The sequence below is a fragment of the Dreissena polymorpha genome, chromosome 12 (assembly GCF_020536995.1).
Source record: "Dreissena polymorpha isolate Duluth1 chromosome 12, UMN_Dpol_1.0, whole genome shotgun sequence".
In the NCBI taxonomy this organism is placed as follows: Eukaryota; Metazoa; Mollusca; class Bivalvia; order Myida; family Dreissenidae; genus Dreissena; species Dreissena polymorpha.
The window spans coordinates 12,931,812-13,056,370 of NC_068366.1; the positions used below are offsets into that span (position 1 = coordinate 12,931,812).

Below are 124,559 nucleotides of genomic sequence, written 5' to 3' on the forward strand. Positions count from 1 at the left end.
AAATCGTAGAAATAAGACAGGGGGTGGTGTTGCTCTGACATGCAAAAGTAGTGTTAACAGGCGTAAAATTGTATTAAGCACACCCAATGCTTTCAGTACGGAGTTTTAAAGCTGATTTGTAAAAATATTACCATAAATTGTGTTGGTGTTTACATATCTCCATATTTGGCTAAACCTGCACCGTTTGTGATCAATTTCTTTCAATTTCTAGAAGACATTGTCGCAAAATATTCAAACCGTTTGGTCATGGGCAATTTCAATTTGCACATACATGAAGATAGTAATACATTTTCAGAATTCAATAACTGTTTAGTTGCCCTGGGATTTGAACAACATGTAACATTCCCTACACATGTGCATCGCCATAGTCTTGATCTAGTGATAACTGAACTTGCAAACGGTGTAGAATTACTTTATTATGAACCTCGCCCTTTCATCTCTGATCACTGTGCTATTAAAATTGTCACGAAAGTAAACACACAAAAAATATAATCAGCAAAACTGTAGTTTTAAGAAACTTCAAATACATTGATAATGCCGAACTTGGTAGTGATCTTGCTAAATTGTCAATCGAATCTGACTTTTTAGAAACTTATGTCTATCCGTTTGAGGATGAAATCGGGGGACTTCTGGATAAACATGCTCCTATAAAAGAAATAACGCAAATTTATAGATCTCCAAAACCGTGGTTCAGAGAGAATATATTTCACCTAAAGCGACGTTTACGCAGGTCAGAAAAAATGGTGAAAATATCGTAAACCACAAGACTATGAACATAACAAAGTATCGCTTCATAAATATCACTGTGAATTAAAGCATGAAAAGCAATTGACACTCAGCCAGAACGCACTTGAATCTAAAGGTGATTCCAAAAAGCTGTACAAAATTGTGTCTGAGCTTAAGGGAAGCAAGTCGGAGAACGCGTTGTCAACTGTTCAAAATGAAAATACTTTAACTGACACATTTGCTGATCATGTTATACAGAAAATAGAGACAAAAATCCGAGAGAATCTTTAAGACTTTGACAACTACACGCCGATTGCAAAACAGGTCACACAGTTTGGAAATTTTGAAAAACTCACAGAAGATGAAATCAGAAAGCTAATAAATCAATTGCAAACAAAGTCCTGCGAAATTAATATCTTACCGACAAAAGTGTTAAAGTGGTTTTTGAATGAGCTTCTTCCAACCATTTCTAAATGAGCAAACCCTTCCTTGGCATAAGGTGTATTCCCTGCGAAGTGGCAGCAGGCGGTTGTTTGACCGCTGTCAAAAAAAGACGGCCTTGAATTGACCTTTTCAAATTACCAATCAAAAAGGTCGCCGTGGTGTAATGGATATGGTGTCCGCCTAACGACCGGGAGATCACAGGTTCGATCCCCGCCGATGGAGCGTTCTTTAGATCTCCCCCATAGACACCAAGTACTGGTTCTAGGCCCAGAAAACGGACTCGAGAGCTTTTATATAAGCCTTAGGCTTTCGATGCAATCGAGCTTAAATAAATATGTTTAAACTAAACTAAATTACAGACCAGTGAGTAATTTGCCATTTCTGTCAAAATTAATTGCAAAATCAGCACTCTATAGATTAAACAAACATGTTAGCGAAAATGATCTTCGGTGTGTCCTGCGAAAGAATGACGTCAACATCTCTTTAACTAAGTTATCTTTATTGAATCAAACACACCACCTTCAGACAAATCCAAAGTATGACTAATGTACATGTACTACAAATTGTACTGACTTCCATGTTTTAAGAAGTAACACAATTAACAGCAAACAAATAGAAATACAGATTACACCAGTCCTTTTGCATAAATGCTGGCATATTCTGCGGTACATTTACCTGTAGGTAACCAATAATTGTCACATTGTTCCCGCTGACAAAACATGTAATAAACATACATTCATTGTGTATTTAGAAATAACAGTACTCCAATGAAATCTCTGAAAAGTATACTTAACAAGTGAAGCATATTTTAAAAGCATTTAAAATCAAAAGCGTTTGACCAAAAATAGATTTTGTAGATTGAACTAAGGTGCGAATTACAAGACATAATTGGAAGACTCTACATCACACATCATATATGCACATTTAAGAATTACTACCCCTTTTTTCAGACTTCGGTTACACTGTTAATGATTGTCATGTGTATGTGGTCAAGCTTACAGTCCAAACATTTTAAGCACACTTCTGACGTAGTGACCCAGCATCCCGTCGCCCGCTGCGTGCTCGTGTTTCTTCTCAACACCAAGGACATCTTGCGTTAAGTCTGCCCTTAGCGGTATCTCGTCGCTTATCGTGTATCTTGAGCAGTCATCAGGCGGGTTTATCTCCTTGTACAGGTTACAGTATTTCTTTCGGACACAAGGCGAGCAGCACTGACTGTAACCTTTCTCGAGAAATTCTGCAACTGACTTGTTTTCGAACTCTGCCGCCACTGCACCCGGGTACTGAGACTGCAGTTTGCTGAACATTGTAAATGAAAGAGTATTTGAAGCATGGAGAACTTAAACAGTAGCAAAAGCAAATTACACCAGTCTAAGCTAAACATAAGGAATTGCGGCCCTTATCCGTGCATCCCTGAAGAAACAACACAGAAAATAAAGATAACATAATTTTCAAACGGTAACAGGGATGGACATGACCAAATAACTGTTATTTACTTCTCACATATAACAGTATATTTGTTTGATGCCATAGACGCTGAAGAACCAAGACTCGGCTTCCAAACTTGGGACGTAGGGAGTCATTGCGGGTGAAAGTGTAGTCCTGTAATACACATAACAACAGTCGTCGGATTGCTTTTGACCTATGTGTTTTGCGATAAAAATTCAGTAGAACTATTGAACAGAATTTTTACAATTAAAGTTAACGAAATGCAATTTAATTTGGTGAATTATGCATTTGTAATTAATATAACTACGCGAGAAATTAATAGATAACTTGATGGAACTTATATTTACTGTTTGCCTTGACCTCATTATTTAAAGGGGCCTTTTCACATTTGAGCAAATAGACACAATTGAAAAAAATTGATTCAGATTCGCAAATTTTCGTTTTAGTTATGATATTTGTGAGGAAATAGTATAACTGAACATTTACAATGCTATAAAATAGCCATTTTATGCATCTTTTGGCGATTTAATAACCTGAAAATTATAAAGCGTTGCAACGCGAAACAAATTAATAATTTGGAGAGTTGTGTTGTTGTCGTTACATTTTGTGAAACTACGAAGGTTTCTTATATAAAGTATAAAATACATATGTCATTGTATAAGGAAGGATGGCCGAGTGGTCTAAGCGGTATACTTTTCACTCCAGGACTCCAGGGGTCAGTGGTTCGAGCCCTGCTGAGGGTTACATTTTTTTCTTTTTCAAATTGTATTCTTGATTTTTACTGGAGCTCTTAAGATCCAATGTTTACATTTATCAATATTATGCATTCAATGACAAACTTCAAAACATGTCAAACTCTGTGAAAAGGCCCCTTTAAGGAAAATTATCGTTCTGATTAATCATTGACACAAGGTAGGTACAATAAAGATCTATGCAAGTTAGTTAAAGTGTCTCTGTAAAAACTACATAATTATATTTTCATTTGAATTAATAAAACCGAACGTTTGTGTCATCTGCGTAAGCGATAAAACTATTACAAATGTACTGCAATAATACAATAATAACATAAATTTCCTTTAATCAATTCACAAAACATTTCGTTTTTACGTACCTCCAGCATGAGCACCTCCTGACACGGACAGGGCAGTGCATACTCAAACTGGTTCTGAATCCAAGCATTTAGCGCGACATTATTGTCTCGCTAAAACCTTTGGCACAGGATTTCATTTCGCATGGAGTCGGTGACAACAGTTACGTTGTACGAACATTGCCCACGGAGTCCTATACATTCAATTGCACGGTTCAAATGCAGTGATTTATTAATTACGTTGTACGTTTATATCTCTACTCCAGAACAGCAACGTTTCTCAATTTCAATAAAATAATACACTTAAATAATATTCTACGCTCAAGGAATGGGGGAAGAACTATTTCAAGTTATCTTCCGTGGCCTTTCAGTCAACCTAGTATCACAAACCTGTTTTTCAAAGCGAATCTCCATAAGTAAGCTAAAACAACAAAACCAATCGGAGTTATCCGGATATCAGCAACTTTTAAAAATACGTCTTATCCGAAATCGAAAATAATTCTAAATCCATTTTATTCAATAATGATAGCTTCATTGAAATAATAAAAAGCATGTAACGGAATATGTGATTGGAATGATTTTTATGCAAGCTTTGTTGGTATTGCAGAAAAGCATGTGTTGCCCCTACCAATATGGCCCTTCCAGAGATTAAATGTTTTCCCCCGAGTTGTTGAGATACTGAGAACACTTATTGGAATCAAAATGACCCATTGATTAAGTAAGGTCTTTTTGTGTTTAACTCATGTATATTAGCGAAATCTATTTTTAACCACTAGTTACGGATAAAAAATAATGCAAACTAATGCATTTACAAACAATGCGTGTTAAACTTGGAGAATCGTATGAGTTTTTTAGACGAGAAAATAAACGAACAGTTTCTGTAACCACCATGGCAGTATTTATCCATGCAAAGCATGCATACCGGTAAGACCGGCACCTCTTTTACGGAAACTCTGACTCCTAACGTCTTTGCGTCCATGCCGACAATTTCTTTTCATTACATACGCATTGATAGTTGTATCATTATATTTGCAGCTATGCGCGATATCTTCAACGCAAGCAACACTTCATTACAAACAAGTTTTGTTTGACGTATGAAAGTTTTGTTTGAATTCTGAATTTCGACTTTCGCTTAATTACCGGTCCTCAGATGGAACTTATTGCTAGGAAGAACCTTAACATGTGTCTTTTAAGCATGACACGCTTATGTTACAGCAAACGCAATATTATTATAATTGTTTTTAGGAAGCGTGGTGGGGTACCTGGAATGACATTGGTTTCTTGATTAAGTTTTGTGAAGTTGTGCCTATCAGACAGAATGGTGCCCTGGAAATCCACATCAATGTAACCGATAGCAACAGGCACCTCCGGTAATGGTTTGATACTAAATTTTTCTTGGTCATAGTTGAACATGATATAGGTGTACTTCTCGTCTGACACCAGTATGCACTGCATCGAAAAGTCTTGTAAAATAAAGTTTCGTTAACGTTACATCTGCAGTGAAGCTAGCATCAGGGAATAACAAGTAAACACATATTGGTAAACACATCAGACAACAAAGCTTTTTTTATTCTCGCATGGTACCTGATTTTAAACTAGCTCATATCCGGGTTCGTAGGGCGAGTGGACAGTCACGTGTTTCCACGTGGCGACCAAGGCAACACTGACGTTTAACTCGGTCTGGTTGGTGTGGATAAGGTCCTGAATCTTCGGAATCTCTACCTTGTCCTTCTGGTGGTCGGTGAACACATGGATCCACAGCCCACTGTCTGTTATATTTCTGCTGTCGATGTTTGTCCATAATGGAGCCATTACACTGTGGTTCTGAACAGCTGAAGTCCACTCGCTGGCATTTTCACCTCCATATTGATTGTACAATGGTTGAACATCGAGCGATATAAATCCGTCAATACTGGTGCGCTGGAAATCCACATGAGTGTATCCACTAGCAACAGGCACATCCGGTAATGGTCTGATACTAAATTGTTCTTGGTCATAGTTGAACATGATATATGTGTAAATCTCTCGTCTGACACCAGTATGCACTGCATCGACAAGTTCTGTAAAATAAAGTTTCGATAACATAACATCTGCAGTGAAATTAGCATCAGGGAATAACAAGTAAACACATATTGGTGAACACATCAGACAACACAGCTTTTTTAATTCTCCCATGGTACCTGATGTTTAACTAGCTCATATCCGGGTTCGTAGGGCGAGTGGACAGTCACGTGTTTCCACGTGGCGACCAAGGCAACACTGATATTGAACTCGGGCTGATTGGTGTACATGTGGATAAGGTCCTAAATCGTCTGAATCTCTACCGTGTCCTTCTGGTGGTCGGTAAACACATGGATCCACAGTCCACTGTCTGTTATATTTCTGCTGTCGATGTTTGTCCATAATGGAGCGATTACCCTGTGGTTATGAACAGCTGAATTCCACTTGCTGGCATTTTCACCTCCATATTGATTGTACAATGGTTGAAAATCGAGCGATATAAATCCGTCCATACTTGGCTGGAACAAACAGATAGAGATTTTATAATTTACAATTGGCTTGTAAATGTATGTGTAGGACTAAACTAAAAAAGAACATCGTTCATTTATAAATTGCGATATGAATATATATAAATACTATACACAGATTGTGATAATGAACATTCATATCTAAATGTATCACGAAACAATGAGTACATGGCTGCTTTTTCTTGAATTTCAGAACTGAAAAAGACCATCTCGTTTATTATATACCCTGAACCAATGCACATATTTTCCGAATTACGGCAGTCTGCTTGATATTTGATATGCCTCGATTATCTTGTTGGGTATATTCGTGTACTTGTCTCCAGGTCCATTGAACTCCAACAGAACCGGCAATGTAGAGGTAAATCAAGACAACATTCAAGAATGTGCTCATCACGAAAATGGTAGGATTATACAATAAGGACGTATGAATAATGGACTCCAGGAATATTATCAGGAGAGAAATTTTGTAGAGAACCGCTAGTGTTTTATTTCAGGCCAGTGAACTATTAAGTAATTAATTCATAACAAAACGTACAATGCAACATTTACCATAAATACAATAAGATTGAATCTGGGATCACCGCCTTATACCGGTCAATTTAATAAAATGGGAGATTTAAGCCAGCTAAAATTCATACTGAATCTTGCACTTCGTCCAGACTTATTCACAAAACACACGCATATGAAGAACATAAACCTCATAGCATTGTTATTCAAATAAAAACAATAATACAATATAAATTTAAGTGCAATTATTCTGAAATTGTTAAATATTTACTAGAGCAGCATAGTAACAACTATCTGAGCTCTAAATTAGTTGATTGCTTTCAAACGGACAAGTTTATATTGGAATTCAATTACAAAAGGCATATGATCATAACATAACAAAATACGCGTGTACTACGAACAAAAAACAACAACAAAAATAGCGGTGTACAATGTTGTGTACATACAATAAGCAACTGTTTAATAAACCAACAATATCGAAGCAGCCCAGATAGGGGTTTCCCTGTAGAAAGCCATCTCTGCAAAATTACACTTGAATCTGCCGAACGTGTTGCTACAAACTGCATTTACACCGCACGTTGTATTATGCTTGCATTCATCAATATCTGCAAACATTATTAGTTTTACGTTTTGTGCCATTACGAATTTCGTATGTAACAAATATTATCTACGTTTTAGAAACATGGAAAAAACTATTCAGTGGCTGCTTATGTACACACATATATTGCCAATACTAGTATTCAACATAAATATTTAATGAAGCAAACACATAAAAATTAAATAATATATGCGTTCATGTATTTTGTTATACTTGATCAAGTTATAATTCCAGATTGTAAAATATTCATTAAGGAATACCGCTTTCACATTTGGGTCCAGTAAATCCTATGCTGCACATACACACACACACACACGAACCCTCCGTCAGTGTTCACGCATACTCGTGTCTGATTGAAGAATGTTGCGCAATAGAAATCGCCACCAGAAGAACACTCGTCTATATCTGACATGAAAATCAAGAGGAATTTACAATTTGTGCTAATAGCAGATTGTCAGAATAATAACACTTTCTTGTATATTTATGCATGTTTTGTTATACATTATATAAGCTTTAATTAAGCAGATCGAGGCTACAAAACATGTTAACAAGTGTAAGATTAACAATACATTTAGATTTAGGTTAACCCATTCATTGATGCCTAGCGTCAAAAAAAAGGCCTTGGCAAACAGCGCAGACCCAGATGGGTCTGCGCTGTTTGCTGAAAGGAGTTTCTGTAAGAAATATTCTAAATATAGAAATTAATATACGAGACATCCCTAATTTTGGAAATAAATTGATCCAATTTAGAAGGATGGGAGAGTCCACTCGGCATAAATGGGTTAAGGAAAATTGCAGTAAACGGAACTGAGACAAAACAGCACAGCGTTGTCCCCCGATCCCCTCCAGGTCTCTATATCCATTCTGACAGTCACACTTGAAGCTGCCGTCCAAGTTGATACAGTTGGCGTTGTAGTGACACGTCTTCCTGTTGAGGCATTCATCGATACCTATGTAGAAGAAACAAAACAAGTTAATGTACACGTTTTCTCAATTACTCGTTAGGAAAGTATTATAGAGCTCGACATACCATGTATCTAATCTACATGGAATCTTGCCCAAAAGCAAACATGCTATTTTGAACGAGTATTGGAAGTTGCAATTGTATAACGTCACATTAAATAATAAGACGATTTTAAACTGACATCAAACAATATCGTTAATTCATCATGAGTTATTACTATCTCATCACATTAGGCATCACATCGGTAAATATACTATCGAATTGTTTTTACCAATCCTTCGTTATCGCGTTAATACGTAGTGTGAAAGTGAGACTATATTCAACGAAGCTAATTTTGGAATCATGTTTAACCTTAGTACGTACGGTCATTTGTATCCAACGCTATAATTCAACAAGTTTGAAGGAACTTATAGGATAAACTATTGTGCATTTATAGATTATGAAAAGGCATTTGAAACGGTAATTCATGACGCATTGTGGACACAATTTGTTCAGTAGGGTGTTTGACGGAAATATGTTTTAATTATAGCATTTATAACATGCGGGTTTAACTGCTATTAACTATGTTTAAAGGTATATTTTAAAATACTAGTAAGTTCTCTTTTTAACCCTGAAGCGATCGTCTTAATTATTATACATATATACATAATTAAGGCATAAAATCATAATAGACAATGGTGCCCGTGAAACAATTAATTAGTTTTTTAGCCTGTAAAACAATAGTTTTAAGAGACGTTTATATTACTTTAATTAGAATTACTGACTTTGAAAATGCATTGAATTATTTCTGCGATCAGTCTTTTCAAAATCATGTGGCCTTTGCAATTTTACCTGAGCAAACAGGTGCAAGTTCACTCCATAGTCCATCAGCCTCACACTTGATAACAGTCTTGTAAGTAGTGCCGTACCTTTCGAGACACGTATACACAGCGGAGGCGTTGTATGTAGTTGCGAGGTACACACATTAGGAATAATTGCTTGTGTGTGGTTTCCCATTGTCTAGATAAAAAAAACAATACTGGGAAACTATGTTCAATAGGCAGTTTATACTCAACATCAGTGAAACAGTGAACATGTATGTACAAATCCTCAAAAAAGAATAAAATGGAATCATTCTCATCAATTATGAACTAAAATTGAACACAGACATAATTCATTTGAAACTATGCTTCGTGTAATTTATAAGCATGGTATGCTGGCAAGCTTAGCAGTTTTACATTTATTAAGACCTTTTTGAAATCTTAAAGGAATACGATTTTTTGTTCAAAAACAAAACGGGATGTATTCTTTTAGTATGACATTATGATAACTCCAAACGGATGACTCAGTACATGTAGATGATATGTCACCGGTCAAGTTGAATCCATCGTTACAGGAAAAAGATGCGGTCGACAGATACATTGTACCGTTTGTTGTATTGAATTGGACATTAGTATCAAGTTTAGGAGGTCCGCAATCTAAGACAATAATATTTATACATGTAATTTTACCGGAAGATTAACAGATTAATACAATAGTACAGTTGTATATTTCATCACCAGAACTTGTATTTTAAAAAGAAAAAGAAAGATGTTTTTAAAGTGCTTACATGATATGGTATGGTCATGGGAAGAGATGGAGATTATCGGTAAGCAAAATGAATATACTATACATAATATAGAATATTACATCAAGCAACTGATAAATCGAACCAACAAAGTTCCATATGCTAGACAGAGTTGATTTACGCAATAGGTAAACAAATAAAATCAGCAGTTACAATATTACAATGGAAACAATGTTCAATATGGTTTATAACTGAATACTGTTATCGTACTTAGATATTACATCAATAAGAAATAGGTAGTTAACAGAACACTACGGAATAATATGTGAAGACATAAATGCTACCTGTGAGTGTACAGGTGTTATTGACTTCACTCCATGATCCATTGAAAAGACACTCGGTGTAATTGTCCCCATGCAATGTGTATCCCAATTCACATATACACTTAGCGATGGACCCATAGGTGGTGGTATTGGCGATACAAGCTCCATTTTGTATTCTTGGGGTATTTTTACAATCTGAAAACAACATATTTTGCAACCGTTTAGCTCTTTTATCAGGTACATTTTAACGAAAAACAATATTATGTAAGTGAACTTCGTAATGAGTGATAGTAAATAGGGAAATGTTTTGCCACATAGATCATAGCATTAATAAGTTGGAAAATGACTCTGCACGTCTTTGTTCCGTTTCAAGCATGTGAGGACTGAATTATATTACAAAATATCAATTTAATAATGTTTAAGGTGATGTAATGGGTTGTTTTGCTTATAATTATGCACTTTTAAGACGAGTGTTTCTAAATGCAACGTTTATTATCGGATGTCACATTGACGTACATATTTCTGTCACACAAAGTGAACACAATATGTTGCGTGTTGCCTAAAACGCAAACCGGTCGTCGAAGTTTGAACCTCACGGTACCGTGTAGTAGGAATAAAACGTGTTCGTGTCGAGTAAAGTCAGCGTAATTCTAAAATTGCATGTTAATTACGATTTTAAGAAATTTGAAAGCTTAGGACAAAATACTACGAGAAAATGAAAATTGAAACGACGCGTTAAACCGTGCTTGTCGTCAAATTAGTAAATTGCAATAATATATTGTAGCGCATTAATTGAGTGTCCATTTAAAATCTCGTTCATGACCAGGACAAAGTGAATCTAAGTCTTTTTTTTTCGAAATTTAAACAGACTTCACACATAGTATGGCGTTGAAATAAAGTCTTTATACAATTCAGAAGACAATGAGTTTTTTAATCGCGACGATATCATCTTATTCAACATTCATATTACAGAAAAGTAAACATACCAAAATACGATGCCTAATGAAATAAAACATGAACAATAAATGAACTTGCGCATACCGGAGATTTGCTTTGTTGTTGTTGATGGTGTTGTTGGTACCGATGTTGGTTCACGTGTTTTAATAGTTGGCGCCGATGTTGGCTCAGACGTTGTTGTACTTGTTGGCGACGATGTTGGCTCAAGTGTTGTTGTAGTAGTTGGCGCCGATGTTGGCTCAGGTGTTGTTGTAGTTGGCGCCGATGTTGGCTCATGTGTTGTTGTAGTAGTTGGCGCCTAAGTTGGTTCAGGTGCTGTTGTGAAAGTTGACACTGATGTTGGCTAAATTGTTGTTGTAGTAGTTGGCGTTGATTTTTGCCAGGTTGTTGTAGGAGTAGTTGGATCCGATGTTGGCACAGGTGTTTTAGTAGTTTGCGCCGAGGTTGGCTCATGTAATGTTGTAGTAGTTGGCGCCGATGTTGGTTCAGGTGTTGTTTTAGTGGTTGGTGCCGATGTTGGCGCAAGTGTTGTTGTAGTAGTTGGCCCCGATGTCGGCTCAGGTGCTGTTGTGGAAGTTGGTGCTGATGTTGGCTCAGATGTTGTTGTAGTAGTTGGCGTTGATTTTGGCCCAGGTGTTGAAGTAGTAGTTGGCTCCGATGTTGGCTCAGGTGTTGTTGTAGTAGTTGGCGTCGAAGTTGGCTCATGTGTTGTTGTAGAAGTTGGCTCCGATGTTGGCTCAGGTCTTGTTCTAGTAGTTGGCGTCGATGTTGGCTCAAGTTTTGTTGTAGTAGTTGACGCCGATATTAGCTCGATTGTTGTTGTAGTAGTTTGCACTGATGTTGGCTCACGTGTGGTAGTAGTAGCTGAATATAATGCGTGTTCGGGTGTTAGTGTAGTAGTTGGCACTGATGTTGGCTTAGGTGTTGTTACAGTAGTTGGCGCCGATGTGGGCTCATGTGTTGTTGTAGTAGTTTGCGCTGATGTTGGCTCACGTGTGGTTGTAGTAGTTGAATATAATGCTTGTTCAGGTGTTAGTGTAGTAGTTGGCACTGACGTTGGCTCAAGTGTGGTTGTAGTAGTTGTATACAATGATTGTTCAGGTGTTAGTGTAGTAGTTGGCACTGATGTTGGCTCAGGTATTGTTGTAGTAGTTTGCGCTGATGTTGGCTCAAGTGTGGTTCTAGTAGTTGAATATAATGATTGTACAGGCGTTATTGTAGAAGTTGGCACTAATGTTGGCTCAGGTGTTGTTTTAGTAGTTGGCGCTGATGTTGACTCAAGTTTTATTGTAGTAGTTTACGCAGATGTTAAACGTTAAAGAAAAAACAAACGGTTTATGTATATGTAATTTAAAGTATGATTGGAATATTCGGTTTAAATACAAGCGAACCAAGTTTTTCTAACACTATTATCTTAGATCTATCAGTGCTCGAATAGTATGGCGTATAGTGTAAGTATATTGTCATAAAATACGAGAAGATTTATAAAAGCACCAAACCTGTATTTCCTAGGCAAATCAGAACATACTGAATTTCAAGAAACAATAAAAATATTAAAGCGATTATTTTGCACAACGCAGTGAAACAAGTTTTCTTTGCATACATTAGCTCCATTATAACTGAAGTTGTAATTAGAATGATAAGAATTACCATATAAATACTGTCGTCATGATTATATTGGACGGTTAGGCTCAAAATGATAATGCAGTGAAAACCGCTCATGGACCAGTAACGACAAATCATGAGTGAGGAATGTTGAGGTTATATCTATCATTTTCTGAAGTCTCTTGGGAGTGGGGCGTATTGTAACGACAGCGTTTTAATACAACACGTTACATATTGATTATTTGCTTGACAACATGATTCCTACAAGTTGTTGTAACATAAAACCTCACAATTTAGTATTATAAAACACAAAGACTGTCATATACAAGTTGTAAGGTAACATTAACCTTTAAAATGACCATTCCATTTAACTGACACAACGCCGTTTAAGTAAAAGATGGCTACGGATAATATGACTTAAATTCAAATAGAACAACAATATTCCACAGTTGTGTTAATTTAAACGCTCATAAATATCCACCTGTTTAAATCTTATCATATTTTACTTTTCGAAAATGTTTACCAATATTTATATATATTCTCAAGTTGTTGTTTCCTAAAGTTAATAAAGCACATATCTGTATTAGCTGTATTTAAGAAGTATTGTTAATTTGCTGTCTATAGTTTATTATGTTCATGGCATAAACAGTATGCACTTATGCTCAAACAATATTCTTGTATTCCATTGAGTTGAAACAACATTACAATATATATAACAATCCTATTAAAGTGCAGTTCGAAAAACACTTTTATCAGTTTACCCTTTTCACTGAGAGTGATGAATCCTTCAGTCTGACAAAAGAATATTAACCAAATTGGTCTAATACACCCACATGTTAATATCTGCGCAACAATAAATACAAAATATAGTTTAAATAGGTTTGTATAAATGTATTTTTCTCATATTGAAAACTATTTTATCATTTGTTTTCGAAGTAATTTGAACCATTGAACAAGACAAAACTATGTTAGCACAGTTTCTACAAGATGATCATGAATCAGCAATGTCTAATACTTAACCTATTTCATCACAGATAAGGTTTGGGCGCCATACACCACCAGGCGTACACATAATTTGATGGGTCGAACTACAGTTTATCATATATCCCGGCTGACAACGAACTGTGGCTTTATAATAGGCTGTTGTTCGTGTAAAGTTTATGGATTGTATGTAAGCTCCAAGAAGACCTTTTGTCATAAACGTGCCTTTATTTGGATCTCCGCAGTCTGCAAAATAAGCTTTCAACATTGTTTTTTTTTACGTAATTAATCAGTGATATTTTATTCAACGAAATTGTTAACACTTTAGAGACAATATACATTATAGTCTCGCAAGGTCGATATTTGCTATAGAGGATATTTGTTGGATTCGGTGGATCATCGATTTTAATTCACGAGTGATAATAGAAAATAACATTTTCAAGAGTGGCGCAGTCACGAGTGAAATATATATTTTATATGATCACGAGTGAATTAAAATCGATATTCCACCGAATCCAACAAATTTTCCCCACAGTTTATATACATTGTTAAAAAGTTTAACCATTGTGTACACACCGGTCTTACTGACCCTGTGTACTAACGCGAAAGGAATTGTGGGTAGCACTTCTTTTACAACTGAAAAGTGAAAGCGAAAGTAGGTCAGGTAATCGTGCTTATGATAATCGCTTTCAGTCTTAATAGAGATTCTACATAACATTTAAACATTATTAAATAACATTTCTTTAAACAACATTCCGTTTTAAACACACAATAAAAAAAGATTTTTCTTTCATTATGAACATTTTCATTCCTACGCAGAATTACTTTGGCGGAAGCATAATTCCCCACACCTGGGGAATGTGATGCGTCTTAGTATAGAGGTGACAATAACGTAGTGACGTCACCATCTATGTATAGAATGGAGTTTAACTTACGAATTTTGCTGGAAAAATGACGTCATTTCGTCAAAAAATGACGTCATTTAACATAAACAGTGAACATTTTCGATAATTTTCACTGATAATTTTCATTGTTAGAGATATTTCTCTATAAACCACCGGAAAGCATAAAATAATAATGTTTAATATGCGATAGAAAAAAACGGCATACAATTATTGGCAACACGGTATAAGCAACTAAGCATGTACCAAACGTATTATGATAACAAGTTAAATGTCTTCTGAATTCTAGTAGTTTACATTGTAACATTATGTTCGTAACTTTGGCACCAACTGTAGGAATTCAATTTGAGGAAGATGTAAAGCTTTCACTCGGTTTGACTCACCAGTAGTACACCTTACCTATCCATACACACTTTCCCGAGGGGACCCATGTGTTGTTTCTTGTGCATATAATTAAAAACTGCTGTGTTCGTTCAATATTACCGTTGCGCTCAACGACTAAGTCTGCATTACAATTAACAGTCAATGTGGAGTTGACAGTTGTCTTTGTATACGAAATCATTTCTATAGTTGTTGCATTAAATAAAAAGGCCCAATTTTTACCATTATTTGGATTTCCAAAATCTGAAATACAAAGGAGAGATATATAAACTAATGCAAAGATATTTGCAAATCGGTAATCTTTAGATAATATACTGTGATTTATCTCTTTCAAGTAACAAGTGCACCTCATAGCTTTGTAAAAATATTGCAGCCCACTAATGTTCAGCTTTAACTGTCCGTCCGTTATTTTCGGCCAAGATTGCAAAATGTCGCAAATCTCCAAGGGAGATAACACGCATAGATCTGCTGTTTCCATCGCAACTACTCGACAATTTCCGTTGCAACGAATGCAGCCGAGCTATTCCGTATCACTCTGTACCCAATCGGCTTTTTATTGCACTCTTTACGGAGACTCCGAAGACGGACGTAGTGTAACGATTGATTTCGAATTGTTACGTCACGCCCTCTATGCCGGAAAATGGAAGCACTCGGTGGATAATTATAATTCAAGTGGAGCAGAAGGTTTAACGAACGATTTCTACAAAGGTAAATCGACAAATCTTATTATCATAATTCATCGGTATTGTGTTAGTTATCATATATTGCAAAGATTTCCTTGTTGCTAATGCATCTCTACTTTTATCGTTATCGACTTTCACTGATGTTAAGAGTGGAAGTGGGTGGGGAAATATTGATGGGCGATGGTGATTTCGTCCAAATCACGGATCTTATGTATTGTTTTATTAATAATAAATCACACCTAGCATATCTAGGCCCAGTGTTAAATCTAGAATCGCCGGTTGTATGACCCGATGCATTCATAAATGAAAATACTTCCAAAGTTATCAAATTCAAGGGTTGCAACAGGGCTTTTTTCACCAAGCGGGGAAAGGGCCTGGCCTTTATGTTGGGGAAGAAATTTCACGGTATTTTGTCCAAAATGGGAATTTTCTGAGGGGCCTTTCTCTGAGGGGTAACGGCCTTTGACAGGCTACTGCTACTGACAAAGAAGAAATGCGGATGTTTCGCGACCAGGTTTTTTGCATCTTCTTCTTCTTTTATAACAATGGCTATGTTCAATACTGATACATTATGCCCATGCGTGGGGGGTTAAAAAGAAATAGATTGATAGATTGGAAAACCTAAGCCCTTAAAACTTAAATATATACATATACAACTGTGCATGTGGTGAGAATATTAGTCTTGTCGTTTCGCTCCCAAGATGTTTCGCCCCCCCCCCCATTTTTAAAAATTTGATATTTGCAGATTTCATGTCAATGACACTATTGGAAATTTATTGGTAATGTTATAACATAAATCACAAATTAAAAGCAATGTTCTGCAGAGCTCCAGATAAGGACCGTACAGCCGTAAATACGCCTTTTTCATGAAGATTTACGCATTTACGAAAAAAATCTGGCCGTACCGATATGTCTGCGTCAGCGCAGCGTGATTTGTTGGTCTCTTACCTAACGGCGCTTTTCGTTAATTTAAATTACCGAAAAGTTGTAGACTGGGTTCATATATTATTGTCTATTCTGTCGCGTGATCTCCTGTAACTTGTAAATCCGTCAAAAACGATATGTCTGCGCGCAATTGAATGCCGGCTTAACCAAAAGCGGCTCAAAACAACACTTTGTTGTCATATAATGACTACGTACGTTGTCTTCTAACCATCCTGACATTAAATCTGTTAACCGAGAAAAAGACATTGTCGCCCCGATATTAAACGATTTGATTGCATCGGTGGCGTAAAACGTTAGAAAACACGATGGGAATTGGATGAGACAGTGAAATAAGTGTTCATTTACTTCGCTTACTAGTTGGCTTGTGTTTTCTTGTCAAGAAAAATGAAGAAATAGTATGTGTCATGAGTTTTAATGTGTAGTTGTATAATTAGCATCATAATTCTGAATGGAAAACCTAATACAGTAACTGTTTAAGAAGCTACATATATTTATTATAATTGCTGCAAATGTTTCTTGAGTCAGTTATACACCCTTCAATATCCAAGAACACGGATAGTACAGTACTACCTGTATTTTTGGATATGGTAGTACAGGTACTAATTGATTTTAAGCGTTACTCCTTTTCTTTCTGTCAGTGGCAGTACCGTTACTAATTTCACAAATCCTTATCTGGAGCTCTGTTCTGGGTAACTTCAGTACACTCAGGTGGTCTGAACAGTTTTTCACATGTACTCAGAGTGTCCATCCAAACATCTAAAGCATGCAATGTTAACAACTTTCTCGAACATAAGTGGTTTAGTTAGTTTTTTTGGAAAAGATCGAGTCATTGTAACATTACATTTTCACTCTCATATATCAAAATCATGTAAACTTTTATTTTGTTGTCGAATGTGGTCTACAAATGTATTATTACTCATACATGGATCTTTAAAACATAAGACAAAATAATAAATAAATACTTGACAAATTAATATGTAAATACTTGGCAATTTATTGAAATAGATTTATTCTGACTAAACCAGCAACTATTTTTTTTTTTTTTATAGAGATCACCAGCTGTTTGTCACACATATCGGTTTGAGCAGCGACATATACAAAAACTGTGTTTGTGTACATCCCAGGTTTGAGTCAATAAATGGTTAAGTGAAAAGTAAATTGTATTTGTTAGATTACACTAATTGGCATAACATCTGCTTTATCGCAATTAGAGCATATGGAATCGATTGTTCAAGGTTTGTTCTATTAATCCGTTATTGCTTGTTTAACGGTCCACTTTCTTTACGGTAGACCTGATTATGTGACACTTATCCGGATGTAAAAACACTCACAGACGTTGAGGGAAAGGAAAATAATAAGGTTTCTGATATTGTCATCAAGTTTATGAATTCTTTATGAAGTTATAATTATATATTATTATATGGTTTTATTTCAAAATACAGTAGCTTTGAAGCCCATGAGTACACATACATATAACACAGAATGTAGTCAACAGTGGTCAATGACATACAGGCACATACATAATATAATTTTTTAGGAATATAAATTTAGATTTAACAATAAAAGGAATTAGCAAAGTTCTCTTAAGACATGCATATTGAAAATAAACAGCTATTTTTAAACAGGTGTATATATATTTACATGTATACCACTGTTTACCGTTACAAACTAATTTAAGGTAAGTACATGTATAGATATATAGATAATTATATAAATATTAAGTGAAAATTCTTAAGTTGCACCAAATCAAGCTTCAATTAAAAGTATAAAAATAGATCGAGTGCCATAAATTCATGTTGGTTGTGTTCTTAAATAATTATACAGAAATGTACATATACACTGTATACATAAACCTAAAAAGAAAGTGCAGATAATGAAAAAAGTGAGCGAATCGCACTATACTTCATAATCAGACATTGCATATAATAGATATCTATATTATCCGTGTTATTTTGAAACTTACTTTTTAATTTAATCACATACATTAAACATCATTTATTGCATTTTGCTGTTGTTTATCTCGAATGAAACAACATTTATTACACTCTAAAAAGTATTATTGTTTATTTTGTTGTTCATGTATTGTGTACAGTTTTTTCAAAACAAAGCATGAAATAACACATAAAACATTTTTAAAACAAATACAGTAATGTTTATCGACAACGTCTTATTGTAAGTAGAAGATAAAGATTCTCGGCAAAGCATGACAAGCAATGCCACTTCAAATTCAGGGCGAAACGAAGAAGGGCTAAACATCCAGGGTCGAAAAACCTTGGGCGCGAAACATCCGACGACCGTTGTTAGGTCGAATGCAAGATGAAATCAATGCTGAGAGCTTCCCCCTTCCCCCCACACATATTTTACACTGGGTGTTTTCTCGCAACAAAAAGAATGAGCGTGTACTGTTTCAGATACAGCACATCATGATATAAAAAATGAGTCAGGCTGACCGTAAACAATATTTGTTTGGCGTAACGTGACTCAGTGGATCAAAAAGAACTGTTTTCTGAAAAATGCTGTGGTGTAACTGACGATTTAGGATGACAAATAAACTCCTTTCAATGTAATTACAGTTGCAAATAAAAAGAACCAAAATCATTGGCAGTATTTGTGTTCTAAACTGGTGAGTTGCACCCAACTGGTTTGAGTACAAATATTTATAGTCAAGAATTATTGGAATTGAAATATTTGACACCCAAAACTGTGGGGTGCAGCTCGCTATTTTAGACGGCAAATAAGCACATACATTTTGGATCTTAAAATTTTATTTTCAACTGAAATTCTGAACTAGTGAGTTGCACCTCAATGGTTTGAGTTTAAATATTTATATTCAAGACTTTTTAGAATTGAAAGATTTGACCCAAAAAAACTGTGGGGTGAAGCTCGCCATTTGGGACGACAAATAAGCCCATAAATTTTGGATATTAAAATTGTATTTTCAACTGAAATTCTAAACTAGTGAGTTGCACCTCACTGGTTTGAGTTAAATATTGATATTTAAGAAAAATTGGAATTGGAATTTGAATATTTGACCCCAAAAACTGTGGGGTGCAGCTCGCTATTTTAGGCGATAAATAAGCCCATAAATTTTGGATATTAAAATTGTATTTTCAACTGAAATTCTAAACTAGTGAGTTGCACCTCACTGGTTTGAGTACAAATATTTATATTCAATTATTATTGGAATTGAAATATTTGACCCCACAAACTGTGGGTTGCAACTTGCTATTTTAGACAACAAATAAGCCCATAAATTTTGGATCTTAAAATTTTATTTTCAACTGAAATTCTTAACTAGTGAGTTGCACCTCACTGGTTTAAGTTTAAATATTTATATTTAAGAAATATTGGAATTGGAATTGAAATATTTGACCCCAAAAACTGTGGGGTGCAGCTCGCTATTTTAGACGACAAATAAGCCCATAAATTTTGGATCTTATACTTTTATTTTCAACTGAAATTCTAAACTAGTGAGTTGCACCTCACTTGTTTGAGTACAAATATTTATATTTAAGAAATATTGGAATTTGAATTTGAATATTTGACCCCAAAAACTGTGGGGTGCAGCTCGCTATTTTAGACGACAAATAAGCCCATAAATTTTGGATATTAAAATTGTATTTTCAACTGAAATTCTAAACTAGTGAGTTGCACCTCACTGGTTTGAGTTAAAATATTAATATTTAAGAAATATTGGAATTTGAATTTGAATATTTGACCCCAAAAACTGTGGGGTGCAGCTCGCTATTTTAGGCGATAAATAAGCCCATAAATTTTGGATATTAAAATTGTATTTTCAACTGAAATTCTAAACAAGTGAGTTGCACCTCACTGGTTTGAGTTAAATATTAATATTTAGGAAAAATTGGAATTTGAATTTGAATATTTGACCCCAAAAACTGTGGGGTGCAGCTCGCTATTTTAGGCGATAAATAAGCCCATAAATTTTGGATCTTAATATGTTATTTTCAACTGAAATTCTTAACTAGTGAGTTGCACCTCACTGGTTTGAGTACAAATATTTATATTCAATTATTATTGGAATTGAAATATTTGACCCCACAAACTGTGGGGTGCAACTCGCTATTTTAGACAACAAATAAGCCCATAAATTTTGGATCTTAATATTTTATTTTCAACAGAAATTCTAAACTAGTGAGTTGCACCTCACTGGTTTGAGTACAAATATTTATAGTCAAGAAAACTTGGAATTGGAATTTAAATATTTGACCCCAAAAACTGTGGGGTGCAGCTCGCTATTTTAGACGAAAAATAAGCCCATAAATTTTGGATCTTAAAATTTTATTTTCAACTGAAATTCTTAACTAGTGAGTTGCACCCCACTGGTTTGTGTTCAAATATTTATATTCAAGAATTATTGGCATTGAAATATTTGACTCCAAAAACTGTGGAGTGCAGCTCGCTATTTTAGACGACAAATAAGCCCATAAATTTTGGATCTTTGAATTTTATTTTCAACTGAAATTCTAAACTAGTGAGTTGCACCTCACTGGTTTGAGTTAAAATTGTTATATTCAAGAAATATTGGAATTGGAATTGAAATATTTGACCCCAAAAACCGTGGGGTGCAGCTCGCTATTTTAGGCGACAAATAAGCCCATCAATTTTGGATCTTAAAATTTTATTTTTAACAGAAATACTAAACTATTGAGTTGCACCTCACTGGTTTGAGTTAAAATATTTATATTCATGAATTATTGGAATTGAACTATTTAACCCAAAAAACCGTGGGGTGCAACTCTCTATTTTAGACAACAAATAAGCCCATAAATTTTGGATCTTAAAATTTTATATTTCAACTGAAATTCTAAACTAGTGAGTTGCACCTCACTGGTTTGAGTTAAAATATTTATATTCATGAATTATTGGAATTGGCATTGAACTATTTGACCCCAAAAACGGTGGGGTGCAACCCGCTATTTTAGACGACAAATAAGCCCATAAATTTTGGATCTTCAAATTTTAATTTCATCTGAAATTCTAAACTTGTGAGTTGCTATTCACTGGTTTACATGTCAGTTAAAAAAATTATATTCAAGTATTATTGGAATTAGAATTGATATATTTGACCTAAAAAAACATGGGGTGCAGCTCGCTATTTTAGACGACAAATAAGCCCATACATTTTATAAATGCATTGCTTCTTCAGACTACGTGATTATTCCCGAAGATCCAGGGGTGTTGCCAGGAAGCATCTGCAGCATTGTTGGATATTGTAACCGCCAGTCGAGTTTCCACCTTAGTGCAACATGCAATCGTAAACAGATCAAGGAACTACCCGCTTTGTCTCCACAAGAAACCATTAAGGTGTTAGAATCAGACTTAGCACATGACTTAACTAATGACTTAAAGGTTTCCCAAGATGGCATAACCTGCCTGAACATTATGAAGGATAATGTGCTGCAACGTGAAGATAAACACCTGGAGATGACACTTCAATTTAAGGAAAGACCTATATTGCCAAATAACAGAAGTGCAGCTGTTATATGGTTGTCACACCGTAAAGGAAAACTAAGCAGAGATGATGAGTACCATGGAAATAACAAGGTATTTATGAACGAGATTATCAAACGTGGTTATGCAGAGTTTGTACAAGAAACATCGGAGTCAAAATGCAATGCTCATGCTCATCAGAACATTCAATACCAAGGAAGAGGTTTCACACTAAATAAACTACAAAGCATAGGCTATTGGGTTTGTTGGTGGAAGTAAAGTGGTAGCAAACGATATCTGAAATTGTGTTGAATGTAGAAAACTCAGAAGACCAATAGAGTGTCAGAAAATGGCAGAGTTACCAAGTGACCGTGTGGAAGAGTACCCACCATTTACACATTGTGGAATTGACTGTTTTGGACCTTTTATGGTGAAACAAGGTCGTAAAGAAGTCAAACGATATGGACTTTTGTTAACGTGTCTGTGTTTGCGTGCAGTGCACATTGAAATGCTTGATGATATGTCGACTGATGCATTCATAAACAATTTAAGGCGTTTCTTGGCAATTCATTGAACTGTGAGACAAATCCGCCCAGACCAAGGAACTAACTTTATAGGTGCTAAAAATGAACTTTTCGCTAAATTGTATGTGCCTAAAGTTGTTTCTCATCTTGCAGAAAAACATTTTGATTTTCTTCTAAACGCTCCATTACGGTGGAGTATGGTAGCGACAGATTAGGACCATTAGAAATGTAATAAACTCTGTATTGCTGCTGTGTCCATGACGTTTAGATGAATCTTCATTGCAAACATTGTTTTTACGAAGTGATGGCTATCATCAACAATCGTCCGTTGACACTATGTGACATAAATGATCCAAGTGCACTAGAACCACTTACACCAAATCACATACTTACCGGAAAATCAGATTTTCCTGCACCACAACCCGGAGACTTCATTCGCGAGGACCTCTTCCTGAAGAAACGTTGGAGACGTGTACAGTATCTCATTGAACAGTTTCGGTTGGATGGCAACAATAGTACATTGCTGCCATTTCATTTAGACAGAACTGGCATTCGGCTTGCCGTTATATTTGTGTGAACGATATAGTAATGATCACGGACAAAGGGTTACCATGGAACCAGTGGACACTTGCTGTCGTTGTTAAAGTCACGCCCGATAAGGACGGTCTCGTAGGTAGGGTCAGGGTGAAGGTCGGATCGAGGAACAGCTCCAGTGGCAATTCTCGAACGCAGTGTACATAAATTAGTCTTGCTTATTGAGCATCAGTAACTAAATACTTTTGGATGTTAATTTTTATCCTTGTTATCAACTTATCATAAACTTTAGTCTTACCTTATTTAGATGAAAATTTGCATTTGAATTTTTAGTTGATGTGAACATGTGCATTTTTTCACATGTAACTGTTCTTACATGAGACTTATAATAATATGGTTATATTTATGCCCCCCTTCGAAGAAGAGGGGGTATATTGCTTTGCTCATGTCGGTCTGTCGGTCGGTCTGTTGGTCTGTCGGTCGGTCGGTCCGTCCACCAGGTGGTTGTCAGACAATAACTCAAGAACGCTTGGGCCTAGTTCTAGATTTTATTAAGTAGGAACTGTATGTACCTGGTATTATCATTCTGTATGCTAAGAAGTTTGATTTCTTGAAGGTTCATGCAAGTTGTATATCTGATGTATTTAATGCCTGTTAATATTTAGAATTCATTGTTTGCAAAAATATACATGTACATGTATGTTTAATTGTTTGTTTAAAGGCAATTAATTGTTGTGCCCATGTTATTTTGGCTTTGTGTTTTCATAATCTGTTATTTTTGGAAATCATAGATGATTTGGTTGGAGTGTAATTGTCTCTTGTTAACTTTAATTATTTGTAACTTTGTAGTTGACCCCAAGGCCGAGAACTTTCTTCTGCGAAACATTTTGTCGATACTGGTTGTATAGTATAATGTAACCTTAGCCCGGTATCTTTGAAACGCTTTGCACAATTTGTCTAATGGTCATGATTACACGTGTTATATAACACCAGTTAAATGTGTAAAGAAGTTGATATTAATTAACGCAATTTTAAACGTCTTAAGGACCTTGTTTCAAAAACACAGGTATTTATGCTAAACTATTATGTATAACGTATTAAACGAATGCTGTATTATATGCTGCTAACGTATATTGACTGAAATTTCTAGCAATGTAAATTGTGCGCCAATAGCGTCTTTCTTTGTGTTGAAATGCAAAATATATAATATTAAGTGTTTTGTTGTATTATTTCGAAAATGGACATTACTATTTCAATCTTCAAATACGTAACGTCAGTTGTAATGTAAAAAACTAAACGCATTTATTTCCATTTCTTTGTCATAACCTCTGTTAAATTTCAGAATCAAAAGAACGTAATTAATGTTTGATTCTAACTTACAATATTGGATATATACTTTTTGGGAACTTACTAGATTATATTTTTCCCTTAAGCATGAACCTTCATTCTTTAACAACCATACATTTGTTGTATTTGTTAATTTTAGTTTTTACGGTTATCAAAGAATAAAGAACATATGGAATAGTGAATTGGTTAGGTCAAGGTCACCCTTCAAGGTTAAAGGTCAAGTACTTCTACAAGATCAAATAATTAAATATTGGCCAAAACTTTTGAGCCGTTGTAGATAGCAACTTAATATTTTGCATACATATATATCTCATTGAGCTGCACATATTAAGTCGTGAAATGTATAGGTCAAGGTCATCCACAAAGGTCAATGTTCGTATACTTGGGCCCTCAATTTATCAAATCTTTCGGCGGCAGTCCCCCACCTGAAAAGTATACTTTTTTCCCCCTTTTTTTAATAGAAAGATGTGTCTCATGATTATTATATCTCAATTCTATTTCAATTTAATCTTTTCAAACATACTAAATTATGAAAAATGCAACGAATATAGTGCAAACATGTACAAATGAAATAATGAGAGAGCAAGTAAAAAAATCCCCTAAAAAGGGAAACGCCGCGAAAATTCCCCCTCCTAAGGGCTGCGGACCCCTTCCCCCAAAGTAGTGTGAGGGCCCTGTATACTTTAATATAAGCCATAACTTGTGAACTATTGCAGGTAACAACTTGATATTTGGTATGTATGTTACTCATGAAGCTGCACATTTTGAGGGATAAAATGTTAAGGTCAGGGTCATTTTAAAAGGTCAAAGGTCAAATGAAAATGTCAAAATCTGTCACATTAGATATACCAAATCTTTTTTACCAGTTGAGACAGATACATCATATTAAGATGCATGTATATCTCATACAGCTGAATATTTCCACAATAAGCCACAATAAAAATGTGTTTTTAAAATGTTGTAATGTTATACATTATTTTGTTAGATTTTCTTTTGGTTCTAGATTTATGAATAAAATTATGAGTTCACTTATTTTTCTTCTGGTTTACAAGTCCAAAGTTGGTTATGATGCAATTGGTAGGTTTTCCCTCCTCCGGTATTTGCAGAACCTGAGGGTTGCATTACATAACCTAAAACGTTGGTATATTTAAAGTTTAAGGTGCACCTCATTAGCTTTTGGATAAAAAAGTATATCAATATTTAAGGCGTGCACTTTGCATCAAAATGTAATGAGTTGCAAAATGAAAACAAAACAGAAAGTGTATGGGTCTATTGGTCCATTGGTATGTAAAATGATGAGTTCCATCTCATTGGTTCGGTGCTGGTTTCCCCTATTAATATTGTGTTTGCATCTAGCATCATTAGTTCAATACTGATCTGTCAAATATAAATCTAAGTTCTTGCTTTATTTGGCATCAACATGTACATGTTTAAAGTTTAAGTAAAGTTGTTGCATACATGTATATACAGCATACCTCAATGTTTGTTGAAGAAGAAGTCTTTATGATAATATACTCAGAAGAGAAATTTTCATAACAACTTCATGTATTATTACGCCCAGTTGTATGTGGTTAACAACCAGCAGATGCACCAAAAACATATATTAGGGTGAAAGATGGGAGTACAGCCTGAATTAAAATGCCCAGGTACCATCTGAAAAAAGACTACTATTGAACACTTTAGAATCTGATCTACACCATGTTGCACCCCTTAACACATTCAATCCTGGTGCCACATGTTGGTATTTTTTAATGAGTACAAAAAAGATCCGACAGCTGTTGTACTCTTTGCTTATGTATGACCAAAGAATAAACATGTCCCCTTGTGCAAAGACTTTTTATTCAAATATCCTTTTTTATTGCAACATTAAGCCTAATACATATTCATAAGGTATAAGATTTTCTATAAACATTCCGGGCTGAATGAGTTAAGGATCATAAGGACAGTTAACTTTATAAAATTGGACAATAAGAGCTCAATAAACTTGGACAGTAAAACCTCATTAATAACGAACATAAAGAGCTCGTAAAAACCGGACAATAAGGTGCTACACAGAAGTCAAGTCTGTACGAAATTGCACCTCAAAAGTCAGAATATGCACAAGTATACTCTCATTGGTATGTCCGTCCGTCCGTCCATCCATCCATCCATCCATCCATCCATCCATCCATCCATCCATCCATCCATCCATCCATCCATCCATCCATCCATCCATCCATCCATCCATCCATCCATCGATTCATCCATCCACCCATCCATCCATCTATCCATTCATCCATCCACCCATCCATCCATCCCTATCTACCTTCCTGCCTACCTGCCTGCATACCTGCATACCTGCCTACCTGCTTCCCTACTTGCCTGCCTGCCTACATGCCTGCCTGCATGTCTGCCTGCCTCCCGGCTTACTGGCCAACCGGCCTACCGACCGACCGTTCCTGCTCAGAAGTTAAGTGCAAAGTGCTATATGTACCCAGTATAAGACCAGAGCAGCCTTCGAGTAACTATCAGGCTGTGTAGGTTTATGCTGTCTGCTGCTCATTATCATCTTAGGTTGGACAATGACGCCGTTCAAACCCGTTTCTAGCAATAAAGGTATTTAATTTGATTTTCTAAGAGACTACACAATTGTCAAATAATGTATCAGATTGGTAGAGGGTTAAAATGACTTGTCGAAACCATTAGTAGAATAAGTTCTGTTTTAAGTACTGCACTACTGTTGTATTTCACATCGTCTGAACGCTGCTTCTGTGTCATAGTGAAAATAGTATTTTTTATACATATTTTATAAATTGTCTTTTGGATTTTGCTATTCATTTCTACAGATAAGTTTGATTTGTTTCCAAACTAAGTCATATAAAAATCAGTGAATTGAAGGATGTATAATTTGTTACTATTCGTAATTTGCCATACTCTGGGAAAACAGGGTTTAATGCATGTGCTTAAATCAATACTTTACGCCTAAAATTGATTTTTATTAAGAAGAAACCTACTTTTGAAAATAAATTCCATAAAAAGCAGAACGTGATGTCTTGATTAGCCTGTACGGAATGCACAGGCTAATCTGGAACGTTCCTTTACACACATGCATAAAACCCTGTTTTTCCCAGAGTGAGGCTTACATATTGAACATTTTGTATTCCAGGCTGGGAAACCACCCCGTTCCCTCCGAAATACACAAACCTCTGGACACTGGGCTAGTTACCGGAATGGAGGGGCCAGTGCAACCCCATTAGCCCATGCAGCGGGTCAGGAGCACTCAAGCCCGCCCCATACACCTCATATATGAATTTCTCGAGTATGTATACAATCAGGGTATGCAAAAGTATTTAATGAAAACATCGATATCTTTGAACTCTTAATTAAACTATGGAAATATAATGTATGTGTATTCAGTTTTATTCCAATTTAGGAAGACTTCAAAATTCCTAGCCTTTAATTGTGGAAAAAATATTTACAAGTGTAAGCATACAAGCTTAAGTGTAATTGTTGTGTTATTGATGTTGTAAACTGAGTAGAATAAATAGAGAATAATGGGTTAGTATTGATGCGAGGCTTAGAAACCAAAAAGCACGAGCATTGTTGAGTGCTTTTTCGTTTTTGTGCCGAGCATAATAAACCTGATCTATAATCAAAACTAACCTATTATTTTATTTATCCCTTATTTTTTTTAGTAAACCTTTTTATTTAAACAAAATTAGTTGAACTGGATAATTTTGCTGAATTTATGATGTCATTTTGTCGAAAAAATGACGTCATTTTGTGCCGTGGTTTATTGCAGAAATTTAATCAACCGAATTCTCTGTAAAAGTGGGATAAACATTTAATATGCTCACCTTTCCATATCTTCCAGTTCACTTAAATTCTATTGCAGTAAACTGTTTAAATATATTAAAGCAGAGAGGGCATATAAATCATACACAGATCTATTAACTTATAAATCAACTCATGTTTGTTGTTTTCTATTTTTTATGATTATCTTGTCAAATCTGTGTGTGTTTTTTAACTCCAATTTACAGAAACTGTTGTTTCCATGACACACATTAACTAAGCAAATTTATAATAAATGTTAATTGTGTTTTTGCATGCATTTCATTAGTCCCGATTAATGATATGACGTACAAATTAAATTTCATTGTGATCTTTGCCCTGAATTGTAATTTCATTTCTTCAGTATGCCGTCTTCATTACAACATGTGTGCATAGCAATTTAAAATCGTGTCTAACAACGTCTGAAAACCAATACTTAGGTCAGATGTCGTCCGGCGGCAATTTGGGACGCTCTGTGGAATTCTACTTATTTACACATGCACATCATTTTGTTTAATTTAAAGGCAATTTAGGAGAAAATGGATCACATATCCGTGCCAGAGTGGAAAAAATACATCCAAAAGTAGGTAGAAATCTCTACTGTACAAGTTTTGTCGACAAAACACATATTTGTTCAGTGGTTCTAAACTAAAAACGAGATGTTATTTTGATTTAATAATTATAATAAAAGATCAAGAACAAGAACAGGGTCATTTAAATGAAAATTAAAAAAATCTGCATGTCAATAACCAGTTTCTAAATTAACCAATTAATCAATGTGATTGGCAAATAGATGCACAGAAATGTTTGTAGTACATCATCATCAAATCTCATATGTTTCTCCTTTCAGAGGGACGTGGAGGATATTAGGACAGTTTGCCAGAACTCCCTGCAGTGCCCAACATTATCCTGCCTGATCCCCGGGCTCAAGTCCTCTGGGGGCGAGAACGTAGACTTTGATGACCTCGCATGTAGATTTGAGGAGTTGAAGCAAAACAGTGAACACATTGAACGAACAGGAACAATGTACATATTAAAATTATTTTGAATTCTGTGTTGTAATTGTTATTTTATGCCATATGTTGTTATGAAATGCACATTTTTTATTTCGTGTAATATTTAATGACTTAGCATGTATATAATTTCCTAGTGAACCGTTGTTGACATTATTGAACGATATCATGCTAATAGGGCGCTGGGTCCTACCTGTTTTGGTACCCCTTTCTGCCCCTTTAGGCTTATCAACACAAAAATGTGAAAACCTGATGAAATTTAATAACTTATTGTAATAAGTAAATGGCAAATGGAAAGTATATGGTCTTAAACCTTAATTACAAGTGTTTGATGGGTTTCCTCCCTGCCCATTTGACCTGCACTTTTTGTGATCCTTCATCTCTTCCCAAACACGATTTTACACTTCCTCTGATATATCTGTTTGATTGGTCAATTTTTTAAAATAAATATTCTGCTTCACTCTTTGTGTCCATTGAACTGTTCATCTTGACTGTGTGTGTAGAAAATGGAAGTAATAAAGTAATATAGGCAAATATTTTTCTGACATGTTTTTTTACCTTTTTAATTTATGCATTAATGATTTTTTTAATAATGTGCTTGCTTTTATCAATAATAGACATTATGTTAGTAAATAATATTACTAAATTAATACAGACGCATCATAAAGAACATGTGTTTTGTGTTTTACAAAATAACCAAATCATGGGAATTTTATGAAAAAAAGGTGATTAAAAATATATGTATGGCTTATCAACACATATGTATTGATGCAAATAATGGTTTGAGGCACTTTTTTATTAACCCGGAAATATTTGTTAAAACAAGAGATGTGTTTGTCAGAAACAAAATGCCCCCTACTGCGCCGCTTTGATATTTTTCATCGTTTGGCAGGTACAAATAATTATATCCATTTAAAGCTTATTTCTTCCCTTGGATTTTTTTTTTTACCTTTGACCTTGAAGGATGACATTCACCTTTCACCACTCAAATGTGCAGCTAAATGAGATAAACATGTATGATGTATGCCAACTATCAAGTTGATATCTTCAATATTGCAAAAGTAATGGCCAATGTCAAAGTTTTCGGACGGAATCACGGACTGAATGAAAGACGGACTGACAGTTCAACTGCTATTTGCCACCCTATCGTGGGCATAAAAACTAAAATAGCCATTAGCAAGAAATCTTTACATACCTACTGTTATGCATATGTTCTTATGATCAAACAATGCAACATCAAAGATTTTGATATTTTTAGTGGAAATCTTGACTGTATTTAATCTCATCCATGCGTTTTGTCATGAAGCAAGTAGATATCGTACATAACACACCACTTGTTTTCTTTTGTACACGTGCTGATTATTATGCAATTGTTATGGGTGAAGCCAAAATCGGAGAAATTGAAGAATGAAATTAACGTCTTAAAAGAGCTCAATCCGTTATAAACTAACCATTTCTGTTAAACAAAATGTCACAAAACAAACCATATATAGTGATACAATCGGTTATAACGTTTATGAATAACGTAAACATGATTAAAGTAAACTTTATTTGTTTTTGTAAGCATTTAACATTTACTACGATATCGATTAATATGTCGTCATATTGAATTTTGGGTTTTTATCAATGAATCTGACATCGTATCATATTGAGAAATTGACGTAATATTGTTTCGTTACGTTTAGATTACAAACTAAAAAAACGAGATCGTGTTCTAATAAAAATATTACATTTCCATACAATTGGTTTTTTAATAACCCGCGGTCAGGAATGTAGATGCATGTTTAAACCAGTCACGATGCGCGCTCGTGAATTGATTCCTATGAATCTATACACTTGACCGTATAATATTATTTCTTACATTATTCATCTAAGACCGAGTTATTTTTATTATACCCACCATATTCAGTTAAATAAAGTATGATTAAAGAATAATATTGTATGCACACACAATCTGCACTGACTTACAATTTATAAAAGTAATGCACTTAACAGCATCTCGCAGACGAAAGTATTACAGGCTACACCAGTGCTACTACCAGTCAAGCTTACTTAATCTGCGGTTCCCATAGATGAAATATATACACATAATTGTATCATTGCTCTTGCAGATAAAATACGTAATACACATTTATTCAATATGAATCTATAAATAATACTACACTTTGGAAACGCATTAAAGCGTTACAAGTTGCCAAAATAGCCATTGTAAAACTTAAACCTCAGGAAATTTTACTTTTCAAATGAAGCAAATTGTAAAAATACAGAAATGTGTTTCGTATCAAAAGCGTTTGTCAAAGAAATAAATGTAGATTGCAATAATAGTATTGTTATAATCTACATCACATTTAAGCACTACTACTCCTAGTTTTTCAGACGTCGGTCACACAGTTTTGTGGATTTTCACATCACTGTGATCCATAGCTTACAGTCCAACCATTTTTCGCACTCTTCTAACCAAGTGACCCAGTATCCCCTCGTCAGCCACTTCCTTGTGTTCCTTCTCAACACCACGGTCATCTGGCATGATGTCTGCCCTAGGCGGTAGCTCGTCGCTGATCGTGTACCTTGAGCAGTCATCAGGCGGGTTGATCTTCTGGTACAGGTTACAGAACCTCTGGCTTACACCATGGGAGCAGCACTGATTGTAACCCTTCTCGAGTAATTCGGCAACTGTTTGGTTATCAAACTCTGCCGCTATTGCGCCCGGGTACTGGGTCTGCAGTTTGCTGAACCTAGTAAATACGACGAATATTTGAAGTTTACGGTATATCAACAATAATCTTGTAAAATAAAACCTGTCAAATCTAAAAATACTGAGTTACGGGCCGCCGCCGTGTCTCAGTAAAGATACAACACAGAAGAACATGATACTTTTTCAAGTAAAGTTTACGAACGGTAACGGCGAGGAAACCGATTAAAACTGTTACTTAACAAACTTCTAATTTAATAAAGACTGGTTAATTCGTGATCCACATATCTTTGATCCTGCATAATACCGGGACATACGACATGGATTAAACTATTTAACGTGCTAACTCACATGTAGCAGCATTTCTGTTTGATGCCATAGGCGCTAAAGAACCAGGACTCGTAGCATGCCATGTGGCTTCCAAACCCAGGGCGTAGGGAGTCATTGCGGGTGAAAGTGTAGTCCTGCAATCAATGGAAAAAAATCACATAATCGTCACAACTGAAAAATTACGTTATGTTCGCGTTTCTTTGCAAACGCATATCTTTGTTGATTTTCCACTTCTAATTTTGTGTTATATTGGGTATTGTATACACGTTTTAGAGTAATGTACGACACAATAATATGAGTTGGCAAACTGCTTATGCAATTTTCTAACGAACTTTAATTGAGGTTTCAATACCACTTTATTTGGAAACTGTCTGGTTAATTCTATAATATCTGCACAGTTAAATTATCTTTAGATGTTTAAATGTTTGTGGTGTCCTAGACTGAGATTACTTTCTATGTGTTAACAGGAAAATAAAACGAAAATATAGCGGCAATTAAATTTTCTAAATGAAGCCTTTAAGGGAATGAAAGTTGTCAAAAAGTAGTTACTAATTCAGTTATGTTCAATGCTAGTTACTGATTGCGAGTCATGATCAAGATGTTATATCAATGCACATTTTTTATATGATACTTAACATGCATACGCGGCACGACCAATAAAATACAAAAAATGCTATAATTCATTAAAGAGCAAACTCATTTCTCAGTTCACATGCATTTCTCACCCTGTTTGCAATGTTTATGTTGAGTTGATAAGAAGATAATTAACTGTGATGAATAGTTAACTTGTTCATACTATGAATACACAAACAATTAATAGCAAACTTTAGGGAGCTCATATTTTTTAAATTAGGCTTTTATTTGTTACCGACACAATCATTTCTTGTTTCTTCTAATTTATAATTAATAGACAGATTTATCAAATATCTATACACATTGTTAGTTAAAATGTTTACACAATTATATTGGCATTTTAATAAACAAAAACCGACTGTTTCCGACTTCGGCGTAAGCGAGAAATCTGCTACAGTAGCACTACAGATATCAACTAAATTTCATTTAAAGGGGCATTTTCACGTTTTGGTAAATTGACAAAATTGAAAAAAGTTGTTTCAGATTCGAAAATTTTCGTTTCAGTTATAATATTTGTGAGGAAACAGTAATACTAAACATGTATCATGCTCTAAAATAGCCATTATAATTATAGGCATCTTTTGACGATTTAAAAACCTGAAAATTATAAAGCGTTGCAACGCGAAACGATTGAATAATTTGGAGAGTTTTGTTGTTGTCGTTATATTTTGTGAATCTACGAGAATTGCTTATATAAGGTATATAATACATCTTTCATTGTATAAGGAAGGATGGTCGAGTGGTGAAAGTGGAAGACGTTTTACTCCAGGACTCCAGGGGTCAGTGGTTCGAGCCCTGCTGATGTTTACTTTTGTTTTTTGTTTTAATTATTCTTGATTTTTACTAGAGCTTTTTAGATCAAATGTTTACATTTATCAATATAAAGCATTTAATGACATATTTCAAAACATGCCAAAATCTGTGAAAAGGTCCCTTTAATACATTCAGAAACTTGTTGTTTTATTACTTACTTCCATCATTAGGACCTCCTGACATGGACAGGGCAGTGCAAACTCCAACTTTTCATGAATCCAGTCTTTGAGCTCAACCTTATACATTTCGGAAAATCTTTTGCACAGGATTTCATTCGTCATGGCCTGAGTAATAACAGTAACGTTGTACAACCATCTTCCATGGGGACCTGCACAGACGATTAAACTATTCAAATGCAGTGAATTAATCGATAATAACTGTATTGTACGTGTATGTCTTTACTTTCATGAAGCAAGGTAACTCAATCTTATTTAAATCACAGAACGAAATCCTGAAATATGCTTCACTTTAGGATGTGGTATACTTCTATGAGCTCTTAGTCAGTGTACCTCAGAGCTCAACAAGGCAGTCCAATGGAGGTCTATATCTGCCGAAAATAATATTGAAGGATAAACTGACATCATAAATAATATACACCTAAAGATCCGAGAACGAACTATGAAAGTTTATCTGCCGATGACTTTTAGTTCACCAATAGTAGCCTTGCGTTTATGACAAGGAAAGTGATCGTGAATATCTGACTTATTTTAAAAGCAATAATTAGGTTTTGGTTTGTATTACGTGATGATTCACATTGGTTATCAAGCGTGCTTCCGACGCTTGAGTGTATGTGAGAGCAAGGAACGACAACTCTGCAAAGAGATTGCAACCTCCGCGTAGAGATTTGACTGGAACCAGCATAGCTGGATCAAATCCCTGCATTTATAACCAACTACGTCATGATAGCCGATCCATGTTGTACAATATTTTTCATTTTGTTATTTTTATATTTATTATTTAGGTGTTATGTTTTTATTATGAATATAAACTTACGCACTAATTTCAAAACATTATAGAAAATGATATAATTATAATAATTTGAACAAAATCCTACCAAAATTTGGTAGGATTTTTTTGTGATGGGAGAGATTGAATATGAGAGGATGGAACGACAATTCTGCGTGGAAATTGGTTAGTGACGTGGAACGTATTACATAATAGCACGAAATACATGACAAGTGCGACACCAAAGGTCTGAGTAAAGTCGATTCTATTTGATATGATCATTTTTGAAATAAGAAGTTCAGCGTTATCCGCCATATTTAATGCAGACCACACTACTCGAGGCACGAGCATTTAATATCTTTCTTGTAAAGCATGTTCGGAAATATGGCTTTTTGACAGGTAATTTAATATACCGTCCACTGATCTCACGGTAATCTTGGAAGAACGTTAATTTGTGTCAGTCTGGTAAACTTATAAAACGCCGACTAACTTGAGCAAAACAAGTTACACGTGTTACAGTGTTTATAATAAGCGAGTACCTTGAATAACATTGGTTCCTTGGTTTAGGTATGTGAAGTTCTGCCTGTCAGACAGAATGGTGCCTGTGTAATCCAGATGCGTGTAACCACTAGCAACAGGAACTTCCGGTAATGGTCTGATACTAAATTGTTCTTGGTCGTAGTTGAACATGAGGTACGTGTACAGCTCGTCTGACACAAGTATGCACTGCATCGACAAGTTCTGTGAAATAAAGTATCGTAAATATTACATATACATTGAAGTTAGCATCAGGGAATAACAATAAAACACATATTGGTAAACACTTCAGACAACAAAGCTATTTATACTCGTATGGTACCTGATGTTTAACTAGCTCATATCCGGGTTCGTAGGGCGAGTGGACAGTAACGTGTTTCCACGTGGCGACCAGGGCCACACTGACGTTGAACTCGGTCTGGTTTGTGTACATGTGGATAAGGTCCTGAATCTTCTGAATGTCTTCCTTGTCCTTTTGGTGGTCGGTAAACACATGGATCCACATACCACCGTCTGATATATTTCTGCTGTCGATATTAGTCCATAGTGGAGCGAGTACCCTGTGGTTCTGAACAGCTGTCTTCCACTCGCTGGCATTTTCACCTCCATATTGGTTGTACAATGGTTGGAAATCGAGTGATATAAATCCGTCCATACTTGGCTGGAACAAACAGATAGAGATTTTATAATTTATAATTGGCTTGTAAATGAATGTGCAAGACTACAATAAAAAAAAACTTGCATTTACATTTTGCGATATGAGAACATATAAATGCCATACACATATTGTGAAATATGAGCATTCAAATCTAAATGTATCACGAACATGAGTATATGGCTACTTTGTTTACACTTCATAACTGCAAAAGACCATCTCGTGCATTATTTACCCTGAACCAATGCACATATTCTCCGAAGTACGGTAGTCTTCTTGATATTTGATAAGCCTCGATTATCTCGTTGTCTATATTCGTGTATCTGTCTCCTGTTGCTTTGAACTCCAGTAGAACTGGCACTGTGGAGGGATATACAGACAACGTTGGAGAATACGTTCATAATAAGGATTAAGATAACGGTAAGGATATATTTTGTTTGCTTGTTGAGTTGAGTTGTTTTCCATTTTCAATAATTTTTCAGTCATATAACGGCGCTCGGTTAAGGAACTCACACCTTTCCTGATTAAGAGGATTACCAGTACTAAATGAACATGCAATGTTCTTATGCCAGTAACTGACAACTTCCGTTTATGAATCAAATGAAGGGAGGGCCGTATAAATGTTTTAATGACAAATCACTACACATGTTATCGAGCCGGGTATTTTAGTTCAGCGCTCTACCAACTTAGCTAGCCGACCCGGTAGGATTATAGAAGAATGACTTAAAGTAAACATATAATTTTGTTTGCTGGCAGATTTGAGATTGAGGTTGAACTGAAAAAGGCAATAACGTTGTAATTGTTTTAATTTTATATGCATCAAAATGTTGTTTGTAATTCCACCCACACTAAATAGCAAGTTATATCATTTGATTGTTCATGTCATCGAAATAAGAGGCTACACCAATACCTTGGTGTCAAAATAAAAACACACAAAAGTTTCCTGTTGTAAAATAAAACAAAGAAGTACAAGAAAACATTAAATATGACTTCAAACGAAGTACATTAATTTCCGTAATATATTGAAACCAATGATTATATTTTGGAACCGTTCATTAAAACCATACCAAAGCATCCAACATATGGATTTCCCTGTGGATAACCGCCCGTGCATGCGCATGTATAACCACCGTACGTATTGGTACAGACCGCATGTGGACCGCAAGAGGTATTGTAATTGCATTCATGTATATCTAAAATAATACAATGTTGTTGACAACTTTATGACACAATTATGAAAACTCAAAGGAGGTGTTTGCTAATAGTTGTACACTTACGCCTCATAAAATCTTACAATAAACGAATATTTCGTAAACTATTTCGTAAAATAAATTGTGTCTTTTGGCAGCTCATGAGAATTATGTCGTGCTTCCGACGCTGTCCAAAGCCAATGTCTGTATTAATTTAAAAAAAAATGAATGTCTGCGTATAGAAACTTTTCATCAATTTAGAATTGATTTGTGATGAAAAAATAGAAAAAAAGAACTGACTCTCTAACCTTAAATTTACATAATAAAAAGGGAACATTTTTTGCATTACACAACAATAAGTCGTATGAATTATGTCATATATTGTGTCGCGAAGTTTCCATTTACTATTCAAAATCATGCACATTTCACTATGTAACAGGTATTCACTCTGACACTAATCCTTTAATATTACTTACCCATACAAGAATGTGAGCGAGTATCAGTGTGGGTGCTAATTGGTGAGTGAATGATTTACTAACACCACATGTTTTTATGTGAGATGTTTTAACTATAGAGTTTCAATGGTTTTATACCATAGTTTGTGATCATTCCTTCATAAAGTCTCGGTAGAGACAGATGTACTTTGTATTCGGCATTTTCCATTTGCCATTGTATATTTATGTTAAAACTAAGTCCTCAGGTTGCTGGCGAGTTTACTTTTATTGATAATATAATTACATTGTATTGTATTGCTTATTGTAATATAAATGTATTTGATTATTATGTAGTTCATTGCAATGTTTAATTATTGCAATTTGAATTAGTTATTCATAATTGTTTTTGTATTATTTTTCAGGCCATCAGTTTCAATATTATAGACATCTATAAAAAAAAGAATATATACGACAACCCACTTGTGTTCTATATACACAACCCGGCTACAACTATAATATAGAGTCTCATTCGTATACACGTAATACAGATGTATTTCTTATGATGAAACACCTAATAATTTTATTAGAAGACATACAACATTGAAATGACTATATTTAAATGCGTTTGTGTGTAAGGCTGAACTATTTTGAAATAAAAAAAATGTAAAGAAGAGACTACGCGATATGTTATAATTGAGGTTTTTTTATACATGGATACAATTAGTTTGCAATGTAAAATTTTCGTAATAGGTTTTATCGTAAATTTTATTTGATTCGGTATTTAATGAATAAAGTTAGGTAAGAACATTTCTACTCGAATACAGCTGAACATTGAATTTCGGGTGATGTATCAAACAGTGTATAGCTTGCCCTTCATAAAAACGAACATTTATAGTAAAACACATATTGAGACATTCATACTCGTCAGTGTGTGGAAGCATATTAACACAAAATTAGACGAGACTGTGCATATCGAATTTCTTCTTTGCTGATGGTACAATTAAAAAAAAATTCATTGCATTTGAAAAAAGAACGACACTGTACGACACGAATTTTAAATAGATGTAAATAAAAAGACGAACCTAAGTTACAATTAGATCCAGTAAATCCTTTGTTGCATACGCACACATATGCACCGTCGATGTTCACGCATACACGTGTCTGGTTCAAAGCCTGCTTACAGTAGAAATCTCCACCAAATGCACATTCGTCCAGGTCTATGATGTAAACAAGTAAGTGTGTCACGTAGTAAATTATTATTATTATTATCATAATTATTATTATAAGTAGTAGTAGTAGTAGTAGTAGTAGAAGTAGTAGTAATAGTAGAAGCAGTAGTAGTAGTAGTAGTAGTGGTAGTAGTAGTAGTAATAGTAGCAGTAGTAGTAGTAGTAGTAGTAGTAGTAGTAGTTGTAGTAGTAGTAGTAGTAGTAGTAGTAGTAGTAGTAGTAGTAGTAGTAGTAGTAGTAGTAGTAGTAGTAGTAGTAGTAGTAGTAGTAGTAGTAGTAGTAGTAGTAGTAGTAGTAGTAGTAGAATAGTCGTAGTAGTAGTAGTGGTAGTAGTAGTAGTAGTAGTAGTAGTAGTATTAGTAGTAGTAGTAGTAGAAGTAGTAGTTGTAGTAGTAGTAGTAGTAGTAGTAGTAGTAGTAGTAGTAGTAGTAGTAGTAGTAGTAGTAGTAGTAGTAGTAGTAGTAGTAGTAGTAGAAGTAGTAGTAGTAGTAGTAGTAGTAGTAGTAGTAGTAGTAGTAGTAGTAGTAGTAGTCGTAGTAGTAGTAGTAGTAGTAGTAGTAGTAGTAGTAGAAGTAGTAGTAGTAGTAGTAGCAGCAGCAGTAGCAGAAGTAGTAGTAGTAGTAGTAGTAGTAGTAGTAGTAGTAGTAGTAGTAGTAGTAGTAGTAGTAGTAGTAGTAGTAGTAGTAGTAGTAGTAGTAGTAGTATAGGTAGTAGAAGCATTTGTTGTTGTTGTTGTAGAATAGTTATAGCAATTATAGCAGTAAATGTACCAGTGGTAGTAGTAGTATACATATTAGTAGTAGAAGTAGTTGTAGTGGTCGTAGCAGTAGTTGCAGAAATTGTAGCTATATTATAAGCAATAGTGGTCAGAAAATACTGTACTAAATAAGGATTGCCATTTCGCATTGCATACTGTCTATCCCAACCTACCCGCACAACGTTGTCCACCGAACCCATCCAGGTCTCGGTATCCTGTCTGACACTCGCACTTGAAGCTGCCCTCAGTGTTGGTACAGTTAGCGTTATAGTGGCAAGGCCTCCTCCTGTTTTGGCACTCGTCGATATCTACAGTAGTATATATTGTAAAGAGATTGCTCGGTTTGATTAACATTATACAGGAAAATGTATTGATAATACTGTTTTTTTTTGCTACGTGGTAAGCATTTTCACACTCTTAAATGTCAGAGCTCCAGATAAGATGCGTATCTGCGTATTTACGCGTTGAAAAATAAAAAAACGCTTTAAAAATCGTCCCAGTACGTAACATTACGCCATACAAATCTTGGTACGTAATTTTGATCAATTGATGTGCGTAATCGGTTTAACCAATAATCAAGTTAAGTGTTAAGATTAAGTCAATCAAAAAAAGAACATTTTAATCAAAATAGAGGCCCATCGTGTTAGTATTTGGGACAAAGTACATTTCAAGCGAACAGCGGCTCCTGCAGGAAGTAACTGTATATTACAATATGCCAATAGAGATAAATCTTATGATGCTTATAAAATTTTGAACATAATTTTAAGCAATTTCATTGTTGAAGAAGTTTATAGTTCACTTACATAGACCACAGACAGTGTGACTTTATTTTCAATTGTACAAGCAGTACCATAACTTATTTCATTTGCAAACTGACGTTCGTGTGCAACATTTATACTTTATGCAAGAAATACCCAAGACAGAGATACAACACATGTTAGTTGAATATTTAAAAAAAAGTCAGTTCATATGATCATTTAAAATTTATTGCGTTTGCATTTATTTATACCGGTAAACCAAAATAATACTATGTCTAGGATTAAACACGCCATTTGCTATGTCATTTTTCTATGGAAATGGTAAATACCCCTAAATATTCCTAAATACCCTTTATGGCAGAAACAACGGGGTTAAATACCATTTAACAATAATATTAGGGGGTAAAATACCCTTTAGACTGAATCCTTATCTTGAACTCTGTAGTCTTAACACCTACACAAGAGACTGTATGCTTCTAATCACATAAGAGGCGTTTAAGTATTTTAGTCATTAGTTATACACCTTAGCAGAAACATGCGCCGAACGTTGAGTCAAAGCAACAAAGTTTACATATGCATTCACGCGAAAAACACTTCAGCCCTTTTCCTTGCTTATAATCTAAAAATCCTCACACAGTACCCGAGCAAATTGGTGCCTCTCCGCTCCACCGACCATCAGACATACATGTTATCACCGTCTCATTTGTTGTATTGTACCCATGAAGACACGTGTATACAGCCGAAGCGTTGAAAGTGGTATCGGGAGCCTCTACCGTTGTATGAGTGTTAATTTCTTGTAGACCACAATCTAAATAAAATATTTATGGCGTTTATAACTAAAGACGAGTTTGAATGATGCAAATTTATATGCTCTTTTGAGTTTAATGTATGTGTATGTTGAGAGTTGTGCCTTGTTGCGTGTTGTGTCTGGTAGTGGTCGCTTGTCATAGATTTATTTCCTACTGTTGCAACTGAAATATCATTTAAACATTAAGTGGTTCTAATATAGTTGAATTGCATCATCGTAACTACTAAATAACACCGATGAAGTAATTACATCCTTGATATGTATTCTTATCAACAATTATGTTTTTTTATTTTATCTTTGTTACTGTTTTATTTCAACACAAAATTGTGTGCATATACTTAGAGTGTATACCTGATTCGATGATGTACCCAATTGTGTAGTTTAGAAAGTGACGTCTCTATTGCATTTTACAAAACGTATGATAACTGTGATGTGTCGCATATGTGTTATTTTTATCTGATCGCATTGCAATATTTAACTAATTTGCACATTGCACATATATTTGCTTTCAATCTTGAAATAAAATGTGATGAAAAAACCCATTTAACTTCTACTTGAGATGAAAATAATCGTACAATTATTTTACGATCTGTTACCATAAAACAAAGCTATTTTTTCTTCAACTTAATCATTTTAAGACATTTTTTATTGTATTACTTATCTTTGAAATCTCACATACGTACATGTTATCATCAGTAAAATGTTAAATACAAATTTATAAAAGGATGCCCTTAAGTTAAATATTTTGACACTTTTATTCATTCAGATTGTGTAACACACATGACCCGCGAAATTAATTGATTATCACAAGTTTCAATTGATTAAATGTATACCGCACTTGCACAAAATAATATACGTTGCTTTTTTGTTTTTAAAAGGCCAATGTTCTGTAAATACTTCAAGGCGATGAATATACGTACCTTTCTTTTTGCATCCCATCGGGATCGCCCAATGTCCAGTAGGTAGACATTGCAATAATTCGGTTTCTGTGCTGTTATCTATTGAATTTTTTATTTCATAGCCAGGATAACACGTGGCCTGAGCGTAATTAAGATATTCGGAGCCATTTGCATATGAAACATTACCGTGTTCAAATAAAATGTCGTTTGTGCATTCTGTAAAATATATGAAATTTTTTAGCCCATTGACGATATAAAAATATATCAAGACATCAATATTAATTGTGACTTGAAGTAATATAACATGTCTGTTTATTATACAGTTATATAACATGTTAACACATTAACAATATCCGACAATTCTGAAAAGTGTAAAAGCTTGCCTTTTTTGACGCAACCCCTTGGTGTTTCCCATTTTCCAGTGTCCATACATTTCAGTGACTCGCTTACGTTGTTGTTATCGCCCGTCCCATTTATCCTATATCCCGGTAAGCACGTGATCTTAGCATAGTCAAGGTATGTGCGGCCATTGTTGTATGATATATTTCCGTTTATGACTGTTAATTCCGTAAAACATTCTACAAATATATAGCTTTATTTAAACGCATTTGTTGATGTTGAGACATTTGATGCACATGCTGATGGATATTGCGTATACGAATAACTATCACAATTTCAGGCACACTTCAGACCACCTGCCTTTCCTGACGCATTCATGATGTATTCCCCAGTTGCCGGTGTACATACATTGTACTAACTCGTTCACGTTGTTGTTATCGTCTGTCCCATTAAGCCTGTATCCAAGGGAACACGTAATTTTAGCGAAGTCAAGGTATTGACGCCCTTCGTTGTATGCAGCACTTCCGTTTAAAACTATGATGTCAGTTGTACATTCTAGAAAATAAAAACAATTACAATTATGGTCTGAGTATGTATCGATATTAAGGAGAAAGGTAGTAAATTCATTTGTTGCCATGGTTATATTAAAACATTATGAAACATTATATGAAACATTTCCTTTCCGTGCAAATGATATTTGTTTTGCGAATTTTAAAGCACACAATACAAGATCAATGCACACACAATGAACTCTTTTATCAGTATTTAAAGACAAAGTGTGACCATAGTTCATCATGTCACTTGCCTTTCTTGACGCATCCCTTTGGTGTTTCCCATCTTCCTGTGTGCAGACATTGTACTAACTCGCTAACGTTGTTATTATCATTTGCCCCATGTAGCCTATATCCCGGCGAACACGTAATTTGAGCGTAGTCAAGGTATTTACGGCCGTTTATGTACGCAGCACTTCCGTTTAAAACTATGATGTCAGTTGAGCATTCTAGAGGATAAAAACAAAAACAAGTATGGCCTGATTATTGATCGACATTATAAAATGGGGATACTGCAAATAACATAAATCAACATACACTTGATTATCTTTATTTGAAACCTTTATGCATCTGTGCCTTTATGGCAATGCCGCGCATTGTTGCTCACAACCATAAGGTCATATACTGTAATGACCCCTCATGAATTTTCGTTACTTATCCCATTGACTTAATTGGCAAATGAAGACTGCCATCAGCGTAGTAAATTCATTTATAACCATAGTTATATGAAACATTTCCATTCCGTAAAAGTGACATTGTTTGTGAATAATTTAGCACACAAAGACGATCAGTGCACACACTTAAATTTTAACAGTATTTAAAGAAAAAACATAGTTAATCATAGTAATGTTATTTGCCTTTCTTAACGCATCCTTTTGGTATTTCCCATCTCCCGGTATCTAGACACTGTAACCTCTCGCTCACATTGTTGTTATCGCCTGTCCCACCAATTCTATATCCCAGTGAGCATGTGATTACAGCATAGGCAAGGTACTCGACCCCGTTGTTATATGAGGGACTTCCATTTTCAACATCGAGTGAGCGCGCACATTCTATAAGGCAAAAATAAATAAACTTGTCGCATGAACCATAACACGTCTTACGCAAAGCAATTCTTTATTTATAAACAAGCTACTACTAAAATAAATAAAAAAAGGTTTGTAATCAGGTTATTGTCACTGGCCTTTCTTGACGCATCCTCTCGGTGTTTCCCAGTTGCCGGTGTGCAGACATTGAACTGACTGGCTCATGTCATTGTTATCACCTGTCCCATTAATCCTATATCCAGGAGAACATGTAACGTTGGCGAAGCCCAGGTATTCATTGTTATCTTTGTGGGAAAAATGTCCGTTTTCAACAGTGGCGCCTTTTACACATACTAGAAACAAAATAGAGAATCCAATTACTTAATAATTTAATCACAATACGATATACCATATATTCTACATTCATGTACCGTTATTCTTAACTCTAGTTCCGCATGACCAAGCCGTAAAAAGTGATGATTTATCCTCAGTCTGGGATATATACCGACAACAAAATAACATTTTTTGAGAATAGTTTACAATTTAAGGTAATAGCAAAAATGTATACAGATGCTTATTGATTCATAAACACCAAAGTAAAATAAGATTAATTAACTATTAAAAAAACATAGCTTAGAAAAATTATATAAAATATTTTTTTGAAATCATACTGGACCTATTTTATTCCGATGTGTATATATAAATTCCAGGTATTAAATGATTATCTTCAGAAACTTACAATATCGCTGAACAAGTCCCCTTTAGATTTAGATTGAGATTTGGTGGTTATAACCGACTTTTCAATACGATTTCAGATGAAACGATGACGAAAGACGAATTTGATGGATTAATATTTATTGGTGATAACCAATTGTTTAGTAGAGTTCTGATAAAACGAGGGTCATTCCCGCATTGAATTGATCACATGCATATGAACTCTTAACGGTTATTTCTATAATTTTAATTCTAAACACGAGCTTAAATAATATTACTATTTATGTTCAATGATATTCAAGGCCTAGTTATAGGAACGTTAATCCTGTCTACATGTAGTATTACAGTCTGCCTATTTATATTATTATACGGTGTATTGGCCAACTATTTAAGGGAAAATTGTGTTCTTGTTTATGGTGTAAAATATTCACATATCTCCAGATGTTACTATTTTAATAAACCGAAGAGTAAAATCATGTCGTTATTATCAATATCAACATGCAAAAGTTAAGGGTGAACCGAACTTCTGATTGGACCTTATGCGTAATCGATAAGAAGGGTAATTTTTGTCGGTTTAAAATTTCCACAATTCGCTGTGTTTGGATCCGTATTGTACTATTTATTAAAGGTGATGTTATGTTATATTTCCGCTGTGATAAAACACAAGAATATTTAAAAAATGCTACAGTTAATTGGCATGATTATTATTTTTACAAATACTTTAACCCATCACGAACACATATATAAGTCGAAAAACAAAACCATCAACACGAATACCCTTTGTAGACTAAACAGTTTGTTTCGGAGGGGTTAAGGGGGGAGAAATATATAAGGGTTAAACTAGGTTTGTAATGAGAAATACAGAATTAATCTTTACTATCATTGTTTAGCAACAGAAAGAAACGGGCGTTTTCGTTACTGCAACTAATAATTTCAATTCAAAACGTAATCGGCTTATTACATAACCATAAATAGAATACACGTGTAAAAGTCGCATTTTTTGAAAAAAAAGAACCTATTCTTATAAATTAAAGGTAAAAAAATACAAGGAAGCATTTAAAACAATACAGTTTCCATAAAATGTGTCGTTTTTCTGAGCAATACGATGTAGAAAAATTAAGTGTTTTTAAAATGGATGATATAAGGAAAGCGCATTTAACGAAACAATTTCTATACACCTATTGCATTTATATAAATATTCCAACTCCGCTCATAATTTATTAATAAATAAAACAGCAAATCATTTTATCATGTGAAATTATACCTGTTATCATGGTTTTACCACTAACCTTTCTTTTCACATCCTCGGGGTTTACTCCAGTCGCCAGTATGCAGGCATTGAATTGACTCGCTCACGTTGTTGTTATCACCCGTCCCATTAATCCTATATCCAGGAGAACATGTAACTTGGGCGTAGTCCAGGTATTCACTAACATTTTTGTATGAAACATTTCCGTTTTCAACGGTGATACTTGTTGTGCATTCTAGAAAGCACATTAAGAAATGAAAATAATTAATGAATTTTAACAACATTGAGTAGTTTATTTACATATCGAACTATTATCTTTATTATTAAATGTATTTGTTTGTAAAAAGAGATGAATCGTTCACAAGTTGTAAGAATACCTTAATGATAAATATTTTGAATACTTTACGGCTAGTTTTTGTTATGATTTATATGAACAATTAATACGAAATATTGCAAATAATACAGTACAAAAATGAAGAACAATGCAGTAACTTAACTTGTATAAGTATTTAAAGATAAAGTGTGACCATAGTTTAATCTTAGCGATGCCGCTTGCCTTTCTTGACGCATCCTTTTGGTATTTTCCATATTCCGGTATCAAGACACTGTAACTTTTCGCTCACGTTGTTGTTATCGCCTGTTCCATTAATCCTATATCCCGATGAGCATGTTATTTCAGCGTAGTCCATGTACTCGATCCCATTGTGATATGATGGAATTCCGTTTTCAACATACAGTGATCCCGCACATTCTATAAGACGGTAATAAATACATTTGTCGCATGGGCCTTAAAATTCAGACAAATCTTACGCAAAGCAATTTATCAGTTATAATTTTGGTATGCAGCATTTCCATTTAAAACTATGATGTGCATTCTACTAATTAAAACAATTTTGATTATGGCCTCAATATGTTTCTACATTATAAAACGGGGATAATGCAGATATACATAAATCCACCTATTATTGATTGTCTTTATTTCAAACCAATATTGATCAATGTCTTTTTGGCCAATCTTCGCGTTATTTGTAGATGACATCAGGCCATAAACTTTAACGAACTCTGAGGTTATTATTTTCAGTTGTACCATTAGGACTATCGTACAGATAACACGTAACATCAGCGAAGTCAATGCATTTGTTTCCATGGTTACATGAAACATTTCCATTCCATAACATTGACACTTATTGCGAAATCAACATCACTAAAAAGAAATCACGTGTTAAAGAAAATTTGATGCACACTTTATCAGTTTTTAAAGATTAAGGGTAAGCAGAATTTAACATAGGGATATTACTTGCCTTTCTTGACGCATCCTTTTGATATGTCCCATATTCCGGTATCTAGACATTGTAACTTCTCGCTCACGTTGTTATTGTCAGTTGTTCTATTTATCTTATAGCCCTGAGAACACGTGACGGTTGCCTGGTCCAGATATGTGTTGCCATGATCGTACGAGACATTTCCATTTTGAACAGTCACATTTAATACGCATTCTACAGCATACACAATAAATCACATATGAACAAACACTGCATGCACACGTTATTCACTATTTCAATATAACGTTATTAATTTAGAGCAAATAGTGTTTTATCATTATATTGTCACTTGCCTCTCTTGACGCATCCATTTGGAATTTCCCATATTCCGGTATCAAGACACTGTAACCTTTCGCTCACGTTGTTGTTATCGCCTGTCCCATTTAGCCTGTATCCAGGAGAACATGTTATTTCAGCGTAGTCGATGTATTCAATGCTATTTTTGTATGAGACATTTCCGTTTTCAACAGTGATGCCTGTTGTGCATTCTAGAAAATACAAAATATAGCGAAAATGTAATAAAGTAAGTTTTAACATCGTTCAAGATTTAATATTACAAATGCAAGTATGTCGTTTCTAAAACCGAATATGTATAAGTTGAAATTATTGATGATATCTTAAATCTTTACTCGCTTGTATACTGTCAATATAGGAAAATGTTTTTCATACAACATATAGTTATGAACATCACTTTAAAGGAATGATAAAGCCTCGATGTATATAAATGCAAAGTGAGAAAATGACTAGTTATTTCATAAAGCAATTTAAAAAGTAGTATGTGTTTATAAAACTTAATACATACATATTTACATACATACATACCTACATACATTCATACATTCATACATGCATACATACATACATACATACATACATACATACATACATACATACATACATACATACATACATACATACATACTACACATACATACATACATACATACAGACATACATACATACATACATACATACACATACATACATACATACATACATACATACATACATACATACATACATACATACATACATACATACATACATACATACATACATACATACATACATACATACATACAGACATACATACATACATACATACATACAAATACATCATACATACATACATACTACATAATACATACATACATACATACATACATACATACATACATACATACATACATACATACATACATACATACATACATACTTACATGCATGCGTGCATACATACATTCATACATACATTCATTATATTGTTGACTACTTAACTTTGCCGCTTGAAGCGTAATAAATTAGTCGATTGGCAAAGTCTAAATCGATTGTGTTTAGTTAATACGGGAACACGATAAAGCGTATGATTAATTTTTTGAAAGAACATTGAAATTCAAATTAAAATGGGGCAATAATATGAAACGAACCAGTGATTATATTGTAATTTGCACAAATTGCTATTATGCGTTAACCAGATGACATGCATAAAAGGTTCAATTTTAGGGGTTATATGTCACAATGCATTGATTTATCTTACCATTTAATTATGTTCAATGTTCATCATGCGAACATTGTTTGATGTTAAAATTAAAAAATGCATTGCTGCTCCGTGTTTGTATTAACTACACACATAGATAGAGTGCTAAAAGTTCAACGATTGGCGAAATGAAAAATATCAACGTTTCGCTCTCAAAATAAAATAACACCGAATATACGGAGCGAATGACTTACAATCATACAACAAATATAGTTGTGTGTACGAATGATCATATTTGAAATGGATCCAAATACTAACGCGATAGGACAGACAGATTTAAAGAATGTTGTGACAATACGTTGACAATTTCTGTTAAATATTAAATTCTCGTAAAATGACAATCTTGATGGATGAGATATGGTTATTTAGAAAAATATCTTCCAAATCAATAGTATAAAAGTATTTCGGAACAAAAATGCTTTGGTTGATTCCATTTACACCGGCGTATAGAATCCATTTCGTTTGTGACTAAAAATAATATTGATTTAAAGTTATACTCGAAAATGTCAAGCAATTCTAATCATTAAATCTAATAATAAATGAAAACATACGTGACATTTATTTAAACGTGCAAAGACAAAACATGTTTAATTAGAAGGGCAAATGTATGTTCTCTCTCCAAAAGTGGCACCTAAAAAGAAACACAACGTATGTGGAACATGCCTATGAATTTGTAAAAAGAGTTATAAATCTAAATTGTTTGTTTTTTCAAAACGCATTCTTAAAAATGCTCATTTTTAACTAATCGTGCAGGTTTAGATTATTCATTATTATTATAAATATACTTATTGGCGTTGTCGTCGTTGGGTGAGTTGTTGTCGTCGCCGGTTCAGTTGTTGTCGTCGTTGGTTTAGTTGCTCTCGATCTTGGATCAGTTGCTCTCGTCGTCGGTTCAGTTGTTGTCGTTGTTGGATTAGTTGTAGACGTCGTCGGTTCAGCTGTTGTCGTAGTTGGATGAGTTGTAGACGTCGTCGGTTCAGTTGTTGTCGTAGTTGGATGAGTTGTAGACGTCGACGGTTCAGTGGTTGTCGTATTTGGATGAGTTGTAGACGTCGTCGGTTCAGTTGTTGTCGTAGTTGGATGAGTTGTAGACGTCGTCGGTTCAGTTGTTGTCGTAGTTGGATGAGTTGTAGACGTCGTCGGTTCAGTGGTTGTCGTATTTGGATGAGTTGTAGACGTCGTCGGTTCAGTTGTTGTCGTAGTTTGATGAGTTGTAGACGTCGTCGATTCATTTGTTGTCGTAGTTGGATGAGTTGTAGACGTCGTCGGTTCAGTGGTTGTCGTAGTTGGATGTGTTGTAGACGTCGTCGGTTCAGTTGTTGTCGTTGTTGGAGGAGTTGTAGACGTCGTCGGTTCAGCTGTTGTCGTAGTTGGATGAGTTGTAGACGTCGTTGGTTCAGTTGTTGTCGTAGTTGGATGAGTTGTAGACGTCGTCGGTTCAGTTGTTGTCGTAGTTGGATTAGTTGTAGACGTCGTTGGTTCAGTTGTTGTTGTAGTTGGATGAGTTGTAGACGTCGTCGGTTCAGTTGTTGTCGTAGTTGGATGAGTTGTATACGTCGTCGGTTCAGTTGTTGTTGTTGGATGAGTTGTAGACGGCGTCGGTTTAGTGGTTGTCGTAGTTGGATGAGTTGTAGACGTCGTCGGTTCATTGGTTGTCGTAGTTGGATTAGTTGCTCTCGTCGTCGGTTCAGTTGTTGTCGTAGTTGGATAAGTTGATCTCGTCGTCGGTTCAGTTGTTGTCGTAGTTGGATTAGTAGCTCTCGTCGTCGGTTCAGTTGTTGTCGTAGTTGGATTAGCTGCTCTCGTCGTTGGTTCAGTTGTTGTCGTAGTTTGATGTGTTGAAGAGGTTTTTGTGTGAGTCGTAGGCGTTGCTGGTTGAGTTGCTGTCGTCGTCGGTGGAGTTGTATTTAACGTCGGTTGAGTACTTGTCGTCGTTGGGTGAGTTGTTGATGTAGTGTTTAATGTACATAATTCATTGTGTGATCCCTGGGTCGTTTCCGCTGAAATGTATAGGAATATGAATTAGTTTTTCAAAATATTAAAGAAAATAATTTAACATTAACCAATTTAGCTCTTATCAATAAATTTACACGAAGCCTTATATTTTGTGATGAATTTTGATAAAATCAGTCAGCCAGTCAGTCAGTCAGTCAGACAATCAGTAAGTCACCTTACCAAGAAAAATGCTTCGGCCTGTTGATATTCTCCATCTGCGGTTTCCTTGGCATATAATGTCCGAATTTTCAGCACGTGTATAACCAGGATTGCACATTAAAGTTCCGACAGACCCGAGAGTGGTTGCATTAAATATGTAATGACCATTTGCTTCTACATCTGGCTGCCCGCAGTCTGTAAAAGGTATTAATATAACTGTCTTACATTATGTTAGTCAACAAAACAATCATTTTATGTATTCTAGGTAACATGATCAAATATTAATATTTGACAAACGTACACATATAGAATATGAATGGGCGGGAGTGTTTTTTAAATAGTTTTCAAGTTGTTTTGATTTATAGTAAAAACGTAGTTGTTATCATTCAAATATATATAAATGTACACTAATGAATGATAAAACTATTTTAGTACTTATGGTTATGCATTAAAACGATGGTAATAAGCTCCGATGTACCTATTATGGAACAATTTGTTAATGCCGTCCAGGAACGGTTTGTACACGTAACATCGAAATGATCTGTATAATTTTGTCCTGACCATGCATAAAATCCCGGCTCACACGACAGATTAAGCTTTAATTCGCCTTTCGAATAGTTGAATGGTTGTACATGCTGCCAGATTGTATTATTATCTTGACTCTTTGGATCCGGACAGTCCTCTGCAAAAACAACAAATGCATATATGTTTTTTGAACTACCTTTAACATGTCATAGTAAGTCTGTGTGTAAATTACGTTGGAAATTAACCATTAAACATGAAGTGCAATACCGTTTTGTTTTGTAAACGAATATTTTTTTGCGTTTGTTCGATGGATAGTAAGTTAATAAATCGGATAAGGAAACATTAGTTTTTATTAACTAATGAGTTTGATCGCAAACACGATAACTCAATGATCTTATTTATTTTTAAACTGCAGCAAGTATTCTCATTTTTATACAGATATGTGCATAAATTAAGCATTACTTATTAACGTTTAAATACTTAGCAATCATCAGGCAAGCGGTGTTAACAAATCCTTATGCAAACCACCTTATAATTGTAATGCTCCGTAATAACCTTTCCAAAAAAGTTACTTTGACATAAAAATATGTCAACATGACAATTCATTCATAAATTATTACATTTGAATAACAAAGGGTCATTTACCAAATAGTCTGCAAACGTAGTCGACATTCCAATGTCCGTTTATGCACTTGATTGGAAAATGCTCTGAAAACTGTCGAGCTGTAGGCATGAACGTTTTATAACCAGGCATGCATGTGACCGTCGTGACCGTTGAATTATTTCGAATTAACGAAGATTGGATGCTTTGAATATTGGGTCCTATTGTATCCCAGGCCTTTTGAATATTGAGGTCCGGACAACCTGTAATCCGAGTAATTCCTTTCAAATATTGTAGCGATTTCTTTGTGTTCTTGTTATATACGTGGATGAAATAAGTTACTGATATAACATACATATACGGATGTCAATATCTTTGGTATTTTCCACAATACAGTACATGTGAGCGATAAACTTATTGTCAGAACTGAAGTATTACTATGTTTTTCAATATGTTTTTAAACACTTTTAGTGATTTTTACTGGCTGAACTGACTATGAGATTAAATATGCTGTACAATTGATTTAAGCCACCGAAGCTTTGTATTGACAGTTTAAATAGCAACACAGTGAACATTCAGCATCACCAGCAGGAGAGAAATCTCATTTCACGATGCGGTCATTTATATTAGGCAAGGGACCAATTGATTAACAACGAAGCATAAACAAATGAACTATACAAGGCACATACGAACACAAGAAACACATACACGGACACAACTGGGATCACTGCTTTAACAACGGTCATTGCAAAGCATTGGTGTTAAATGCGGTTTTGAGGAGCTTATAACCTGACACTAACCTGGCGCGGCACTATTCATAAAATATTTGCGATAACACATTATTAACCTCATACCATCCGTTTTGGAATTAAATAACAAATAAATATATTACATTTTAATTTAATATTTTTTGGCCAACTGAATGGTTATATATTGAACAGAGCAACATAAACGCAACTTTTTGAGGCACGATAAGATGAACATATTAAAAAGATTTAGAGACTAAGCATCATATAGTTAGTTATTCCGATCATGGTCCCGCAATTCAAGAGAAAGCCTCTATAAGGTTGTTAAAGACTTAATTACAAAGCTTTTTATGTATATCTTCAATCAAATAAAATAGTACGAATCAAAATGTTCAAATAAATACATTGCTTATGCCATTTATCATTTATCTACTATTTTGCAAGAAACATTAAACACACAATTAACAAAACGAAATATATTAAACCAGAAATATCCGAACCAGACCAAGATTCCATTAAGAGTAAAATTAATGTATTGTTGACGTAATACGATCCCGCACTTAGCTTGAAAACCGATAGCGGCGTAATTTTAAACGCATACTCTTTAAAGCAACATTGTAAAAAAAATCAGAAATTATAGTAAGTAGTTTGATATATACTCAGTACTCAATGTGAAACATACTTCCCTAAACGCTAATGTAAGGTATCTTCAATGCGTCGGTTCGTCAGTTTGTGGGTTCGTCGAACGTCGTTCGTTTTGAGTCATGCTTATAACACAAGTTCATACTTAATCAGTTTGTACTATTTTGAAACAAATAGGGAACGATCTTTGGGCGATGTTTCCCGTCTTCTATCGTTGTCCGTATTGTAAATTTTCTCCATTAATTACACTTTTTAAATTAATGAATATGTGAGATTCAAAATTTGCTGTTTCGTTGTTATGTTAGCAGGTCTCTTTTTATGTATTTACATGCTTTATAAATCGTTGTACTTTAAATATTTCATATCTAGAACATCTATTTTAACGTAATGTTTAAACTTAATTGACAGTTTTAGTTCCGGGTTATTTAACCATTTTATTAGAGATCTGCTCAAAGCAAATTTTAGCACTTCGAGGTATGAAAGTCTCTCATAAATGTTGAGATATATATATGGCCTTTGTGATTTCAACATTTTATTTATATTACATTATAAGCACTATAATAATGCGATCAATAAGGGCCAACATAAATACTCAAAATGAACGAATATTTCACAAAAATATTTCGTATAATCAAGTTAACCCATACACAATCAGTGTTCTTAATAGCAAAAGTTAACATTGCAATGGAATAAGTGATATGGTAATATAAGTTTAAAAAAATACAAAATGATCGTTTTTTGTAGAACAATATATTCAAATTTAATTTTTTTGCAACAATATCTATTCATACGACACACGAACACTAAGATGGTGCATGGACATGTGTTGACTATATTGTCTAGCAAAATAACATCTTGTTAAATCTATGTTACCAGACAATATCTAGTGTTGAAATGTTGGCTATTGCTATAAGGAACATTGATTTTTGTGTGTTCACTTTATTTTTCGAAACAGTGTACGAAATATTTGTTGATTTTGAGTGCTTATGGGCATTATTGAAATTTATTATATATAATATACTAAACAACAATATATTCGATAACAACACATTATCAGACAAGTTAAAAAGTATATACTAAATCAGGGATCGAACTCACGATTTATGAGTATTTCGATAAAAAGCGACAAACAGGGCCCAACAAACAAAACCTCGCTCATAAATTGACTAAACAAAAGTATATAGTGCACTATAAACTTTCCATTTTTTGACTACTAGGGAATTATGATCATAAAATAAATTGTTAATTTATTTTGTTTATATTTTGTTATATAAATCCATCGTGAAAGTGCTTTATATTTAAAGTGTAGCATCATTCCTCGAATGTTCACATCGTTTGGTTTTGTATTTGTTATCAATACATTCCGGAAATGGATTAAAAGACATAAACAAACTTTCTGTTGTAAATGGTCGTCGATTGAGTAACATTTCGTTAACTCAATAGAGACATACATGCATTTTATTCAGGTTGATTATTGGTTTTAATTGTGTCCATTGTAAAATTGAGAGCATACAGACAAGACCATATTTGTTTCGAGACATGTCTGAAGTAATTTTCTTTATAAACAAACAGTGAACGACCTTACTTGTGACTTAAGTAATGTTTCAAAACGTATTGGCTCTAGTTCAAAGTAATCAAATCATGAATATTACATTAATAAGTAAACCATTTACCTGTATTATCCCCATTAGAAAATGTGCAACATAGGACTAAGAAATGTATAACAATTAAAGCTGCTAACATTTTAACTGTCATCTGAAATATTAAACCTCCTATTCGCTTCCAAAATATGTCTGGCTGAAGAAACGCACCCTCTTATCTTATCGTCGACGGACGTCAACTGATAATAATGTAGTAACATGAAAGCGAAATAGAACACAACATATTATATTGTCTTCCCTGCCGTTTTCTGATGTTGGTTTTCTACTTAATGCGTATTGTAAATAATTATTTAATTACATTTCATTGTAATTAACTGTAATATTTTCTAACATTTTTATGTTTCGGAATCAGACTCATTTATCATTGCTAAAAAACTATTTCAGTAAACTAAGAACAGGACACGATATTAGTATTAACGCTCATTCTCTATACTTTCGGACTAATACTGTATAGAAATTGATAAAGAATAATCGAATTATCACATAAATCAAACAATCATCGCGACCAAATTGTAGTTGTCGTGTAGTTGTCAATGCCCATCGATTCAAATCGTAAATTGTCATCTTACTATGTACGACCTTGATGCAAGGTGCTGAATTGGTAATTCGTTGCCACCATTAAGGATGTGTTTCTCTCTCACGATTGTGCAAGTGCCGAAAACTTTTACTAATAGTCAATATAAATATATAAGGTATGTAAATCAGTTAAAACTCCAAAAGTTAAATACGATGCAAAAAGAACGATAAAGTTGTAAATGTTCATGAATCGTGGATTCAGAATTTGGATACTAAACAACCGTTTTCAGACATTTAAACGTATGATAAGCTATAGTAAAATAGTCATCAACAATTGACATCGCCAGCTACGACAGAAGAAAACTCTTAAAACACTACGAAAATGACAAGATAATTATTTAATTTAAATTATCCGCATTGAACATAACAGAAACTCATAACACATGACACAAAACTATAGTAAACCTTATTTATAGATATAGAATTGCAATGGGTAAACAATTAACATTGAAATAAAATTATTAGCAAAATCAAATCTATCGAAAAGCTTACCTTACTTTTTCTTTTGGCTGTAGAGTATATTGAATAGAGAGAAATGTATATACTTGTTATTGTTAATATAGTGGAAATATACCATCAATTGTTTATTTTCTATCAACAAAATCGATTACACAATATTGTTCATAAGCCTTTACGAATGCATTAAAATGCGTGCTTGTTGTTTGCAAAATATGCAAGCCAACAAATCAACCCTACTCTAAGTTTTCAACAAAACCAAGACTCATTTTCTCACAACAATTTCAATTTTCCATTATTTTATTTCTACATGTGTATTATTATAATAAACAATTCATATGGTGGTTAAACTTATAACGTACCATTAGTGAAGGTTTTTTGTATTATTTTTGTATTGTGACTATTTCATGCATTTAACCAATTGTTTTTTCTGCCATGTTGAATAGTATCAATTAAGCGTATACTTATGCTGTATCATATTTGAAACTATGAATATTTAGCGTGTTCTGCCTTTCATGTTTATATTACTAAATATTTATTAACATTCACCGTAATATTGAGTTTTCTCATCACTGAAATAGTTTTGCAAATGGAGACCGTCATCAGGAATAATTATCACAAACCTATGTCAATTCGCTTAGCACTGTTCAACAATTTGGAAAGCGGGTTGTGTTGATTCATATAAATGAAAATCCAACATGTGTTATTCTACAACAAATCGTAGTCGGACTCTTGTCTAGAGAAAATAGTTTCAAAGAACATTCCGTTAAGTGATTTGCTTTTTTGCGCAACAAGGTCATTATTATATTATATAGCTGAATACAAAAACACGCTGACTTCCATATTGCATGTTTAAAACTTATTTCAATAACTATTTACTGATTGATTGACAACTACTTAAATAGTTCAACCGGTTTTGTAGACGAAACATGCATTTAACTGAACATGGGGCTTATTTATTTTCAATACATTGCGTCTGATCTCATGTCGAACAATTACACGGGAAACCTTTTTTTATTAAAAAAGATTAATAATGAAAACTGAAACATGAATACATCGGTTAATATTGATACAAGTACAAAGCGAACACATATACTTCACTGGTATACTTCAAATTATAGAGGTATATCATTGATAAATGTTAGGTATAATATATTTGGAAATATTGTACATTTACGACTGTGTACTTAGTCCGAAAAATTTGGTAAATTAGACAAGTCGCAATCAGGTTTTCGTAAAGTTTATTCTACAATGGATAAAATATTCGTCTTACAAAGCATAGTTCAAAAATATATAACTTAACCAGGAAGGAGGTTTTATGTATTATACGTTGATTTTCAAAAGGCCTATGATGGGATATTGCACCTTTAACTATTTGATATAATTCAGAAAATATGTTTAAAAGGAAAACTATATACTGTCCTTATCTCTATGTGCTCAAATTTGCGGAGTCGCGTGCGTGTCATAAATAACAATGTCACTACTTATTTTAAGTGTAACATTGGTACAAGACACGGGGACGTAACCAGCACGATAATGTTTTAATTATTCATAAATGAGTTATCCCTTTACCTACGCGACCAAGGACATCAAGGAATTTTAATTAGCGAAGATATTCCAAAAATACAGTGTATATTATTTGCGGATGATGTAGCGAGTTGCTCTGAAACCGCAATGGAACTACAGCGTCTATTGAATGTTTTTTTTTAGTTTTGCCAAATAAGTGTTATAACTGTATAATAACTAAATAACTATTTATAATAACTGTAAATGAAAAGAAAACAGAAATAATTGTATTTAGAAATGGTGTTCCATTGCGGTCATTTGAAAATCGGTTCTATAATAGAAATCATGTAAATGTTACATCAGTGTACAAATACATGGGTTTATTGTTTACTCCTAAATTTAGTTTGTCCAAGGCTAAAGGTAAGTTGGCAATGCAAGCAAAACAGTCAAATAATGCGATAAAAAGCTACCAAGGATATTTTGGAAAATTTGACCTTCAATAATAATTCAAACTTTTTGGTTCAATGGTAAAGCCAATCCTTACAAACGGGGCGTAAATTTGGGGCCATACCTTTTCTGAAAAGATAGAACAAATCCCTACTCAATTTTGCAAAGATGTACTTGGTCTAAATAGATCAACCACAAATTGTATGGCTCTAGGGGAGGTTGGTAAATTATAATTATACGTAGACTATCATTTTAAGTGTATAAAATACTGGTGCAAACTAAGTCACATGCCGTTGCATAGATACCCCAAAAACTGTTATAATATGTTGAAACGCCAGGATGAAATCGGAAGGACCAATTGGGCTTCTTCTGTTACAAATCTGTTATTTAACTATGGTTTTGGTTATATCTGGGTTTATCAGGACGTCGGTAATGTTGATGTATTTTTACAACTTTTTAAAGATCGCCTTATTTGTTGTAACAGGCAAAAATGGTCAGGAAGTTTGTTTGACTCGTCAAGATGTGAAACATATAGAATGTATAAATCATTGCTTGAACCAGAAACATATATTTTGCTTAAAATACCATTCTACTATAGAAAAACACTTATTCTTATTGAAACTGGACGACATATTGGTATGGCACATGATCTTAGATATTGTACACATTGTCTAAATGTAGAAAACACCTTTGTTATTAAAAACGCATTTCGTGTATTTTTTCATTGTTCTTAATTCCACGAAGAACGTAACATGTACCTTTTTTGTTATAGCGGAAACAGAGAAGAAATCGATTTTATTAATCTGACAAAAACGAAAAATGATCAAAAATTAAAGAAAATAGCATTTTTTTTATATATTTCTTACTGAGCAAAGCACAAATATAAAACTATCCACAACTCATGTATGTATAATGTGATATATCTGTATATTGTATTTTGGGACGGTGGCCTTAAATCACGAAATAAATTACTATGTCTTGCCTTGTCTTGAATTGGCTGTTTTTCGGGTATAAATGTCGCAAACACGAAAACACGACACAAAGCGACACAAAGAGCGAAAAGTGTATGTGGGAGGAATTGGTTTGTTTGTGTGCGCGTTGGTATTCCTAACACACTGGGGTAATTCATTGGAAAACACACGCACTATCTGAGGTACCAAAAACTTCCAAGGTTCTTTTTCCCATTTCCTCGGCATGTGTATGTCGGTTCGTGCGTAAAAAAGACATATAGTGTGCTCTATGGGGGAGGGGTAGGCGGATACCTCGAAAAAACGTTGTTTTGCCGGTGTACTTCGGTAAGGTTGGGTACCTCGGTATGTTGTCTGTATATCGATGTGTGGACCTCGGACGCATATTTACAGACAGACGGACAAACACACACACCACACCACACACACACGCACACTACACACACACACACACACACACACACACATACCTTGGTCTGTGTACCTCTGTAGGTTAGCTATACCGGTATGTGCGTTCGTGTGTGTGTGTGTGTGTGTGTGTGTGCGTGCGTGTGTGTGTGTGTGTATTTGTATGTGTGTGTGCTTATGTATGTTTGTGTGCGTTTGTGTAAATTTAGGTGTCTGTGTTAAGGTGTGTCTATAACTGTTCCATGCATCCTTATAGTTCAGACGAAATTGTCCGTCATCCACAGACAAGTTATATAACAAGTAACAGATGTCAATATGTAAACCAGAATTCACCTGCTTGTATATAAAATGCGTGCAGGACCATTTAGGCATTATATCGGTAAAAGCTCGATAATAAGTCGAATAAGTAGTAGACAATTTCGTTATTTAATTTTACCTATCATTACAGTTTACATTTTATAACAATATTATCTTTATTAAAGATGTAATTTAATTGGTTTGTGTTGCTTTCAAAAAAGTAACCCCAATGAAACTGAAAAGTAGCCTTGCATCATTAAGTTAATTTATCTCGTTAATACAGTGCATTTTCCTGATTGATTATGCAAGGCATGTATGATACTTTTTCATCTATAGGGAAATTTTACGCATAAGTAGTGATCGTTTACTTAATGCAATTAACGTCGTTATTCTAAAATGTATTTAATCAAACTGTGCAACATCAACACTATTTTGAGATATTATTTAATAGTCCATAAATCTGATTCCGCAAAGCTCCAATCCTCAAGTTGCAGATGAGTTGCAATCCAATCAGATGCACTGGATCTATAACAAAATTCATTACTGGATGATGAACATATAACTCTGGGGTTTCTTTGGGGTTATTAACTCACACAGGACAATATAAGTCAATACTGTTCAGTTTTTCTAGGTTCAATGTATTCTAAGAAATACATATTACGTGAGTCACAAATAGTTGGATCAGGATGTAGTTAATCAACGAAACGTTCCATCCTGTAAAATAAACAATTACATATTAAGTACGATGCATTATAATACTGGTAATATTATTATTAATATATATCATACTTATTTATACTATAAATAAGAAATGTCTTGTTCTAACGGCCATTAACAACTGAACATTAAACATTATTATGCAATAAAATAGTAACAAACATACAAAGCAACAAACATATATAACATGACAACAAACATGTTAATCACATGACAAGAACATTACATATCACATAGTACACAGTTTAATTACCAATTGGTGGAATTGAATGGTTCCTCTCACTTCCAAATTCTACCCTCCTAGCTCACGTGATTGCTGTAAATTAAGCATGCACAAACATTATTAGGTGCATTGATTAGTAAAGAATTAAAACGATTTCAGATACTAAAGTATTAAAAGAAAGAGTCGAATCCATTGTGCAATCATTTCAACAATCGCGAAAATACAAGATTTGACATTACAAACCTGTCAAATTATTCTTTAAATACAAATGCAATAATAACACTGGATTGAATACAGTTGATATCAACCTAATACAACATACCAGCCAGTGGAAATCCTGATTAAAACAGATAAACGTAATGAAGAAAATGTCAACCTTTCTCTTCACAATTCCCACCAAAAGTGAACAATGCAATAAGAAAACCATACCCAATAGTGTTAAAAATGCTCACAAGAAAATAGGTTACACATGAATAAAAAGGTTAAAAACCACTCGGGTACATACTCCCCCGCTTTCCTAAATGACGTCTCGTCATATAGTATACGTCTGTGTACGTCCATGTCATGCTACACACAAATTTATCTCCTATATATACACTACTTGCTATTCACTATTAAATATTATTAACTATATACACTACTCTCTATTTACCACTACATAGTACTATTCATATCTGTAACACTTCTGAAAGTTTAACATGAAATCAAACTTCATCACTCAGCTTTGTAGTATACTTTGCACTTCATACAAAGTATTCCTTATACTTATGTATATGTATAATAGTATTTTGTATTCAATGAATTGTTTTTTTCTTTTTCTAAATTGGCTATTCTTTCATTCAACTGCTGGAGCAATAATTTCATTTCTGATAAGTCATTGTTTTCTGTTGGAGTTACTTTGGTTACCGCCTTACACGACTTTTACTCTTTCACTGGCTCTTTCAACTCAGTTTCAATTTTCCTTAGTTCTCGTTTGAACTCATAATTGTCAATCTTGTCGCATTGATAAATGGACATGTGTTTTAAGTCTCTGGTCAACCCTGAATGTAATACTTTCTTAAGTATATCAGTGTCAGTTCGTTTGACAGCCTTTAACTGCACCGCATGGTCAAATATTTCTTCAAGTCTCATGGCATATTTGACAACTGGTTCATTATCTTGTTGCTGGCTGGAGTAAAACTTCCTCATAATACTTTCTCGGGACTCTATACTCCCAAAAATGTTTTCCAATTTAAATAAAATTTCATCCAATGCCACATCAGGGCCTAGTCTCCGCAAACATCGGCAGCACTTCCTTTTAAGGCTCTCCGAATGCCTAACAATATTTGATCATCAGTGAAGACTTTGCTTTTACGTAAAGCTTCAATTTCATATTTGAACGTGTCATAGTTCACTTCACCAGCTTTAATGTCCTCTCCATAGAATGTTGATATTCTAAGATATTGAAAACTTCCAGGCTTTTCTGCATTTGCTTGCGTTACAATATGTATAGGTTCCGGATCTGGTTTAACCCCAAATGCATGAACTAACTTCATCATCCCTTCTGGGCTATCAACATTTAGTTTGATACCCAACAGTTTTAAAGCTTCAAGCAACTTAACTTCATTTTCACTTATGCCTCCAGAGGCTGTATCCGATTTGTCAGCTTCCGGATCCATGCCTATCAGTTTATTTTTAATTGATTATCTAATTAATATTTGACCTTGAATTTAATCAAATTGTTAACTACAATTTGACTAATAATGTTTTATCTATTTATGGTACACCTTGCAATTAATCAATTTGTCAACTACAATTTAATTAATAATGTTGAATCTATTTATTGTATGTTTTGCAATTAATCAAATTGTCAACTACAATTTAATTAAATTTAAACTAATCTGTCTTGCAATTAATCAAATTGTCAATTACAATTTAATTAAATTTAAACTACTCTGTCTTGCAATTAATCAAATTGTCAATTACAAAGTAATTAAATTTAAACTGAACTATCATTCAAAATGACATTTCACATTGAAGTTGAATTAATTCAATTGTATAGAACAATTCAATTAATTATAACAATCACCTGTAAATTTATCACTATCCTAAAGGAATTAAAAAAATTAATTTGTGAACAATTACGGTAATACCAATCACTGCCGACTGGGTGCGCTTATGAACTTATTGCAGTTATACGGTAATCCACCGAAATTCTTCAAATATGTCTTTTGAAAGATTATTTCAAAAGCAATATCATGAAATAACTTTTAATACAGTAAAACTTGAATTAGTTATATTGTACGGACAATTGAATATCACAGTAAATATATTTTCGTTCAACTCTGTATCAGCAAGAACATAAATATTCTATGAATACTTCATTTCTTCCTGAACTCAATTCTCAAACAAATATTTGAGTAAAATAGCATATTACGCAAGTGTTTACGTTGAAATTGAATGCCAATTGAGTGAAGTTTAAATAAATATACCTTTTTAAGGTCTATTTAATTGCATAACAAGAACAACTTGACTAAACCAGTGCTACTCTGAAAACTGAATTTCCCAATGTAAAATTGGAAATTCTACAAAACTACAAGGTCTAAAATCTAGTCACAGTGTAACATTTGCAAAACTGTCAATGTCAACAAGTCATGAACACTGAAAAAGGCATGTGATTAAGACCGTGAAAGGACAGTTATACTGAATAAATGGACCCTTTATCTCGACCAAATGCAAAGAGTAGATTCATGAACCTGCATCAATCCAGTATATGTACGTGATTTTAATTTTCTATCTATTACTGATTAAAATAGCTGCACAATGAATCATTAACCTTAAGGTTATTTAAGTATCGGATCAATGAAGACTTGAAATATATTAAGAAACGTTAGTTACCATCACCAATTAATAAATTATCATGCATTTCGTGAAATTCTGTTAAATTTTTCTTACGTACTTACAATATCACACAAGAAATTATTGTCCAGATATTACAGTGATTTTACCCCACCCCCCAATTTGAAAATTGTAATGTACACGTATTTCATTACACCAATTTGATCAACTGTAATATCAGTTAAATTTCTACCAAAATGGTACTCACACTCTGTTGAAAAGGAAATAACCAGAATCTTTTTATAGCCACTAGAACCAAAATGTCACTGAAAGCACTGAATGTCCAAATCAGCACTGATAATGTCAATGGAATCCTGGTCTAATGTGATGTGTGGTCCTGGTCTAATGTGATGTGCGGTTCTGGTATAATGGGCTGGATGATAGAGGTCTAATGGGATGAATGAAATCCTGTAGTCTGGACAGATGTTATGAGCCAAACACGGTCCAAAAGGCTGCGAGGAATGAGCCTTACAAACGACTGGTACCCTTCGAATCTCCTACACTAAGCGAATATATGGTCGGTGCGGAGTACCGATGTAAGCAATATTGATGTAAACTGCTACAGTTCTTAACTTGGCAAGCAGTAAAATAATCAACTTCACTGCAGTACACTCTCCTCCTGGCTTCAAAAACTATTGTCCTCAATAGTCCTGTGAGTTATTTCACGTTGGGCGCCATTATAACTCTGGGGTTTCTTTGGGGTTATTAACTCACACAGGACAATATAAGTCAATACTGTTCAGTTTTTCTAGGTTCAATGTATTCTAAGAAATACATATTACGTGAGTCACAAATAGTTGGATCAGGATGTAGTTAATCAACGAAACGTTCCATCCTGTAAAATAAACAATTACATATTAAGTACGATGCATTATAATACTAGTAATATCATTATTAATATATATCATACTTATTTATACTATAAATAAGAAATGTCCTGTTCTAGTGGCCATTAACACCTGAACATTAAACATTATTATGCAATAAAATAGTAACAAACATACAAAGCAACAAACATATATAACATGACAACCAACATGTTAATCACATGACAAGAACATTACATATCACATAGTACACAGTTTAATTACCAATTGGTGGAATTGAATGGTTCCTCTCACTTCCAAATTCTACCCTCCTAGCTCACGTGATTGCTGTAAATCAAGCATGCACAAACATTATTAGGTGCATTGATTAGTAAAGAATTAAAACGATTTCAGATACTAAAGTATTAAAAGAAAGAGTCGAATCCATTGTGCAATCATTTCAACAATCGCGAAAATACAAGATTTGACATTACAAACCTGTCAAATTATTCTTTAAATACAAATGCAATAATAACACTGGATTGAATACAGTTCATATCAACCGAATACAACATACCAGCCAGTGGAAATCCTGATTAAAACAGATAAACGTAATGAAGAAAATGTCAACCTTTCTCTTCACAATTCCCACCAAAAGTGAACAATGCAATAAGAAAACCATAACCAATAGTGTCAAAAATGCTCACAAGAAAATAGGTTACACATGAATAAAAAGGTTAAAAACCACTCGGGTACAAACATAAGAAAGTAAATTATCGGGAGAAATTTGTCCTTAATAAACTGTACAAACATATATATGAAACGTGCGTTAAGCACATTAACTCAGAAATTATGGCTTATGGTTTACTTCGATCGATATTTAACACATAAACATATAAAAATAGATCTTATATGCACTGCTCTGCAACGCACCGCAATTTACTCAATTCGATTTAAGTTTAACACATTGAAAGATTCCAACAGTTTCTCATCTGTCATATTTATTTATAAACGTAATTTGTATTACCTATATTCTGACAAATGGAGTGGTACTTCCAAGCGCCATATCTGCAAGTGATTTAAAAGTTATCTGCATATGCGTGTTGGTTATCAAGGAACGCCCTAAAGCCAGGTTGACAGTAGACCAGCGCGTGATCGGGACTGGGCAGAATCTTTATGTGTTGAATATTGGGTCCGATTGTTTCTAAGTGTTTGTGAACGTTGAGGTCGATGCAACCTGAACGTGTATTTGTACAATTGAATCAGTAATATCATCAGATGGGCGGATACATTTAATGTTTAATAAAGATATACATGTGTACATTTATATGAAATGTGTTATCAAATTAAGATAGAAAATGAATATATATTCATAAGAAGCTTGTTGTATAACTCATACCCAGCTACTTATGAATATGGAAATTTAAAGAAATAAATTCGATTTACATGTATATTCATTAAGTTAGTACTTATGTGGTGTAATGTCTTCATGTTCCTATCTCGGTTGAAGTACTTGTCATATATCATACAGATGTGTTACCTGAAACGCTGGTCGCGCTTATTGTCGACATCGTTATGGTTGTAGCTGGAATGGATATGGTTCCTATATTAACGGTATAATTCAATTTTAAAGTATTGTACTGACGCATATTTTTTATTCAACTTGATCTTGACAGTTTCGCTGTCGTACTTTATCTGTACTATAGTTTGTATTAGTTGTGAAACAAAGTCGGTGACTTAGCAGATACGTCAGCTCGAGCTGGGTATTATTTCATTTACTCCTTCTTGCAAAATGCATTATATGGATTATATTTATCATTGCGTTAAGTGTGTTTTAGGTCGGGTGCATTACGGCAGTCATAATATGAAGCTGATAAACGAGTATTTTGTACACGGTAAGTTTAAATCAATACGTCGATATTATTCATTTCTTCTGAAATAAACCTTCACTTAATCGGATACATTACAAATTCATAGCATTGGCACTAAACGTTTTTTTGGTATACCACTGTTGGCAATAACATATTTAATTCGTACCTAAATACATGGCATCTGTTAGCGTTATTTGATTAGTTGTAGACGTGGTTGGTTAAAGTATTGGCATCATTAATTAAGTTGCCGTCATCGTCGCTTTAGTTGTAGGCGCCGTTTAATGAGTTGTTTGCATCGTTTGGTGAGTTGTTGCCGTCGTAGTGTGAACTGCAGGCGTCGTTGGTTGAAATGTAGGCGGTGTGTTGTAGGCGTCGTTTGGTGAGTTGTAGTATCTGATGTACATAATTATTTTTGTGATGCCGACGTAGTTTCCACTAGAATGTATAGAAATATAGACCTTTTCGACGATATGAAACAAACAAATTACGCCTAGAAACTATTAAGCCTTATTGAATTAATTCACAAGAAATCGATTTCAGATTCGTATTTTATTTTGCGATTAATTTGATTAAATCAGAAATTAAAAGTCAGCTTTATTTGAGGTGTAAAATATGCCACAAAAACATGTTATAAACATGTGAAACACTCAGTTACTCGGCCGGTCAGTCGGTTCTCGAGGAGTCTGTGCGCTGGTGTGTTGATGGGCCTGTCTGCCGGTCGCTCGGTGGGTGTTTGGGACGGTGCGTCGGTGGGTCGGTGGATCGGTGGGTAAGCTCGATCGGTGAATTAGTGTGTCGGTTGATCGGTGGGTTGGTCGGTCGGTGGGTTGGTGGAACGTTGGGTAGGTGTGTAAATGGATCGGTGGGTTGGTGGGTAAGTAGATCGGTGGGTATGTCGGTGCGTAGGTGTGCCGGTCTGCCGGTCGGTCGGTGAGTGTGTTGATGGATCGGTGGATCGTTGTAACGGTGGGTCGGTGCGTCGGTGCGTCGGTGGGTAGATGTCAGTCAGTCAGTCAGTTATTCAGTCAGTCAGTCAATCAAACAGTAAGTCAGTAAGTCAGTCCGTTATTTAATCAGTCAGTCAATTAATCAGTCAGTCAGTATGTTGATACAAGAGTCAGTTGTTGAGTATAATGGAATTCAACATTTGTTTTATTTAATTGCGTCCGAGTGCTGCAAAGTTTTGGGCTTGGAATTTCGTCGAATGACTTATGGATGTGTTGTGAACTTACCAAGAAAATTACTTCGGCCATTTGCTAAGCTCCACAAGCGGTTTCCCTGGCACATAATGTCCGAATTATCAGCCCGTGTATAACCAGGATTGCACATTAAAGTTGCGACAGACCCGACGGTGGTTGCATTAAATGTGTAATGACCATTTGCTTCTACATGTAGCGGACCACAGTCTGGAAAAGTAAATACCATTAGTGCTTTAAATTATGTAATTAAACAAAGAAATCATGTTTACGAATCCTAGTTCACATTGTAAACGGAAATTTTTAACGTATGTTAAAAGGAATTGATACAGACCGGGTTGAGAGTGTTTCATAGCATAATTAGTGTTTTAATAAAAACGTATTGGTAATCGTTAAAATATGTATGAATGTCCAGTGATACCTAACAAAACTATTTATGAACGTATGGTAAGGAATTTTAAACAGATGCAAGAAGTTCCTATTCACCTGTTTGTGAACAATTTGTTATTACCGTCCAGTGACTTAACACTTAACATGTCATAGTAAGTCTGCTCGTAAATTACGTTGGAAATTAACCATTAAACATCAAGTGCAATACCGTTTTGTTTTGTAAACGCTAATTTGTTGTTTTTTTGTTCAAGGATTTTAAGTAAATAAATTGGATAAGGAAACATTGTTGCTATTATTAACTAATAAGTATGATCGCAAACACGATCACTCAATGATCTTATTTATTTTGAAACTGCCGCAAGAATTCTTATTTTTATACAGATATGCACACAAATTAAACATTACTTATTAACGTTAAAATACTTAGCAATCATTAAGCAAGTGGTGTTAACAATTCCTTATGCAAACCACCTTATAGTTGTAATGCTCCGTGGTAACCTTTCCATAAAAATATGTCAACATGACAATTCATTCATAAATTATTACATTTGAATAACAAAGGGTCATTTACCGAATAGGCTGCAAACGTAATTGACCCTTCAATGCCCGTTTATGCAATTGATTGGAAAATGATCTGAATACTGTCGAGCTGTAGGAATGAACACTTTATAACCAGGCATACAGGTGACCGTCGTGACCGTTGAATTGTTTTCTTAACGAAGATTGGATGCTTTGAATATTGGGTCCGATTGTATCCCAGACCTTTTGAATATTGAGGTCCGGACAACCTGTAATCTTAGTAATTCCTTTTCAAATATAGCAGCGATTTCTCTGTGTTCTTGTTATATTTTTTATGAAATAAGTTACTGATATAACATAGACTAAAGGATGCCAAACAATACCTTTGGTAGTTTACACAATACATGTGAGCGATAAACTTATTGTCAAATTTGGAACGAAATTACAATAATATTTGGAATATTGACATCTTTTTGGTATATAGTCATTACATTTAATCATGTACTTGTTATTAATTTCCTCTAATAAACATTACAAGAGTCGTTAATTGCAATGAAATTAAATCGAATTTTCTACGATTTTACGTTGAATTGTGTTGCTATGAAGTTAAAGCTTACTTACGCTTGTATATGTTTTGTTTTGTTTTTTATCATTTCTGTGCAACAATGTAAGTGTTGAATGATATTCGACCCGTTTAAGCCGCAACGGACTTTATTTTTAAGCTTTCTTAGGCTGTTATCGCGAATAAATAATTTTGTTTTATTAATTTAAAGAAGTGAAACTCCAGCTGCTGGATCAGTATTGAATTCTCATTAAAACAAATTGATGGTCCTTTATTTAAGGCAAGTGACCGATTGCCCAAACAATACAAAACAGCACAATACAGCACAATACAAACCAACATAAACACAACATATGAATAAAGCTGGGGTCACCGCCTTGGAACGTTCAATGCAAGGCATTGGGGGTTTAAACCTGGTTATAGAGCGCTCAACCTCACACTTGGCCCAGCAATATTCATAATACATTTAAGTGTAAATAAAATTTAACGTCATAGTCGGTTAAGTATAGCTATGTTTTTAAATATGTTTTAACACTTTGAGTGATTATTACTGGCTGAGCTGACTATGAGGTTAAATATGCTGTACAACTGATTTAAGCCACCGAAGCTTTGCACTGACAGTTTAAATACCAACACAGTGAATATTCAGCATCACCAGCAGGAATGCAATCTCATTTCATGATGCGGTCATTTATATTAGGCAAGAGACCAATTGATTAACAACGAAGCATAAACAAATGAACTACACAAGGCACATACGTACACAAGAAACACATACACGGACACAACTGGGATCACTGCTTTGAAACGGTCATTGCAAAGCATGGGTGTTAAATGCGGTTTTAAGGAGCTTAAAACCTGACACTAACCTGGCGCGGCACTATTCATAAAATATTTACGATTACATATTATTAACCTCATATCATCCGGTTTGGAATTAAATAGCAATAAATATATTACATTTTAATTTAATATGGATTTACCAACTGAATGGTTATATATTGACCAGAGCAATATAAACGTAACTTTCTGAGGCATGATAAGATGAAACCAAAAACGAGGATTAACTACTCTTATTAAAAAGATTGAGAGACTTAGCAAAATTTGTTTAATATTCAGATCATGGTCCCGCAATTCAAGAGGAAGCTTCTATAAAATTGTTAAGGACTTAATTACAAAGCTTTGTATGCATATCTTCAATCAAATAAAATAATACGAATTGAAATGTTCAAATAAATATACTGCTTATGCCTATTATTATTGATCTAATACGATTTTGCAAGAACCATTACACCCATAATAAACAAAACGACATATATTAAACCAGACCTATCCGAACCAGACCAAGATTCCATTAAGAGTAAAATTTATGTATTGTAAACGTAATACGATCCCGCACTTAGCCTGAAAACCTATAGCGTCATAATTTTAAACGCATACTATTTAAAGTAACATTGTCAACAAATCAGAAATAATAGTAAGTGGTTTGATATATGCTCAGTACACAATTTGATACAAACTTCCATAAACGCCTATGTAAGGTATCTTCAATGCGTCGGTTCGTCGGTTTGTGGGTTCGTCGAGCGTCGTTCGTTGTGTATAATGCCATAACATAATTTACTACTTAACCACTTCGTACTATTTTGAAACAAATAGGGAACGATTCTTGGGCGATGTTTACCGTCTTCTATTAATGTCCGTATTGTCAATTTTCTCCTTTAACTACACTTTTTACTCAAAATGAACGAATATTTTGCAAAAAAAGTTCTTATAATAAATTAACCCATTCAAAATCAGTGTTCTGATAGCAATAGCCAACATTTCAATGGTAGAAGTGGTATGGTAACATAAATAAAACGAGATACAAAATGATCGGTTTTAATTTTTTTATGAATAGCAATATATTCCATGTTAATTTTCTTGCAAAGATATCTATTCATACGACACACGAATATTAAGATGGTACATGTGTTGAATATATTGTCCAGCAAAAAAACATCTTGTTAAATCTATGTTATCAGACAATATCTAGCGTTGAAATGTTGAATATTGCTATAAGGAACATTGATTTTTATGTGTTTACTTTAGTTTTCGAAATATTGTACGAACTATTTGTTGATTTTAATTGCTTATGGGCATCAATGAAACTAATTATATATAATATACACAACAACAATATATTCGATAACAACAAATTATCAGACAAGTTAAAAGTATATACTAAATCAGGGATCGAACTCACGATTTATGAGTATTTCGATAAAAAGCGATAAATAGGGCCCAACAAACAAAACCTCGCGCATAAAGTGGCTAAACAAAATGATATAGTGCACTAGTAACTTTCATTTTTTTTTACTTCTATGGAATTATGATTATGAAATAAATAGTTAATGTATTGTTTATACTTGGTTTGAAAAAGCCATCGTTAAATTGCATAATTTTTAAAGTGTAACATCATTCCTCGAATGTTCACATCGTTTGGTTTTGTATTTGTTATCAATACATTCCGGAAATGGATTAAAAGACATAAACAAACTTTCTGTTGTAAATATCGTCGATTGAGTTATATTACGTTAACTCAATAGAGACATATATGTAAATAGCATTTTATTCAGGTTGATTATTTGTTTGAATTGTGCCCATTGTAAAATTGAGAGCATACAGACAAGACCACATTTGTTTCGAGACACTTTTGAAGTAATTTTCTTTATATACAAACAGTGAACACTCGTACTTGTGGATTGAGTAATGTTTCAAAATGTATCGGTTCTAGTTCAAAGTAATCAAATCATGAATATTACATTAACTAGAAAACCATTTACCTGTAGTATCTTCATTAGAAAATGTGCAACATAGGACGAAGAAATTTATACCAATTAAAGCTGCTAACATTTTAACTGTCTTCTGAAATATTAACCCCAGTATTCGCTTTCAAAATATGTCTGGCTGAAGAAACGCACCCTCTTATCTTATCGTCGACGGACGTCAACTGATAATAATGTAGTAACATGGGAGTGAAATGGACCACAACATATTATATGACCTTCCCTGCCGATTTCTTAAGTTGGTTCTCTACTTAATGCGTATTGTGAATAATTATTTAATGAAATTTTATTGTAATTTACTGTAATATTGTCTTACATTTTAGTGATTCGGAATCAGACTCATTAATCATTGCTAAAATCAATTTCAGTAAACTAAGAACAGGACACGATACTAGTATTAACGCTCATTCTCTATAATTTCGGACTAATACTGTATTGGAATTGATGAAGAATAATCGAATTATCACATTAGCCATAAAATCATCGCGACCAATTGTAGTTGTCATGTAGTTGTCAACGCCAATCGATTATAATCGTAAATTGTCATCATACAACGTACGACTTTGATGCATGGTGCTAAATCGGTAATTCGTTGCAACCATTAAGGATGTGTTTCTCTGTCAAGATTTTGCAAGTGCCGAAAACTTTTACTAATAGCCAAGAAGAAGAAGAAGAAAACTCTTAAAACACTGTGATAATGACAAGATAATTATTTACTTTAAATTATCCGCATTCAACATAATAGAAACTCACATGGCACAAAACTATAGTAAAACTTATTTATAGATACAAAATAGCAAAATAAAATGGGTAAACAATTAACATTAAAATATAATTAGTAGCAAAATCAAATAAATCGAAAAGCTTCCTTACGTTTTCTTTTGGCTGTATAGTATATTGATTATAGAGAACTGTACATATTTGTTGTTTTTTTAATGTAGTGGAAATATAACATCAATTCATAATTAGTAATTTTCTATCAACAAAATCGATTATACAAAATTGTTCATAAGCCTTTACGAATGCATTAAAATGCATGCTTGTTTTTTGCGAAATATGCATGCCAACAAATCAACCTCAATTTGTATTATTATAATAAACAATTCATGTGGTGGTTGAACGTATTATGTACCATGAGTAAAGGTTTTTGTATGTCATGCGCTTAACTGATTTTTCTTCCATGTTCAATAGTATCAATTAAGCGTAAACAAATGGTGTATTATATGTGAAAAACGATAGTCAGAATAAACAACGACACAAATATATGTAATGTAATATTCATGTAAATGAACTGAAGCTTTAATTATTTTCATATACTTTATCATTTGATTTTAGACATGAACACATATTACGCGTGTTCTGCCTTTATGTTTATAATTAAATATATATTAACATTCACCGTACCAGTGAGTTTTCTCATCACTGAAATAGTTTTGCAAATGGAAACCGTCATCAGGAATATTTATCACAAACCTATGTCAATTCGTTTAGCAGTGTTCAACAAAACTATGCTTATTATTTGGAACGCGGTTTACGCGGTTAATGCTGATACATATAAATGAAAATTTAACATGTGTTATTCTACAACAAATCGTGGTCGGACTCTTATCTTGGGATATTAATTTTTAAGAACATTCCGTTAAGTGATTTCCTTTACTGCGCAAACAAGTCATTGCTTTATGATATAGCAGAATAAAGAGCACGTGGACTTCCATATTGCATGTTTAAAACTTATTTACTAATTGATTGACAACTACTTAAATATTTCAACCGGTTTTGTAGACAAAACTTGCATTTAACTAAGCATGGTGCTTCTTTATTATCTATACATGGCGTCTGATCTCATGTCGAATAAACACACTGGAAACCTATTGTTTATTACAAACGATTAATAATGGAAACTAAAACATGAGTACATCGGTCAATATTGATAAAAGTACAAAGCGAAAACATATACTTCATTGTGTTTGGCTGTTTTTTGGGTATAAATGTCGCAAACACGAAAACACGACACAGAACAACACAATAGCAAAAAGTGCATGTGGGAGGAATTGGTTTGTGTGTGTGCGCGTTGGTTTTCCTAACACACCGGGGTAATTCATTGGAAACCCAAAACTACCGAGGTACTTTTTCCCATTTCCTCGGTATGTGTATCTCGGTTCGTGCATTATAAGACATATAGTGTGTTCTATGGGTGTGGGGTGGTTAGGCGTTTAAATCGAAATAACGTTGTTCTGCCGGTGTACTTCGGTAGGGGTGGGTACCTTGGTATGTTGTCTGTATATCGGTGTGTGGACCTCGGACGTATATAAATAGACAAACAGACACACACACACACACACACACACACCACACACACACGCACACAACACACACACGCACACATACCTCGGTCTGTGTACCTCTGTAGGTTAGTAAGACCGGTATGTGCATTCGTATGTGTGTGTGTGTGTGTGTGTGTGTGCCTGTGTGCGTGTGCGTGTGTGTGTTTGTATAGCTATCAACGTGGGGACTCAGACTTGACAGCACACCAACGTCGCGAGGACTTACCGACAGTGCGAGGACTTACACCCTAGTCCTCAGAAAGTTTTCATTTATTTCCGTTAGTTTTGTTGTCCTACATCATTTAAACACAAAACTACATAGTCCTTCAGTTGCCGGCTTCCCATGGAACTCATACACCTATTATGCACACTTTACTACTGTCACGTGACCTTGACAATTGTAAAATCGACTGGTAACCGTGTTTTACCGCCTGTATGGCCATTCGCTATAGTTTGGTACCCCCGCTTCAAACATATGCAAATATATGCAAATGAAGGTTCTCGTGTTGTATGTTGTTTCCAGTGTGTAATATGCATGACCTCAGAGGTCGCGACCTTAACTCAAGTGCGAGGACTTACACTTATGTCAAAATGGCGGACACTGAAAACGTGTTGTTAAAAAAACTGTTGGATTACAATGCGGGAGTTGCAGAAAATAAATATGCTCAATTAACTAGCCGAATATTGGTTTCTGTGAATAAGGTATGATAAACAATGCTTAATTGTTTGTTTGTTGCTTATTTTAATGCAAAACATTAACACCGCGAATCAACATACATCGATGATGTTTATTCAATTTTAGTGATATGAAAAAGTCGACAAATTCGTCGTAGTGAGCCAGTTTTAAGCGATTGGTGTGAATATACTGTAAGTTTTCTTTATATATATATTACTTTCAAGCTATATTTTTGATACACGATGTAAAATGTCAGGTTTTGTTTAATATTCAAAATGTGTTAATGGTAAAATAATCTGTTTTGTACTTAACATGGACTGCTTGAAGTTGCTTATATTCGTCATTGTTGGTGAAACTAGAACCCCTAACATTTTTTCGTGTGAAAATACTGGTAACAATCTGTACACCACCAACTGATTTACATCATCATTCTAACATGCGATCTCGTTTGGTCAGTGGCTCATTATAAATGCTTATTATCTGAACTGTGTGACCATATGTTCAAATGTTTCAAAAGAACTACACAAACACCGCCACCAAACACTATATAAAGTGTGACACCAGCTGGTGGCTCGAAGAATTCTCGCTCGATTTCGTTTTGAAAACAGGTTCGTTTCGGACTTTCTCATGTTTATTACAAATCAATGACACGTGATGAAAAATCTTAGACAGTCAGTTGACCATTTTCATGGTCATACAAAATACAACGTAAATACAACATAAATGTTCGGTTAAAAAAGTTTCCTACAATTTTCTGACCCATGGTTGGAAGGTAATGAAGCGAAAACAATGAAACATTGGGTTTTACATTCTTTTTTGGACAGAACCAAAACCCGTATGCAAACAAATAAGATCGCAAAGTTTCGACCTCGTGTATGCACCAAATTGCAATTGTTTGACAATATCTAACAGCAAATAAATAACAAAATAATGCGTGGCACGCATGAGGAGCTGGGGCCACGCATGAGAGAATGTAATTCATATTTAAACAAATGGATCTAGCTTTAGGCCACAACACATTGATTTAATGTTTGTCAGATTTGCCTCACCTATAAATCTTCAAACGAAATAAAAATATTTTAATTTGCGCCCGCAGCAACAATTTTGCTGCGCAACTATTCATTAAATGATTTAGTTTAATTTAGCCTTCATCTGTTAGGTGGCAGGGAAAATAACATAGCTTTAGGGTAGGGGTAACATTTGGTCTTTAAAAATTAATTAGGTATTTATAACATTTATTTCTTGTGTTAGATTCTTAGAAAGAATGTCTCAAATTTTGGAAAAAAAAACCCAACTCATGACAGCTCCCTATCAAGGATATTTTGAATCTTCAAAAAGGAGGTTTTCACTTTCGGCGAAAGTCAATATTTCACGCTGCAGAAACAGAACAGAACTTTGAAGGTAAATTGTGAAAATCTAAACGTATGGGGGACACTTTTCTAGGTAAATAAACACAGCACTCTGATGAAATTTATGAGTAATGTAGCCAATACTAGGGTTGCATTCTGTTTGAATGAACTGTGCATGCCATGAAATGGGTCAAAATTCTCAATTTTTCAATAAAAATGAGGTGGGTGGGGGGAAAGATCAACGGTCATAGTTTCACAAGTGAAGAAGCCAGCCATGTCTTTGGTTGTATTTTCAATTTATGTTGTCTATGTTATGACACTGACACACAAATGATTTTTTGTGTCACTTTCTGTTTTGATGAAATGGATGTGACTTTTTACGGCCTTTCGGAACTCGAAATTTGGTCAAAAATATATCCCCTGCCTCCTTAACGAAATATACTGTTATGAAGCTTTGTGTTATTAGATTGGTTTATTTTAACAAATGTCGTCGTTAGTCTGTCTGGACGTGTCAGCCAAAGACACAAAATGGAAATGTTAATTTCCCCCCTGTAGCAATGAGTCAGTGCATCGCAGATGATTTTAGTAATTTATTTATCTAAGAGGCATCTGCATCAGGATGTGAAATGTCGCCGGTATGCATATGTTTGGTAAAAAATCTGCAATAAACTTGTTGGTATCGATTGAGTTAAAATAGCCAACATAACATGCAACTGAGTGTCGCCGTTGAAGTTGACAAGAAAGAGTCTTATATAAATTGTACACGCCTCCTATCTACTAGTTCAAACTGTTGATGGCTAAGTTCAAGGTGTACAATTATGCCCCAAAAACGTGAATTTAACATAAATTCAAAAGTGAAGAAACTTTCCGCACCTCAACAACTTTACTTGGATTTGATTGACTTTATTATATGAAATAAAAAACGTTTACTTCCCATTTCTTATTTTTCTTTCATAAGAAAGTTATGTTTTTTTTACTTTACAAAACTTAAACTTCTCCTTCAATTACTATAAATTTTAACAGTGCTAAACTAACAAAAGTAATGCATCGAGTATTGTTTACTACCATAACCTACTATGTTTAGAACTAATACAAATTCAAGATATTGCGCATCAGTGTTGTTTTCTTCCGAAATTACAGCAGAGATCGGGATATTTTTTTCTCTGATGGGATTACTGCCCCATAAATGAAAAAAAAACAATGGGCACTTACACAATTGAATGGGCACTTGGCAAAATGAATGGGCACTTCTCAAGATTTATTTCGGGTAAAAATTTATTATAGGAAAATCAGTGTCAGTAAACTTGCGACTCCATCATTTTTATTTCCAAGTCTGTGACTCAACTATATTGTTTAACATCTTAATTATATTACTAGACTTGCGCAGAACACTTGCTCCATTAACCATTAAACTCCACCTCTGTTCTCTGCAAAAGATTTGAAGGCGGAGCTATGCAGGTGCTATTATTAAATTGGACAATTGACATTGAGGAACAAACACACGATTGGTTCCGCATGTTGATTGCTAGACAAAAGAAGCCAATTTTGTCGGCGAGAAATTTGTCACTTTATTGCTTCAGACAGGAAGAGGCTGTCCTTTGATGACGTCAAACTGCCAATTCAAAAAGTGCAAATTTTGGAAAGACTTTCACTGACTCCATGTTTACAATTCCAGTAAAAAAAACATTTGCTAACATTAAATTTTGTATTAAATGATCAAAATAAAGCAAAAGCGAAGTTGAAAAATATTATTAAATTAATTTGCGTCGGTTCAAATAAGACGTTTTGCGTTGTAAATCAAAGAGTTTTCATGACAACAACAACTTTAGCAAACATTACCGCGACGACGCGGAGGTCGATCTACCTGGATTGTTTTTCATGAACGATCTCATACGTAGAGTAAGCAAACAAATAATTTGTTTAAGAGTATATTTTCTTATACATGGATAAGATTTATGCAACGGGCATTGCAATGCGTAATGGTGCGCATCGAAATACGGAAATTACAGTTTTTCGTTTTAATGGGAAAAGAACGCACTGCGCACCTTTATCCCGATCTCTGTTACAGCCTGGCAAACAGTTAAAACAATACCCCGAAATCTGGCCTAAAGTTCCAAAATAATAAGCCAAACATTTAAATAAATTGGTCATACAGCAGTTTAATTCCCCATCAGTTTATAATATACATTTTAGAAAGCAGTTAAAAATGCACTTATTAACAATTGGTATATTGAGAACTGTTATTTATAATCGTAATAATGATGTTTAAATTTTCCCAATATCATGGGTAATCGCACTTTTTTCCTAATCAAAAAAGGCACAGGGTGTAAAATATAATGCGAAGAAAAATCACTGCTTATGCTTAATGTTAAATGTATTATATTTAATCGTCATGTACAGAAAGCTGAGCTTCTTACATGTATTATATAACTTTGATAATGAAAACTAATTATTCCCACGTTTTTCGGAGTAAAAGTAGGGATATTGTGGTGATGTCCGTCTGTCCGTCCGTCCTGGCCACCTGCTCCTCATACACTATTAGCACAAGAACCTTGAAACTTACATACATGGTAGCTATGAGCATTTGTGCGATGGTGACAGTAACAGAATTTAGATCTGACCCATGGGTCAAAAGTTATGGGGGTTGGGGCGGGGCCGGGTCAGAGTTTTTCACTCATTTTTGTATGTTATTTTACATTAACTTCTTAATTTCTGAACCGATTTACTTCAAATTGATACTGAGCCTCTGGTATGACAATACGGTAATCTCAACTATGCATGGCCCCATTACCAACCCCGGGGCGCCCCGGCCACATAGGCCACGCCTACCCAAAATTGCCTTTTACTATAATTTCTTCATTTCTACACCGATTCACTTCAAATTAATACTGAACCTCTCTTATGACAATACGGTCAATCTTAAACCTTACGATATAAAATTTACGATTGAACTTCGCATTTCAACTACAAAATGTACATGTACCGTTCAGTATTCCGGAACGTGATTTACGCATGTTCAGATGGAAAACCCTCGTCTTGATTGGACGTCAATTGCATCATAAATTTAAATAGCAACATTACCGGATGTTTACTCGACAGTTTAGAAAAATTATAACCGCATGTGTTCATGCAATTCTGTAATACTTAAAACGTCATTTTAAGCATTTAAATATGTGCCTCGTAAAAACGCGTATATATCAGGTAGAGTTTATTATGCCACACGGTGGCGGCTTTAGTACACCACTTAGCAGGTATTTATATGTTAAAAACAAGGTAAATTTTCGTCTTATTTTTTCTTTAAAACGCCTAATCTGATATCTCGAACTCTCGTTATCTCGATATTTTTCTTGTTCCCGCCGACTTCGAGATATCGAAAATGGACTGCATATGGATAAGAGGATGATGCACGCCAAATGGCATTGTACATCTGTTAATAACGGAGTTATGGCCCTTTGTATCTTGAAAAAATGCTTGTTTGAGTGTCAAATAGAAAACTTTTGTATCCAGAAGCATAATGGCGGGGTATATCAATTCAACGAATTTGCTTGTTAGTCCCCTACCGGTTTCACCAGAGGGGACTTATGGTTTGCGCTCCGTCCATCAGTCAGTCTGTCTGTCTGTCACACTTTTCTGGATCCTGCCATAACTTTAAAAGTGCTTAATATTTTTTCATGAAACCTGGAACATATATAGATGTTAATATGGACATTATGCTCGTCATTTCATTTTGTTCCTACGTCAAAAATGTTGGTTGCTATGGCAACAAATATACTAGAAATACTGCTGAAATGCTGATTTTCTGGATCCTGCGATAACTTTTAAAGTTCTTAATATTTTTACATGAAACTTGAAACATGGATAGATGGCAATATGGACATTATGCACGTCATTTCATTTTGTTGCTATGTCAAAAATTCTGGTTGCTATGGCAACAAGTATATAAATAAGAATATCTGAAATGGTGGAATTTCTGACAATGGTGGATCCGGTAGGGGACTTATATTGCTTGACAATAGTCTTGTTTTATTTATTTTTACAAACATTGGATAAGAGATAAAACTCAGCTATTACTACTAAATGATCTTGTATTGGTAGTTTGCAGATAGCTTGCATGTATATTTTTTTTAAATAGAATAAAAATTTGCTTATTTTATTTCGCTCGCTCGCTTCATTTTTTGTTTGGGGGGGGGGGAGCTAAATTCATAGAACAAATCTTTAATTTGTTATGGCCTTATGTGCGTTTGACAAATGTTATGTGATAACATGTTGATATTTTCAGCAAGCTTGTCAAACAATAGGTAATGTAGTTTGCTGTATATTTTTCATTTTACATTACACAATTTATTTCCCTCCTTAACAAGGTAATTAAAATTAGAAAACCTCCAAATGTCATGTCTACATAATATGAAACATTCTCTCTTTCAATTTAAAATTTCAGTTGAAAAAGGTGCAACTTTTAAAACAACAACATCACATTTTGAAAAAATAATCATGTGTAACAAATAATAAAAAAATTAGTCAGTTTTTTGTGTTAACTTGACTTGGAATGACCTCAAAAACTGTTTACAGTAAGGTTTGCAAAGAGCATTGGAGTCTTGGTCATAACAGTGGAATCAAACAACTTCTTCACAACCAATAGAAGTTCTGGATCTTCCAAATGTCTATCTTACATAATTTTTATATAATATTTAGATGTTCGACAATTCATAATGTGTTTGAGAATATGATCATGTTGACAAAAAATATATAACACAGACTAGTTTACTTTAAAATGGAAAAAGTTTAGGGTCTGCACTCGGCACATTATGGTTGGTCAGATTAGTGAAACCTACTTTTTACGCCTTAGAACAGTTGATTTTTGTTGTTTTTATCTGGCAAAATAACTTATATGCTATTATGCATTTCGTTAATATGAAACATTTTTTTTAGAAACAACCCTCCTGTTTTTACTTTAGAGTTTTTTTCTGTCTGTCTGTAAGATTGACTTCTGTTCTTTTTCAATTTCAATTTAGATAACAATAAATGTTAACTAATACCCATTATCATATAATCGCTTCTGTGTGGCAACATGCAGCTCCTCATGCGTGCCACCAGGGATTTTTTTGTCATATCTTTGTTATGTTGTACTTATTAATTAGAAAATTCGTTTGTATGCCAGTTGTTGTTTGTACAGAGCTTGTACACTTCTATGTGTTTTTTGATTTTATATAGAACGATTGTTAAACGCTTATTGTCGCAGTTTTCGCTTCCTTGGCTACCGATTATGGGTCAGAAAAAAAGAATGATACTTTTTTTTAAACTGAACAATGTTGGTTTCTACACCGTTTATATAACTGTGATTTAAATAAGGGTCGTACGACTGTCTCAGACTTTTATTTTTGTCATTATATTTCAATAAATACGCTAAATGCAGACGCTTACCTGTTTTAAAAGCAGAAGCGCTTGTGGCACGCATTAGGGTTTGGTGATTGTGACTAATACCATGTTTAAACACTAAAAGAAAAGTGGTGTCGGTGCAGCATTTGTTGTGGGGAATTGGACTTGAGTGCACACGTTGCGAGGACTAACCTTCAGTGCGAGGACTTAAACTCTAGTCGTCAATTTTTCAAAATTCATTAAGCAGCGGGGGGGGGAGATTATCAACTAACGTCAAGTGCCTGCGAGTTATTCTTGAATGCTCTGAACTGTTATGAGTACATACATATAGCTCAGAGTTCTTCTTGGTAACCGAGTTTTACTTGTATCAAAATAAGGTATCATGTATATCTATAAAATCAAACTAAAACATCATAACAAACACAATACCTGTTATCATCGACATCAATGGGCGAGTCATTTGTCGACAAATACTCAAAACGAAAACTTGACATGAAAATCGTTATCAAACCGAAAGCTGAAGTTTTGGATTGGTGTATTAAAATTGGTTGATTAGACACAAGGTCCATCCCGTGGAGGATTCCGGAAATAATCGATAGCGTTTTTTCTAATTCGCAAAACTCGGCTTTTTCCAATCCAAAAACTTAATCAATTCTGAGGATCGCGATTCAATTCTAAGGCTCAGCACCACATGTAAGGTTTTGTCATGAAATTATTTCTTCAATGGCCATTCACCCCTTTCATTTAGTCAATAATGACAGTAACATGTATCTGTAACTGGCATGAGTATTTGTAATGCAGGTACATGTAAACCATTCTACCCAGGTAATTGTGTGAGTAGGTTGACTGACAAAATCAATTGTATTTGAATGAAATACTGTTACAATGTAAGTAGAGCAAAAATCAAAATATACAAAACAAATAAAGTATTACTATTGTATTATCTGCCATCTGATTATTGATTTAGCAGCTAACTTGACATTCTAATTTTTATTCATATTTTTTATACATTTGTAATAAAGTACTGTAGATTAAAGAAATATATTGATTAGTTTTATTTCATGTTTGAATGGGATTTCATATTAAGTACATTTTCATTGAGTTTTAGCGTCAGGATAAAGATAACACGGTTCCAAATTACCCAACACATTATTACAAATGTTGTACATTTTCAGTGCGTTTTAACATCTGGATAAAGATAACACGGTTCCAAATTACCCAACAAATTACAATTGTTGTTTTTAAATTATGAACAATAAATCCTGAATGAATCAATTTTGTTTTGATTTACATGTAGTAGATTCTTGCATACAAAAGTATTCGGTTTAATTATTCATAATTTTTATTTGATTCGCGATATTCCGGTTTCTGTTTCATCACCTTAACCATCATTTCTACTTACAGACTATCAAACTACTCTTTTTTGCTAATTTTAGTGAAATCAGAGTGTTTACTAGATATAGCAGACGCTTCCTACGACAATTGATATTTGCAAAGGACTGGATTTCTTTATGTTGCTCAGCTGATTTAATAATAATTGCAGCGATTTTTTTTCCTTCTGTATAAAGTACCGGAAAACGGCACTTTTCCAGTAAGAAAAAACAACTACAAATTTCTCAATTGCTTAAAAAAATCTCAATTAAAGGTTTCTTAAAAAAATATTTAAAAAATCAACATTTCAGTAGTTTTCCTAAGCAGCTTTATGGCTTGAACCTAAGTAAATATAATGTTGACAACTTGGCACTCTTTAGTTATCAATTTTTAAGTATTTGGTGAAAGTCTTCAAAAGGAATATTTTGTTGGTTTTTTTGCTTGATTATTTGATTTAAAGTATTTTTACAATTCTTTTGGTTTACGCTTGTTTAAGCGTTCAAATACATTGGCCTTATTCCTTAAATATTTTTTTTTCTTTCTATTGATAGTTTGTTTGTATTCCTGTTTATATTGCAACAATTATAGTTTATTGCCTTCCGACTTATTAAAATTAAATTGTTTTAACAGAGAATCATAGCGAGCGTGTTCAATTTAACATTCCACATCAAACCAATTGGAATACCTAACAGCGATACACTGTTCAAATTTTGATATATTTGTTATAAAATATTCTTTCAGAAATAAAGGCTCAGCAATACTACGGATACAATCAGTACATTTATTAAACGCACTTTTATAGAGTCACAACTTGAAAAATCTAAATGGTCTACAATTCTGTTAAACAAAGGTAGGTAGCTAATAATATTATATCTAAATTGGTTACGCAATTAATGGTCCCATTTAAATTTCGTTTCAGTGTATGACAATTGATCAACTGTTTTGTTGTTACAATAAAATGTAGACGATAACGGTGCGTGGCCACTGAATTAATTCAAAACATGTACCACTAATTATTTTATAAGTGCGAAATTTCGTTCATGGCATACCAAATAATCGATTGTAGATAAACCGTTATGAGAGTATGTTAACTGACTCGTTTCTCCTATTCCGCCATTGAAAACACGATAATTTAGGGATTCACATAGATCAAGCAGGTTAATTTCGTGATTATGCGCGTTCTTGTTCTGGGATTTCCTATACAAATTTTGAGAAATATATCCCTTTAAATGTTTGATGGATAATGTGTTGTGCCAATTTATTCTATGTCGACAACACGAGCTATTGATTTTTTGAAAGGTACCCAATAACAGTGAATAGCTTAAAATGAAACATGTGATGTAAGATATGCAAACGTAAAGTAATTTGGACGAAGTTGAAATAAAATTGAATTATACCATCGGTTGCAAATAATTACACGACATTGTCATGTTACATATAGTATCTTCCTCATAATAAAAAGGCACATGAGTGATGATATTAATTGTAAATGCTGCTAAAGAGAATGGCAATCTCACCTGATACTAAGTAACGGGGATGTATGAATCTTACTCAATTCTTGTCTCATTGAATTGTATTGCATAGTTCCGAAACTAAAGAACATAGCGACACTGCACAAGAGTGCCATTTATAAGATGCAGAAGAAAATATATTGAACAGGGAATAATCGGATATCGATGTACGTAAACTTATTACGATTTGTATGCCCCCGAAGGAGGGTATATAGTGATCGGACTGTGCGTCCGTCTGTCCTTCCGTCACACTTTGCATTTAGATTTCGCATTTAGGTTTCGAAAAATGCTCATAACTTCTTTGTCCCTTCACATAGCAACTTGATATTTGGCATGCATAATTATCTCATGGAACTGCATATTCTGAGTGGTGATAGGTCAAGGTCAAGGTCATCCTTCAAGTCAAAGGTAAAGAAACATGTATCAAAGCGGCGCAGTAGGGAGCACTGTGTTCCTGACAAAAATATCTCTTGGTGTATGGATGTAGTTCACCAACAACAAATTATAATGTTGATATATTTTCAATTTTTTATGATCTCACACACAGGAAAAACAAGTATTTTGCATGATAGTGACAATGACAAAGACTATATTCCGGGAGAAGGCGATGCATCGTCAGATGAGTCAGTAGTTGTCGAACTCATACCAAACATTCAAAGAATTCAGCGTCGAAACTAGTTGAACCCTTACAATCTCGTGAACGTGACGAATCATCGACAGAGTCATACAATACCTACATCACCACGCTCAAACAAATAAGAGTGAATACAGACATTTTGATAAGATATTGCATTGAATTGTTTTTTGAAATGCCAAACAAAACACTAAACAAACTTTTCCTTTCGCAACATAAAGATAAACAAGATGAAAAAGTTCTACTAAATACGGAAAATTAAGCAGAAAACAATAAGTTGCATAAAAATAAAAATAAGGAACGTTAAGTACCATCTCTATAATGTTAAAATATTGTGTGATGGCCAAAGATAGCTGTTTGTAGCATATAGACAACGTCAAAATCAAAGCGTTGCTGCAGACGAGTATGGTCCTTGTCCGTACTGTTATGGTTATTACCCGAATAAAATATTGTGGTGGCACAATAACAATGGAAAAATTGCAAATGTCTCGGGATAAAGGAAACGACTCGCTTTAGAGAGTAGCCTGCTACTACCTAAATCGAAAGAAGGAAGTAATATTTAACGTTTACATTATTAAGTTGCCACAGGTGTTTTTTGTGTTGTTTTGTTCTATATACTCTATTTAATCACGATATTATGTAATATTGTATTTTAATGGTTTATTAATACGGTTAAGCCAAAAACGTTATTTGTTCATAATAACATCGCCGAACAAATTAGGGTTGGTGGTTCGGCAAAAGCGTGTTTCGTTTTACTTTTTATTTAGAGTTTCTACGAGTTACTCACTTACACACGCTTTTTTTTACACCTGAACGCGGCTGGTCAGAGGCATTTTTTAAATTAATATGTTAACTTTAGTTGGTGAATATGAATGAATATAGTAAACCTGATCGCAAACTCAATCTAGAAGGCTAAAGTTTCAGGCGGGCACACAAAACAATCGGCCGGATAAATCGAAACAAACATTGTGTCAAGGCATTTCAAACAAACACTTTCAGATGTAAACATATACATATAAATAACATAATAAACTAATTCTACAGTTTCGAAGAGAATGACTTAAGAAATAAAAATTAATATTTTGTACATTTTACGAAATTTGTTTTGATAAGAGGTGTCTGACTTGCAAATGAGTACTAAATAGTTATTGTAAAAGTAGAAACCAATATCTAAATCATTCTGTTAATACCACACTAGTATTGATTACATAGTTTGAAAATAGGAACATAATCAATTTTCCGACGCATATTTTTGTGCATTTTGTGTGCAAACAGTAGTTCACATTAACTATCGATTCATATATTTGCTTTGTGTATATAACTGGTATTTTTATACGTTTGTCAAAACAAAATTGCTTCATCTACAAAAACCCGATTCGTTATGTTATTGTCTACTTTATGGTTAAATATCAATGTACACACACATTTTCCAGACTATGATCTTGTTAAAAAATGTGTCGCGTTTACGACTGACCTCTTTGATGCATTTTAAAATATGCTGTTTACGTTTTTTTTAAACTCTGCGTAGAAACAATTTAAAACTAGCTGTGGATTACCTGGAACAAAACAAATTTCAAAAATATAATTATATGTGAGATGCAAATGTATGCACACATCTAATACTTAATAATGCTTATTCACTTTACGATATGATGCTGTCTGTTATCTTAAGTGAATGATCAGTATGCGAACCATGTTTTCTGCCATCTGGAATGCAATTAAGTGTTTAAACAGCATACAAAATTAATCAAGTTTAATTTGATGCGGTGTTTTCATAATTGATGCAAACTGGTATAATTTCCCTCTTGGTACATATTATTCCAAGGTTAGTACCAACAAGGATCTTGCAATTTGCTCGCATGTGCAATTCCAAATTAGTATATAAAATATCAGTTTATTAATTTTATACAATAATATACTACGTGTGTGATAAGCGTTTGCTTTGGTACATATTGTGTTATTATTGTTATTATATAGTGCTAGTGCTGTCAAAAGTCGGCGATGATTATAAGTGTATAACAATTTAATTATAATTGCTAAATTGTTTTAAACATATATGTTATGCGTGACACATCAGCATGAATTTTCAGTCCTTAAAATAAACATTTTCTATTATAGTGTATGCATAAATTATGTACTTAAGGTGGTTGACATAAAGTTTATTTGAAACAAGAGCTGTCTCCATAGGAGGACATATGCCGCCGAAAAACGCATTTTCAAAACCTAAACGCAGATTTTAAAACCTAAACGCGGACCCTAAGTTCAAGGTCAAGGTCAAAGGGGTAAAATTTGTGTGCGTATGGAAAGGCCTTGTCTATATACACAAGCATGCAAAATATGAAGGTTACTTCTGAAGCGACATAGAAGTTATGTGCATTTTTCGAAACCTAAACGCAAAAGTGTGACGGACAGACGGACAGACAGACAGACGGAAATGCAAATCACTATATGCCCACCTTCGGGGGCATAAAAAGATGTGCATTCAAATCATTAAAAACCTTGTTTGGTTTGCAAGGAAAATAAAGCGATTGTCAATGACTATGTCCTTAAAGTATAATCATTTTATACCGACATGTAGAATTAAGTGTGAGATTATTATTACGGTAAACCCGTTTTTAGCATTATCTACTCAAAAAAGTGCATACATACTGTATTTTTGAATACAGCACATTTGTTATGGTATCACAGTTGTACAATTGGAATGCATATATAATAACAATATATGCTGATCATAATTTCGATAAACTGCCCTAGATTTAGTCACTGGAGCATCAAAATGCTTGTTATCAAATGTTATCAATGTTTTGCTTGTTTACTTAAATATTTAGTTTCTCAGGCTCCGCCGCATTCGTGTGGAAACGTTCATGATTGTTTAAAATTACAGATTTTCTTTAAGCGCAATAAATGCATTAAATACAATTTAAGTAAAGTGGAAGTTGCTCTGTGTGTCATTGTTCTAATGCTTACCTCATTCAGTGTATGAAATGCACGAGTTATTTTATAATGCCAGAGTAAGGGCAAAGAACATATACAGTACTCAATCAATCTAACAATCTGAATGCATATGGTAAGTTTCATTTCTAAGATATGATACCTCATAGTAGGTGCAAATCGTGAATGACTTTTTTCGGATTAAATAAAATAATTTAAAAAAAAACCGCCTCCCCTCCCCTTCATTTGGTTTGAAAAACTACTTGGCCTGAAAAAAGTTACCATTTTTGTTTAGCTGTATGAATGTATTTTATTCCTGTTTTGATTAATTGCACCATGATTGTTATGGTATAATGAAGCAAGTGTATGCTTGTGGAAGGTTCATAGCTAATACATTCATAAATTATATTGTTTGATTTTTGGTATGTTACTTAATATTATTTTCATGTGAAAAATGTTTGTGTCAATCAAATAAGCCACGTTTTTAACTCATATACGGTTATATTTTATGCATATTTAATTAAAATCTTTTTCATATATTTTGTTCATTTTAACAAAATTACCCCTGTGGCTAAACGCAAGTTCCCCGTTGGCAATTTTTGAAGTTCCACAGTGGTTGCGCGCGTAAGTTCCTCTCTTGGTAAACACAAATCCCCTGTTGGTATACACCGTTCCTCAGTTGGCACACATTGAAGTTCAACAGTGGGTACGCACTTAGTACCCTTGTTGGTATACGCCGTTCCCCAGTTGGCACATATTGCAGTTCCACATTTGGTACGCACAGAAATCCCCGGTTCGCATGTAAAATTTTCGTTGATTTATTACCCTTTTTATCATAATTTCCATGTCCAATTCGCGTTTTGGGTTCGAAACTTGTCTGTTTTTTATCGCTTTCAGCTTTCTAAAGTATCTGGAAATCGTGGTCCCAGGTTATTAGGTTTAGAACACATTTACCCGATTGGGATATTTTACAAGTATGTGTGTGTGTGTGTGCTTATGTATGTCTGTGTGCGTGTGTGCGAATTTAGGTTTCTGTGTGAAGGTGTGTCTATAACTGTTCCATGCGCCCATAAAGTTCAGACGAAATTGTCCGCCACCCACAGAGTTGTTAAGTTAAGTTATTTAAACAATTATATATGACAATATGTAAACCAGAATCCACCTACTTGAATATAAAATGCGTGCAGGACCATTCAGGCATTATATCGGTAAATGCTCTATAATAAGTCCAACAATTAGTGGTAAATTTCGTTATTTAATTTTTTACAGTTTACGTTTTATAACAATAAAATCTGTATTACAGATGCAATTTACTCGGTATATGTTGCATTAAAAAAGTAACACCAATTAAACTGAAAAGTAGTCTTGCATCAATATGTCAATCTATCTCGTTAATGCCGTGCACTTATCTGTTTGATTACACAAAGCAAACAGGAATGTATGAGAGATACTTTTTCATCTATAGTGAAACCATATGCATTAGTAGTTATCGTTTACTTAATGCAATTTACGTCTTTATGCAAGGAACTGTTTTAAGGTATTTAATCAAACTGTGTACCATCAACACTATGTTGAAATATTATATAATAGTCCATAAATCTGCTTCCGCAAAGCTCCAATCCTCAAGTTGCAGAGGAGTTGCTATCCAATCAGATGCACTGCATCTATAAAACAAAATCAGTACGTTCTATGCATCAACAGATGATGAACGAAAGAAAGTAAATGAACGGGAGAAATTTTCCTTACGAATTGTACAATTACTTTATATGAAACGTGCGTTAAAAGGACCGTAAAACACGAATGACGAAAAAAGAAAAGTTCTTAAATACCGTATTTTATTTCAAACTATTAGTTTACATTGATTAAAATATCACGATTGGTACATTACATTACTTGAAAAAAGTTAATATTTTCAGTATATTGGGTAATAAAATTTCGCGATGTAAAAATAGGTGACATAACGATATACACACTATAAATAACGCAAGTAGATTGATCATTTTATATATAAAATATATACAATTCACTACGCATGCACAATTTGCAATCTTGGGTTTACCACGTGACGATGACGATCAATCTACTTGCGTTATTTATAGTTAACTGGTTGTTACCTGGTACACATACCCAGTAAAATTGTATTACCGAATATATGAAAATATGAAAACTTAAGAACGTTTTCAAGTAAGGTAATTTACCAGTCGTGCTTTTTTAATCAATATAAAATAATAACTGTAAAACAATTGTAAAAAATACGGTTATTTAGAATTTGTTTTTCGTCATTAGTGGTTGACGGTCCCTTCAAGTACATTAACTCAGAAATTATGTCTAATGATCTACTTCGATGTCTTATGGTTTACTTCGATCGATATTTTGCACATAAACACATTAAAATAGAACTAATATGCACTGCTCTGCAACGCACTGTAATTCACTTGATTTTAGGTTTTACACAATGAATAGTTTCTACAGATTCTATCCGTCATATTTAGGTTAACACGTAATTATCATTACCTATATTCTGACAAACGGAGTGGGACTTCCAAGCGCCATCGCTGCAAGTGATTTGAAAGTGATCTGCATATGCGTGTTTGTTAGCCAAAAACGCCCTAAAGCCAGGTTGACAGTAGACCAGCGCGTGATCGGGACTGGGCAGAACTTTAATATGTTGAATATTGGGTCCGATAATATCCCAGTGTTGGGAAACGTTGAGGTCGATGCAACCTAAACGTGTATATGTACAATTGAGACATTAATATCATCAGAGTGATGGACACCTTGAATTTTTAATTAATATACACACACATATGAAGTGTATTGTCGGATAGATATAAAATGAATATATATATATTCATAAGAAGCTTGTTGTATAACGCATACCCAGCTACTTACGTGTCGGGATATATTAAAGAAATAAATGTGATTTACATGTATATGCATTAAGTTAGTGCTTATGTGATGTAATGTCTTCATTGCATATTCGTATCTCGGTTGAAGTACTTGTCATATATATTACTTATGCGTTACCTGAAACGCTCGTCGCGCTTATTGTCGACCTCGTTATTGTAGTAGTAGCTGGAATGGATATGGTTTCTATATTTAGGTCTTATTCATTTTTAAGTATTCTACTGGCACGTATTTTGCATTCAACATGATCTTGACAATTTCGCTGTCGTACTTTATCAATACTATATTTGTTATTAGTGCCGTTGTACGTTGTGAAACAAAGTCGGTGACAAAGCAGATAACTAAGCTCGAGCTGAGTATTATTTCATCTACTCCGTCTTGCACAATGTGTTATACGGATTAACGAATGATTTATTCGTATCATTGCGTTAAGTGGGTTTTAGGTCGGGTGCATTACTGCGTTCATAGTATAAAGCTGACAAACGAGTATTTTGTACAAGGTAAGTTTAAATCAATATAAAGCCACATGTCGATAATATATTCACTTCTTCTGACATTATCCGTCACGTAATCGGATACATTATAAATTCATAGCATTACCACTAATGTTTTGTTGTATACCACTGTAGGCAATAACATATTTAATTCGTACCTAAATAACTGGCATCTGTTGACGTTATTTGATGAGTTGTAGACGTGGTTGGTAGAAGTATAGGCATCTTCAATTCAGTTGCCGTCGTCGTCTCTTCAGTTGTAAGCGTCGTCTGGTGAGTTGTAGGCGTCGTCTGGTGAGTTGTAGGCGTCGTCTGGTGAGTTGTAGGCGTCGTCTGGTGAGTTGTAGGCGTCGTCTGGTGAGTTGTAGGCGTCGTCTGGTGAGGTGTAGGCGTCGTTTGGTGAGTTGTAGGCGTCGTCTGGTGAGGAGTAGGCGTCGTTTGGTGAGTTGTTGGCGTCGTTTGGTGAGGTGTAGGCGTCGTCTGGTGAGGTGTAGGCGTCGTTTGGTGAGTTGTAGGCGTCGTCTGGTGAGTTGTAGGCGTCGTCTGGTGAGTTGTAGGCGTCGTCTGGTGAGGTGTAGGCGTCGTCTGGTGAGGTGTAGTCGTCGTTTGGTGAGTTGTAGGCGTCGTCTGTTGAGTTGTAGGCGTCGTTTGGTGTGTTGTTGGCGTCGTTTGGTGAGTTGTTCGCGTCGTTTGGTGAGGTGTAGGCGTCGTCTGGTGAGTTGTAGGCGTCGTCTGGTGAGTTATAGGCGTCGTCTGGTGAGTTGTAGGCGTCGTCTGGTGAGTTGTAGGCATCGTCTGGTGAGATGTAGGCGTCGTCTGGTGAGGTGTAGGCGTCGTCTTGTGAGGTGTAAGCGTCGTTTGGTGAGTTGTAGGCGTCGTCTGGTGAGGTGTAGGCGTCGTTTGGTGAGTTGTTGGCGTCGTTTGGTGAGGTGTAGGCGTCGTCTGGTGAGGTGTAGGCGTCGTTTGGTGAGTTGTAGGCGTCGTCTGGTGAGGTGTAGGCGTCGTCTGGTGAGTTGTTGGCGTCGTTTGGTGACTTGTTGTCGTCGTTGTGTGAACTGAAGGCGTCGTTAAATGAGTTCTAGGTGCCGTTGGGTGAGTTGTAGAAATCGTCAGTTCAGTTGTTGTTGTCGTTGGTTGGGTTGTAGGCGTAGTTAAATGAGATGTAGGCTTCGTTGTTTGAGCTGTAGGCGTTTGTTGTGTTGTAGGCGTCGTTTGGTGAGTTGTAGTATCTGATGTACATAATCCTATTTGTAATTCCGATGTTGTTTCGTCTGGAATTTATATAAACATAAACCTTTTTCGACGATATGAAAAATACCTTACTCTATATGGTAACAAATTTGTACAGTTTTCATGCCATTATCACCGTTGCGGGGTCATTATAAATATTCGGCCCTAGGGTCGATTATTTATAATCTGCCCTCAGAATGTGTGCGCGTGACGTCTTAGTCAACGATGATCAATAACATTAAGCCAAAACTCAACGAAAGAATTAAACATAGTTATTATGACACGTAGCACACACCTTGGATAATACAAATATCGATTGAAACTAAAACTCATCTGCACATTAAATTGATACCTCCACAGTACTGGATGTGTGCTTTAACAAGATTCGTCAAAAAGCAAAAATTATAGTAAAACATACACTTACCTCGATGACAATTTAAATCCAGTTCATATAACACTAAAATAACAGAGATTTATATTTCCATTTTCTGTTATTCAATTCGTTTATCTATATTGATTTTAAATCACCCTTCTGTTAAACGTTTGTATCGGATGCTAAAACACTGTCAACAAAAACACGATTTACGAAATCGAATGTCGACGTGATAACAATAATTTTATTTCTATCGAAGCTCCTTATTATGCACGACAAAAACACAATCCGAAATACGTTTTGGAATCGTTTGATGCTTAAAAATATGTAACTGTTAAATAAAAAACTTCCAAGTCCGAATTGTTGTCCTTAAATCTAAAGCATCTTGCAAGTTTTGTCATTGAAATTACGTCACATAAGATACGTCAAAAATTGCGTAATCAATTGAACGAAAATAAAAGTACGGACAGCTGGTTCCTCATTTTAGTGAATGTCCAAAATAGTATGATAGTATGAGTCAAAACCTGAGCCCATCTATAATATAGTATAAAAGTAAGATATATATTATAGGCGTTAATACACGGCTGAGCTAGGTAGTGCAGTGATAATCGGCCCCAGGTCGCAAACGGCCCTCGGGCCGTTATGCTCTCTGCGGGCCGATTATCACTGCCCGGCCCGGCTCAGCCGTGTATTATCCTCTTATTATACGCCTAGAAACAATTAAGCCGTATTTAATTAGTTCACTAAAAAATTATTTCAGATTCGTATTTTATTTTTCGATTAATTTGATTGAATCATTAATTAAAAGTCAGCTTAATTTGAGGTGTAAAAATGCCACAAAACATGTTATAAACATTTGAAACACTCAGTTACTCGGCCGGTAAGTCGGTTCTCGAGGAGTCGGTGCGCTGGTATGTCGGTGGGTGTTTTGGTCGGTGCGTCGGTGGAACGGTGGATCGGTGGGTAAGTGGATCGGTGTGTTGGTGAGTAAGTGGATCGGTGGGTATGTTAGCCGGTGCGTAGGTGTGGCGGTCTGCCGGTTGGTCGAAGGGTGTGTTGGTTGGTGGATCGTTTGATCGTTGGTTCGGTAGGTCGGTGCCTCGGTGAGTCGGTGGGTAGATGTCAGTCAGTCAGTCAGTCAGTCAGTCAGTCAGTCAGACGATAAGGCAGTCAGTCAGTGATTTAATCAGTCAGCCAATTAATCAGTCAGTCAGTATGTTGGAACCAGAGTAAGTTGTTGAGTAAATTGCGGATAATGGAATTTATTTAATTGCGCTCGTGTGCTGCAAAGTTTTGGGCTTGGAATTTCGTCGAATGACTTATGAATGTGTTGTGAACATACCAAGAACATTGCTTCGGCCATTTGCTAAGCTCCACAAGCGGTTTCCCTGGCATACTATGTCCGAATCAGCAGCCCGTGTATAACCAGGATTGCACATTAAAGTTGCGACAGACCCGACGGTGGTTGCATTAATTGTGTAATGACCATTTGCTTCTACATGTGGCTGCCCGCAGTCTGTAAAAGGTAATAATATATCTGTCTTACATTATGTTAGTCAACAAAACAATCATTTTATGTATTCTAGGTAACATGATCAAATGTTAATATTTGACAAACGTACACATATAGAATATGAATGGGCGGGAGTGTTTTGTTTTAAGTTTTCAAGTTGTTTTGATTTATAGTAAAAACGTATTTGTTATCATTCAAATATTTATCAATGTACAATAATGAATGATAAAACTATTTTAGTACTTATGGTTATGCATTAAAACGATGGTAATAAGCTCCGATGTACCTATTATGGAACAATTTGTTAATGCCGTCCAGGAACCATTTGTACATGTAACATCGAAATGATTTGTGTAATTTTGTCCTGACCGTGCATAAAATCCCGGCTCACACGACATATTAAGCTTTAATTCGCCCTTCGAATAGTTGAATGGTTGTACATGCTGCCAGATTGTATAATTATCTTGATTCTTTGGATCCGGACATTCCTCTGCAAAAACAACAAATGCATATATGCATATTTGAACTACCTTTTGTGGCATCACAAAAGGTGACACTTAACATGTCATAGTAAGTCTGCTTGTAAATTACGTTGGAAATTAACCATCAAACATGAAGTGCAATACCGTTTTGTTTTGTAAACGAATATTTTTTTTGCGTTTGTTCAAGGATAGTAAGTTAATAAATCGGATAAGGATACACTAGTTATTATTAATTAATGAGTATGATCGCAAACACGATCACTCAATGATCTTATTTATTTTGAAACTGCAGCAAGCATTCTCATTTTTATACAGATTGGTACAAAAATTAAGCATTACTTATAAACGTTAACCTACTTTGCAATCATCAGGCAAGCTCCGTGGTAACCTTTCCAAAAAAAGTTACTTTGACATAAAAATATGTCAACATGACAATTCATTCATAAATTATTACATTTGAATAACAAAGGGTCATTTACCGAATAGGCTGCAAACGTAATTGACCCTCCAATACCCGTTTATGCAATTGATCGGAAAATGATTTAAATGCTGTCGAGCTGTAGGAATGAACACTTTATAACCAGGCATACATGTGACCGTCGTGACCGTTGAATTGTTTCGACTTAACGAAGATTGGATGCTTTGAATATTGGGTCCTATTGTATCCCAGGCCTTTTGAATATTGAGGTCCGGACAACCTGTAATCCGAGTAATTCCTTTTTAAATATTGTAGCAATTTCTTTGTGTTCTTGTTATATACTTTTTGAAATAAAAACTGATATAACATAGACATAAGGATGCCAGACAATATCTTTGGTATTTTCCACAATACAGTACATGTGAGCGATAAGCTTATTGTCAAATTTGGAACGAAATCACAATAATATTTTGAATATTGTCATCTTTTTGGTATGTAGTTATTACATTTAATCATGTAGTTGTTATTATTTTCCTCTAATAAACATTACAATAGTCGATAATTGCAATGAAATTAAATCGAATTTACTACGATTTTACTTTGAATTGTGTTGCTATGAAGTTAAAGCTTGTGTATGTTTCCTTTTTGTATTAACTACTTTTCGACCTGTTTAAGCCGCATCGAGCTTTATTATTAACCTTTCTTTGGCGAATAAACAATTTTGTTTTATTAAGTGTGTTATAAAGTATTACTATGTTTTTAAATATGTTTTTAAACACTTATAGTGATTTTTACTGGCTGAACTGACTATGAGATTAAATATGCTGTACAATTGATTTAAGCCACCAAAGCTTTGTATTGACAGTTGGAACAGCAACACAGTGAATATTCAGCATCACCAGCAGGATAGCAATCTCATTTCATGATGCGGTCATTTATATTAGGCAAGGGACCAATTGATTAACAACGAAGCATAAACAAAAGAACTACACAAGGCACATACGTACACAAGAAACACACACACGAACACAACTGGAGTCACTGCTTTGAAACGGTCATTGCGAAACATTGGTGTTAAATGCGGTTTTAAGGAGCTTAAAACCTGACACTAACCTGGCGCGGCATTACTCAAATATTTACGATTACACATTATTAACCTCATATCATCCGGTTTGGAATTAAAAAGCAAATAAATATATTACATTTTAATTTAACATGTATTTGCCAACTGAATGGTTATATATTGACCAGAGCAACATAAACAAAACTTTTTGAGGCACGATAAGATGAACTTATTAAAAAGATTAAGAGACTTAGCATCATATAGTTTATTATTCAGATCATGGTCCCGCAATTCAAGAGGAAGCTTCTATAAGGATGTTAAAGACTTAATCACAAAGCTTTTTATGTATATCTTCAATCACATAAAATAGTACGAATTAAAATGTTCAAATAAATACATTGCTTATGCCATTTATCATTTATATATTATTTTGCAAGAAACATTAAGCACACAATAAACAAAACGAGATATATTAAACCAGAAATATCCGAACCAGACCAAGATTCCATTAAGAGTAAAATTTATGTATTGTTGACGTAATACGATCCCGCACTTAGCTTGAAAACCGATAGCGTCATAATTTTAAACGCATACTCTTCAAAGCAACATTGTCAAAAAATCAGAAATTATAGTAAGTAGTTTGATATATGCTCAGTACTCAATTTAATACATACTTCCCTAAACCCTTATGTAAGGTATATTCAATGCGTCGGTTCGTCAGTTTGTGGGTTCGTCGAACGTCGTTCGTTGTGCGTCATGCTTATAACATAATTTCATACTGAATCACTTTGTACTATTTTTAAACAAATATGGAACGATCCTTAGGCGATGTTTCCCGTCTCCTATCGTTGTCCGTGTTGTAAATTTTCTCCATTATTTACACTTTTTTAAGTAATGAATATGTGAGATTCAAAATGTGCTGTTTCGTCGTTATGTTAGCAGTTCTTGTTTATGTATTTATATGCATTATAAATCGTTGTACTTTAAATATTTGATATGTAAAACATCTATTTTAACATACTGTTTAAACTTAATTGACAGTTTTAGTTCCGGGCTATTTAACCATTTCATTAGAGATCTGCTCAAAGCAAATTTTAGCACTTCGAGGTATGAAAGTCTCTCATAAATGTTGAGATACATATATGACCTTTTTGATTTCAACATTTTATTTATATTACATTATAAGCACCATAATAATGCGATCAATAAGGGCCAACATAAATACTCAAAATGAACGAATATTTCATAAAATAGTTCGTAAAATCATGTTAACCTATACTAAACCAGTGTTCTTAATAGCAATAGCCATTATTGCAATGGTAGAAGTGGTAGGGCAATATAAATTTAACGAGATACAAAATGATCGTTTTTTTGTAGAACAATATATTCCATTTTAAATTTCTTGCAACAATATCTATTCATACGACACACGAACACTAAGATGGTGCATGGACATGTGTTGAATATATTGTCAAGCAAAAAACAACTTGTTAAATCTTTGTTATCAGACGATATATAGCGTTGAAATGTTGGCTATTGCTATAACGAACATTGATTTTTATGTGTTTACTTTATGTTTCGAAATATTGTACGAAATATTTGTTGATTTTGAGTGCTTATGGGTATCATTGAAACTAATTATATATAATAAACTTAACAACAATATATTCGATAACAACAAATTATCAGACAAGTTAAAAGTATATACTAAATCAGGGATCGAACTCACAATTTATGAGTATTTCGATGAAAAGCGACAAACAGGGCCCATAAAACAAAACATCGCTCATAAATTGACTAAACAAAATTATATAGTGCACTATTAACTTTCCATTTTTGACTACTATGGAATTATGATTATGAAATAAATAGTTAATTTATTTTGTTTATATTTTGTTATTAAAATCCATCGTTCAAGTGCTTTATATTTAAAGTGTAACATCATTCCTCGAATGTTCACATCGTTTAGTTTTGTATTTGTTATCAATACATTCCGGAAATGGATTAAAAGACATAAACAAACTTTCTGTTGTAAATGGTCGTCGATTGAGTAACATTTCAATAACAGAATAGAGACAAATGTTAATCGCATTTTATTCAGGTTGAGTATTGGTTTTAATTGTGTCCATTGTAAAATTGAGAGCATACAGACAAGACCATATTTGTTTCGAGACACGTCTGAAGTAATTTTCTTTATGAACAAACAGTGATTGACCTTACTTGTGACTTCTTTATATTGAGTAATGTTTCAAAACGTATTGGCTCTAGTTCAAAGTAATCAAATCATGAATATTACATTAATAAGAAAACCATTTACCTGTATTATCTCCATTAGAAAATGTGCAACATAGGACGAAGAAATGTATAACAATTAAAGCTGCTAACATTTGAACTGTCATCTGAAATTTTAACCCTCCTATTCGCTTCCAAAATAGGTCTGGCTGAAGAAACGCACCCTCTTATCTTATCGTCGACGGACGTCAACTGATAATAATGTAGTAACATGAAAGCGAAATAGACCACAACATATGATATTGTCTTCCTTCCCTGCCGTTTTCTGATGTTGGTTTTCTATTTAATTACATTTCATTGTAATTTACTGTAATATTTTCTTACATTTTTATGTTTCGGAATCAGACTCATTTATCATTGCTAAAAATCAATTTCAGTAAACTAAGAACAGGACACAATATTAGTATTAACGCTCATTCTCTATAATTTCGGACTACTACTGTATTGGAATTGATGAAGAATTATCAAATTATCACATAAATCATACAATCATCGTGACCAAATTGTAGCTGTCGTGTAGTTGTCAATGCCCATCGATTACAATCGTAAATTGTCATCATACTATGAACGACCTTGATGCAAGATGCTGAATCGGTAATTCGTGGCCAGCTTTAAGGATGTGTTTCTCTCTCACGATTGTGCAAGTGCCGTTATCTTTTACAAATAGTCAATATAAATATATAAGGTATGTTAATCAGTTAAAACTCCAAAAGCTATATACGATGCAAAAAGAACAATAAAGTTGTAAATATTCATGAATCGTGGATTCAGACTTTGGATACTAAACAACCGTTTTCAGACATTTAAACGTATGCTAAGCTATAGTACAATAGTCATCAACAATTGAAATCGCCAGCTACGACAGAAGAAACTCTTAAAACACTACGATCATGACAAGATAATTATTTAATTTAAATTATTTGCATTGAACATAACAGAAACTCATAACACATGACACAAAACTATAGTAAAATTTATTTATAGATATAGAATAGCAAAATACAATGGGTAAACAATTAACATTAAACTAAAATTATTAGCAAAATCAAATATATCGAACAGCTTGCTTTACTTTTTCGTTTGGCTGTAGAGTATATTGAATAGAGAGAAATGTACATATTTGTTATTTTAAATATAGTGGAAAATATAACATCAATTGCTTATTTTCTATCAACAAAATCGATTAAACAATATTGTTCATAAGCCTTTACGAATGCATGAAAATGCATGCTTGTTTTTGGCAAAATATGCATGCCAACAAATCAACCCTACTCTATGTTTTCGACAAAACCAAGACACATTTTCTCACAACAATTTCTCTTTTCCATTATTTTATTTCTACATGTGTATTATTATAATAAACAATTCATATGGTGGTTAAACTTATATCGTAACAATAGTAAAGGTTTTTGTATTGTTTTTGTATTGTGACTAGTTCATGCACTTAACCAATTGTTTTTTGTTCCATGTTGAATAGTATCAATTAAGCGTATACTAATGCTGTATCACATTTGAAACTATGAATATTTAGCGTGTTCTGCCTTTCATGTTTATATTACTAAATATTTATTAACATTCACCGTACCATTGAGTTTTCTCATCACTGAAATAGTTTTGCAAATGAAGACCGTCATCAGGAATATTAATCAGAAACCTATGTCAATTCGTTTAGCAATGTTCAACAAAAAAATGCTGGTTTATTTGGAAAGCTGTTTGTGTTGATACATATAAATGAAAATCCAACATGTGTTATTTTACAACAAATCGTAGTCGGACTCTTGTCTAGGGAAAATAGTTTCAAAGAGCATTCCGTTAAGTGATTTGCTTTCCAGCGCAAACAAGTCATTGCTATATTATATAGGGGAATAAAAAACAGGTTGACTTCCTTATTGCATGTTTAAAACTTATTTCAATAAATATTTACTAATCGATTGACAACAACTTAAATATTTCAACCGGTTTTGTAGACAAAACATGCATTTAACTAAACATGGGGATTATTTATGTTCAATACACGGCGTCTGATCTCATGTCGAATAATTAAACGGGAAACCTTTTTTTTATTACAAACGAGTAATAATGGAAACTGAAACATGAAAACATCGGTTAATATTGATACAAGTACAAAGCGAACACATATACATCACTGGTATACTTCAAATTATAGAGGTATTTCATTGATAAATGTTAGGTATAATATATTTGGAAATATTGTACATTCACGACTGTGTACTTGGTCCAAAGAATTTGGTAAATTTTGACAAGGGACGTTAAGGGGTGTTATTTGCCTGAAAAATATTAATATTTGTAAAAGTTAATTATTGCATCCATTAAAGATCACATTTTGAAGAATACGACGTGCGCTTTACGTTTTCATAGTTATTGCATCGTACATCGCATAGATGACGTCACATTGAACGTTTCAAACACGCGCGTTTCTTCGAATAACGCGAATTTCGAGCATTTTTTAATGTTTATCACTATTTTATGACAACAGCGCACACGTTAACCAACTTGATTATTTTAAAAAATGCATTACATTTTCGTTATTTGTTCGTCTATATCTTTTTATTTTTGGTTAACGAGTGCGCTGTATGTGAAAAATACATGTATTTTCTTCTAAGTCGAAATTTGATTGAACAGTTAATAATTTATCACCATGAACGGTTGTTTCCTTGCAATATCGCTTTTTTAACATCTAAACTTAGAAAAAGGTAGTGTTCCGTATAATTCACGGGAGACCACTCCATTAACTTATTTAGGCCTACAGTATGGGAAGTAATCTTATCAAGCGAGCGGGATAAATCTGCATGGAAGATCATAGGCGCTCGATGTCAATGTTTATATTTATTTATTATTATTATTATTTTGGTTTTTAGTTACCCGTAGTTTATTATAATGCAAACACATACTAAATCAATAAAAAATCTTCCGACAAAACGTCTGCTTAAAAAAAGTTCGACTATGTACATAGAAATTGACAAGGTAAATCACTCGCCATTTTCTGAAGCAACGGAAGTGCATCACCATGGTTCAAACAAAAATCTCAAACCTAAATTCAAGCACTTTTCAAGGACTTTTTAAGGCCAAATTTTCATTTTCAAGGCCGAGAACCGTATGTTAGTTTCCTTTAAAAAATGCATTTTCAAGCCAGATTAATACAGTATATATCATTTATTTGCTCTAACACATTAAACTAATTTCACAATAAATCATTTGTGTTATTTCTAATTATTACATACACATAAATGTTATCCATCCTTAACTCAATGAGTCTCACATATGTATTTACTTTTTAAAGTTATTACAAACAAACACACTGTCTCTTTATATGCTCACATCAAACAGACTAGTTCATTTCATTTAAACAGAAGTCAGTTACTATAACATTTTGTATTTCACAGGGCTGTTGTTGTTAATGTCTGTTTTAGATTGCACAGTTTTAACAATAGCACCTTCCTGTTTCACCAAAAAGCACAATGCAGGACCCCTGTTTGCTTCTCAATTTCATGTTTTCTTTGTGGGTTTCCCCTTTATCGTGGCTTTTCAAAGCGCTTTCACCCATTCCCCCCGACACCAATGGTCTTAATATAGACCCAACAATGTGCTTTTCAAATGTCATTTGTTTTCTGTTCCGAGGAACATTCATAAGTTTCGCGCAAAACATAACGATAAATGTCATTTTGACAACTTCTTTATGACCAGAAAATAGCGCCATGAATATTCATGTTTAAAGAATGTTGACGTATCGTATAAGTTGTAATTATTTAAGCATTTTTCTGCATATCGTCGGTGTTTATGACCAGAAAGTAGCGCCAGGAATATTCAGTTAACCACTCTGGTTTGAAACGACACTTCCCCATCGCTGAATTTTTACTCGCGAAAATTGATCACAATGGCGAACCTCTGACGTAGTACACATAATCTGTGACGTGTACACTTAATGTTTCGTACCCAATAGTGTACGAAACTTATATTTTGGTACACATTTTTTGCGCGAAGGAATTTGTGATAAATTTTCGTAATATTTTCCTTAAGAACGATTTAAGTTTATGGCGATGATAAAAGTAATTTTGAACAAAATAAAAATTTTCAAGGCTTTTTTACATGAAATAAGTACTTTTCTAGCACTTTTTCAAGGCCAACCTTTGTTCAATGGCTTTTCAAGCCTAGGACTCGTTTTCAAGCACTTTTCAAGCCCTGTGCGAACCCTGATCACTATGCATAATTAAATCGCTGTCACCCCGCCCTCTTATTGAAATCCGCGCGCAGGCCGGGAACCTCGATCTTCAAATATCAATAATAGTCAACAAACACTACGTGCGCCAGATTTGATTTTTAAATCGGTGGTTTTTTTTCTGGAAACCACCATGGCAGACCAAATCCAGTTAAACAATTGGTAAGGAATGATTCATGTGTATGCAATTTACAACATATTTTGTTGATTACCCCATTAAGTGAGTGAAACAATAGTAACAGAAATTTATCACATCGTCTGTGGAGGTCTCTTAGGCTATAGGCATACACGCATGTACATGACTGTTATTGATATTTAAAGATCGAGGTTCCCGGCCTGCGCGCGGATTTCAATAAGCGAGCGGGGTGACAGCGATTTAATTGTGCATAATGATGCACTTCCGTTGCTTCAGAAAATGGCGAGTACCTTGTCAATTTCTATGTACATAGTCGAACTTTTTTTAAGCAGACGTTTTGTCGGAAGATTTTTATTGATTTAGTATGTGTTTGCATTATAATAAAGTACGGGTAACTAAAAACAAAATAAAAATAATAAAAAAATATAAACATTGACATCGAGCGCCTATGTGGAAGATACAGCGTCTGCTTCGCATCATTTTAGCTGAACAGTAATAGTAATTTAAACAAAATATGTGAGATTAAGTTTCATCATCATATATCAACACTACAACAGACAGTTATGTTGTAGAAAACATGTTTTCAGTCAGTTATATAATATAAGTCACGAAAATCATTATTGTATTTAGCTACAAAGATGAATTCACACGAACACCAGAAAGTATTAAGAAACATACCTTTCTATGGTTATCCGTAATCCATAGTTGTCCAACTTAAAAGTCAATCACATAAATTGCTACTTGTTTAAATGTTGAAGTTAATTAACTGGTCACAATAATTCCATCTTATTTACACAGATACAAAATTGAGACCAGCGTTTTAGGAATGTATAAACTGCAGTAACTTTAAAATTCAGTTTATTTATCATCCAGTTGCATTATTAAATAGCATAATAAAAATGCTTTTAATTTAAATTTTATCAAATCGGTTATACAACACGAATGAAGCTTATTCTATATCGTTGTTAAATTAAAAGTTATGACGAAAACCGACAGGTTAAATTACGTCACTTCAACTCGATATTTGTTCTCAGTATTGATGACGATGTTTTAAATACGTCATCGAGTTAATTATGCGTGAACAGTTCAGGGGCCCGAATTCTGCTACGATCGTAACTGTCATACTTTTTATGTGGTATTTTAATTTCAGAATTTAATGTCGACTTATAAACAAATACTTTGATTTATTTTTTATTTAGGATGTCTAAATCGCATGCGTGTGCTATATGCACCAAACGTGTGGGCCTAAAAGAAAGGAGGAAATTAAAAACAGATGGCAATAAACAACTTATAAAGTACTTGAGAAAGCATATGCTATTGACAGACGAAGAAACAGACAAAGACGTAATTCATATTTCTTGCCGTCTTAAGTATACAGCAGAATCGGCGGCGGCAAGATTAAGTGCATCCCCAAAGAGAAATCCACAACATGAACCGTCTGACAAGAAATCGCCGTTTCAATTAAACATTAAATCAGCTGGATTCAGCCATACTATATGTCCTATATGTAACAGGAAGGGCGCTCGGTCCGAAGGGTTTGTAACCATACCGGGCGAGGTGATAATGCAACTGTTCATCAACAAAAACATTTTGTTGAAAAAGAATTCGCGATGTTGTAGAACCCACATGATTGGGGGCAAGTTTACACCAGAAACCCTTTCTGCTGATATTCAAGGAAAAATTAGGTCCACATCATACATGGAACCTGAACAGATGAGCAGTTTAATTAACTCGCTACGGCAAAGTGCGACACAACGTCAAAAATCTTGCATCGATTTTGACGACCCATCCACAATGACGGATGTTGATTATTGGAATCTTACCGGTACGCATCCTAATGTGAATTGCATAATCACGCTGATGAGGAATGATATATTTACTGTCCTTATCTTATATACATGTATACACACAGGTCATGAATATTTTTAATAATTTAAATAATTCTTTTATGAGTTTATGTAATCAATGCTATTATAGTGTAAATAACATATTTGAATATATATATATATATATATATATATATATATATATATATATATATATATATATATATATATATATATATATATCAGGGTTGACGAAAGACCAATTCTCAACTCTTATCGGTGATGTAGACGACATACGGACAACAAAGACCAGGTCCATTCGAACATGCATCGCAGTGCTCCTAGTCAAACTAAGAACTAGTTTAGGGAATACGCTGCTCAGCCCTTTGTTCAACATGACGATTGCGCAGGTTTTATGTGGTTCGGATAATATAACCTATTTAAATACCAAGTCGACTGTTACATGATTTACCAAATGTATCCATAGATTTAATGTTGATACTGGTAAACTTAATTTCCATTTTTAGATCTCTCATTCACAATATATCGTGGAGAAAAAGTAACTTTTCAGTCTTTTTAGACGATGAATATGATGGTTAACATTCATCAGTTTTCAAAATTGTCTTAATGCGATTATGTATGTAATAGCATTCATAATTGAAATATTGCTTACTATAACCGAACATGAAAATCGTTCTATTTATTTTAACAGGATATATTTCAAGAGGTAAAAAATCTTTAAAGCAGATACGATGGGTTGTCGAGTCAACCAATGGCAGACTCAAGACATGGACATATTTAGCTAGGAAAATGCCAAACACCCAAGTGCCATTTATTGGTAAAATCTTTTCTGTAACATTTATAATCATCTCACAAAATAGATAACACATACGTGCATTAAAACGTACATGGAGTAAACAGAGAGAAACCGTCACGTTATTTACACTTAATACAATCCTTCACATATGTATTAACATTATTTAAAATGTCCTAATAATAATGTGTATATTTATGTAATGAGATTCCTGTTATACATATGAAATTTATTTAAGGTGACTATGTGCGAATAGTTGGAGCAATCTGCAACCGCTTCAGACCGGCTCTAAGTAGCGAGGACTCCGATCAAGACAAAATAGTTGCAGAGAGAATGTTGTATTTGTCAGTACAGAACAACGATCTACAACAATTCATCTCTGACAACGACATATAAAAAATAACCAAGGCATCGTGGAAACCGATGGACGAACAAGACATTAACTGTCCAATAATGACCGAGGATAACTTAGATGTCTAATCTTTGGTGTATACACAGTTAAGCTTGCGGCTTCTTATACACAAGAGCACATGTCAAGTGACGGAATATACTCAATTCACGGTTATGTGCACAATAGGAGTTTTCTGTGCTTGAAGTTCCAAAGTCGGCATGTGTCCCGAAAGCAATACCGGTCTTACATACGTTTAAAGGAGGGGTCAGTCGACGCATGGTTTTGCAGCTGCCCAGTGGGGGCACGTGTAGTTGGAACATGTGCGCACGTTACAAGTGCGCTGTGGTACCTTTGTTTCAGGCGACACCGAACTAATTAACTGTCAGATGGTCCGAGAAATTGGGCTGCAGACATTTCAGATGCTGCTAACGTGTCATATTAAATAACCATGTTTGGGGTTTTCCATATGTAGCCTGCATTAGCTGCATTGGTGGCGTTATTTAAAAAATGCGTACTTTATTATTTGTAATCATATTTGTTTCTTAAATGAAGAGTGATTGTTTCTCACAGCGCTCAATCAAATTCAATATCACTTGTACATCTTATCAGTTTCTACAGTATAAACGAGTCGGTGTTTATGTCCCTTCGTACTTATTAGTGCAAGGTGTAAAACAAATAAAATTTTGTTTCTTGCATAGATTATTTAATAATTATTTATGTTTCAATTTAAATTAAAATGTTAGTAAATTACATTAAAAATTATCACTTTCTGTCGGCACAACAGAAATATTTTCTTGAGAAAAAATACACGAATCTGAAGTACATGTATACGTAATAAATGTTATCCTATTACCAGATGTGAACAATTATAAATGAGACGCGCTCTGAGACATAGACAAAACAAGTCTTAAAAATGTGTGTTCATTTACGGCGCGCCTTCATTTAAATCTGATTAAGACAAAACAAGTCTTAAAAATGTGTGTTCATTTGCATCTGATGAAGACAAAACAAGTCTTAAACATGTGTGTTCATTTGCATCTGATAAAGACAAAACAAGTCTATAAAATGTGTGTTCATTTACATCTGATTAAGACAAAACAAGTTTATAAAATGTGTGTTCATCTACATCTGATTAAGACAAAACAAGTCTATAAAATGTGTGCTGAATGAGTTCTCTGAGAAAAAGGGGTTAAATGCATTAATATGCGTCAAGTGTCGTCCAATATTTCAAAGAGGGCATTGTGTTTCTGACAAACACATCTCTTGTTTAAAGATGTGAATGTAATCAATATTACAATTTGCAACAGTGGAAATATTTTATACTGATTGTTGAAAGTCGTGTAACTGACATGTTTATAAAATTTACTGGTTTTATTTTTTTGTTTATTTTGGTGACAAATATCAATGGGCAGAATAATGTGTGGATGGCCCAGATAGAAAAAAATTCATTATTGGAAGAATGTGAACAATTACCAGATGAAAATCGTTAGTATAACAACGATCGTATAAACATGAACTTTATACTATCGCTATATTTAGATCAGATTTGGGTTTTTCCAAAAATTGGAGAATGTGATTTGTCAACTATGGAGAAACTAAATCGTCAAAAAATGCCATATTGGACAGTTATTAATGGAAAGTTGTGAGGAAATAATAGGATAAATAGAATATTATGTTATTTTTGGATAAATATCAAGTTTATCATGCTCGTCACGAACTATGTTAGCGCTCGGCAGCCTCGCGCTACATCGGTTCTAAGTCTCGCATGATAAACTTGATATGTATCCAAAACTCACATAATATTCTCTATATTTACAAGGTTTCGCGATCAGGATGTGTATACGGAATACTTTATTACAATAGGTCATGATATTATACCGTATTTGTTGTTGTTTTATTAATATTTTCGTTGTTACTTATAAGAATGCTCTAGTTTTATTATGATGATGCGATTTAAAAAATGTTATAAACAATGTGTGATTATTTTGCGTAAAACATTTGGCGATATGAAGCAATAATAATATCATATGACATTTAATATGTTACTTTGATTTATGAAAATGAATTAAATCATTTATCACATTGTGGATCACCATAATTATTATGCAGATTGAATAATAAGCGCGGCAATCTGCGTCGATACAAATCGTAGTTGTGACGTTGCCGTAAAAAGCAACGTTAAACGACGTCAAAATTGGGAAAAAGTGGGCATCTTTGTCTCGGGCTGGAGATAACGTCTTTTGAACAAATACATGCATTAAGAATATTTTGAAAAGATGACTCTCTGCACTTTATGTTGATAGTAGGTTGAAAATAATTTGGATAAAGGCAAATAACGGCCCTTAACGTCCCTTGTCTTTAGACGAGTCGCAATAAGGTTTTCGTACAGGTTATTCTACAATGGATGAAATATTTGTCTTACAAAGCATGGTTCAAAAATATATAACTAAACCAGGAGGAAGATTTATGTATTATACGTTGATTTACAAAAGGCCTATGATGGGATATTGCACTATTAACTATTTGATATAATGCAGAAAATATGTTTAACAGGAAAACTATATAAGGTCCTTATCTCTATGTACTCAAATTTGCGGAGTCGCGTGCGTGTCATAAATAACAATGTCACTACTGATTTTAAGTGTAACATTGGTACAAAACACGGTGACGTAACCAGCACGAACATTTTTTAATTATTCATAAATGAGTTTTCCCTTTACCTACGCGACCGAGGCCATTAAGGAATTTTCATTACCGAAGATATTCCAAAAATACAGTGTATATTATTTTAGGATGACGTAGCGAGTTGCTCTGAAACCGCAATTGAACTACAGCGTCAATTGAATGTTTTTTTTTAGTTTTGCCAAATAAGTGGCAGGACTGTTAATGAAAAGAAAACAGAAATAATTGTATTTAGAAATGGTGGTCATATGAAAATTGGTTCTATAATGGAAATCGTGTAAATGTTACATCAGTGTACAAATACATGGGCTTATTGTTTACTCCTAAATTTAGTTGGTCCAAGGCTAAAACTAAGTTGGCAATACAAGCAAAACAGTCCAATAATGCGATAAAAAGCAACCAAGGATATTTTGGAAAATTTGACCTTCAAGAATAATTCAAACTTTTTGGCCAATCCTTACATACGGGGCGGAAATTTGGGGCCATACCTTTTCTGAAAAGATAGAACTAATCCATACTCAATTGTGCAAAGCTTTATTTGATCTAAATAGATCAACCAACAATTGTATGACTCTAGGGGAGGTTGGTAGATTATAATTATGTTTAGACTATCATTTTAAATGTATTAAATACTGGTGAAACTTAGTCACATGCCGTTGCATAGATACCCAAAAAACTGTTATAATATGTTGAAACGCCAGGATGATATCGGAAGGACCAATTGGTCTACTTCTGTTACAAATCTGTTATTTAACTATGTTTTTGGTTATATCTGGGTTTATCAGGACGTCGGTAATGTTGATGTATTTTTACAACTTTTTAAAGATCGCCTTATTTGTTGTAACAGGCAAAAATGGTCAGGATGTTTATTCGACTCGTCAAGATGTGAAACATAAAGAATGTATAAATCATTGCTTGAACCAGAAAAATATATTTCGCTTAAAAGACCATTCTACTATAGAAAAACACTTATTCTTATTGAAACTGGACGACATATTGGTAAAGCACATGATCTTAGATATTGTACACATTGTCTAAATGTAGAAAACACCTTTGTTATTGAAAACGAATTTTATGTATTTTTTCATTGTTCTAAATTCCACGAAGAACGTAACATGTACTTTTTTTCTTGGTGTAGTGGAAACAGAGAAGAAATCGATTTTATTAATCTGACAAAAACGAAAAATGATCAAAAATTGGAGAAAATAGCATTTTTTAAAATATATTTCTTAATGCGCAAAGCACAAACATAAAACTATCCACAACTCATGTATGTATAATGTGATATATCTGTATATTGTATTTTGGGCCGGTCGCCTTTAATTACGAAATAAATTACCTTGTCTTGCCTTGTCTTGTATTGGCTGTTTTTCGGGTATAAATGTCGAAAACACGAAAACACGACAAAAAACGACACAAAGAGCGAAAAGTGAATGTGGGAGGAATTTGTTTGTTTGTGTGCGCGTTGGTATTCCTAACACACTGGGGTAATTCATTGGAAAACACACGCACTATCTGAGATACCAAAAACTACCGAGGTATGTTTTCCCATTTCCTCGGCATGTGTATCTCGGTTCGTGCGTAAAAAAGACATATAGTGTGCTCTATAGGGGGGGGGATGTAGGCGGATACCTCGAAAAAACGTTGTTTTGGCGGTGTACTTCGGTAAAGTTGGGTACCTCGGTATGTTGCTTGTATATCGGTGTGTGGACCTCGGACGCATATTTACAGACAGACGGACACACACACACACCATACTTGTAAAACCTTCCAACCGGGGAGACCACCATTTCCACATATTCAAGAAAGCTGAAAGTGATAAAGAACAGACAAGTTTCGAACCGAAAATACGATACTGACATAAAAATTATGATAAATAGGGTAATAACTCAAAGAAAAGTTTACATGCACACCGGGGAATTATGTGCGTACCAAATGAGGAACTGCGATGTGTGCCAACTGGGGAACTGTGTATACCAACAGGGGTACTAAGTGCGTACCAACTGTGAAACTTCAATGTGTACCAACAGGGAAATGGTGTATACCAACAGGGGAACTTAGTGCGTTCCAACTGTGGCACTTCAATGTGTTCCAACTGGGGAACGGTGTATACCAACAGGGGTACTATGTGCGTACCAACCGTGGAACTTTAATGTGTGCCAACAGGGGAATTGTGTTAACCAAGAGAGCAACTTAAGCGCGCTATCACCGTGGAACTTCAATAACGCCAATGGGGAATTTGCGTTTACCAACAGGGGTAATTGCGTGTAATCATGGTACCGTTGCTAATAGGACAATTGCGTGCACGTTCATGGATAATATTTAAGTTAGTACAAAAAATGAAAAGAATATGTATACAACGATATTTAAATTAAATATGTTTATCATATGACCTTATATTAGTTATACAAAAATGCTTTATTTGATTGACTCAAATATTATTCACATCAAAATAAGCATAAGAGACATAACGCAAATCAAACCATACATTTATGACTTCATTAGCTATAAGCCGACTACAAGCATGCAAGTGCTGCATTATACCATAACAATCATGGTGCAATTAATCAACAAATGAATACAATTCGTTCCTAAAACTAAACAATAATGTTTTTGTTTTTTCAGGCCACGCTATTTGTCAAACCAAATGAAGGAGAAGGGGAGGCGGCTTATTTGTTTAATTCCTTTTTTCCATCAGAAAAAAAAAACATTCACGATTTTCACGTACTATGAAGTTTTTTATCCTAAAAGTAGAACTGCCCATATGCATGTAGATTGAGTAGTGTAAATTAACTTTGTCCTTACTCTGACATTATAAAATAACTCATGCATTTAATCCCCTGAAACAGGTAAACATCAGAAAATTCATTCACACGCATGACAACTTCCACTTCATTTAAATTGTCTTAAATACATTTATTGCATTTTCAAAAATAATAAAATCTGTAACTTTAAACAATCATGAACGTTTCACAACGAATGTGGCGAGGCCTGAGAAACTAAATAGTTTAGTAAACTAGCAAAACGACTTGATAACAATGCATTTTGATGCGTCAGTGACTTAGTCTACGGCCGTAGGTCAATCTGAATAATGATCAGTATTTATTGTTATAATATATGTATTCCAATTCTACAACTGTGATACCATAACACATGTGCTGTACTAAAAGAATACAGTATGTATGCACTTGTTTGAATAGAGAATGCCAAAAACGGGTTAACGTTTATAATGAACTTACATTTAATTCTACCTGTCGAAATAACAGATTATATTTTAAGGAAAATAATCACTGGCAATCGCTTTGTTTTCCCTTGCAAACCAAACACATTTTTTCATTTACCTTTATGTAAACCAACGTATGTACCTAATTTTTGCATAAAATATAATAAAAAGAGTTTATTTTAAGCACTGAAAAATTATGCCGATGTGTCATCCATATATTATTTGTTGAAAACAATATAAACGTTGTAATAAATGTTGTTATACACGTATAATCACCGCTGACTTTGACAGCATTATCATTATATAAAAACACTAATAATAAAATATGAACCAAAGCAAACACTTATCAAACCCTTATTCTAATATTATTTTAAATCACTTACATTATAGTATATATACTTACTGGGAGTGCACATGTGGATCAATTGTTAGACCCTTGTTGGTCCAACTTAAAAATAATTTGTACCAACAGGAAAATTATAACAGTGTGACTCAATTCTGAATATACAGCACCAAATTGAACAAGATCAATTTTGCATACATGTCACTTAATTACATTCCAGATGACAGAAACATGGTTAACATAATGATTAATCACTTAAAACAACCGACATTATAGCATCATATCGCAAAGTGTATAAACATGATTAATGATTAGCTTTGTGCATGCATTTACATATCACATATAAATATATGTTTTAAATATGTTTTGTTGTAGGTAATCTACAGCTTGTTCAAGTGTGTGTATATGAAGAGTATTCGAAAAAACAAGTAAATAGCTTGTGTTAGAATGCATAAAGAGGTCAGTCGCAAACGCGATACATTGTTTTAATAATATCTAAGTCTGGGAAATGGGTATGTTAATTGATATTTAACCATAATTGAGACTAAAACATAACTAAATCTGGCATCTTAGTAATTTTCATCGTCGTTGAATTATAAACTTCAATTAAAAACATGGGAAAAATGCATAACTCCTCGCAAATTTTTGTAGATCAAGCAATTTTGATATGAAAAACATATAAACATACCAATTATATACACAAAGCAAATACGTGATTTGATAGTTAATGTGAATATCTACATGCAAAACAAATGCACAAAAATCTGTGTAGGAAATTATTGAAATATTTAACAACTATTTAATCAATTCTAGTGCGATATTTACGCAATAATTTACATTTTGGTAAATTGTTACTTTAAAATAACTATTAAGTACTCAACTTAAGTCAGACACCTGTCATTCAAAACAAATTTTGTAAAATTGGCAAAATATTCATTTGTATTCTTCACATTGTAGCAGTAGTTTAGCAGTAGTTTTTTATGTAATTTACTTTTATCTTATTACATCTAAAAGTGTTTTCTTGTTATGCTTGAGCAAAATGTTTGTTTCCATTTATCCGACTGAATTTGTGTGTGCCTTCTCTGAACGTTTAGCCTTCTAGATTGATTTGTTATCATGTTTGCTATATTCATTCATATTCACCAAGTTTAGGGTAAAAAATAACTTGTATAGTGGGTAACTGGTAGAAACTCGTAATAGAAAGTACAAAGAAACACTCTTTGGCCGAACTATATACCAATCCTAATTTGTTCGGCGATATGATTATCGTTAAAGGATGAAGTTGCCACATCTTTTTGTGTTTTCTTGTTCTATGTACTCTTTTCGAAAACAATATATGTGTGCTTATTGTTTTTGAATGTTTTATTAATACGGTTCAGTCAAAAACGATATTTGTTCATAATCGAGACCGTCGTAAATTCTCAAAAGTATGTCGTCAATAGGAAAACATTCAAACGTGGAAAAACAAACAACAAAAGCCGTCTTACAAATTGAGTTTTTTATAGAATTTGTTTAAACCTTTTCCCACCAGAAAAATTATATGTAATATTTATTTAAAAATATACTAATTGTAAAATGTATTTTCTTCGCAAAATGTCATGTTTGATTATATATATTAAATATAAATTCACGAATTCACATACTTTGTCAAATATGCAATGTTTAAACTCGTATAAGTTGCAGTTTAAAGTGAACACATCAAGAAATTTAAAAACTTGAAAACACCATTTACCCGTATTGTCTCCATTAGCTAATGTGCAACAAAGTACTCCTACATAAATAGAAATTACAATTGTTAACATATTGACCGTCTTCTTAAATATTAAGTCCACTACTCGCTATTAAAATGTGTCTCGCTCAAGATACTCGCCGCGTTGCTTCTTATCTTATCGCTTAGACGGACGTCAAGTGTGAATGATTCAGTATATTGAATGAGAAAAATAGCATTGAATTAAATTTAAATTAAATTGTCATGCGGGGGCTTACCATTACGTTTTTTTACTAAACCAACCCGAATATTTTACTTAAAATGTAAATATGAATTCAATTAGCGGCTACTGCAATTACCACGCACTTTTCTTAAATGTTTATGTTTTTCAGCAAGAGATAGTCGTATTGCGCCATATTTTAAACTGCGTTCTTATTAGTCTTTGCAAATAATCCATCTCAGTAAGCTAAAAGTTGGAAATACAATGACCGTTGGCACTCCTTTGATATAACCGTTAATACACTGTTTTCTATTCCAGTGGAATTGTAGGTAAGGCTCAAGTTCGATAAAAAAAGTTATTGTCTGATATTTTAGACAATTAAAAAAACTGGTGAAAATAAATAATGCGAAGAAATGCGTGGTTTGTTTCACATTAACTACAATAGAAAAAGAAACATAATATATGCACTAGCAAACAAAATCCACAGATGATTAAGTGTGAGGTATATTGTTGACTTGACAATTTGCTTTATGCGGATGCGTTGGAAAAATATTTAATTTCAGTTTGAAGCTAAGTACATTAAAATACATTAAAATATTACGAATTAATGTGAATGGTTTATTAGCATATTGTCGATATTTAAGTCATAAAATCAGACCGGTCACATTCTTTGTTTGATAATTGCGTCATTCTTTATAATTCAAAAAAAGGAGAACCGAAAATCAAAAACGTCTTCCTCGGACACAAATACAATTTTTTACATGTCACAGAGATGTTATATAATGCAAGACAACAACTGGACGTAGAAAAGATCCGGCTCAGTCGTGTATTATTTTTCTACCGGTAAACCTTTCAATCCATGCTAATTTTGAAAAATACTGCCACATGTCGCAAAAATGTAACCGAACTATAAACATATAAGAAGACATGATAGTAAATTAGTTTCTTACATGAACAACACTGAGTTGTTTTAACCTAAACGCGATCGACCAACACCTTGGATCTTTATTTATGGCGAAACACCAACTGTCAAAAGGTTAAGACACATACAAACGCACTAGAGAATAACCACAAGTACACTGCAAACAAAAAAAACTCGGGTCACCGCCTTAAAGGTGTCAATATTAATGATTTCCCAACTGTATTTTTTTTTAATTACATGCATGTATATGAATTAATGAAGAATTGCTAGAGATATGCACGATTCACAATAAACTATAAACTGTTTCGATCTTGTTCAAATCGTAGTTTTTTAGTATGTGGGGAAATTACAAGGCTGTGTTAGCACATTCAAAGGGTTCTATATACAGTTCATTACAAAGGCATTCGCGATAACAAACTATACGTATGAATGCGTAAGCATTAATATATGTTGTCGGATCACGAAAACAATCGTATTCTTTGCAACTTGCCTGTGGAGTATATCGATTTTAGATCAACACAATAATAAGATTTTCCTAGCTCGGAAAGCAACTTCGGGGTAAATATTATAGCTTGCATTTTACTTAAAGAGTCCATAAAATATGATTGCCTTTGCAAGTTATATTTTTATATTATTGTATCCACTATATCCGTTATAAAATACACAGAAGAAGCATAAACACCAGATGATCTTATTTAACAAAACAAAACAAAAAACACATTTGAGTGAGAAACCCGACGTTCCATAAGAAACTGGCATACCATGTCGACTATGTCGTCGACAGTTTCTGCTTAAGTACTTACATCATTTTGACCTAAATTTCATAAATAGTTTTGTTGAAATTATAAACGATATTCTATGATCAAGAATGAATAACGCAGTATTTTTGTCGATGTTACCTATGATGGTGATCGAACTTGTTGATGTCGACATCGTTGAGACTGCATGGTGTTTGCTAGTCATCCAAAAGTGCGTGGTCGATGTAGATGGTGTTGTGGCGAAGGAACATAGTATAGCGGTATACACTACTAAAATTGTTACCAATGATTGACAGAGTATTATTGTGATTGACTGAGTGATGAACGTCATTTTTACAAACCATGTGCCCTGCTGTAAGGTGAAATCCCATTTCACTGAATTGGTGTTTTATTTCAATTTCTCGAAGTATACCTGAACAAATTTTAAGTTAGCGACCAACAACAAATAGTAAATATGCAGCTTCAGTTTCATTATGCCTATTTTAAGCACATATGTGTTACCTAAATTTTAAAAATAATGACGATATATGTATTTCTACAGTTGGTGCCACAGTTTATGCTGTATTCGTTTCTATAGTGTGTGATGCAACTGATGTTTGAGTATGTTCTTGAGTAGTTGATAAAGTTGTTGTTTCTGGTGGAGCTCCTTGTGGTGCTGCAGTATGCATAGAGGTCAGTTTTGTATTAATAGCTTCAGTTGGTATTGCAGTTTGTGTTTGTTCTTGAGGTGCATTTGTTGGCGCTGTAGTAGGTGATGCAACTTCAAAAACTATATACAAGACTAAACAAGATTTCTCCCATCAATTTCATGAAAAGTAAAAGTGAATTATAACTGTTTAAGGAGAGATTTTAATGCCTTCTCGATGTTTAGCAATTTATAATTAAAGAACCTGGGGAAATTTCGGGTAGACATAAAGGAATTATGGCATGTGAAGCTGGATTCCTACTTAAAAATATGATTTTTTAAACAAAATCACTTTACCTAAGGGAGACAAACTGAAACATTTATTAAAATCACACTATTAAAACTAAGGAGCCCTACTGAGAAATTACAGCATACATCACTTTGAGCAACTGCAGGGTTTATGCATGGTAAAGAATCTTGTCCAACATTTAGATAAAAAATACATGTATCGGGTGAATGTTATAAAGTGGCTATATTTGGCTATATTGTGTAAATATTGTGAATATTTTATTGGATTTAAGACACAATTTTTAAATGGGTGTATCCGTTTCTTTCGGATATATTTATAGCATTTCTTGTCTTCTATAAATTACATGTGAACTGATATAAAGCTTTGTATCCGACAGCAATCTTTTCAGTTGCATAAAACATTCATGTAGATTACACGTTGTAACATTAAATTTCAGTATAGTTCATTTATTTTATATATTTATATAAATAATTACCTATTTTCCAAAACGCGTAGCTTGCCGTCCATGTTCTTTTGTTGCATACGATATGTAAATGATCTGTATATTGGATACGATCTTGAACGTTTGCTTCATAGACAACAGACTACCGCTCGTACGGGATTAGGAGGGAGACTTGACACGAAATTGACCATCGTCTGATTCCCACGGCTTCTGATTACGCTCCGCTCTTCTATAATGTTGGTTTCAATCGCGTGCCAAACCATGTAATCTCTAGGGTCGGAACATCCTAGGAAAATATAATGAAACACCTTTAATCGTGAAATATTGTTTGTTTGTTTTATTTAATTAATAATGTAACTGCAAATCACGAAAATCAAAATTGCAGATGCATAAGAATAATAATAGATTTCCCAGAGATTTAAGATAAATACATATTAATGAATATAAATAAATAAATAAAAACATGAACACAAATGAAAAACACGGCAAAATGGGTGCATCCTTCTAATGACTAAGTGTCATAGAGTAAATTAATAAATCCTTATTTCTTTACAATATCTCATCATACGAAATCAATATCTATCTATTCTAATATTAACCTGAATTCTTTTCAAACAGTTACTACAGTTCAGCTAACAACCTAACCAGTTTTATCACTAAACCTATTACACGCATGATTGGTTCGCGGCGTTGGTCAAGTGGAAAGCGCAAGTAACCGGGCATTTGCCACTTGACCGCCAGAACATAAACATCATATATATCTTTGATATATTGTTCTGCGTAATTATTACAGGTTAGCGATAAATCAATTTATAAACTTTAACCTTTGTATTGTTGTTATCTCTGTTCTAATTAAATGCCACGTAAGGTATTGATTGTATTTATTGTATTCATTGTATTTATTGTATTCATTGTATGTATTGTATTAACTGTATTTATTGTATTCATTGTATTACAATATTGCCATGTTTTTATAAATGCTATTACTGTTATTGTTGTATAATAATGGTGATTAATGTAGGCATTTGCCACTTGACCGCCAGAACATAAACATCATATATATCTTTGATATATTGTTCTGCGTAATTAGTACAGCCCTTCAAACGAACCCTTTACACAAATTTGCCGAGAGCTACGTCGACATAAGCAACACACTCGTGAGTATCGTGTTAAATATATCATGTTCTACATATTGTTTACGCTAACAGTTCTTATTGTATTACGTTTATAAGACAAAAACTCTTCTTTTTATTGCAATGGGTTATTATATTGACATGACCGAGGACTTGGTTTACAAAAATAAAATTAATATGTAATGGTGTAAACTTGAGGAGGTACAAATTATATCTTAGGTGCGTTGGTGAATTGCAATAAAGTCGAGTTAAAAATAATGCACCATAAAAATATGAATACTCCATTCGCGCATTCATTAAAAATTATTCGTTATAGCTGAGATCTCTATGATGTAGTGGACTATATGTCCTCATTGCGAACCACCAGGTCCGGGTCTTAATACCCACTAAGGGAACGTTCTTAAAGGATATCAATATAGATTTATGATAACGTTCTGCATGTAGGAAAATAAACATTCGGCATATCCTAGTTTAAGCATATTGATGATGAACTGTTCATTACATTCAACTACATGTAGTACTACTCCGTGATGTATAATAGCGGTGACGTAAGAGTGTTGCCACAAAATCGTGGTCAATTCACTTAATAAAAATATAGTGTCAAGTTAACAAAATCGTATTTAAATCAAGTGAGAATTAATTAACGTGTGCTTAGTTTGGAAGTATTATAGTTGATGCGCCTTAAAGTCAAGATAGTATACACACGTATATGTACGTGTTAACAGATCCGCTCGAGAAGGAATTCAGAACGTGGTCAGTTTGTCCTGATTTCCTTGATGTCACCAGCAGACGCTAGCCAATAACCCTTTTGACACTGAGTGTGACAAACTGTGGTGAATTTTACTTTTTGTAAGTTCGTCTACTGTATATTAAAGCGGGTATATACGATATTTATATGTGCTGAATTGTAAAATATTGATACAAATATGTTATAATAACACACAATATGCAAGAAAAATGATACATTTAAGACGAATTTCATAAAATACAGCAAATACAAATTAGCGCCCCGAGCCGGTTGTGACGAAGATAATTCGTAATTATTTTCCTACAATAACCGATGCATTCGTCTTTTTAGTAAGTGTTCGTGTGTCGTATGAATCGATATCGCTGCAGGAATTTCAAATGAACCGTTAAACTAAATTTAGATTCACATTGTACATGCATGATATACATGCTGGCGAATTCGGCTGTACAGCCTTTTTCGATTTCAGAATTTAATATCTGGCTTATTTAGCATTTTTCGACACATGTTCTTCTTTACTTTTATTTTAGTTATATTGAAATATATGTATAACAAGTTTTTTACACATTTTATATTTATTAACAAATATTTGACAAGATCGTATATACCCGCTTTAACATATGGGCTACCATAAGGCTAACGTGTATTATTAAAATTTACAAAGACTATTAAGGCTATTAAATTGCATGAAATTTTTAATTAAAAGCTACGAGCAAATGAAATATATCCTAGAATTGTAATCGTATTATATCACAAATACCACCAACAATATAAATGTTATTTACGACAATAATATATTGATTAAAGATATGTCCCGTAAGTTAACAACCTCTCAAATGTCGATACCTATCCATACGACTCAATCCTAGCACATACTCGAGTAATAGTTGTGAATCCGGAAAATATGCCCACCCCCCTGAGTGTTTCTGTATTATTTTAGTTTTAATGTTATTAAATTAGGATTTAAACTCGTAAACGTGTCTTAAGCCGCGCAATATCTCGACAGACGACGATCATTTTCAACGTCACAGTTGATATGTTGTTATTTCTTTTTAAACTGAATATTCAAATCGTAGGCCTGGAGGCGATTATCAAACATCCAGAACATGAAATCCTAATAACAGCCTCCAACTTAAGCTAAGGACAAGTAGATACGGTAAACCGTGAGATCATGCACATTAATTCTTCAAATAACATGATGCCAAAAATGTCAAAAATGTCAATGTATAACACGAGCTTACAAAATGATTATTTGACTAATTTATATGTCATTATTGTATAGTTGTATAGTTGTTTTTCGTTTATCAAATAAGAAAAACAAAAACAAAAACAAGACGTTTATACTTAACTTGTTGAACATGTGATTACATATAATAATTTGAAGACATTTTTTATCGAGTTCATTCACAATTGATATTTCACATTATACATGTGCCTATTTTCTGTCGTCAATAAAATAGCAAATCAAGTTAAACACAACAAACAGCTACCAAACAGATCGTCTGAGTTCGAAATTTTCACTAAAGAATCTGAACAGTAGCGCAATTAATATAAGCTACATGATTTATCGATATATACACACTAATAACTTTTCAGATTTGTAGCTTTGCCCTGCATCATTTAAATAAACGCTTATAATATGATGCAGTAAGCTCATACCAGCGAGAAATCAAACATCTGTTTCGTGCATTACACATCTATCCACCAAAATGAGGTCATAAACAGTATTGAAATGCCTAGTTCAATATTACATATATGCAGTCTTAATATAGTATTCCACGCATCATATTGGACCACTTCACACTATCTTATCGTCATATTTATACAAAGTATCAGATGCATGTGCATAAGTTTACTTTATTGTTCCCTCCGCACCATAATCGCTGTTGATAAGTGGCACTGCATTGTGACCACAACAGGATACTCTTTCCGGCGTACCTTTTTTTCGAATTGACTCATAAAGGCGAGGACGCGGAAACAAAATGCGAAGAAGCGACACCTCATCTTAATCTCGTGTCTTTGCATGGTTACTTCGTGTTCTCGCCTTTGTTTTTAGTTCAAAGTTCGAACATGCGATAACACTATTCTCGCATTCTTTCATCGCATTATTGCTATCTCACATCGTGATCCCGCGATCTTACATTGTATTATTGCTCATTTGCATATTCATTTCGCAACTTAGTATAAGGATTTCTTCCCCTCGACCTTTGAATTTCACGGGCAGGAACGAGACAACACATAGCAATATTACGAGAATACAATCCGAAATAAAGAAAGAGCAATAGAGATCACGCGATTATTATTTCGATATCGCGTCGCATAACCTAAACTAAGCATGATTAACACTATTTCTTTGCAATCTCATCTTCCAGTTACATATGCACAGACAAATCATTTCGGTTTACTCAATATATACCAAATATAGATTTGTTTCTTTCTTTATAATTGCTCACCAATACTTATTTGTAATATATTAGTTTAGCGTCCCGACTACTGAGCGTTAACTTTTTATGTCTGAAGGTGACCTTTTGACAATTTAGCAAAATTACATTTAAAACATGATATAGATGCGAAAAAGAATGTATTCAGTTAATTTAAACAATCGAAATATCAGGTTTGTTTTATAAACATTTACAAACTCGATTTGCGGAAAATTCTAATTAATTATAACAGTTGCGTAAGTAAAATAATATAATGTCGAAAAAGCAAACACTCTGTGAAAAAGTATCTTTTTATGTATACGCCATTAGCAGAATCGATTGTAGTGTTTGTAACGCTCATCGCGCAAAGTGTAGTACATTTTACATGTTCATATAAGGTCAGATTTCCGCTTTAAGCTTACATAATTTTAATTTTAGCAGAGATATCAATTTAATACAAAATAAAGAAGCAATGCTTGTGTGTCTCAATTATTGCATAATATGGCAATGCTAAAATGTTCTGCTAAATTTTAATTGTATTGATCGTTTAAAATGATAACCATTTAAAATATTTAACGTAAGATAGTGAATAATAAGTATGTGTTTCAAAACGAAACGGCTGATATGTTTCGGTACATTCTGAAATGTTTTGTACTGCTAATATGTATATACCAAGTAATCAGGTAAAGATCATTTTTGACCAAACTGATTACAGAGAATTTTAATAAAAAAGTACCTTTATTCTCTGCATTAGGTGAGTCGCTACAGAAAACCCAAACGCATATTGCGACTAAAATTGCTAACAACGTTGGTGTTTTTAAATTCATAACATTCGCTTTGACACTCTTTCTATATTGCAGTCGGTGACAACTGTTATCGTACCTTTTCACTGAGTAAATCGAGATTGTCACATTTGTTTAACTTATTATATTGCAGAGTTTTCTTCAAAATACTGCACTGGAATACTTAACAGATAAAATATGTTTGGCATTCTATGTATAATTTCCTAGCAATTGCATCAAAATAATATTTAAAATAAATACATATCTGCATAAAAAGATAAAATATGCTTTGTTTCATATAAGTGGAAATTTGTTAATATACATGTGTCACTATGAACAAACATGTTTATGCAAACCAAAACCATATGGTACAAATCGCAAATGCGCGAGTTGTTCATGCATGTTTTCAAACTGCTACTGTAAACACATTTGATTTCACGATGCCGTTTTATTTATTTATTTAATGTGTATACGTAAATGCTTCAGACAAGGACCCTCAAGTAAGACGTGCCTTATTCCAGTGTAATTTGATACTAGCTTAACGAACTTCTGATTTTCTAATCATGTTTCAGAATATGATCCTTAATAGCATCAGTCTGTTATGGCAATCGGATTCATTACTGTGTTCTAAAGTATTGCTTTCAGAAGAAAAATTGAATTATCAAAGGAAAGATATATATACTAAATGTTTGCTAACCAAAGATGTTGACTCTTTCAAATCGCTTGGAAAACCGAAGAAACATTTCCATATGTTTACTTTTAAAGTAACATACAAATGCAACACAAAATTAACAATTAATTGTTATGGTGTTAATTTGGTTTTGGTCCTATCAGTATGACCGTGTTGGATTGATTTTGTTAAGCATCAGTGAGTCGACTATCACACGCAAAAGGAGGCAGTTGTTATCTGTCTTAGACTGGCATGGTTTACCGGGCGTATTGAGGCGGATTCCAATTGTTGAAGAATTCATGGAGGGGATCCAGTCACGAGATTTATCGGGCAACACTCAACCACGAGCTGTTAAACGAGGGACACAGGCATTAACAATATTTGCACAGACATATAGTAATGAACAAAATATGGATTATAAGGCATGACGTAGCATAATTACGTTGATGCCTGAATTATGCACAACATAACCGACTGACGGCACACTTGGGTACATAGCTTCACTTTCTTAATGATTGTACTTTGTTAACCAACACAATATATATAATGGACAATCACTAATTAACCCTTTGCAGATGTTCATATTTGATGAAAATTTCCGCCGTTTTGCTTTACTCGAATACGTTTAGAACACTTTATTGCTGAATTAAGATGTTCGATTTCAGTGTGGCGACATCCGAGACCGATGCTGTCTCTAACAGTTCGAGCTTGTGCCAAATTAGTTTTTCCACGAATTTAAACGGAGCTTATTAAAGTCTCGTTCTTAACAGTTAAATGTTTTGATTTGCTTATTCTGTTATAAAGTGCTTGTCATTGTAACATCGGGTATTGCATACACTTCAAGAATGTTGAGATGTCTACTATTTAAACCTTAATTTTCGCACTCGGTGTTCGTTCTCCATTATTGATGACACCTATATTTCATCAGTCCTTTTAAGAATGTTTGCTTAAATCACGAAGAAAACCATTTTCAAACTTAAACTTACTGTTTAACATATTAGTTTCATCACGTGTTTTAACGCAATATTCCAATATTCATTATAAAATTAACATCGTGATTGCTTGCAACAATAAGCTGTGTTATGTTTCAATAAACATATATAATAAGTACTTTTTACTACATATTTATACGTTTTAATTGTCTATAAAGACATACAAAATATCCGAATGGAATTAATTAATATCGGAATTAATATTATCTTTCTAATAAAGACCAGTTAACATACAAGGCTGTCTGATTCGTAAATATGTGTTTTTAGAAAACTTTATTGCTGCTTCCGCAGTAGATTGCAAACTTTAAGTACAATCGAAACCGAGGAAATTAGCTAACATGTACATTTTCCATCCAACAATGCGCTGATTTCTTGATAACAATTTATGATAAACAGTAGTGTTGTTGTGTCTTATTCTACTTCAATTTATTAAATTATACGTTTGCAAACATATGTTCCATCAATGTATGTTTGGTCAATGGCATGTGTTAATTGCCAGAAATTTGAGACGGTGTAAGATTTGCGTTGTTGTCGTGGT

The 124,559-nt window shown here is 33.9% G+C and overlaps 3 protein-coding genes and 2 long non-coding RNA genes across 12 annotated transcripts; all 5 read right to left on the minus strand.

Annotated features, from left to right (window-relative positions):
- Positions 1–2,637: 2,637 nt before the first annotated feature.
- On the minus strand, positions 2,638–42,504 carry LOC127852286 (dendrite extension defective protein 1-like). 3 transcript variants are annotated; one of them, XM_052386205.1, is made up of 12 exons: positions 42,372–42,504; positions 42,010–42,204; positions 40,922–41,089; positions 39,697–39,831; positions 38,620–38,754; positions 36,981–37,106; positions 36,149–36,273; positions 35,581–35,919; positions 35,261–35,462; positions 33,935–34,104; positions 32,352–32,464; positions 29,554–29,799 (listed from the first exon to the last, which is right to left on the minus strand). In XM_052386205.1, the coding sequence occupies exons 1-12, from the start codon at positions 42,415–42,417 to the stop codon at positions 29,766–29,768; spliced, it is 1,788 nt and encodes a 595-aa protein (XP_052242165.1). In that variant the 5' UTR covers positions 42,418–42,504; the 3' UTR covers positions 29,554–29,765. The 3 variants fall into 3 exon arrangements, with proteins under 3 accessions (XP_052242166.1, XP_052242165.1, XP_052242164.1); XM_052386204.1 differs by lacking the exon at positions 29,554–29,799 and adding an exon at positions 30,841–32,043; XM_052386206.1 differs by lacking the exons at positions 29,554–29,799; positions 32,352–32,464 and adding an exon at positions 2,638–2,772.
- On the minus strand, positions 5,429–9,468 carry LOC127852293 (uncharacterized). 3 transcript variants are annotated; one of them, XR_008036178.1, is made up of 6 exons: positions 9,135–9,467; positions 8,148–8,289; positions 7,660–7,744; positions 7,214–7,346; positions 5,887–6,225; positions 5,429–5,766 (listed from the first exon to the last, which is right to left on the minus strand). It is a non-coding gene; the product is annotated as an uncharacterized LOC127852293 (long non-coding RNA). The 3 variants fall into 3 exon arrangements; XR_008036176.1 differs by having other exon boundaries at positions 7,214–7,744; positions 9,135–9,468; XR_008036177.1 differs by lacking the exons at positions 7,214–7,346; positions 7,660–7,744; positions 8,148–8,289; positions 9,135–9,467 and adding an exon at positions 6,460–7,207.
- LOC127852294 (uncharacterized) lies at positions 9,618–15,236 on the minus strand. Of its 2 annotated transcripts, none has more exons than XR_008036179.1 (4): positions 15,017–15,236; positions 11,214–13,961; positions 10,194–10,367; positions 9,618–9,760 (listed from the first exon to the last, which is right to left on the minus strand). It is a non-coding gene; the product is annotated as an uncharacterized LOC127852294 (long non-coding RNA). The 2 variants fall into 2 exon arrangements; XR_008036180.1 differs by having other exon boundaries at positions 15,001–15,236.
- A 136-nt stretch (positions 42,505–42,640) lies between the features above and the next one.
- LOC127852285 (uncharacterized) lies at positions 42,641–104,027 on the minus strand. 3 transcript variants are annotated; one of them, XM_052386201.1, is made up of 13 exons: positions 55,067–55,200; positions 52,050–52,268; positions 51,358–51,561; positions 50,901–51,074; positions 49,511–50,725; positions 47,482–47,676; positions 47,168–47,362; positions 46,423–46,617; positions 45,907–46,101; positions 44,062–44,256; positions 43,736–43,930; positions 43,133–43,327; positions 42,641–42,882 (listed from the first exon to the last, which is right to left on the minus strand). In XM_052386201.1, the coding sequence occupies exons 1-13, from the start codon at positions 55,146–55,148 to the stop codon at positions 42,656–42,658; spliced, it is 3,486 nt and encodes a 1,161-aa protein (XP_052242161.1). In that variant the 5' UTR covers positions 55,149–55,200; the 3' UTR covers positions 42,641–42,655. The 3 variants fall into 3 exon arrangements, with proteins under 3 accessions (XP_052242161.1, XP_052242163.1, XP_052242162.1); XM_052386203.1 differs by lacking the exons at positions 52,050–52,268; positions 55,067–55,200 and adding an exon at positions 103,694–104,027; XM_052386202.1 differs by lacking the exons at positions 52,050–52,268; positions 55,067–55,200 and adding an exon at positions 68,364–68,917.
- LOC127852375 (uncharacterized) lies at positions 89,396–96,412 on the minus strand. Its single transcript, XM_052386333.1, has 5 exons — positions 96,401–96,412; positions 91,430–92,349; positions 90,898–90,945; positions 90,385–90,594; positions 89,396–89,534 (listed from the first exon to the last, which is right to left on the minus strand). The coding sequence occupies exons 1-2, from the start codon at positions 96,410–96,412 to the stop codon at positions 91,525–91,527; spliced, it is 837 nt and encodes a 278-aa protein (XP_052242293.1). The 3' UTR covers positions 89,396–89,534; positions 90,385–90,594; positions 90,898–90,945; positions 91,430–91,524.
- Positions 104,028–124,559: the final 20,532 nt, after the last annotated feature.

Excerpts from the sequence above, each read along its gene's own strand:
- LOC127852286 (XM_052386204.1), bottom strand. The coding sequence starts at position 42,417 with ATGGACACTGGAAAATGGGAAACACCAAGGGGTTGCGTCAAAAAAG. Across the intron at positions 41,090-42,009 it reads GATGGGATGCAAAAAGAAAG|ATTGTGGTCTACAAGAAATT; the intron begins GTACGTATATTC and ends TATTTTATTTAG. Across the intron at positions 35,463-35,580 it reads ATGAGCTAGTTAAACATCAG|AACTTGTCGATGCAGTGCAT; the intron begins GTACCATACGAG and ends TTTATTTCACAG.
- LOC127852285 (XM_052386201.1), bottom strand. The coding sequence starts at position 55,148 with ATGACAGTTAAAATGTTAGCAGCTTTAATTGTTATACATTTCTTAGTC. Across the intron at positions 47,677-49,510 it reads AACGACGACAACGCCAATAA|AATGCACAACAGGCATCACT; the intron begins GTATATTTATAA and ends TGTATTTTCTAG. Across the intron at positions 46,102-46,422 it reads AAAAGGATGCGTCAAGAAAG|AATGCACAACAAGTATCACC; the intron begins GCAAGCGGCATC and ends TGTGCTTTCTAG.